The sequence below is a fragment of the Mirounga leonina genome, unplaced genomic scaffold (genome assembly GCF_011800145.1).
Source record: "Mirounga leonina isolate KUSES-001 unplaced genomic scaffold, KU_Mleo_1.0 Mir_169, whole genome shotgun sequence".
In the NCBI taxonomy this organism is placed as follows: domain Eukaryota; kingdom Metazoa; phylum Chordata; class Mammalia; order Carnivora; family Phocidae; genus Mirounga; species Mirounga leonina.
The window spans coordinates 9,116,791-9,260,969 of record NW_023270431.1 but is presented as its reverse complement, the minus strand read 5'-3'; positions in this window follow the sequence as shown (position 1 = coordinate 9,260,969).

The window sequence follows — 144,179 nt, the reverse complement described above, 5'->3', positions numbered from 1 at the left end:
AATGAAGTAGAAAAAAAGAGAAATTAAAGGACCAATCCCATTTACAATTACACCAAAAGCAATAAGATACTTAGGAATACACCTTATCAAAAAGATGAAAGACTTGTACTCTGAAAACTACAAAACACTGATGAAATAAATTGAAGATGAGACAAAGAAATGGAAAGACATTTCATGCTCATGGATTTCAAGAACAAATATTATTCAAATCTCTATACTACCCAAAACAATTTATATGTTTAATGCAATCTTTATGAAAATATCAACAGAATATTTTACAGAGCTAGAACAGACAATCCTAAAATTTGTATGGCATCTTAAAAGACCCCCAAATAGCCAAAGCAATCTTGAAAAAGAAAAGCAAAGCTGAAGGCATCACAATTCTGCACTTCAAGTAATATTACACGGCAGTAGTCATCAAAACAGTTGGTACTGGCACAAAAAGAGGCACATAGATCACTGGAACAGAATAGAAAACCCAGAAACAGACACACAACTATAAGCACAACTAATCTTCAACAAATCAGGAGAGAATATCCAATGGGAAAAAGACAGTCTCTTCAACAAATGATCTTGGGAAAACTGGACAGCAACATGCAGAAAAATGAAACTGGACCACTTTCTTACACTATACAGGAGAATAAGCACCAGAAGAATAAATTCAAAACGGATGAAAGACCTAACTGTGACACAGGAAACCATCAAAATCCAACAGGAAAACACAGGCAGTAACCTCTTTGACATTGGCCATAGCAACTCCTTTCTAGTTGTCTACTGAGGCAAGGGAAACAAAAGCAAAAATAAACTATTCAGACTTCATCAAGATGAAATGATTCTCAACAATGAAGGAAACAATCAACAAAACTGAAGTCAGCCTATGGAATGGGAGAAGATATTTGCAAATGACATATTTGATAAAGGGTTAGTGTCCAAAATCTATAAAGAACTTATCAAACTCAATACCCCCAAAATAAATAATCCAGTTAAGTAGTGGGCATAGGACATGAATAGACCTTTTTCCAAAGAAGACATCCAGATGACTAACAGACACATGAAAAGATGCTCAACATCATGCATCATCAGGGAAATACAAATCAAAACTACAATGGCTATCAGAATGGCTAAAATTAATAATACAGGAAACAGATGGTGGCAAAGATGCAGAGAAAGGGAAAACCCTTTTACACTGTTGGAATACAAACTGATGCAACCACTGTGGAAGATAGTATGGAGGTTCCTCAAAGAGTTAAAAATAAAATTACACTATAACCCAGCAATTGCACTACTAGGTGTTTATCCAAAAGATACAAAATACTAAATTTGGGAAGCACATACGCCCTGATGTTCATAGCATCATTTTCAACAATAGAAAATTATGGAATGAGCCCAAATGTCCATCAACTGATGAATGGATTAAGAGATTATATATATATATTTATATGTATATATATTTATATATATATATTTTAAATATGCACACACACATACACACAATGGAATATTACTCATCCATAAAAAAAGGAATAAAACCTTGCCATTGCCATTTACTATGACATGGGTGGAGCTAGACTGTATTATGCTAAGCAAAATGAATCAGAGAAAGGCAAATACTATATGATTTCACTCATATGTGGAATTTAAAAATAAAACATGAACATAGGGCAAAGAAGAAAAAAAGGGAGGAAAACTAAGAAACAGACTCTTAACTATAGAGAACAAACTTTGGGTTGATGGAAGGTTATTGTGGGGGATAGGCTGAATGGGTGAATGGTATTAAGGAGGGCATTTGTGACGAGCCCTGGGTATTATATATAACTGATGAATCACTAAATTCTCCTCTTGACACCAATATTACACTATATGCTAACTAATTGGAATTTAAATAAAAATTTGAAACATTAAAAAAGAAAGAATTTGCTTTGTATTCAACTCAGTATCATGTTATTAGATTTTGTTGTGTGTTGACTTAAAGTGTTTTTTGTGATCTAAATATTGAAATGTTTATTTTTATAAATATCTTATTTATATTTACTGTAAAATGGGATATGTTTGTTCTTGATTGTGTCATCTTCTATTTGTCACATTATCTCTTTCTAATGCTTCCTTTGATATCCTTCCTTTTTCGTATGATCTGTGGTTATTTTTGTATTGAATATATTTAGAAGTTATACACGTATTTTAATTTCTTCTCTGATTTACTTTTATCATTTTGATTAACAGTCTATTCTTTATATGCAGTATCCACTGATTCTCAATAAAAAAAAATTGTGCTTTCATTTCCATACCTATTTGTCCTATTCACTTTTGTATATTTTAGTTACATTAATTTTATACCATAGTTACCAATCTATTCTTTAACCAGGATTTTCCAAATTTATTAATTTATTAATTTTATGTATTTTTAATTCAATCTAATATTTTGACATTAGATTGGTTTACATTAAATATAATGTTCATCAAGTTTTTCTTTTATTATTATTAAAATTATAAGACATGCTTTATTCCATAAACCCTCACATTTACAAACATTATTAGATATAGTCAAAGATCCTTGGGTCAACCTTTTCTTGCCCCACATGTTTAAACTTGTATATTATTTTTATAATTCATTTTTCAATGAAGTGTAGTTAACATACAATGTTAGTTTCAGGTGTACAACACAGTGATTTAACAATTCTATACATTACTCAGTGCTCACCATGATAAATGTAGTCTCCATCTGTCACAAACATTATTGACTATCTTCTTTATTCTGAACTCTTCATCTTTGTGACTTATCTATTTTATAACCTGTAGTTTGTATCTCTTAACCCCCTTTATTTCACCCCCAACATCTCTTCTCTGGTAACCATCAGTTTGTTCTATTTAGAAGTCTAGTTTTTTGTTTGTTTGTTTATTTCCTTGTTTGTTCATTTGATTTTTTTTTTTCATTTCACATATAAGTGAAATCATATGGTATTTCTGTTTCTCTGTCTGACTTATTTTACTAAGCATAGTACCCTCAGGTCCATCTAGGTTGTCACAAATGGCAAGATCTCATTCTTTTTTTATGGCTGAGTAATATTCTATTGTGTATCTATTATATTATGAGAATTACTTCTGGTGTTTTTGAAACAAAGTTAACATCTTAAGTTGTTTATTTTTTTCCTTTTTTTGGATTTATTTATTTATTGAGAGAGAAAAAACTAGTCTGGTGAGGGATGGAGAGAGGGAGAGAGAGAATCTCAAGCAGACTCCCTGTTGAGTGTGGAGCCCAGTGCAGGGCTCGATCTCTTCACCATGAGTATCAATTCTACAATTAGTATCTTCCCTCTATTATTATTTTCTCTGTATCTTTACAATACATATCAATCCATGGTGTAAGTTTGTAGCCTTTTCTTTGGTTCAGTAAAGACTGAGTTTTCTTGGCTATTTTATTTAAAAAACTTAATAAACAGTTCAGATTTCCAGGTAGAATTTGGATAGCTGTACATTATTCTTCCATTCTTTTTTTAAAACTTATATTCTATTAATGTGTCTGAACACTTTACTTGACAAAATTTGAAAAAAGAAAAATAAAAGCCAGATTAAGAAACTAGTTCTTTTGCATATGGAGAGAAAAGAAAATAAAGTTAAATGTTTTTAATGCACATATGTTCTTAGTGCAAATATTTAAGACTGTGCAAATGTTCTCAGTTTGCAAATATTGAAAATACGATTTCCTGCTATGTACGTTTTAATTTTATAAAATCTCTAGGTTAGCTTATTCTCAATTGAGCATGATTACTTTAACATTTATTAAGACTTAGAAATTTATAATTTGTTTATTTTAAAAATTCAAAGGGGTACAAAATAAGTAAATTGTCTATCAAGATAAGCCAAAGAAAAATCTGAAAAATTAAAACCAAATTAATATCTCTATAAAGAATGTAGGCAAATTTTTCAAGAGTTAAAAAAAAAGTTAATTTTATTACTCAGGAAATTTTAAGTGTTTTTGTTGTTGTTTTTTTGTAGAACTATGTGAATTGACAGTTCACAATGATTCATATCACTGGATAACTTCCTATATCTTCCTTTGTATTTTACCTGGGAAAATATCGTTTTTTTCTACACCGAAGAAATTTTTATCTAAGAAAGCAAAAATAAGCCAAACACAAAAGAAACATTTTCAAAATAGTGTCATGAACTATTTATTTGAAGAGGCACCCAACTGAGAATACAATGGATATTTTTTTATTTGACGTTTTGTATATGCATGTCTTTAAGAATGGCAAATATGTGAGTTTTTCTTGTCTTAAAATTTCAGATACGTTTTTTTTTTAGTGTCACATTTTTTAAGAACAATGTTTTTCACCACATTAGATTACCATAATATAAAACAAATTTTTCAGTCAATGTGGCAAATAATATTCACCACTAGGGACTAGAAGGGTATCTTATTTATAAGAACAAAATAGCATGGAGACATATTTCTTCCATTTCCCTCAGAACAGGCAAACATTTTGCAGCCTAACTTTATTTAGTTATTTTTTTGTCTTTGGGAAAGTGTTCATAATTCAACTGATTTCTAATATTTATTGAGTAACTACAACATTCTGGGGGGAATGTTTCATTAAAAGAAAGTAGAATAACTTCTAGTTTCTTATATATTATTTCTGATGAGCTCTTCCCTGTTTCTCTCTAGTATTTATCTCCTTCCTATGAAAGTTTGAAGTAAACATTTAGGTTGAAAACATCCCATTAATTTGATATTGTGCCTTATTTCTGATGATTTTTTTTTTCTGCTACCAATTAGGCTAGGAAATTATGTTTATTTAGAATATTGATTAGGAAATATGTTTAAATTTTATTAATTAGTACTTCTAAGTTATGTCACATGATTAAAGAAATGTGTATGTGTGATATTATTACCAATTCAAGTTATAATATGTAAGTTCCCACTTGAAAAGAAAATCAAAAGAAAACAACTTGTCAAGAAAAAAAAAATTGAAAAAACATATTGCTTGTGAGAGGTGATTATCATTATTCTAGTGGTTTGGTGTTGTGTGTAAGTTCACCATTTTTTCCTCAAACGTCAACCTTTCCACATTACCTATCTGCCTGATCCAATGAGGTAAAGAAAAATGGCAATTCTAGAAAAGACTTTGCATCTTAGAACTTGAAACTCACTGCCTGAGTTTTCTTGGTTTCTAGACTGTCTTGAAATTGAATGTTATTTTAAATCTGTATCCAGGAGTGCCTGGGTGGCACAGTTAGTTAACTCCCTGACTCTTGGTTTCAACTCAGGTCATGTTCTCAGGGTCCTGAGATGAAGTCCCATGTCAGACTCAATGCTGAGCGTGGAGTCTGCTTTGGATTCTCTATTCCTCTCCCTCTACCCCTCCTACATGACTGAAACTTTGTACCATTTGACTAATGTCTCACCACTTACCCCACTCTTCACCCCTGGTAACCACCATTCTAATTTTTCCTTCTGTGAATTTGATAGAATCTATGAATTGTTTAAATTCCAAAAATAAGTAAGGTAATAGAGTATTTTTCTTTCTTTGTCTGGCTTATTTCACTTAACATAATGCCTTCCAGGTTCATCCATGTAGCTGAAAATGGCAGATCTCCTTCTTGTTTAAGACAATAAAGGTTCATGTGTATGTATGTGTGTGTATGTATCTATATCTGTCTGTCTAGATAACATATGTATTATCATAGATAATATGACAAAATTGCTTTGGCTATTAAGGGTCTTTTGTGGTTCCATATAAAGTTCAGGATTTTTTTTTTTATTTCTGTGGAAAATGATATGAAATTTTCATAGACATTGCATTGAATCTATCTGTCACTTTGGCTAGTGTGGAAATTTTAACAATATATATTAGCTTCAGGTATACAATATAGTATTCAACAATTCTATATATTATACCATGCTCACCACAATAAATGTACTTATCATCTTGGCATATTTTTGTTTTCATTTGTCTTAGAATATTTTCTTAAATATTTTATTTATTTATTTTAGAGAGAGAGAGAAAGAGAGTGGGGAGAGGGGCAGAGGGAGAGAGAGAATTCCAAGCAGACTCCATGTTGAGCATGGAGCCCCTTGCAGGGCTTGATCTCATGACCCTGAGATCATGACCTGAGATGAAATCAAGAGTTGGATGCTTAACCAACTGAGCTACCCAGGCACTGTTATCTTAGAATATTTTTAAATTTCCTTTTGCTTCCCTCTTTGACCCAATGATTATTCAAAAGGGTGTTTTTTAGTTTCCCTGTATTTTTAAATTTTCCCATTTTCTCATTGTTATTAATTTTTTAGTTTCATTACTTTGTGATCTGAAAAAATACACTGAATGATTTCAACCTTCTTAAATGTATTGAGACTTGTTTTGTGACCAAACATATGATCTATCTGACAATGTATTTCATGTGCACTTTAGAAGAATATGTATTCTCCTCTTATATGAAAAGTTCTAAATATGTCTGTTAGGTCTGTTTGGTCTACAGTGTTGTTCAAGGCCATGGTTTCTTTATTGATTTTTCTATCTTGATGGTCTATCTATTATTGAAAGTGGGGTATTAAAATCTATTACTGTATTGCTATTAATTGGTCACTTTTGTGATTATAGTTATTCTTAATATTTCTGTCTTTTAATTTTTATGTCAAGGTTAAAAATAATCCATGCACTACCATTATACTATTACATTGTTCTGTGTTGACTATGTATTTACCTTTACCCTTGAGATTTATGTTTTCACATGCTTTCATTTGTTGTTTAGCTTATTTCACAATCCCAGACTTCAAGTTATATTACAAAGCTGTAGCAATCAAAACAATATGGTACTCGTACAAATATAGACGCATAGATCAATGGAACAGAATAGAAAACCCAGAAATGAACCCACAACTATATGGTCAATTAATCTTCAATAAAACAGGACAGAATATCCTATGGGAAAAATACAGTCTCTTCAACAAATGGTATTGGGAAAACTGGATAGCAACATGTAGAAGAATGAAAGTGGACCACTTTCTTACACCATACACAAAAATAAATTCAAACTGGATAAAAGTCCGAAATGTGGAACCTGAAACCATAAAAATCCTAGAGGAGTACATAGGCAATAACCTCTTTGATATCAGTCATAAGAACGTCTTTCTAGATATGTCTCCTGAGGCAAGGGAAACAAAGGCAAAAATAAGCTATTGGGACTTCATAAAATAAAAAGCTTCTGCACGTAAAGGAGACAATCAACAAAAGTAAAAGGCAACCTATGGAATGGGAGAAGATATATGCAAATGACATATCTGATAAATAGTATCCAAAATATATAAAGAACTTAGAAAATCCAACACCCCAAAAATGAATAATCCAATAAAAAAATGGGCAGAAGGCATGAATAGACATTCTTCTAAAGCAAATATATAGATGTCCAACAGACACATGATAAGATGCTTAACGTCACTCGTCATCATGGAAATACAATCAATTTGAATAACTCTTAAGCATTTCTTATAAGGCAGGACTATTGGCAACAAAGTCAGTTTTTGTTTGGGAAAGACTATCTCTTCTTAATTTTTAGAAGATAATTTTGGCAGGTACAGAATTTTTGGTTGGTGGGGTTTTTCTTTCATAACTTTGAATATATCAACCTAATCTGTCCTGCAAAGTTTCTGCTATAAAATCTTCATATAGTCTTATGAGACTTCCCTTATATGTCATGACTCATTTTTCTCTTGCTGCTTTCAAAATTTCCTTTGTTGTTGACTTTTAACAAATTGATTATAGTGTTTCTCCACATAGTCTTATTTGAGTAGATACTCTTCAGGAACTTTTAAATTTCATGAAACTGATGTTGATTTATTTTCCCACTTTTAAGAGTTTTTAGCTATTCCTTTTTAAAATAACCTTTCTTCTCCTTTCTCTTTCTCTTCTTTTTCTTGGACTCCATTAAGTGTTTATTGGTTCCTTTGACAGTATCCCATAAATCCTGCAGGTTTTCTTTATTCCTTTTCATTAATTATCTTTTTTCCCCTCTCTCTGGATAATCCAAATGATTTATCTTTCAATTAACTTATTCTTCTGCTTAATTGAATCTGTTGTTGAAGCTGTCTATTGTATTTTTCACTTCAGACATTGTATTTTTCATATTTTTCAGCTCCAGTGTTTTTCTTTGTGTGTTTATTTTTTTAATAATTTCTGTCCCTGTTGAACTTCTCATTTTATTCATGTATCATTTTTCTGATTTTTGTTGTGGTATCTCTGTTCTCTTATAGCACCACTGAGCTGCTTTAAGACAATTATTTTGAATTCTTTGGTATTTCATTGATATCACCTCTTCCAAATGTCACAAACTGGCCTAGAAAGAAAAAGGCCTCCTTTCACAGGTGGGCACAAGCACACCAGCTGGGTAAGATATGCCATGGCTCCCAGTCAGATCCATGTCCAGACACTTACAGGGATACGAGTTTTGTGGGACTGTAGTGCCACTGTCTTAGGAAAGTGTTCATGGATTGGGTTCAGTGGGAAGTGGCTGTAGTTGTGGCAGGTGTCTGATCATGTGAATGTGCTTTGTGGTAGGCACTGGTCCCAAGCATAAGACTGCATGGTGGTGGTGTCAGCAGGTGCTGGGGCCAGTGCACATTTGTGTACTTGGTGGTGGGTGTCTGTGGGCTCATGCGAACCCAGTCTCACCAGGGCTACAGGGATACAGTGGCCTCAACTCCAGGGTAGGGAGGGGCAGTGCTTGGTAGCTCCAGCTCTAGGAGATACAGGAGCTATAGCTCTCAGCAATGCCAGCAGCTGGAGTCCACATCAATAAAGACATTGGGGAACATCTGTAGTCATAACTAGGGCTTTTGGGATCTTCTTTGGTAAAGGCAATTGAAGGCTCCCTCTCAGTCTCCCCCTGGGGGAACTCAAAGCCAATAAGATTCCTCACAGTGCTTCCCTGGTGTTGGAGATGATAAGATATAGGCACAATATTTTCTATCCATTTCTAGGCAGCCATCCCCAACAACTACATTCCTCTGGCTTGCTGCAACGCCCTAACCACACTCCTGGTTTTTCCAGAACTAATTCTTTGGTAGATAATTGACTTGATCATTATTTTTGTTTGAGTGAGGGCTAGGATCTCCTATGAGGAGATCCCACCATCTTAATGACATCACATCTCATTACTGCAACCACCCTTGCCTACAATAAGCATTCAAGCTATGTTAAAGTAAATCATAATTTTACCATAAACTCAGTTTCAAGGCAGTCCTCAACATCTGTGTCTCACATAATTGCTAGTGTCCTGGAGATCTTTTTCAAGTATGACCCCAAAAGCTTTTCACAAGTCAGGCCTGGATTTATCTTTCCTTTTATCACATATTACCTGAGTTCTTTAGGAATCTGCAACTTTCTGTATCCTAGTACAATCTTAGATTTTTTTCTTTTCTATTAATTTATCTTTCAAGGAGAAATACTGTCTTTTTGTCAGTTTCAGTACAAACATTTTTATTTTATATCAGAAATTCAGGTGGCATCAAGATTAAAGGAAAGATTATTTGGCATTCTTTATCTATACTAAGTTATGGGATTATTAGTAAATTGGTCATTCTTTTATAAAATTTTTGAATCTTTGGGAAGCCTAGGTGGCTCAGTTGGTTAAGTGCCTGCCTTCAGTTCAGGTCATGATCCTAGGGTCCTGAGATCGAGTCCCACATCAGGCTCCTTGCTCAGCGGGGAGCCTGCTTCTCCCTCTGCCTGCAGCATCCCTTGCTTGTGCGCGTGCTCTCTCACTCTCTGACAAATAAATAAATAAAATCTTTAAAAAACAAAAATAAATAAAAATTTTGAATCTTTATAGAGATCTTTCTTTCTTTAGGCCTAGTTTCCAGCACCTCTGATCTACTGATTTCCAGGAAGATGTTGACCCCAGGCAGGATAATTTAAGAGGCTCTCTGTTAAACTTCTTGGACTGAGCATCAAGTCAATTTAATGTTTCTTGGTCTGAACTGGCACATTTAACCAAATGACTGTGTTCTAAAATAAAGGTGATTGCCTCCAAGATCACATTTCCTTGTAGTGGTCACAACTGGTATCTACAAGTCTTCTATAGTTTCTCTACCAGTGAGACAGACTATGCTTAGACAATTGGCAGGACGTAGTCTATGTAAAAGTCACAGTCATTTTCGGAATCTGGAGTAAAATATTGTAACTATTATTATAATAGTTCTTTATTGATATTCAAATCACTACCACCACTATCATCACCAGAAAAGAAACAATCAATTATATTCCTTACAAAAGATTTTGCTTTTCTATGGTTTTCTATTTTATGGTATGCTATTGTTTATAGCACTTTGAAGCTTGAAAATACAATTTCATTGACCATTGATTTTATTCTGTGCTATTTAACAGGCACTGGGATGCATGGAGATTTATAGAACTAACTTCCAATGTAGTATGATTAGAAAATACAAAATTCTGTCATTCTATTTTTTATCATCCAAAAGTAAAATATAAGTTGGTTTCCTTGTGTTTGTTTCCTAAATTATTTATTGGGTTTTTCCATATCAATTAGTGTTGATTATTTTATAAATTCAGGTTTTAAGAGCAACTCAAAATAAGCAGGCATACACTTTCACAACCCAACATGGACATTTAAACACATCTAGATTAGTAAGCTTAATTATTAATATAAACTTAAATATAGGTTGAGTTTAAATTACAAGAAAAAGACACACAAATATATTTTTATAAAAACAAGGCACTCCAGTCACCAGTGATTTTGACGACATTATTCTTTTTGTTTTTCACTAACTCACATGTATTTTTAAAGCTTTTTACAGTATGAAAATGTGTATAATAAATGCCAGCATTGAGAAGGCTTGCTTAATCTAAGTAAGTAATTATGCTCACTCTTTCTCTATGAATGGCAATACTTCCTGCAGCACACAATTTAGAATATATTTTATGTCCTCCACAACTGAATAGTTAAGGTTATACAGGATAAAAGAAAATGGCTATAATTAGCTTGTAACTTTAATGCAACAGTACAAAGAAATATCAGAAGTGGGTCTTAAAGTATTTGTCTCTGTTCTTTTATGAATGAACATGATTATATGTGTCCTAGAAGTTTTCTATATGGATTCAATAATGGAAACATTTGTTCCAGCATGCGAGAGCTAAAGCATTAATTTATTCCTGAATAAACATAGTGGACATAGATTGGAGTGTTTCTTCACTGACAATCTATGACAAAACAATAAAGATACAATAATTTAATATTATTAATTGCTATCAAGCCTAAAAAATCAAAGTAAACTCATCCATTAACATATTTTAGAAAAGAAAATCGTATGTGTAAATGAATGATCTACTAGTTATGATGCCATATGATGTAGAAAGGGTGAAAGATGAATTAGATACAGTTAAATAAATATAGTTCTCTTATAATTTTAATTTTTTAATAAAAGTAATATTAATCTGGTGGTAGACATGGCTTAGAAGCAGTTAGCTGCCGAAACCCAAACAATACCAAATTTTTATGAATTAGAAGATACTTGTGAATGAGAGGGGCGCCTGGGTGGCTCAGTCATTAAGCGTCTGCCTTCGGCTCAGGTCATGATCCCAGGGTCCTGGGATCGAGCCCCGCATTGGGCTCCCTGCTCCGCGGGAAGCCTGCTTCTCCCTCTCCCACTCCACCTGCTTGTGTTCCCTCTCTAGCTGTCTGTCTCTCTCTCTGTCAAATAAATAAAATAAAATCTTTAAAAAAAAAAAAAAAGATACTTGTGAATGAGAAAAATAAATGAAAAGCTAATGGAAAAGTAAGCCTAGCATAGCAGATCATAATTTGGAGAAAGGTAAAATTTTTAAATGACAGATTTATAATACTTAATAGAAAAACAAATACTCTTTGTTTCTTAATATTAAAAAGTCAGGGGAGACTGTCAAGTTTTACATGGTATTAGAGTTGAATTGTGTCCCATCAAAATTTATATGTTGAAGTCCCAATACCCAGTGTGTCAAAATGTAACATTCTTACTATACTCACTCTTGCCCAGAATAAGCATCTAAGGCATGGATACTTTATTACTTAGAAATTAAGTCATTGTAAAGGTAATTAGTTAAACTGAAGTCATTGCAGTGGGCCCTAATATGACTGGTGTCTTTATAAAAAGGGGAAATTTAGACAAAGACACATATAGAGAAAAATCCATGTGAACAGGATCATAGCCATATACAAGCTAAGGACAGAGGCCTGGAACAGAGTCTTATCCTTATAACACCTTGATTTCAGACGTCTATCTGCCAGAACCGTGAAATATAAATTTCTGTTCTTTATGCCACCTAATTTATAACACGGTTGTGACAACCCTAGCAAAGTAATACATATGGCATATTCTAATATTCAAATGGTGACTATACTCACCATTGAACTTCAAACTTAAATAGTAAGTTGGAGAGTGGTTTCAAAGTGTCACACACATGCACACACACAGAGTTGAGTGAGTGGGAGAGAGTTTAAGGAATTGGCTCATTGTGGGGGCTGACAAGTCTGAAATCTGAAGAGCAGACCCTCATCCTGGAAACTCAGGCAAGAGTTGAAGTTGAAGACTTCAGTAGGTGAGTCAGGCAAGGTTTCTATGTTACAGTCTGGAGGCTGCATTTTTCCTTCTCTGGGACACTTGTTTTTGCTCTTAAGACCTTCAACTGATTGGGTGAGGCCCACACATGTTATTGATAGTGATTTCCTTTATTTAATGTCAACTGATTGAAAAGTTAACCACATGTACAAAATACCTTTATAGCAACATCTATACTAGTGTTTTTATTTTTTTATTATTTTTTAAAGATTTTATTTATTTATTCATGACAGAGAGAGAGGCAGAGGGAGAAGCAGGCTCCCCGCAGAACAGGGAGCCCCATGCGGGACTCGATCCCGGGACCCTGGGATCATGACCTGAGCCGAAGGCAGACGCTTAACCATCTGAGCCACCCAGGCGCCCTATACTAGTGTTTTTATAATTAAATTAAAGTATAATTCCAGTATAGTTAATATATAGTGTTATAATAGCTTCAGGTATAAAATAGGGTGATTCAACGATTCCATATATTACTCAGTGCTTATCATGATAAGTATATATATATATATGTATATATATATATATATATTTAAATTTATTTAAATTCAGTTAGCCAGCATATAGTACATTATTAGTTTCAATTATAGAGTTCAGTTATTCATCATTTGCATATAACACCCAGTGCTCATCACATTACCAAATAATTGGGTGCCATAGTCTAGCCAAGTCAACCTTTATCATCAGTCACCACATAGATTTATGTCCTCCTCTTTGAATGAAATCTCAAGAGGGACCATTATTCAAAGCCACCCTCACATAGTAAAAAAAAAAAAAAAAAAAAAAAAAAAAATGGTTTATTGTTATTTTCATGACAGACTCAGTTCAACTATTAAAGTTTCAATTTGTTAATAAAAATTCCAAATTTCATTTAACATTAATGTTTACAGGCATCTATTTAAAGGTTAAAAAAATTGTTATTTCCCTTCCTCTCAAGTATCCACTCAAATAACAGTAAGTGGATTTTTGAATAGAAACAGTCCAAAAACAAATCCACACATGCTGCTCATTTTTCCTTGGAAAAAATGTAGTTTTCAGAAATAGAACGGGTAAACTGAAAATTCAAGTAGGAAAAAATTTTCCCAACTCATATATTAACGACATATAAAAATGTGAATTACATACAGATGTATTGTTTATGTAATTATGGATGGTAGACAGTAGAACTTCTAGAAGAATATATTCATAACTTCATGTATGGATTCAAGAAAATTGCATTCATGATATTGAAAAAGGCAAATATATCTTTTTTTAAAAAGATTTATTTATTTTAGAGAGGGAGTGCGAGTGGGGCAAGGGTCAAAGGAAGAGGGAGAGAGAATCTGGAGCAGACTCCCCGCTGAGCACGGAGCCCAAAGTGGGGCTCAATCTCAAGACCCTGAGATCCTGACCTGAGCCAAAATCAAGAGTCAGATGCTCAACTGACTGAGCCACCCAGGTGTCCCAGAAATAGGGGACAATATATATATTTATATCTTAAACATGGCACTGGAAGTGTACCATGTGAGAAAACACTGATAATTGACTGTAATAAAAGTAAACATTTTCTTCCAAGGACATTATTTGGAGAGTTAAAGGGAAACCATAGGTTATATTTTAATACATATAAATGAGAGCATACAAGAAGCTCCAGCAAATAATAATCTCAAAAAAAAAAACAACCCAAACACAACCTAATAGAAAAATCTGACAAATACTTGAATGAGAACATCAGAAAGATGATAATCACATAACTATTAGTCATATGAAAAGGCACTAAAGTTTATAAGTCACAAGGAAATGGAAAGTAAACTATGATGTGAAACCTCTAGATAAACTCCAGATTGCCTCTAAATTAAGAAGATGGATTATATTAAGTGTTGGGTAGATTATGGAGCAACTGGAACATCCATTTGTTTGTTGTTGTTATTAAAAATAAATACAAAAACTTTGGAAAACAGTTTGACAACTTGATAAAGCTACACATATGTCTTTCCTACAACTTAGAAATTCAGCAACCTATTATTAAAAGTACCTATATCTACCAGCACGTATGACAGAAATGTCCATAACAGCTTTGAAAATAGCCAACTAATCATTAGAGAGGATACATAACTCATTACTGAACTTAAATAAAATTAAAAAAAAAAATACTGAAAGGACAAACAAACCTAGACAGCTTAGAGTATTTACAATCTGATTTCATTTATGGTATACTCAAAACTGGGCAACCCTAATTAAATGTGATAGTAAGACAAGGGGGAATAATTGAGAGGGCTTAGGATGTTGATGGTGTTAAATTCATCAAATCTTTGTTTTAAATTTTTGCTAGTTCATTCAGCTGTGAACTTATGACTTATGTACTTTTTGAATGGTATTATACCTAAAAAGCCATTATATTATAAAAGAGACAAATCCACAAGGATAAAAGAATGGGAGAAGAGAGTAATTTTGAAACCTGGAAAGCAGATGGATAAATGGTAAATATGGGTGCCATGTACTTATTCCTTATTCAAAGAATCCATTTTAGCAGGATGTACCTGGATTCTCTGAAATTTTCTTGTTATAAAGAATGCTAGTTAGAAGGATTTTGTGATCAGTCATGCGTAAAAAAAACAGATTAAAAAATAAGTGGCCTCTCTGAGTTACTCTGTTGTGTACACATTGTGGAGCCGAGGGCAGACGCTTAACGACTGAGCCACCCAGGCGCCCTGGATATTAACCTCTTGTCAAATATATAATTTTCAAATACTTTCTCAGATTTGGTAGCTTCCTTTTTCATTTTGTTGATGGTTTCCTTTGCTGTGAAGACACCTTTTTATTTTGACATAGTCCTACTTCTTTACATTTGCTTTTGTTGCCTTTGCTTTTGTTGTTAGGTTCAAATATCATTGCCAAGACTAATGTCAAGAGCTTACTGCCTATGTTTTCTTCTAAGAATCTTATGGTTTCAGATTTTACATTCAAGTTTTTAATCCATTCTGAGTTTATTTTTGTGTATGTTGTAAGACAGTGGTCCAGTTTCATTATTTTGCATGTGGCTGCCTAGTTTTCCCAACACCTTTCACTGAAGATTGTTTTTTCCCCTTTGCATATTCTTGGCCCCTTTGTCAGAAATTAATTGGCCATACATCCATGAGTTTATTTGGGGGCTATTTTGCTTCTTGGTAAATGTGTTTCTTTTAATGCCACTACCACACTGTGTCTTCTTTGGGCCTCCCTAAGGAATATAATTATCTAGTGGGTATTCCAGCCATACACAGAATGTTAATTTTCTCAACTTTTAGTCCCTTTCTGACTACTTATAACAATTCTGTCATTTTAATTCTGGTCAACTTAGGCCATCGTCTCCCCCATTCTTTTGGGAACAATACTAGTGGTCAGTTTATATTGTCTCCTGGAGTTTTTACCATGTTCATCCTGTATCTTGGGATACTTTGCCATAATTAAAACAAAATTATGCTCCATCGTCCCACCACCTCTTGATCAGCCATTCAAACTTCAATTCTATGCATAATTTTCCAATTTCTAATTCCTGTTGGCACATACTGGTTATATATTTCGGTTCTTTTGGATATAGTACCTTTTCTTCCTTATAGACCCAGCACATCTCCAGCTAGGTTGCTGACACTTAAACCTAGTCATAAGTCCATTTGTCAGGAAAGGGGCTGGGTCCCAACTAAGTGGGCTTTTTTTCATCTTCTCAAATTCACAGAGTAGTCTGCATTTTCTTCTACCACAGGGGTAGGGATAATTCTTAATAGGGTAAAATGGGTCTCTTCTTCAGGTTTAGAAGTTACAGAAGAGAAGAGGGTTAAAACCTTTGCATATCCCCATCCAAATGCCCCATCAATGTGTCAAGGCTTCAGATTTTTCTAATCAGGGCTCTTATTTCAGCATAATTCTTATTCTTTGATTGATTGTTTAATCATCTTTGAAGTTCAGCTGCTCTTGATTATTAATTCTAAGAGTACAGTCCTTGGACTTGGCTCTGTCCCCACCTCTTCTGATATGGGAAATGATAGCTCCTTTGTTAGCAAACATGTAGGTCTTTTGGCTTTCATACCAGGCTTTTAATTGCCTATTACTGGACCTCAGCTCTTTATTATTTTTTCAGTACTACACTAAACATACTTATTTTTATTATCACTATTACTTTTCAGTATCTCCAAATGCCTGATGCATCACACCAGCTAGTAAATTCCCTTCCATAGCTACATCTCCTCAACTCATCATTGATTAAAGTATTAATGGGGCTTATTCTGTGGACCATGATCTATCTGTGCTTACCTACCACTAGTGATTTGGTCCTCATTTTCTGGTAAGCACTGAGTGATTCTCCTCTTTAACCAAATTGTATTACTTATTTTCTCCAGCCACTCCTGGTACCAACTATTTAAGATTGGCTTTAAAGAAAACAGAAGCTGAGACAGGTTTTGAGTGAAAAATATTTATTAGAGACCAATATCTATAAAAGATAAAGAGAGAGAAAAATCAGAATTATATATAGGACCACATCAACTGGCAATACAGACCTGAAAAAGTCATTGTCAACTGTTGAGGGAGATCTGTAGTGAGTAGTGTCCAATACTGTGGGGAGCTATGTAGCAAGGAGTTTCCACCAGAGCTATCTCTGGCCTTTATTACCCCATTGTATTCAGCCAAAAATGTTTGAGATGTCTAGAAAGGTCAAGACTCCAGGCAAGAGGTCTCTTTGCAGTTGAGGAAGACCCTAAATTGCCTGATAGCTGAAGATTCACTGCTGACTACACTCTCTATCTTCTAAATGGCCATCTTTTCCCTATGTCTTCACATAGTCTTCCCTCTGTGTGTGTCTGTCCTAACCTCCTCTTTGTATAAGGACAGCAGTCATATTGGATTCGAGCCCACTTTAGTAACCTCATTTTAACTTACCTATTTCTTAGAGGATCCTATCTATGCAGTCATTTTATAAGGTACTGGTGTTAAGGACTTTGACATAAAAATGTTGAGGGAACACAATTTAACCCATAGCAAACAGTTTTTAATTAATTCTTGAGATTCAAGCCATTATAAAAGTGTTCTTTCTATGTTATTTATTATTGTTTAAACATATATTAGATTTAAGATTGCAAAAATGGAGCTTCAGGGTTGTCATCATATAAGAATTAGCACTACTTGAAAAAAGGTTGTTCAACTATTAATTTATTAATCATTCAATATACTTTTCATTCGATTTTCAGGCTATTTGAAAAGAATTTTTTTTAAGAGAGAGAATTGAGTTTTCCCTCATCTAGAGTCTTAATCTTCCACTGTAAAAGTACATAAATTAAAAAAATTTAAATATTTAATAGATTTACATGCAGTGCCTTGTCTCATTGATTTTCTTCAGAGCATCACTTCAGTTCAGTGCTTTACTCCAGTACTTTTAGCAATGCCAGCAAAATAGAAGGTGCTCAAGAATATTTGTTGAATGAATAACCAAGTGACAAATTGAGGGATTACTTCATCTCTCTGTAGAGGTAGCGTAAAATACTACTAGAAGGCTTTGATCAGGTTTTCAAAATTTGCTTATAAGATATTTATCACTTGTTCATTTTATTTCCAAAATATACGGATTACCATATAATAGAAAAGATATCTTTTCTAGGTCTAGAAAAATTATATGAAATTATATGTATTAGTTATATAAAATTATTTATTTCCCATATTTAACCAAAAAGTTGGTTTCAAAATAATATTTATGTATACTACTTGAAGGATAATAAATTTCATCAATTCCTATATATATATTCTAAGCTGTATTCCAAGATCCAACTGGATCCTGTGACTCATTGTATTTTTTTTTATGTATTTGCATTCAATATGTACAAATATTCAATTTTAGGTTTCATCTTTACAAAACTTTACTATGACATTCTCCATGTCACCTCTGTTTTACTCATGAATGAATATCCACCTGAGACATTTCAAAATTAATTTTGAAAACTTTTTTTTCTTCAAAGAACTGGATAGTCATTTCTATATGGCAATGAGAAGCACAGGAGAGGTTGAGTTTTACTTTGTCTTAGGTTGCAGAGAGTCCTAGTGATAAATTTCTAGTTCAACGTTTGGAACGATCTTGGCTCTGTTGTTCGTATCTCCATCCAAACTTCTAATATTTTCTCATCTTGAGGGTTTATAATTTATTCTTGTTTTGTTGTGTTAATGAGTCAGCAAATAAATTTATATGCACATAAAATCTTTCAAATGTTAACCATAGTTTTTTATGATTTTACTATAATGTATCAGGTTGGTCTTACAGTATCCGGTCTCACTTTTATCATGACTCTATGTGATTCAACATTTATTTTTGATATTTATTTAATACACTGGAGTGGGAGTTGATTAAGAAAACCAGAATCTGTTTACCATATAGCTATAGTTACGTAGGTCCCCCAAATTACATCAGACATATTGAAATATGAATCCATTTGGCAATTGCTTTTGACCATTCACTTTGGACATCCTCTGTGATGCTAAAGCAAGAAAAAATAAAAGTGCCAAAGTTTATGAGTTCCCACTTCTATATTTGTATGTGTATGTGTATGAATAGGAATGTGTATGAGTATGTATATATATTTACATATATATGAAATATTTTCCTGAAGGTAGGTTACTTTCTGCATTATACCAAAAAGGATCCATAATAGTTTTGTGATAGTACCTGATATGTTTTCTGTTTATCATAATACATTTGATTGGGATCAGAATGCTTGGTTTTAGGCAACTTATTGACAATATTCAGGAATTCTGACTACTATGATAAACTACAAATCTTGTGGAGGCTATGGAATAAAATTTTGTAAAAAAGATCCTTTACATTCTTTCCTAAGCTGCTATTTGATTGTTAAGCTTCTTTAGAAACAAATGAATTTAAGTATAAGAAATGGATATTAATTTTAGAACTCACACAAAGTGAATCTGTTACTAGAATAAATAACCTAATGAATAATACCTAAAAACTCTTTTCAATTTTTAATAAAATAACTAGAAAAATGGAATCAAAGACTAATTCAGAAAGCAAAATCTTGAAAAAAAGAATAACGTGCTTGAGGAATGGAAACATTTTAACGGCAGGATTGTTTATGCATAAGGTGGGATTGTATTTGTTATTCAGTGGTTTGAGGCTTATAATTTGTAGGAGGTTACTGGAGATCAGAAAATACAAGAATAGGTTGATAATTGGGGTTTTACAAAAATTTATAGAGTACTCTAAGTGTATTTTAGAGAAGGAAGTAAAGGTCTTATAACAAATGTATACTTGCTATATATGCTATTAAGTTAAAAGGAAGAGTTGGAAAATAAGATGTAACTGTCAGCTGTAATTAAATAAACAACAACAAACTTAGTGTCTCACAACAGTAAATATTTTTTTCCATGGATCAAAAAGTTATTTGAGATAATTCTGATTTAGGCTATGTTTTATCATTCTTGGCTCCAAACTGCATGTTGGGTCCAGATTTGGTCCATGTGCCATTACCCTTGGACAAGCTAGCTAGCATGTTCTTCTCATAGTGATACTAGAAGTGCAAGAGAGCAAGTGGAAATAGGTGATACATCATAAGGCTTATGCTCATAACTGGCACATTGTAACTTTTGCCTACAGTCAGTTGGTCTAAGTCAGTCTGTGATGGTTTTATACATCAAATTGGCCTAGGGGATGCCCCGTTAGCTGGTAAAATACTATTTCTGGGTATGTCTGTGACAGTTTTGCTGGAAGAAATCCATCCTTTTTTCTATAAAGTGAGTAAAGAAGAGTACCCTCACTAATGCAGGTGGGTATTATTAAAAACAATTATAATTATTCTTACCTGTGCGGTATTTGGATGAAATCTCTCCATTTCAGTTGATTCTAATATAATTAGAGACAAAATTTATCCTAGGAAAATTTATCCTAAATTTTATCTTAACTATGCCATTCTCAGGAAAATTACTAATAAATCTGAAAAATCCTATAGCCAATATAGCAATAGATTCAGTAATCAGATACAAAAAAAATTCAAAATCCTTATCACATTTTCTGCCAATTTTGTATATATATACAAATGTTAATAAATAACATTTATTTTTATAAAAATTTAATTCAGTGTCTGAAAAATTTGCTCAAAATAAATCTGATTTTTGTAGTTATTTGGCAGTTGTCTTTTATATAAGAAAATGCTCAAACCTAATAGTGATCATGAAAATAAAAAAATTAAGACTTTTCACACATATCTGGTAGATATATATTTTTTAATTCTGAAAAATGGAGCATTAGAGTGTATTTGGATCAATAGAAACTGGAAGTTTAGGTTAAATTGATACAATCTTATTAAAGAGCAATTTGATAATGTCTTTCTCTATTTTTTACTGCTTCAAGTTTTTATTTAAATCCTAGTAGTTAATATATAGTGTAATATTAGTTTCTGAAGTAGAATTTAGTGATTCATCACTTACTGGTACTGGCCAGTTCTATAAAAAAATTATAAAAATATAAATATATGTATATAATATATTATGTATAATATACATATAATATATAATATATAGTATATAATATATAATACCAAAAGTTCACATACAAAATGTATAAAACATGTGTACAGTTTTAAAGCAATAATTTAAAAATTGAATATGTGGTTAATACAAACCAGCTGGGAATAGAATGTCAATTTCTTTCAAGCCCCTCTGTGCTTTTCACTAATCATATTCTCTTTGGTCACCCAAAGATAACCACTGTCCTGGATTATTTCTTTGCTTTTCCTTATAGTTTTACCACAAAAAATTATACCCACAGACAACATATTTTTCAAGTTCTACATTTTAAATACACGATAATCCCTAGTAGAATTTTTATTTAAGTGATATAAAATCTATACAACAGTTTTAAAAGAACTCACATCCTTTCATTACTGAATTCCCTTCCTATGAACATAGTTTAGGTTTCTTTCAATGCTTTTCTATCAATTTTTATATAATTAAATATAAAAAATTGTGTCATATTTTCTTGTATTCTCTTACAACAGATAGGATACAGTATTTTTAAGGAATATATGCATTTTGGGGCGCCTGGGTGGCTCAGTCGTTAAGCATCTGCCTTCGGCTCAGGTCATGGTCTCACGTCCTGGGATCATGCCCCACATTGGGCTCCCTATTTGGCGGGAAGCCTGCTTTCTCCCTCCCCAACTCTCTCTGCTTGCGTTCCTTCTCTCGCTGTGTCTCTCTCTGTCAAATAAATAAATAAAATCTTAAAAAAAAAAAAAGGAATATATGCATTTTATCTCTAGTTTAAATTTTATTCACATAAGTTTGTAAGATCTTATTATCACATTAATATTAGTATAATCTTTAATGATGACCCTTTACATTCTTTACATTATATTCTTTTTAAAATAATGAGCCTCACAAGATTTTTTTTTTTTTTTTGGTCTTTCAAAGACAAAATATTTCATTCTGCTAATACTCTTTATTCTGTCTTCTATTTCATTAACTTCTCTTATGATTATTTTTTCTTTCTATTTACTTTGCACTGATTTTATTGTTCTTTTTCTACTTTCATGAAATAAGTATTTATTGATTTTCTACCTCTTCTGTTTTCTGATATGCACAATAAAGGGTGTAAATTTTTCTATACTTCACCTGACCTTCACAATTGTGATATGTAATATTTTTGGTATAATTAGTTCAAAATTTTTAAGTCAGTGTAAATTTTTTTCTTTGTACTATAAGTTATTTTGAATATATGGATATTTTACAGTATGTTTTTGTTATTTTTTTCTAGAATAATTGAATTTTGGTCAGAGAACATACTATTTATGGTCAATTTTTTTTTTAAGTTTTGGTACATTCTACCATGGTGGGTACCATATTTTGTATATGTTTACTAGAATAAATTTACTCCTTGAGTTTTTAAAAATATTTAATATATTTTTGTGTTTATTTTTTTAAATAGGAAAGTATTTTTTTTAAAAAAATCTTATAATCATGTTTATTTATGCTTATAGTTGTGTGCATTTTTGTTTTATAAAAATAAGACAAGGTTAGCAGGTACATACTCATTTGCAATTGCTGTGTCTTCCTGGTGAATTGAAAATTTTATTATTCTGAAGCATTTTCTTACCTTGAATAAAGATTATTGCCTAAAGTCATTTTTTTCTGAAATACAGCCATTCTTTTTGAGTTTCTTTTGTATAACTTCTTCCATTTTTAAAAAAATTTCGTACTATTTGATACCTATTTTTAGATATGTTTTTTATAAGTAACAAAATAGTATATATCTGGAATTTGCTTTTTTTTTTAAAGTCTTGCAATCTTTATCTTTTAGGTATTTAGTCAATTTAAATTTATTATTATTGCTGATCTGTTGAACTTAAAACTTCTATATTGTGCACGTCTTCTGCTTTCTCTGCCTGTTCTGTTTCTTCTCTCTCTCATCTCTTCTTCTATTTTAAAATGACTGACTATTCTGTATTTTCTACCATTAACTCGATTTATTTACTCTCTTACTATTTTTTTAGTTTACACTAAATATTACTACATGTATCCTCGAGTAATAAAATTTAGCATTAATTGGTAACTTTTTCCTCTTAAAATACATAATAAACAAACATTTTAACTATTTCCTACTGATATATATGCTATCCTTGTTGGTGTGATTTAATACTAATATCTCTCAAGTGCATTTGACATTATTTTTATTTAGAATGTTATCACTTCATTATATTTACAGACATTGTTATTACTACAATTAATCTTCATTTATTTCAACATTTCCAAACATTCTTCTTGAATTATTTTCTTCCTGCTAGAAGAATTCTCTTAATTTTCTTCTAGTTTTTCCTGTAGTGCATACCTGTCAGTGATAAATGATTTTTAAAATGTCCTTAGAATTTTTTTTCTTTTCTTTTCTTTTTTCTTTCTTTTATTTGTAGTTTCAAGTTTTTATTTAAATTCTAATTAGTTAGCATACAGCATCTTAGTTTCAGGAGTAGAATTTCATCATTCATTACTTACAATAGCCAACACTCATCACAACAAGTACACTCCTTAATACCCATCACTCATTTAACCCATCCTCCTAACTGCCTCCCCTCCAGAAACCCTCAGTTTGTTCTCTGTAGTTAAGAGTCTCTTTTATGTTTGCCTCCCTCCCCCCCCATGTTCATCTGTTTTGTTTCTTAAATTCCACATATGAGTAAAATCATATGGTATAATATTTCTTATAACTGAAGATAGTTAAACTTTCATCCTAAACACTAAATACCCTAAAAAAAGACAAGAGTGGTAGCTGATTGCTAGAGGATTTTTCTCATATCTGCATATTCTTCACTCTTAAAAATAAAAAAAAAATCTTATTTCATGTTGAAATTTTAAATTAATATTTATGGAGACTTGTTTTTAAAATCATTTGAATTTTTCAGAATATGCATCTATGATAAACATTTTCATTTGTGATTAGTTTTAGGTAATTAAAAATATTTAAGTAATAAGAAACATTAACATTTAGGTAATTAAATAAGTACAAATAAATACAGTCGTTCCTCATTATTCGCAGTCCATATATGTGAATTTGCTTACTCACTAAAATTTATTTGCAAACTTCAAATCAGTGCTCCTGACAGTTTCATGGTCATTGCAAATATGTACAGAGTCGTAAGAAACACCTGGTTGCACATTCCCATCTGAAGTCAAACATGGGGACACTCTGCCTTCTTGTTTTAGCTCCTATAATGTAAACAAGTGTGATTTTGTGGCTTATTTAATGTCATATTTTTACATTTTTCAATTTTTGTTGGTGGATTTACCATTTAAAATGGCCCCAAACAGGGCAAGTGTGGTATATTGGTCCCAAACTCAAGAGGACTGTGATGTCTCTTACTGGGAAATTATGTGTGTTAGATAAGCTTCTTTCTGGTGTGAGTTATTGTGGTGTGGCCCATGAGTTAAAATTAATGAATTAACAATATATATTAAATAAGTGTCTTTAAACAGAAAGCAAACCATAAAACACAATTACGTATCGATCAGTTGTTGAAAATGTGACCAGAAGTCCTCAGGAACCTAACTTTGTATTTCCTCTATAAGCAATGGTTCTGTATTCATCAATTAACTAAGTGCTCACAGTGACTTCATAGAACATAACTACCACATATAACGGAATCTATTGTAGTTCTTTTTTACAGTGATTTGATGATCATTTCAATATATATCAGTACATTATTTATATCAGGTCATTAGTTAAATAATTAGAAAGAAATACCACAAATATTTACAAACACTTTTTACTGAAAAATATCACTATGCTTATTATATATATGATAGCACTATAAGTATATTTTATTTCTACTTGTATTATAAAAAAACACAGGGGCCTTGGTAATAAACCAGAAATCTAAGTACAATGAGGACATGTGGGAAAACATTCAAAAGTAAAATAGCAACTATATGTAGGAAGTCAGTGTAAGAAGATTTGATAAGAGATACAGTTTTCAGTATATATTTGAGGAATTCAAGGAGTTCACTTAATTCTTCTTTGGTGGGCAGATGTTTTCTGAATGGGATGTCAGAAAAATGAGGCTTGCTACACCAAGTAGGATGGGGAAATAATAGGAGTTGTTAAATATGAGTTGGAGGACACATTTGTGTAGAATTATAAGGAAAAGTGATATTCTAAAAGAAATATGAGATGATAAAAATGCCCAAAAATATAAATGAGAATACTCATAATTAATATATTAGAAAGCCATGATCAAAAAAAGAAAGCCATGATCAAGAGGGCTCTCACTGAAAGTAAAAGTAGTTTAGACAAAATAGCAAAAGAAGATCTCTAGTGTTTCTACCTTTAGATTATCATAAAAATGTTTGGCTATTCTTAGTAAATTAGTAAATAGACTAGTGAAATTAAAGAGGAAATATATACTTGTTTAGTAACACTTGGGGAGGAAGATGTGAAAAGATTTTAGACTGACAATAGAAATAAATGGGTATAGAATTTCTATAATATATGCTTATAAGATTTCTGTTTAGAATACATCTCAAAACCTCTGTTACCACAGACCAGAAACAGTTTTCCAGTAGTTCAGACAAGTGGTGATGAAGTTTATCTTTATGTTAGTCCTTTAGATGGCAAATTACCATACATACTCAAGAGAAATTGAAACAGTCTTCCCTATTGCTCTGCCTGGTGGTTTAGAAACTTCAAGGAGGAATTAAACATAAAAACTGCTGCAGGACTACTGACATCATTGTATCACTGACAGCCATGTAAAACCACTGAAAAGGAGGCAAAAACATGACAATGAAAAGAATAGAAATATATGAGAAAACCAAACATGATGAAGAAAAGCTAAAGGATGCAGTAAATTAAGAGATTAACTTCCAAGGAAATTCAAGACTATACAGGTATAAGATATATTTTATAAATAATAAAAAAGAATGCTCATCATCTTAGGTATATTATTAATAAGAAATAAATTAAAACCAGAAATCAATATTGAAGTATAAGAAATATGAATGAGCAAAGAAACTGTTCAGTATATGGATAATTTTAAATAATTTCTATGGAAATTAATTTTAAAGTTACAAGCTTAAAATGTAAAAAATAAGATACAAAGGAAATCTTCCTCAATATTACATAAAATATTGGTAGCTGTAAATAAAGGTTAATATATTCTTGTTGCTGTTTGGGGGAAAGATGGATATACTGGTTAAATCACACATATAGATGTTAAATTTTTATAGGTACTTAACAAAATATTCAAAATATAACAAAAACTGTTTCTGTACTGGGGGAGAAGAGGAAAGAAAGAGGGAGACATACTGAGTCAGAAAGAGACAATTGAGTTAAAAACTTGTTCAGGATTTGACTGATAAAGGACATGCTTCACTCAATTACCAAATTGTAGACAATGCACATTTTGTACAAATTTCAACTTGGCAGAGTATAAACTGTAATTTAAATGTAAGCTAGTCTACATTTTGTAATGTTTTCCTAGATGTCATTTGCCTTGGTTTGCTACAGATTTACTGCATAGAAAGAGCTAATAGCCAGATTACAAAAGTTGGTCTTCTTTATCTTACCATATTTTGTAATAAATCTAGGGTACTATTCTTACTTGTTTGTTTTGCTAAACATATAGACCACCCTGGAAATGGCAGTAAGAAATAAAGTTCAGAGATTTTTATTTAATGTGCCCATAAAATTGAAAAAGGAGCCTGTAAAATCCTATTTATTGCACAGAGTGACAAAGAGATTATAAATAATTGTTTTCAAGATGGTTTCGGTCATTATTATTTCCTTCAGGCCTAAGCAAATATTTTAGATGGATTTGATTAATACTAAGAAAAAAAAGGAAATGATCAATGTGGAGACTGAACAGAATTTTGTTTCTGCTTTCTAGATTTTATATATTTGTATGCTTTTAAATACATTTAAAATTTACATTTTAAAATCAATATAAGGAAAATTTATGTGAATCACATAGTTTTTTTTGAGAATGGAGCAAGAAATTTAAATGTCTTTCTCATGGCAGTTTGAAACAGAACAGAAGAAATTGGCTTATTTTAATTAATTTGTTAACTTGGTTAATTACCAAAGAGATCATTTTCCAAATTTCTTCTGTGAGAGCCATTTCTGAATTTAATATCCCATTTATTCTTCAGTAATTTCTTCTATAATTTTGTTTTTAGGGATGTTCTTTTTTAAAATAGTATTTATTGAGATATAATTATGTCAATTATTTATATATTGCACAGGTTTAAAGTATACATTTATATATTGTAATATGGTTACTATCTCAGTGTTAGCTAACACAAGATTATTATTTCTTTTTTGTAGTGAGAGCAATTAAGGTCTGTACTCTTAGCAACTATGAAGTCTATCATACAGTAATTTTGTCCATATTTACTATGATGTGTATCAGATCTCCATTATATCTTTGAAATTAGTTTTGCTTATATGTTTAAAATAACTTTCTTCTTTACCACATTTCAGTATCTTTATTTTATTTTTTTAAATATTTTATTTATTTGACAGAGAGAGACACAGCGAGAGAGGGAACACAAGCAGGGGGAGTGGGAGAGGGAGAAGCAGGCTCTCCGTGGAGCAGGGAGCCCGATGTGGGGCTCGATCCCAGGACCCTGGGATCATGACCCGAGCCGAAGGCAGATGCTTAACGACTGAGCCACCCAGGCGCCCCACATTTCAGTATCTTTAAATCCTTATTTCCACTTCAATTTTATTCCATGGTTTTCTATCCTTTGGTGTTTTTAGTCTTTTAAATTACCAACTAACATTTCCTAATATATTTCAGAAGTCCTATTATACTCTGGAATTAATGTTTCTGCCTTTAGCTCTCATACATAATATTTTGTAAGACAACCTCAATGCTTAACAATTAAATTGAATAATAATAGTGATTTTCATGAAATATCAGTTTTTTTAAAAGTACAGCAGTTATATTGAGCTTGAATAATGCATTTATTCATTACTAAGTTGTTGTCAATGAAAATATACCTGTGAAACTGATTTCCTCCACTTTAAATAAAACTATAATTTTATCAATGATGTTTTTGAACTGTGGAAATAGGAGAATGCACAGAAATCTTTAGAATAATAGAATATTATTCTATAATAATATAATTGTCTTCACTGTCTTCAAACTTTTTCCATATTTGATCTTTATGTTGTTTTTCATTAGTATAAGATAAATTTTATACTGTTTTTTATATTTAATATGCAATTTGTTACTGCAAGAAGCTATTTGTAGCTAAGGCATTTTTATGCCTTATCCAGTTATTATTATATTTTAAAAATTCTCATTACAAGTTTTGTATGGACAAATGCTTGTCAGTGGATTTCAAAAACACAAAGTTTACTTTATGTTAGATCTTTCAATTATATAAATTACAGTATTTTTACTGTCCTAATAAAATGTAAGCATCTTTTGTTCTGTGAATGGCATAATAATTTCATAAAGATTTTTTTCAGATATTATACTTGTTAATTGCTTTAGAGTGAACTTGATTTAATCTTGATGTTCTCTTGTTTTACATTGCTTATAGCATCACAAATATTTCTCACCCCAAGAAAATTACTCATAATTTAGCATCAATATACTCTATTAGAAGAGGCCAACCGATATAGGAGGAGTCCTATGAAATTTTTGATGAGGACTTTTTTTCACCAGGAAGGAGTATGTTTGCTACATTTGGTAATAATGTGCAGGGCAAAAATTTCCATGTAGTATTTCAATAATAATAATATACTCTATATCTCAAAGCTTTCATGAAAAAATGTATTGATCTTAATAGCCTTATTTTTTGATCTAAACTACTATATGAATTCCATGATATAGTTTGTCTTATTTATCTTTGTTTCCAGTACATAGCAACATCCAATTGCTACTGTAACCTCTCATAAAAGTACATATAATTCAGATTCTGCTGTAACATAATAAAAATGGTATAAGATTATTTTAAATATTTACATATTATGAAGTGATAGTAGTGAGAATTTGTATTAGCCACATTCTTCAAGAAGAGGATATTAGAATTGCTCCATATACCCATTCAAAGTGGTAGAATGGGCTTATTAACTAATTTTCTTTTTTAAATCACTGAATTTCTAAACAGGTTTCTCAAAATGGAAACCAATCTATATATTCAAATTTTAACAACAATAAAGGGAAATTCTAGAGGAATACTACCTTCTCCCCTCTCTCCGCCCCCATAACTGGTATTCATTCCCTCAATCATTCTAAGACAGAAAATGTCCAAATTTATTACAGGAAAATGGGAGAATGTTTACTACTCTGAAACCTAATTATGGATCATAAAATCCTGTGTGTGGGACTGTCCAGAGGCTTTCTTTTTTTTTATTGAGATATAATTGGCATATAACATTATATTATTTTTAGGTGTACACCATAATGATTTGCCATTTGTATATATTGTAAAATGCTCACTGCATTAAGTCTAGTTGACATCCATCACTATACAGTTACAATTTTTTCTTCCTTGTGATGAGAACTTTTAAAATCTCTCAGCAATTTTCAAGTATGCAATACAGTATTATTAACTATAGTTACCTGCTGTACATTACATCCCCATAACTTATTTATTTTATAACTGAAAGTTTATACCTTTTGTCCCACTTCACCCATTTTGCTCACCCCAAGCCCATTACTTCTGGCAATCACCAATCTGTTTTCTCTCTCGATTAGCTCATATTTTTATTCCACATAAAAGTGAGATCATACAGTATTTGTCTTTCTCTTTCCAACCTATTTTACTTAGTAGAACACCCTCAAGTTCTATCTATGTTGCTGCAAATAGCAAGCTTTCTTTCTTTTTTATGGCTAGATAATACTCAATACACACACACACACACACACACCACATTTTATCTATTCATCCATTAAGGAACACAGGTTGTTTTCATATCTTGACTATTATAAATGCTTCAATGAACGTGGGAGTGCATATATATTTTTTTGAGTTAGTGTTTTTGTTTTCTTCAGATAAATCCAGAAATTGAATTGCTGGATCATATGGTAGTTTATTTTTAATTTTTTTTTATAAATCTCTGTATTATTTTCCATAGTGGCTGCACCAGTTGCATTTTCACCAACAGTGCACAAGGGTTCCTTTTCCTCCGCATCCTCTCTAACATTTGTAACTTCTCCTTTGGATAGTAGCTATTTAGCAAGGTTACGGTGATATCTCATTGCAGTTTTGATTTGCATTTCTCTGGTGATTAGTTATGTTAACACCTTTTCAAGTACCTGTTGGACATCTGTCTTTTGGAAAATGTCTATTTGGATCTCCTAATTTATTAATCAGATTATATAGTTTTTTTGCTATTGAGATGCATGAGTTCTTTATATATTTTAAATATTAACCTCTTATCAGGTATATGATTTGCAAATATTTTCTCTCATTCATTAGATTGCCTTTCCCTTTTGTTGCTGTTTTTCTTTGCTTAGCATAAGGTTTTGAGTTTGATGTAGTCCTGATTGTTTATTTTTGCTTTTGTTGCCTTTGCTCTCAATCCAAAAAATCATTACCAAGACTGATGTCAAGTAGCTTATCACCTATGTTTTCTTCTAGAGGTTTCGGGTCTTTTATTCAATTCTCCAGTCCATTCTAAATTTTGTGTAAGGTTTAAGAGAGTGGTCCAATTTCATTCTTTTGCATGAGGCTGTCCAGTTTTCCCAACATCATTTATTGAAGAAACTCTTTCCTCTTGTATAGTCTTGGTTCCTATTTCCTAAATGAGTTGACCATAAATAAATGGGCTTATTTTTGGGTTCTCTATTATGTTCTATTGATCTGTGTGTCTGTGTTTATGCCCAAACCATACTTTTTTGATGACTATAGCTTTGTAATATAGTTTGAACTCAGGGAGCGTGATGCTTCCAGTTTTACCTTTCTCAAGATTGCTTTGGGTATTCAAGGTCTTGTGTGGCTCCATAGAAATTTTAGGATAGTTTGTTCTATTTCTGTGAAAACAACCATAGAAATTTTAATAGAGATTACATTAAATCTCTATGTTCCTTTGGGTATATGACTATTTTTAAAATATCAATTCTTTTAATTCATGAGCATGGAATATCTTTCTGTTTGTGTTTTCAGTTTCTTTCATCAATGTCTTCTAGTTTTCAGAATACATGTCTTTCATCTCCTGGTTAAATCTATTCCTAGATATTTTATTCTTTTGGATGTAATTGTAAATGTGATTATTTTCTTAATTTCTCTTTTTGATAGTTCAATATTAATGTATAGAAACCAAACAAATTTTTGTATATTTGTGTCCTGTAGATTTACTAAATTTGTTGATTAGTTCTAACAGTATTTTGTGGAGTTTAATACATATCATATGTGTGTGTGTGTATATATATACATATATATGTATATATCATAGCATATATGTATGTGTATATATACAGGATATCTCTGTGTGTGTGTGTACGTGTGTGTATAAATAGTGTCCCATTATTGGCAAGCAGTTTTACTTCTTTTCAATTTAGATGAATGAATGAATGAATGAATGAATGAATGAATTTATTTATTGAGAGAGAGAGCAGAGCCTGATATAGGGCTTGATCTCACAACCCTGAGACCATGACTCTGAGATCATGACCTGAGCTGAAATCAAGAGTAGGACACTTAACCAACTGAGCCAACCAGGTACTCTCAATTTAATTGTTTTTCCTGAAGAATTGCTCTTGGTCAGAATGAATATCCTCGTTTTATTTCTGATCTCTGAAGAGAAGTGTTAGTTTTTCACTGTTGAGTATGATATTAGCTTGAGCTTGTTATATATGGCCATTATTGTGTTAGGGTTCATTCCCTCCACATGCACTTTATTGAGAGTTTTTGTTCATTTGTTTGCTTGCTTTTTTTCCCCCCATAAATCAATGTTGGATTTTTTGCATCTATCAAAATGATCATATGGTTTTTATGCTTCATTTTGTTAATAGGATGTATAATGTTAATTGACTTATGGATATTGAATTATCGTCTTTGCATTCCTGAAATAAATCTCACTTGATCATGATGTATGATCCTTTTAATGTATTGTTGAATTTGGTTAGCTACTAATTTCTTGAGGATTTTTATGTCTTTGTTTATCAGGAATATTGGCCTGTAATCTTCCTTGTGGTATCCTTGTCTGATTTTGGAATCAGGGTAGTGCTGGCCTCATAACATGAGTTTAAGAATGTCTCTTCCTCTTCCATTTTTGGAAGAGTTTGAGAAAAATTCATGTTAATTCTTCTTTAAAAGTTTGTTATAATTCACTAGTGAAGCAGTCTAGTCCTGGACTTTTGTTTGTTGGTAGGTTTTGATTATCAATTCAATCTTACTAGTAAATAGTATGTGCAGATTTCTGTTTCTTTGTGATTCAGTCTTAGAAGGTTATATGTTTCTAGGAATTTATTCATTTCTTCTAGGAAATTTGTTGGAATTTCATTTCTCATTGTAGTCTCTCATGATCATTGGTATTTCTGTCATATGAACTGTAAAAACTTTTTAATTTTTTATTTTATTTGAGTCCTCTCTCTATATATATCTCTCTCTCTCTCTCCTTGGTGAGAGTAGCTAAAGATTATAGATTTGTCAGTTTTTGTTTTGTTTTGTTTAAAAAAAAAAAAACAGCTCTCAGTTTCATTGATCTTTTTATCATGTGTTTAGTCTCTATTTCCATTCTGATCTTTATTATTTTCTTTCTTTACTAACTTTCAAGTTTGTATGTCTTTTTCTAGTTTTAGGTATAAAGTTAGGTTGTTTATTTGAGATTTTCCTTGTTTCATGAGATAGGCCTTTGTTGCTACCCCTTAGAACTGCTTTTGCTGCATTCCAAAAGTTTTGGTATGTCATATTTCCATTTTTATGTGTCTCAAGGTATTTTTTGGTTTTTCCTTTAATTTCTTCTTTGATTAAACATATTGTTTAACGCTACATATTTTTAATTTTCCAGGGTATCTTTTGTAATTTATTTCTAGTTTCATACCTTTGTGATTGGAAAAGATGATTGATATGATTTCAATTTGCTTAAATTTATTAAGTCTTGTTTTGAGGTTTAAAATATAGTTTATCCTAGGGACACTCTAGGGGCTCAGTCAGTTAAGCCTCTGAACTTGATTTCAACTCAGATCATGATCTCAGGACTGTGAGATGGAGCCCCACATCAAGCTCTTTTCACTGGGCATAGAGCCTGCTTAAGATTTTCTCTCAATCTCTCCCTCTGCCCACCTCACTGTTCACGTTCTCTCTCTCTCTCAAAAATAATAAATAAATAAATAAATAAATAAATAAATAATAAAATATAAAATAAACTATGATTTGGCCTAGAGTATGTTCCATGTGCACTTGAGAAGAGTGTGTATTCAATTGCTCTTGGATGGAATGTTCTGTATATATCTTTCAAGTCTGTCTGGTCTAACATGTTATTTTAAGCCAGTATTTCCTATTGATTTCATCTGGATGATCTATTCATTAATGAAAGTATGGTACTAAAGCCATGTACTATATTGTATTGTTTATTTCTCCCTATAGGTTTGTTAATAGTTGCTTTATATATTTAGGTGCTTCTATGTTAAGTCCATAAATATTTACAATCATACTTCTCCTTTGATTGACCTCTTTATCATTATGCATTGTCCTTCTTTGTCTCTTATTATTATAGTCTGTTTTAAAGTCTATTTGTCTGATATAAGTATAATTCTATTTATCAAGTCTATTTTGTCTGCTATGACTTTGGTCATGCATTTTAGTCTCTTTATAAAGTGCTTGGGGCCGTGGGGGGGTGGTAGCCTGCCAAGAGCTTACTTTCTGATTGTTTCAGTCCCATGGGACCCAGGAATGCAAGCCCTTCTTTTCGCCAGAGCCAGACAATCAGGACACATTCTCTGGGTAGCAGCCACAAAACCCATGACACCAGATATAAAAATCAGGGTTCCAGAAGCATGTAAAAGCTCCCCTCCAGGGGATACTGGCTATCCAACACAGCAAAGGAAGAGCTTGAAGATAACACCCACCCTCTGAGTTCTCTGGAAAAGATTACAGTTAGCTTGTAGATGTGTTTTTAATTAGAAGCCTGCCCCTCAGGGTGCAGCTAAAGACATAAGCTAATAGGCATCATAACAGAAAGAGTGGGCTCTTTGGACAGTTGCCTGTTCCAGTGTCCTGGGGGTATAGCCATTTAAGAACTTTATCCACTGGTTACAGTCATGTGAGACCCTTGAGCATAATCCCCACTGGCCACGAAAGCCAGATGATCTAGAGGTGTCTCTTTGGGTGGCTACAACCCCCCAAATCAGGGTACCAGTGGAGGTATAAGTTTCTTTCTAGGAGATGCCAGTGAGCCACAGTGAGGTAGAGGGAGATCACAAAGATGGCACCTCTTGGCTAAAGTGAAGCACAGGGAGAGCATTACCAGCCTTTGTTGCTGGAGTGTACCCCAGGAGACCCCTAGGTGTATGTTAAATTTGATGCTTGCCCCACAGGTCAAACCCTTAAGATAAGAAATAAGCCTCTTTCACATAAAGCCTGGGTGCGTCTTAATCTGTTGCCTCTGCACTGCTCCCCGGGTGAGTTAGTCTGAGCATGCAAGCCCTTTAAGAGCTGGTTTCCAGCTTGCTATAGTTTTGTGTGTCCAGTGTATGTGATTTCCATTGGTTCAAAACTAGATGTTTTGGTGCAAGTTTTAAAATGTAGGGTGCCAGATGTGGGTTTCAAACCCTTTGCTCTTTAGGGCAAAGCTCTCGGTTTTGAATTCTCACCTAATGGTTACTGTGCTGAGGGTGGGGCTTATTACAAGATTGCGTCTGATCCTCTCCTTTTTCCTTCAGTGTGTTTTTTTCTCAGTTGCCTGGCATGTAGGAGTTGCTCAGCTAGTTTTTAGTTGTTGTTGTTTTTGTTTTTTTCCAGAGCAAATTATTTTATACGTAGCTGTAGATTTAGTGCGTCTGAGAGAGAAGGCGACTTTAGAATCTTCCTGCATCATCTTGAATGGGAACCCTGGAGACTATCATATTAGAAAGCTGAACAAAACTTCAGTACATGGAAGGGGGCCGAGACATAGAAACATGGTGGTTGTACTAAGGATCTGAGAAACCTAAGACTAATATTATAGCTACACTGTTGCTATGGGCTATATGTTGTGTCCTCCAAAAGTAAGATCCTGACGCCTAATCCCCAATGTTCTTTGAAGATGGGAACTTTGGGAGGTAATTAGGTCATGGGAGTGGAGATCTTATGATAAAATTAGTGATCTTATAACAAGAGACATGAGTCTGCCTCCCCTCTCTTTGGGCTCTGTTGTGAGAAGTTATAGAAAGAAGTTATATAAAAAGGCTTTTACCAGAAACCAACAATGCCAGTATCCTGATCTCATATTTTTCAAGCTCCAGAACTGAACATTTCTGTTGTTTAAGTCATCCAGTTCATGGTAATTTTTATAGCCACCCATACTGATTAAGAATTTACATTACTAATCCTTTATTAATGAATACAAACTTCCTACTCTATGTTATAAGAATGCTATAAGATTCTGGAAACAAAATGTTAGAAAAATACCAAATGAGAATGAGAATAAACCAAACAGTCCAATAATTAAACTAAAACAAAACAAAAACAAAACAAAACAAAAACCCAAAACAAGCCCCCCCACCCATGCCCCGCAAAACCAAACCATAATCCCTTTCCTTGTGAGACTTGGAATTTAGTGGCAGAAGTAAACACTGAAAAAATAATCATACAAATGTAAATTTTCAGTGTAATACATCTGCAAAAACTGAGCCTCATATTAATAGTAGACAAGATAGAAGGGAGTGAAATGTGCAGAAAGTATCCAGAGGATGCCAGTGTGGTTCGAATGCAGAGGAGGGTTCCATATGGTAGAAAACAAAGTTGGAGAGGAATACAGTATTAGAGAGATGAGACCTTAAATGGTTACTTAAGGGAAAGCATGATCTGATTGGTATTTCATAAAGTATCCTGATGAATTCTTGTTAAAGTAGCAATATAATTTATACTCCCCTTTAACAATAACAAATAATATATAGAAACACATTATCTGGAAGTCAGAGCTGAAGTAAGGATTTATGAAAGAGTAGTTGAAAATTTTACATTTCAGGCTAAGATTATTTTTATTGATTATCATTCATATACAGTAAAATGTACAAGTCTTAAGTGTAGAGAAAAAATGAATTTTTAAATATGTAAAAATTTCTGTTATCACATCAAAACTCATAGAATATTTCTATCTTCCTTTTAGAAAAGTGGGTCCACTTATAATCTGACTGACTTAATCAGTAGAGCATGTGACTCTTGATCACGGGGTTATAAATTCAAGCCCCATGGTGGGTGTAGAGATGACTTAAAAATAAAGAAGTGGGTCCATTCTCTTCTTGGTGGACACTTGAATTGTTTCCAGTGATGGCTCTTTTAAATGAATGTTACAGAACATACTCAAACAAGTCAATTTTACAGACACAGGCACACATCTCTCTTATAAAAACTTAGTCGAATTCCAAAGGCCTAGGGATATGGTTACTTATATCAAACATTATCAAATATTTTTTTCCAATTTAATTATACAATTTTACAATTGTACTAATGAGTGAAAGTCCAGTCACTGTACATTATCAATAATATATTGTATTTCAGTATTCTTAGTTTTAGTCATTTTGGTAGATATATAAAAATATTCCACTGTGGTTTTATTTTTTTTTTTTGCATTTTTTAATTTTATTATGTTATGTTAATCACCATACATTACATCATTAGTTTTTGATGTAGTGTTCCATGATTCATTGTTTGCGTATAACACCAGTGCTCCATTCAGTACGTGCCCTCTTTAATACCCATCACCAGGCTAACCCATCCCCCACCCCCCTCCCTTCTAGAACCCTCAGTTCGTTTCTCAGAGTCCATAGTCTCTCATGTTTCGTCTCCCCCTACAATTTCCCCCCCTTCATTTTTCCCTTCCTATTATCTTTTTTTTTTTTTTTAACATATAATGTATTATTTGTTTCAGAGGTACAGGTCTGTGATTCAACAGTCTTACACAATTCACAGCACTCACCATAGCCCATACCTTCCCCAATGTCCATCACCCAGCCACCCCATCCCTCCCACCCCCCACCACTCCAGCAACCCTCAGTTTGTCCACTGTGGTTTTAATTTGAATTGAGTAAAAACAGTAACTTTTCCTATGTTTATTGCCAACTTAGATACATATTTTTGAAGTACCTATTCAAATAATCTCTCCATTTTTAATTGTTTTGTCTTTTTTCTTATAGGATTATAAGAGTTGTAATAGTATAACTATGAGTCATTTTTCAGATTTGTTTTTTTTTTTAAGATTTATTATTTATTTGACACACAGAGAACACAAACAAAGGGAGTGGCAGGCAGGGGGAGAGGGAGAAGCAGGCCCCCTGCTGAGCAGGGGGCGGGATCCCAAAACCCTGAGATCATGATCTGAGCCAAAGGCAGACACTTAACCAACTGAGCTACCCAGCCAGCCCTCAATTTTCAGATTTTTGAAATCTAGTTTCCTTCTCCTAGTTTGTGACTTGACTTATGGCTTATTAATATTTTTAATAGATTAACATAACTTTTGAAGTTTCAAGTTCTTAATTTTCAAGTAGTCTGATTTATCTTTTTATTTTCTTTTATAGTTGTTTGTTTCTGATAAAAAAAAAAAGTATTCCTCTAACATCAGGCAGTCTATCTTTTTGAAATATTTAGATATATAATCTGCCTCATATTATTTTTTCTATGGTGTGAGGTATTAGACAAGTTTTTTTTTTTTTTTTTTTTTTTTTTTTTTCTGTATTGACATCCAGTTACTCCAGTAGCATATATTGAAAGGGTACATTTTTCTTATCCAGTGTATTTCCTCCTCCTTGGCTGAGAATTTATTTTTTTTATTTGTTTGTTTAAATAACAACTAGTCATTACATTTTATCAATTTTTTATCATTCTTGTAAGGTGGTAAATTGCATTGATTGATTTAACTTTGTCCTTGTGTTCTTTGCATACCCTTTTTTTTTTTGGTCATGAAGTATTATGCATTTTATAAATTTTATTCAATGTACTAAAATATTAAAAACATTGTATTTATGAGGAATACTAATTATGATATTTATTTTAATATCATTTAAGAATCTGTTATTAAAGTTAGTCTGGCTTCATTAAACAAATGGTAGTATGTGTTCTGTTTTAATTTCTGAAAAATGTGCTAAATGGATAGTGTACTTTTTTTTTTTTAAGATTTTAATTTATTTATTGAGAGAGATAGTGATAGAGAGAGAACATGAGAGGGGGAGAGCCAGAGGGAGAAGCAGACTCCCCGCCGAGCAGGGAGCCCGATGCGGGACTCGATCCTGGGACTCCAGGATCATGACCTGAGCCGAAGGCAGTCGCTTAAACAACTGAGCCACCCAGGCGCCCCTGGATAGTGTACTTTTTGACTTAGCTGAATCCTACGAACTTTGCTGTTTTATAATCATTCAGTTCAAATATTTTATTTTTATTTTGATAGTTTGCCCTGTGAACTATTTTGAAGTATATGAATTTTTAAATTTTTGGATTTTATTTTCTTTCTGATTTTTATTCTGTTGAAGTAAGATAGCACACTTTTAACCTTTTGATTTTAACCTTTGATTTAACCTTTTGATTTAACCTTTGATTTTAACCTTTTGAAATTTGTTAAGATTGTTTTTTTGTTTTTTTTTTGTTTTTTTTTTTTTTTTAGCAATCCCGCACCTAACATGGGGCCTGAACTCATAACCCCAAGATCAAGAGCCCTGTTTTACTGACTGAACCAGCCAAGCACCACCTATAAAATTAGTTCTGTTGCACAACATTATGATCTATTTGGGTGTATTTTTCATGTATATTTGAAAATACTTTCTATTATTCAGTTATTTCAGTGTTCTATAAAAAACAATTAGGATACATTCAAAGACTTAATAATGCAGTTACTTGTAGCATAGAATACACATAGGGGAGAGACAGAAATCACAATGAATCCTCATCATTCCTCTGGGGTTAAAGAAGATTAACTGTAGAAATAGAAAACTTTGCATCTTTTTAAAGTAACTTTTCAATTTATAGTTTTCTCAATCAGGATCCTGTTATTTTGAAATATCCTTATTCTCATGAAGATGAATTTTATATTGTAACTGTTAATGTTAGTCAAACAATTACTACCTAAGGCATATTTGATTTTGCCAATTTTATATTGGTTGTTTCCCATATTCTTCATCTCAATCTCATCCTCTTCTCACTATTTACAGCCATTGCTTATTACCACAATCTTTTCGTGATAACATCCATATGGCTGCTGCAATTTGGATGGCTTTTACTGGCATGTAGAGATTTAAGTGGAGCAATTTACTCTGTGCTATCTAACTGCAGTGCCATTGAAATACACAATATCTTTCTTTTATATTCAATGCAAGAAACTAATGAAAGTTGTCTTTTTTAAAGTAAATAAAAATAAACAAAAATATGGTTAATATATTTTTCATGACAATAAAAGAGAACTTAGATGTGGATAAATTATTGTTTTAAGATGCTCATGGAATATTTAAAATATTGTATTGGAACCTACTATCAAATGTTAAAATGTCTGTGAGTTTAGCCATATTGATTGGTATTTTGATTATATGCATTGTTTTATAATCAGATTTTCCTTTATTCATAGAAATATTCACCATTGTAATCCCTATGTGATGGTCCAAAAGCACTCATTGACTTACATGCTTAAGTACTTACTATATGCAAAGCATCATGATAGGCACAAAATTTATTAGCAGTTTTCTTGACTTATGCCCTGGGAAGATAAATTATATTCCAATATGATGATGATTGCTCTGGTAGATGAGTAAAACACTATTTCAATTAAGGTTTCGTCAGCTCTGTACTAGGTACCTAATACCATTTTACTTATCCCCAAAGGTAGCATTATAAATCAGCACTTATTATTTATAGTTTCTTATATCAATAATTCAGCATCAGCTTAGATTAATGGTTCTGGCTCAGAATTATAGATTGCAGTTAAGAAATCAACCAAGGTTGTAGTTATCTAAAAATGTGAATGTTGCTAATGTAGCTCTGCCCAAGACGGCTTACTAACATGATTGTCAGCAGCTTCTCTCAGTTTCTCACTAGTTATTAGCAGGAGGTTTCTGCTCCTAACCAAGTGGACATTTCATATGGATGCTTGGGTTTCCTTTTAACATGGCAGTTGACTTATCCCAGAGTGAATGTTCTGAGAGAGAGCAATATCTTTTAAGACTTAGCCTTAGAAATAACATATTATTTCTGCTATAATCAACTGCTCATAGACACCAATCCTGATATAAAGAGGAGAAGGGACAACACAAGAGCATGAAAACTGGGAATTAAATTCATTAGGGACCATCTTGGTGGCTGTCTTCTACAGACTTAAATCATTCCTATATGAAAATTTGACTTTCCACTCTCATGTCCCAAAGGTTAAATAATAAAATTTAACTTACTTTTTAAGATAAAAAAGGCAATTATTTACCAAGTCCCTTTAATGAGTCTTATTTTCTGCCCCATCAATGACTACCAAAGCTCTATTTTCTCACCCCTCCAGTTTCTTGCATAGGTAATGACAATGATTATATTTTCCCAAATAACTTAATGGTTGTATGGCATTTGTGTTAGACACAATATAATCACTTTATGTGCATTAACTAATTTAATCCCCACAAAATCTTTGAGATTTGCACAATTAATATTCCTATTTTTTATTCTTATGCATTTCATTGTTTTTGGTACAATTGTAAATGGGATTGTTTTCTTCATTTCTCTTTCTGCTATTTCATTATTAGTGTAAAGAAATGCAACATTACTGAATTAGTTTTTCAGTTCTCGTTTTTTGGTGGAGTCCTTAGGTGTTTTCTATATATAGTGAAATCTACAAATAGTGAAAGTTTTACTTCTTTCTCTCTTTTTTAAATATTTATTCATTTATTTTAGAGAGAGAGTGAGGAGAGGGGCAGAGAGAGAGAAAGAGAGTCTTAAGCAGACTCCGTGCCAAGCACAGAGCCAAACATGTGGCTTGATCCCTTGACCCTGAGATCACAACCTGAGCCAAAACCAAGAGTTGGATGCTTAACCGTGCCACCCAGGCATCCCCATGTTTTACTCCTTTCTTATCAATTTGGATTGGATGCATTTTATTTCCTTTTCTTGTCTGATTGATATGGCAAGGACTGCGAGTACTATGTTAAACAAAAGTAGTGAGAGTGGACATCCTTGTCTTGTTCCTGATCTTGGAGGAAAAATTGCTCAGTTTTTCATCATTGAGTATGATGTTACCTGTGGGTTTTTCACATAAGGACTTTATTATGTTGAGGTATGTGCCCTCTAAACCTACATTGTTGAGAGTTTTTATCATGGATTAATGTTGTACTTTGTCAAATGCTTTTTCTGCATCCCCTGTGATGATCATATGGTTTTTATCCTTTCTCTTGTTAATGCAATGTATCATGTTGATTTATTTATGAATACTGAAGCAACCTTGCATCCTAGGAATAAATCCCACTTGACTGTGGTGAATGATTTTTTAAATATATTGTTGGATTCAGTTTGCTAATACTTTGTTGAGGGTTTTTGCATCTGTATTCATCAAAGATATGGACCGGCTTTGTTTGTTTTTGTACTGTTTTTATTTGGTTTTGATAACAGGGTAATGTTGGCCTCATAAAATGAATTTGGGAGCTTTCTTTTTTCTTCTATTTTTTTTGAGTAGTTTGGCAAGAATAGGTACTAACTCTTCTTTAAATGTTTGGTAGAATTCGCCAAGGAAGACATCTGTTCCTGAAAGTTATATGTTTCTAGAAATTTATCCATTTTTTCTAGGTTGTCCAATTTGTTGGCATATCATTTTTCATATATTCTCATTTAATCCTTTGTATTTCTGTGGTATCAGTTGTTATTTCTCCTTTATTATTTCTGACATTATTTGAGTCCTTTATCTTGATGACTCTGGCTAAAAGTTTATCAGTTTTATTTATCTTTCAAAGAACCAGCTCCTGGTTTCATTGACTTGTTCTTTTTGTTTTAGTCTCTATTTCCTTTATTTCTGCTCTAATCCTTCTTTTTTTTAAAATCAGTTCTTTTTTTAAGTTGATGATGATGATGATGATGGTGATGATGATTTGGTAATCTCTACCCCCAGCATGGGGCTTGAGCTCATGACCCCAAGACCAAGAGTCACATGTCTTCCAACTGAGCCAGGCAGGCACCCTGCTCTAATCTTTATTATTTCCTTCCTTCTACTGGCTTTTGGCTTTTGGCTTTTTTTTTTTTTTTCCCCAACTCCTTTAGGTGTAAGGCCAGGTTGTTTATTTGAGATTTTTCTTGTTTATTTATGTAGGCTTGTATTGCTATAAATTTCCCTCTTAGAATAGCTTTTGCTGCATTACAAAGATGTTTGATCATTGTGCTTTCATTTTCATTTCTCTCCATGAATTTTTGGGTTCTGTACTTGTTTTTTTTAAAATTTGACCCATTTACTGTTTAGTAGCATGTTATTTAGCCTCCATGTATTTGTGCTCTTTCCATATTTTTTCTTCTGATTAATATTCCCATTTTGAAGTTGCAGAAACTAACACTTAATGGTTATGTTCATAAAACTAATAAATAATAGAAGTAAATTTAGGAGGTTAAATTAATTGATATTTGTTTTCGGTTTTACTCAACTAATAATAATGCTTATATCATGCCAACTATTCTCCATCTTACCCATAAGCCAGTCCTTTTTTCTTGAATAATCATCTAAGTTTTTGTCTACTTGGAAAGTTCTCTTCACTTATTTATCAAAGTTAAATTTAAATGTTTTTTCTATTATTCCTAATACAAACTTATTTTCTCTATTATGTTCCTCTGTATTTCATGCGTATCTAATTATTTTACTGTATTTTTTTTTTACTTATAAGATTTGCTGCAAGGTTATCAGTTCTTTTCACCTGTTTAAATGGGCTAGAGCATAGTATATAATAAATATTTGTTAAATGATTGGAAGTGACAGTAAGTTGGTCTTAAAAGATTGGTAGTACATGAAGGAATTGAGATATAACACAATAGCATATGTATGAAAACAGAAAGGTATTTGGAATGCTAATGTTTTGAATACTTATAAGTAATAACCCTGCTTCCAAACAATATTCACATGTATCACTTTAGATTTTCCCTAGCATCCTATGGAATGTATAATGTTAGTGTTCCTATTTTCAGATAACAAAATGATCTGAAGCCAGGACTCTTCATTCCAAATCTACATTCTTAGTCAGAAAGGTATTTAACAAGTGTTATTTGGAATTTGGCCTGGACTTTATCCAGTAGATAATAAGGAGTCATAGAAGACATTTTAACATGAGACTCACATGTTCAAAAGATACATGATTTTTTTTTTTTTTTTTTTTGCAATGAAGAGTGGACTGAGTTAAGGAAAATCTTGAGGCATGGAGATGATGTCATTGTAAGTCATAAACTCTCACATTATTACTAATATATATTATAGAGAAAGAACATTTTAAATTCTATGCACCTTGATGGACTTATACTTCACTATTTTATGTATCAAGGTAAAAGACTGAGTTCTAAAATAATAATCTTAGTTCATATAGTCAGAATATTGAGGCCCAGTTCTTGCTGGAGATTGTGTGGCCATTTTAATGGGAAAACCTACATAAGGAGAACCTGGTGTTTTTTCAGTCCTAGTGTATTTCTTCCCATTAAAACCCAATTAGTCATTAGGAAAAAAACTTCTTGCTACAGAATGAAAAGCTTAACTTTCGGATCTATGAAAAATCTATGAAGGTAAGTTGGTATTTAGAAAGTATCTCTGGTGAATAATTCATACCATTTCAATTTAGATATCTCTCTTCAGACTGAAAAAATAAGAGCGCATATTAGATATACCTCAAATATTTTGTTTTTATTTTTAGCATTGGGTTAGTACTTCTAATACTAGGTTTCTAATTTTAAAAGCTTTTAAAATTTATTATTGTTAGCTTTATACTTTCCAAATAGAGAAAAAATTTTTCATTTTATTTGAGTGTAAAAATTTCTCTAATCCATCATGCTAAAATAACAGTACAATGTCAAACAAGAAATATCTTAATAATTTCCTACCACATATTCTAGCAACCCATTTATTATCATCATGAATCTTATGCAGAAAATCTCAAATACCAAGTGCTGACAAGATGAAATCTGATTTCTCTTCTCTGAAGATGCAGAAAATGAAAGTTATTAGTGACATTTGAACTCCAATGCAGTCTTTCATTTCTAAGTTATATGCTAGTAATACTAAAAAATCTTATGCCGTAAAAGGAAGTCCTTTACAAGATTCATGGACTTTGCCAGTGATCCTTTCACCTTTCAGACGCTTTCAAATATGGTTCATATCAACTGTGACATAAAATCATTATTAGATAACCTCTGTCCATGGGAAGTGAACAGGTGGTCTCTGTGAAGTGTCCCCACACAGCTGACTGTATAATAAGTACAACCATGGCTTGTTTCAACTCTGAAGTCAGAGGTTGAGTCTGGATAGAGATGAAATTCTGTTACACAACTTTGAGGGAAAATCAAATCCACCAGGCTGGAAGCAATATCTTCTTTATCAGAGCTCTCACAGTAAATTTCTATGTCTAGATTTTATCATGCTTCCCATTTTCTACCTTGTCCTTCAGTTGATTCATGGATGTGTTTTTTTTTAAGATTTTATTTATTTATTTGAGAGAGAGAATGAGAGGGAGGAGGGTCAGAGGGAGAAGCAGACTCCCCGCCAAGCAGGGAGCCCGATGAAGGACTCGATCCCAGGACTCCAGGATCATGACCTGAGCCAAAGGCAGTCGCTTAACCAACTGAGCCACCCAGGCGTCCCCATCATGGACGTATTTTCACAGGGACCTCTTCGAAGCAGGATCTTTGTCTTATTTGCCTTTGTATTACAACCAGTACATAGCATGGTAAACCAAAAACATGTTTCTATCTCAACCAAACTTTGTTAAATATATGTGAATTAATTTTGTTGAAATTTTGCTTCTACAGACATACAGAGGATGATTTTAGATACTATACTTAGCAGACAGGAGACAAAATTATTGTTTTACAAGTTGAATCATTCAGGGTTCAGTGAGAGAAACAGAATCGGTAGGAGATATATATTAAGAGACTTATTACGGGGCGCCTTGGTGGCTCAGTCGTTGAGCGTCTGCCTTCCACTCGGTCATGATCCCGGGGTCCTGGGATCCAGCCCCGCGTGGGGCTCCCTGCTCAGCGAGAAGCCTGCTTCTCCCTCTCCCACTCCCCCTGCTGTGTTCCCTCTCTCACTGTGTCTCTATCAAATAAATAAAATCTTTAAAAATAAATAAATAAATAAATAAATAAATAAATAAATAAATAAATAAATAAATAAATAAAAGAGACTTATTACGAGGAATTGATATATGCGAATGTGGGAGTTGGCAAGGTAATGTAAAATCTGTAGGCCAGGATGTCAGGAATTGCAGGCTGGCACTCTCAGACATATCCTGAAGCTACTGTGCAGAATGAAATTTCTTCTTCAGGGAAATCTTGTATCTGCTTTTTGGGTCTTTCAATTTATCGAGTTGGGCTCATCCAGATTGCCTAGGATAATCTCCCTGAATTCAACAGACTATGAACTTTAATCATGTTGATAAAATACCTTTATAAAGCAAATTCTCAATTAGTCTTTGATTGAGTAAGTGGAAATCATAGTTCAGCCAAGTTGATACATAATGTTGACAATAATACAGGTAATAAAAGTGACGGTGCCATCCATATCCAACAGTATATACTACTTAGGAAATGTGAAATAGTTATTTGACTAACATGACTGTCAGAATGCCAAATCATACATAGAATCATTAAATAACTCTTCCACATAATCCAGGATTAGCCATACTGTTAAGGTTTTATTTTTTCAGACTGTCCAGCTAGTCCAAGACTTCTGATATTACCTTCTGATTCTACCTGACAGTTGGGGGGGTCCATAGGGTTACCCTCTCTTTGGAGCAACATATTGTTGAGATATGGTTTTCTCTTAAGCACATGTCAGCAACCCCCCACTTCCCACTTGATGTTTCCCCAACCCTCCTGATGACATCCTTCTGGAGGCTCCTAATTCTTGGACATACAAGCATTAAATTTTACCTGATGTCCCAGGGTATCTCCAAGTTTGGTTTTGAAATTTATTTTCAAAGATTGATTTATTTATTTATTTGGGAGAGAGAGAGCACAAGCAGGGGTAGGGGCAGAGGGAGAGGAAGAAGCAGACTCATTACTGAGCAGGAAACCAGACAAAGGGCTTGATCCCAGGACTCCAGGATCATGACCTAAGCCAAAGGCAGACACTTAACTGACTGAGCCACCCAGGCATCCCTTGTTTTGAAATTTGTAGTGGCTGATTTCCAACCAAGCAGTACTGAATGTTCCTGTTTGTCAAAAGGAGGTCTTCCTGGAATTAACCTATTTGTTTCTGTGATCGTTAATTCTGTACTATCCAAACTAAGGTTTCATATCTGGTCATTGAATCTTAAGCAGATGATGAAAAATATTCAATATTGAAACTGGGTAAGGCTGATGCACTTAGAATATGTCGAGCCTGTGAATAATTATTTTCTCTTCTCCTTTCTGTGGAAAATCACAGATATAACACAATACAGTCCTTTGACTTTATTACTAAAATCTTTGAAAATGACTTTAGGGGCTTCTGGGTGACTCACATGTTTAAGCGTCTGCCTTTGGCTCAGGTCGTGATCTCAGGGTCCTGGGATTGAGCCCCATATTGGGTTCCCTGTTCAGTGGAGAGTCTGCTTCTCCCTTTCCCTCTGCTTGTGCTCTCTCTCTCTCTCAAAATGAATAAATAAAATCTTAAAAAAAATGACTTTAAAAATTCCCAGGTTAGGTCTGCTTTTGTATACCACACAACATTTATCATCTTAGGTGTCAGGTCATAGAATTAAAACCTTTCTAAATATTTTGGTATGGTGTTTGTCTAACTTAGCATAATTGACATTTTCCATTTGACCCTAGTGGGAAATTATTTTTTATGCCTTTAGACATTGATGTACCTGGAATTAATGTGTTTTGTCAAAGATGGAACTGTGTTGTTGGTGATCAGTGTCATAAACACATGCAACATTAGGAATGCAGTGTCATACGCAAACAATGAATCATGGAACACAACATCAAAAACTAATGATGTTCTGTACAGTGACTAACATAACATAATAAAATAAAATAAAATAAAAAGATAAAAATGCAATAGTTACACACACACACAAAGAATGCAATCTTTGCAAAAAACAATGCTACTTCATTTCTGGGCAAATGAGGATACTACAGAAATATAGGAAATAACAAGTGATATAGATTATGGAATATATTTTCATCTTAAAGGAGATAGCAGTTACTTATATTGAACAAAACTACCCAATACCTAATTGAGACTACAGTAAGAAAGAAAAGAATACATTCATATTAAGACAATGCATTGTTAGGTACCACAAGGTAATTATAGGAACAAAAAAGTACATGTACCTTATTCATTTCTTAAAATGACAAATAATATTTTCTGCTGTTTCCATATTGCTAGTTTTAAGATCCTTTGTCCTGCTTGAGTCTAACCAATAAGATTCCAATGCTTAGAGTTCATAATTCTATTCTTTCTGTTAACAACAGGTAGTAAAAAGAAACTCAGGAAATTTTGAAAAAGAATAGAAAATGATCTGTATTATGCGATTGCTACTGTTCCAAAAAAGGCAGGCAATGTTCCTCATAATTATACATGTTCTGCTAAAATGGCAATTGGCAACTTTCATAAAACTGCCAATCTTATTCTCCAGTTTGTTGTGAATATATGTAATCTGCTGTTTTCTACTGTAATAATTGTTGCCATATTGTTCTCCAAGGCTTGCAAATGATGCTTTTCCATGAGTAAAAGTCTAATATATTAATTATTTCTTTTGTTGTTCATACTTTTTGTATCCCTTCAAAAGGAACCTATGCCCATCCCAAGTTTACAAAGACTTTCTCCTATGTATTTTAGAATTTTAATACTTACATGTAGATATTTCATCAAATTTTAGTTAATTGCTGTGCTTAGCCTCTGTTTAGGGTTGAGATGTATTTTTGTCCATTAAGAATTCTAGTTTCGGGCGCCTGGGTTGCTCAGATGGTTAAGCATCTGCCTTCGGCTCAGGTCATGACCTCAGGGTCCTGGGATCGAGTCCCACATCGGGCTCCCTGCTCCTTGGGAGCCTGCTTCTCCCTCTGCCTCTCTCTCATGAATAAATAAATAAAATCTTAAAAAAAAAAATTCTAGTTTCAGCACCATTTGTTGAAAAATATTTCTTCCCCCATTGAATTACTTTAGCAACTTTGTCAAAGCCTATTGATCATACATGCATGAGACTATTTTGGAGTCTTTGTGGCAGATATTTTGAAAATATTTACCCTTATTTTAAAGGAAGCCTTGAAATTAGGTAGTAGAATCTTAAATCTTCATTATCAGTATTGTTTGGGTTATGTCACTTATATTTTCATAAATATTTTTGAATCAATTATCAATTTCTACAAATGCCTGGTAGAATTTAGGAATATGTTGAATTAATATATCAAAAAGTGATATCTTAATCTAACCGAGCCTAGTGATCTTAGTGATCTTAAAAGTTATGTATCTCTATTTATTAGGTCCTTTGTAATATCAAACTTAATTTTGTAGTTTCACTGTTCACTTTATATTTTTCAATGTATCCATAAATATTAAATATTATTTTTAGAACTTACTCTTCCAAACATCTATTGCTTATATAGAGAAAATTAATTTTGGTAAATTGGCTTGGTATTCTGTGATCATGATAATTTAAAATACTAGTTCATGGAATTTTCTTGACTATTTAAATTTTTTTTTCTCTATATAACCTGTGAATTAAAACAAGCTTAATTCTTTCCAATATATACACTCCCTATTCTTGTCTTATTGCACTGGAAAAGAATTCCACAAATATTGAAGTGAAGAGACTGGACATCCATGGCTTGATCACTACCTTACAAGGAATATTTAAGTCATTTTTCCTTAAGTATGATGTAAAGAATAGGTATTTTCACAATTCCATGTATTGAGATGACAGAATTTTTTTCCTAATTATATTATGCTTTTGACATCATACCTAATAACTTTTTGCCTAACTCAAGTTTAAGAAGAATTTCACCTATGTTTTCTTACAAAAGTTTTATAGTTCTAGGTTTTATTTATTTTTTTCATTTTATTTATTTTTTCATCATGATAAATGTACTCTTTAATTCCCAGCCACTATTTCCCCCATTACCCCCACCCACCTCCCCTCTGGTAAACATTAGTTTGTTCTCTACAATTCAGAGTTTGTTTCTTGGTTTGTCTTTTTTTTTTTTTCCCCCTTGCTCATTTGTTTTGTTTCTTAAATTCCACATGAGTGAAATCATATAGTATCTGTCTTTCGCTGACTGGCTGATTTTGCTTAGCATTATACTCTCTAGCTCTATCTATATTGTTGCAAGTGAAAAGTTTCCATTCTTTTTTATGGCTTTCATTGTGTATATATACCACATCTTCCTTTTCCATTCATCTATCGATGGACACTTGTGCTTCTTCCATAGTTTGGCTATTGTAAATACTGCTACAATAAACATAGGGATGCACGTATCCCTTTTAATTAGTGAGTTTGTAATTTTTAGGTAAATACCCCACACAATTCCTAGGTCATAGGGTAGTTCCACTTTTAATTTTTTGAGGAATCTCCATACTGTTTTCCACAGTGGCTGCACCACTGTATTCCCACCACCAGTGCACAGCGGTTCCATTTTCTTCACATCCTCTCCAACACTTGTCCTTTCTTGAATTTTTTATGTTAACCATTCTGACAGTTGTGAGGTGATATGGTGGTTTTGATTTGCATTTCCCTGATTATGAGTGATGTTGAGCATTTTTTCATGTGTCTGTTGGCCATCAGTATGTTTTCTTTGGAGAAATGTCTGTTCATTTCTTCTGCCCATTTTTAATTGGATCATTTGTTTTTTGGGTATTCGGTTGTATTAGTTCTTTATATATTTTGGATACTGACCCTTTATTGGATATAGCATTTGCAAATATCTTCTCCCATTCAGTAGTTGCCTTTTAGGTTTGTTTGTTTTTTTTTTTTTTCAAGTTTTTATTAAATTCTTTAGTTAACATACCGTGTAATTTTAGTTTCAGGTGTAGAATTTAGTGATTCAGCACTTCAATACATCACCTGGTGCTCATCACAAGTGCCCTCCTTCATACTCATATATTTAATCCATCCCCTGCCCACCTCCCCTCCAATAACCCTCAATTTGTTCTGTATGGTTAAGAGTCTGTTTCCTGGTTTGCCTCTCTCTCTCTTTTTTTCCCCCTCTATGTTCATCTGTTTTGTTTCTTAAATTCCACATATAAGTGAAATAATATGGTATTTGTCTTTCTCTGACTGACTTGTTTCGCTTAGCATAATATTCTCTAGCTCCATCCATGTCATTGAAAATGGCAAGATCTCATTCGTTTTCATGGCTGAGTAATATTCCATTGTATATATGGATACCATATCTTCTTTATCCATTCATCAGTTGGTGGACATTTGTTCTCTATCCATAATTTGGCAGTTGTTTATAATGCTGCTATAAACATTGGGGTGCATATATCCCTTCAAATGAGTATTTTTGTATCTTTTGGGTAAATACCTAGTAGTGCAATTGCTGGGTTGTAGGGTCATTCTATTATTAACTTTTTGAGGAACCTCCATACTGATTTCCACAATGGCTGGCTGTACCGGTTGCATTCCCACCAACAGCGGAAGAGGGTTCCCCTTTCTCTGCATCCTTGCCAACACCTCTTGTTTCCTGTGTTAAGTTTAGGCAGTCTGACTGATGTGAGGTGATATCTTACTGTAGTTTTGATTTGTATTTCCGTGATGATGAATGATACCGAACATCTTTTCATGTGTCTGTTGGCCATCTGGATGTCTTCTTTGAAAAAATTGTCTATTCATGTTTTCTTCCCATTTTTAAACTGGATTATTTGTTTTTTGGGTGTTGAGTTTTATAAGTTCTTTATGTTTTATATACTAACCCTTTATCAGATATGTCATTTCCAAATATCTTCTTCCATTCTGTACATTGCCTTTTAGTTTTGTTGACTGTTTCCTTTGCTATGCAGAAGCTTTTTATCTTGATGAAGTCCCAATAGTTTATTTTTGCTTTTGCTTCCCTTGCCTCAGGAAACATATCTAGAAAAATATTGCCACAGCTGATGATAAAAAGATTATTGCCTGTGCTCTCTTCAAGGATTTTTACGGGTTCAGGTCTCACATTTAGGTCTTTAATCCATTTTGAATTTATTTTTGTGTATGTTGAAAATATGCGGTTCAGTTCCATTCTTTTTCATGTAGCTGCCCAGTTTTCCCAACACCATTTGTTGAAGAGACTTTTTCCTAGTGTACATTCATTCCTCCTTTGTTGAAGATTAATTGGACATATATTTGTGGGTTTATTTCTGGGTTTTCTGTTCTCTTCAATTGATCTATGTGTCTATTTATATGCTAGTACCCTACTGTTTTAATTACTACTTTTCTGTAATATAACTTGGGATCTGGAATCGTGATACTGCCAGTTTGTTTTGTTTTGTTTTGTTTTGTTTTTGTTTTTTTCAACCTTGGTTTGGTCTTTTGTGATTCCATACAAATTTTAGGATTTTTTGTTCTAGTTCTCTGAACAATGCTGTTGGTCTTTTTTTTTTTTTAAGATTTTATTTATTTGATTGAGAGAGAGAGCATGAGAGAGGGAAGGTCAGAGGGAGAAGCAGACTCCCTGCTGAGCAGGGAGCCCGATGTGGGACTCAATCCTGGGACTCTAGGATCATGACCTGAGCCAAAGGCTGTAGCTTAACCAACTGAGCCACCCAGGCGCCCTGCTGTTGGTCTTTTAATAGGGATTGTATTAAATGTGTACATTGCTTTGGGTAGTATAGACATTTTAACAATATTTGTTCTTCTAATCCATGAGCATGGAATATCTTTCCATTCCTTCATGTCCTCTTCAATTTCTTTCATCAGTGTTTTATAGTTTTCAGAGTACAGGTCTTTCACCTCTTTGGTTAAGTTTATTCCTAGGTATTGTATTGTTTTGGTGCAATTGTAAATGGGATTGTTTTCTTAATTTCACTTTGTGCTGTTTCATTATTAGTGTATAGGAAAGCAACACATTTCTGTACATTGATTTTGTATCCTATGACTTTACTTCATGAATTTCCTTAATGGTTCTAGCAGTTTTTCTCTGTAAAGTACCATGTTATCCACAAATTGTGAAAATTTTACTTCTTCATTACCAATTTGGATGACTTTTATTTCTTTATGTTGTCTAATTGTTATGGGTAGGACTTCCAGTACTATGTTAAATTGCAGTGGTGAGAGTGGACATTCTCATCTTCTTCCTGACCTTAGGAGAAAAACTCTCAGTTTTTTACCATTATGATGTTGGCTGTGGGGTTTTCATTTGTATTTTGAGCTTTGTCCCTCTAGACCTACTTTGCTGAAGGTTTTTATCATGAATTAATGTTATAGTTCTAGCTTTTATACTTAGGTGTGTGATATATTTTGCATTAATTTTTATGTATGACTTATGGTGTTTAAAATATTTTATATATGGATATATAATTATCAGATGCATTTGTTTAAAAGACTATACTTTTCCCACTAACTTTCTTGGTACCTTTGTTAAAAATTAGTTGATTATGTTGTGAGAATATAATTCTGGGCCCTCAGTTCTATTCCATATATCTATATGTCTATCTTTATACCATTATCACTCAGTGCTGATCACTATGGTTTTATATTTTAAAGTTTTGAAATCAGAACATTAAATCTTCCTGCTGGGATTTTTATAGAGATTTCATTGAACATATAGATCAATTTGGGGAGAATTACCTTCTTAACAATACTGATTTTTCTAATCCATGAACATAGAATATCTATTTATTTACATTTTAACTTTTCACAGTATATTTGATAGTTTTCAGTATACTAGTCTTGTAATTTCTTTGTTAAATTTATTCCTTAGTATTTATTCTTTTTGATGCTGATATAACTGGAATTAATTTCTTAATTTTCAGATTTTTTATTGCTAATATATAAAAATATAAATTCTGTATAGTGTTTTTACATGTGGTAACATTGATGAATTTGTTTAGTATTTCTAATAGGTAATATCATTTGCTTCATCTAGGATCAGGTGGCCTGTAAATAATGGCATATTTACTTCTTTCCAATATGGATACCTTTTACCTCTTTCCTTTTTTTTCTTGTACTTTTTCCCTTCTTCACTCTCTATTCCTCTCACTAATAACATAGGCTATAGCCTCCTGTACAGTATTGAAGAGAAATGGCAGGAGAAGACATCCTTGAACCATTCTTTATCTTAAGGGGACAAACATTCAGTCTTCACCTTTAATATTACCTATAGAATCTTCAAAGATATCTATTGTAAAGTTGAGAAAGATCCTTTGAATTAGCTTGTTTAGGGCTTTTATTTTTAGAATAGTTTAAGGTTCACAGCAAACTGAGAAGAATGTATAGAGATTCCCCATCACTACCATCCATGCATGTGCATGCATAGTGTCCCCCAAAATCTACATTTTCTACCTGAGTAGCACATTTTTTGCAACTGGTGAACCTACGTTGACACATCATAATCACCCAGAGTCTATTGTTTATATTATGGTTCATTCTTGATGTTGTCCATTCTGTGGGTTTAGACAAACGTATAATGACATGCATCCACCATTATTGTGTCATACAGAGTAGTTTCACTGCCCTAAAAATCCTTGGGCTCCACCTATTTATCCCTCTCTCTCCTCTAACCCATAGCAAACCCTGATCTTCTTACTGTTCCTTTGGTTGTGCCTTTTCTAGTATGTCATCTAGTTGGAATCATACAGTATGTAACCTTTTTCAGACCAGCTTCTTTCATTTAGTAACATGAATTTAAAGCTCCTCCATGTCTTTTCATGGTTTGATAACTCATTTCTTTTTAGTGTTGAGTAATAAAGCATTGATTGTTTGGATTTACCAAATTTTTAAAATCCATTTACCTGCTGAAGAACATCTTGGTTTCTTTCAAGCTTTAGCAATTATAAATAAAGCTGCTATAGACATCTGTGTGCAGTTTTTTTGTATGGATATGAAATTTTAACTCTTTGGGTAAATATGGAGGAATGCAGTTGCTGGATTGTATATATTTATCTTTGTAAGAAACTACCAAATTTTCTTCCAAAGTAGCTGTTCCATTTTGCATTCCCACTAGTAGGGAATGAAAGTTTTTGTTGCTCCACATTCTCACCAGCATTTGGTATTAGCAGTGTTACAGATTTGAGCCATCTGGACAGCTTTCTGGGGAGTGTGGGAGTTTTTGTCCTTTATTCTGTTGTACTTTAATTGTCTCATGGATGTAGACCAACCTTGCATTGCTGTGACAAATCATATTTTGCCATACTGTATAATACTAACAAGTTGCTGAATTTGGTTTAATACTACTTTAAGGATTTTTGAATCTACCATTATGAGAAATATCCATCTGTGTTTTTTGTTGTGATTTTCTTTGGATTTTCTTTGTATTTCTTTAAACATTACTGTGATTTTGGTTTCAGAGTAATATTTGTCTCCTAAAAGATATTGTGAAGTGACATATTCTGCTCTTTTTGTTCTGTAATGTTATGGTTGCCACCTTAAATGTTAGATATAAGTTACATGTGAACCATCTGAGCCTAAACTTTGTGGGGGATTTTCTAATTACTAGAGCATTTTAAAATTTGTTATGGGTCTGTTTATACTTTCTATTTCATATCAAGACAGTCTTGGTCATTTGTGTCTTGAACTTGCCCATCTTATTTAATTTAAATATTTTTAGGCTATAGTTGTTTATAATATTCCATTAAAATACCTTTAATTACTATAGAGTAGGCTACAATGTCTTCTTTCTTGTAATTATTTTGTTAACTTTTATCTTCTCTTTTTCCTTTCCAGTTTAATTAAAGGTGTGTCTTCCCCCCCCCCAAGAATCCACTTTGGTTTTATTGATTTCTCTTATAATCTCTATTGTTTTCTTTCTTATGCATCCTTGGCTGTAATTTGTTCTTTTGCTAATTTCCTAAGGTAGGATCTTTGGTTATTGAGTTTAGACTTTTCCTCTGTTTTAAAGAGGTGTTCAGAATTAAAGTTTCCTTGTGGGTACTGTTTTTACTACATTCCATAAATCTTGATATGCTGTGTTTTCATTTTCCTTTAGTTTAATTTTTTTTCTACATTTTTTCTGTGATTTTCCCTCTTATGGGTTACTTGGAAGTATTTTTCTTTTTGTTTTTTTTTCCCCCAGTTATATGTGCATTTCCCTAATTTCCTAATGCTGTTAATTTCTGATTTGACTCTGTTTTGATCAGAAAACCTATATTGTGATTTCCATCCTTTTGAAAATTTACTGAGACTTGTTTTTTAGTAGAGCTGTGTTCTATCCTGGAGAATGTTCCATGTGCAGTTTAAAAGAAAAATATTGTGCTATTGTTTGGAGTATTCTATTGATATCAGTTAAGTCAAATTGGTCAATTGTATTGGGCAAATATTCTGTATCCTTGCTTATTTTCTCATGAATTTTTCTATTCATTATTGAGAGTCAAGTATTAAGGTTTCCAACTACTATTGTTGAATCATCCATTTTTCCTCTGGTTCTTTTAGTGCATGCTTCATCTAAAACTTGAGGCTCTGTTGCTGTGTACATACATGCTTATATTATTTCTCTCTGATGTATTAACCCCTTGATCATTTAAAATATTTCTATGTATGTCTAATGAAATATTTGTCTTAAAGTCTGTTTTACCTAATATTTGTGCAACCATTTCGGCCTTCTTTGCTACTCTTTTGCATGGTTTATATGTTCTCATCTTCTTTCTTTTCAACCTATTTTTGACTTTGAATCTAAAGCATGTCAACTTTAGATAGTATATACTTAGATCTTGCTATGTTTGTTTTTAATCAGTCTGACAATCTCTGCCTTTACCTTGGAATGTTAATCTATTTATGATAGCTGTAATTGTTAATATTGGATAATTTATTTTTGTTATTTTGCTTAGTTTTCCATGTGACTGATGGCTTTTTTGTTTCTCTCCTGGGGTTTCTTTTATATTAGATATTTTTTATGGTGCACAAATTTAATTCCTCTGCTCGTTTTCTTAAAGCATTTTTTAAATTATGTTCTTAGTGGTTGCTCTCTACTGATTACAGTAAGCATCTTCCTCAATCTTCTTCAGAATAATACTAAATTAATTCAATAAATTATAGAAACTGGTACAGCTTTAATATAAAAAATCTAGCTTGACTTTTTGTTTTTTTCCCTGTATAACTTTAAATGTCTTGTCCTATTGTTTTCTGCATTGCATATTTCAGTCAAGAATTCTTTGGTCATTCTCTTTTAGTAATTTAATTTTTAAGTGTATCTTGGAGTGTGTTTGTGTGTATTATATTCTACTCAGAATTTGTTAGATTTCCTGGCTTAGAGGTTTTCATCAGTTTTATACAATGTTTTGCCATTATTTCTTCAAATATTTTTCCTTTCCTCCATTTTCTGGGATTCAAATTATGTATGCAAGTGATTACATATATGATGGTTAATTTCATATGTCAACTGGATATAGGGTGCCCAGATTAAACATTATTTCTGTGTGTGTGTAGGTATGTGTGTGTGTGTGAGAGAGAGAGAGAGAGAGAGAGAGAGAGAGAGTGCGTTTCTGGATGAGATTAGCATTTAAATCTCAGTGGACTGAGTAAAGTGGACTTTGAATCTTTGGACTCAGTAAATTGCCCTCCCCAATATGGGTAGCATAATTCAATCAATTGAGAACCTGAATAAAACAAAAGGCAGAGAAGGAGGAATCAGGTTTTTTTGTTTGTTTGTTTTTCCCCACTTCACTGACTTGAGTTAGGACATCTCATCTCATCTTCTCAAGGCCTTAGACTGGGATTTACACCATTGGCTCCAAGGTCCAAGACTTTCAGACTTGAATTTAAGTCTGGGTGGCTCAGTCTTATTCTTGATAAGCCTCCAACTCTTGATTTAGGCTCAGGTCATGATCTCAGGGTGGTGAGATTGAGCCCCACATTGGGCTCTGCACTGGGCCTGGAGACTGCTTAAGATTCTCTCTCCCTCTCCCTCTGCCCTCCCTCCTTGCTCACCTGCATGCTCTCTCTCTCAAAAAATACATAAAATGAAAATATAAATAAATGAATATATTTAGATAAATATTTACATATTTTTATATACATATATATTCAAACACACATATATTTGTACTGTTTTTATTTCTTTGGCGAACCCTAATACAGCATAGTAACATCTCATATTATTAAAGTACTGGTCATTTTATTTTCACTATTTGTATTTCTAAGTTTCATTTCAAATAGTTTCATTCATTGTATCTTTAAGTTAACTGATGTTCTCTTCAGAAACATTTAATCCAATATCAATAACACACTGAAATTTTCTTTCAGAAATTATCATTTCTATCTCTAGAGGTTGGATTTTTTTTTGTATTTTTAAATTGTTTTTTTTTTTTCAGTTGACTTTATAATAGTTCTTTTGAAGTTGTCTCCTAATTTTATTATCTTTATCATTTCCAGTTTTGTTCTGATTATGACTTTTTTTCCTGCTTTCTTGAATGTCTAATATTTTTTTGGATGACCAACATTGTGATAACATAGTTGGTTGACCATTTGTATTTATTTTTCTCTCAGCAAGCATTATACTTACTTATACCCCAGTTTTTGTTTTTGAGATTTCCTTACAATTTGTTAGAGCAGATTAATAGTATTCTTTACTTTAGGACGAGTTTAGATGTAAATCTTACATGTGACCCTTATGCTATCTCTGCTGAAAATCCTTGGTGTTCAATATGGATTCACCCATCTGGATGATTGGAGCTTAAGTGCCTCTGACATCTGTGAGCTCTGGAAAATTTTCAACTTACAGCAGTACAGTCATTGTTTGGCACTTACAGTTTCAATCTAGGTCTGAATGACTGATCAAAGGGATTCATATCCTCATGGTTTTTTGTTTGTTTGTTTCCTTTTTTCTGGTACTCTGACCACAATTTCCAGCTAAATTCTATTCTCTGGCTCCTCTACTCAGAGAGATTGATGTGTTCTGTTTGTAGTCACCCTCCCTACAATGTGGTCTAGAAAGCAACTTTAGGAAAAATGGCAGATAAATTATAGGTATTTCAACTTTATTTTTCTCCTTTTAATTTCCCAAACCCACAGCTTTTTGTTATTAAGTGTTCAACAATATTTATCTTAAATATTTTGTATTATGTTTTATTGATTTTTGAAAAGCCAGTTATTTTATCATGACTGGAAGCAACTATCTACATCTTTGTTCATCCTTATGTTAGTCTCAAAATATGGGTAATTTGTAAACCATAAAATAATTAGCCCTCTTGATAATATATTTTCTGCAGAATTTTCTAGTTTTTTAATTCTTTAATAGATTTTCTCTTATATTTAGCAAATATAAAAGTTAGCAAATAAATAACAAATATAAAAATTCATTGATATTTTTATTTGGAAATGTTTAATTGTTTTATAACTGTAATTCTAAACTTGAAAGTAATGTATATTTCTTTTTAATTTTATAATTATTTTTTTTCTGCCAGTATGTCTTTTTTGCTACTTGGCAATAAGGAGTTTCATATATGAATTGATTATTTAAATTTGATTTTACCTTATTCCAGATACATAGAAAATGACTTAGAATAATTTGTTGAGCAACTGTTTATTAATTTAAAATACTTCTCTTGGGGCGCCTGGGTCGTCAGTTGGTTAAGGGTCTGGCTTCGGCTCAGGTCATGATCCCAGGATCCTGGGATCAAGCCCCATGTCCATGTCGGGCTCCCTGCTTAGCGGGGAGTCTTTCTCCTTCTCCCACTGCCTGCCACTCCCCATGCTGTGCTCTCTATCTCTCAAATAAATAAAATGTTTCTCTTTACTTTACATGCAATATAGTCCTATAAATTTATAAGTCCAGTCTGTTTATTATTTTAGTTATCTAGTAAATATTAATTAGTTTACTGAAGTTTATTCTACTACTTTAGACCCAACATAATATGTCAGCAGGTAAACTATTTATATCACATGGATATTTAAAATTATAGTTGTATTAATCTAGTTCATATAATCTTAGTTATCTACCATGGCATATTTTCCTCTCTTATAGAATTGAATGAAGGGTTTCAGTGCCACTCGCAGCGTATAGTTATTTTAACTTCATTATTTTTATCTTATTTTATTTTTTACCTTGACTGTCATAAGAATTTTTATGCTGGAGAAACACATGTGAATATTTTTCCTACTATTATCCTGAATAATCACAATAATTTGGAAAAGTTAGTCAATACTATCTGAGTAATTTCCTCCTTGCACTGTACACATTAATGTATCTTGAAAAAGAACATTCTATCACAGGTGCTGATACTTGAAACATGAATTTTTGACCTTTATTTAAGGAACATATGAAATATTTTATCTGATAGAGATGAACATACTCAGATTATAAGAGGATCAAGTGCTTTTGCTTTCTCAACCTATGCATCAATTTCTTTAAAAAAAAAAAGATTTTATTTATTTGAGAGAGAGAGAACACAAGTGGGGCGAGGGGTAAAGGGAGAGGGAGAAGCAGACTCCCAGCTGAACAGGGAGCCCAACATAGGGCTCGATCCCAAGACCCTGAGATCATGACCTGAGCCTAAGGCAAATGCTCAACTGACTGAGCCACCCAGGTGCCCCTATGCATCAATTTCCTAAAGTAGGCTTTAGATACTGTACCATGTAAAAACCATTTGGTCATCTTATTTGGTCATTATGACCAAATAACAATGTTTAAAATCATAAGCTCCATAAAATTTTCAAAAAATTGTTGCCTTACAAATGGGATATTTTTGGGTGAAAACTATCTCACACACACACACACACACACACACACAAATGTATTTTGCTACAAATCTTTAGTACATCCGGGGACCTATAAGAAAACTATTTTTGACAGAATAAAGAATACATTTCTTAATCTAAAATAAAACAATTGGGTTTATTTAGAATTGATATAATGATAAGCAATAAGTAATGACTTGGTAAAAAATAGTTTATTGGTGTTACACTGAAATATTACTAAAAGGATTACTTGGAGAGTCCTAGTATAATGAGACCACTTGTTTAGCTTATAAGGAAGAATCCACTAATAATGATGTGGTACTTCTATAACAGAAATCATCTTAGAAACGTTGTAAAACATCCTATAATTCTGCTTTAGGGTGAAAATGTGTAATATTGCGGATTCAGGAATTCTCTTTATGATGAGATTTTGGCAAAGCTTTGACCTCTTCCATTCTAAGAATTGGGTCAGGGTGAAAATCAGAGAAGATAAACAGGAATGGGGTGAAGAGTCTACAGAACCCTACTGTTTGATTAATATCATATATTGAATGGGAGTGAGTTTTAGTCCAATGAATGTAGAGACTCATCCAGGAATACAGCAGGGTTCTGAATGTTTGGTATAGACTCCTGTTGAGTTTATAATCTGTAAATGTTAAGTGTTCAAGGTATGCTACCTGGCTGTTCTTAAACAAAGTCAGACTTTTATTAGAGTTTAGTTCATTGCACATCATTTAAGTCCAATAAACATTTATCAACTGCATTATGTTACAAGTCTTACACTAATGGAAATATACAAAAATTTGAAGTCATAATCCATTGTGACCCTTTGTAATTGAAGTGCACTATGGTTCATTAAGGATCAGATTGTTATCAATGCTCCCCTTTGGTGTTTTATTCACCTATATCACATGATACATCCTTATCAATGCAGAGAATGGAAAAAGTATAAGTATTCTCTGTGATATATTTATTGTGGAAAGAGCATTTAAATGTGTAAAAACAAAATATTAGTGTATTTTACATATTCATGCTTTAAAAACTATGTAGCAAGCATTACATGTTTTAAATAACTTTTCCCCCTACTCTTTGGAGGCTTAATTTTAATGTATTAGATATGAAGATGACTTAATATGTTAGAGACCAACACACTAAGCTTCCTCATTGTTATAAAAAAATGCTTGCTGTATGAAAAATTCCTGTACAAATTCCTAAGGAATATAATAGCTAACTTACCTGGGATCTTAACTATAAGAATCTTTCATGTGAGAAAAATCATACTTAGATGATTGATTAATGTTCCTAGAAATAGAGCAACAATTATTAAATATAGGAATTACATGTTTAATGGCCTGGGGTAAGGATAACCCATTTCCACTAAGATATGAAATTTAGTTTTCTGGCTAGAGTTATTTCTACCAAGGAAACTGCTTCACTGGGCTTTCCTTAGTTCTGCATTTACTCTTTATTCATTTACACTGCATTTATTCTTTTCAAGATTAATCCTTTATTAAAATAAATACTTTCTGTTTTATAAGTTTTAATTTATAAGTTGTTAATAACCAAATTTTGCCTTCACCTATTTATGTATGTATGTGTCTATGACTTTATCAAGGTTTGTGCTACTTAAACATCCTTGTATGAACAGAGAGCAAGCAGGCTGTTTACCTTATACTAAAACTTTGCGTGTCTATTGAAATATTGATTTCCTACTATGATAGAGTAACAGAGAATAAACTTAACTTTTTTCCATTAAGTATATACAAATTTGGACAACCAAGAAACAGCAATTTTCAGACAAGACAGCAGACAGTTCAGAAAATGATTCTAAGTAAAGCAAAACAAAAGAGGTGAGTCCTAGCATTGTTCCAGTTTACTGCCTGGAGAGCGATTCCAGGTTGCAGCGGAAAAGAACTCAGAGCTCAATGGTCTGACTGAATTTAGGAGCCAAGAGTCCACAGATTGGAGAGCCTAAAGAAGCAAGAATTTGTAGTACAAGTACCAGAGATGTAGAATCTGCACACATGAGGCTCAAAAGAACTGCAGAAGAAGCCATTTTTATCTCTGGCTGAGATTTGATCTGTATTTGTATGAGAATAAAGTACCCAGTGCCAGGGAAGGACTGCCTGAAAGTTATTGATAGAATCATCCCCAATCCTCAAACATGTCTGTTTGTGTTCCAACTGCAAGACTTCTTAATACATACAATGATGAGTGCTGTCTCAGCAAGAGACAATTTGTCTCAGCAAGAACATTGCATCATTAGTGGGAATAAATTGTTCTAGATAAAGGCTGTCCTAAACCCACAACCAAAAGCTTAAAAGCAGCCTTGGGAAGAATCAAAACATTTCATTGGTTTAATCCCAGAAAACGTGCCAACAGTATTTCAAGTAATAAAACCAAATCCAGCACCTGAGAATGAAAAATTCAGAAAGCACACAACCTGATTTCAAAAAAAAAAAAAGGGGGGGGGGGAATTCAAAAAACAAGAAAACTCATAACAACAACAACAACAACAAAAAGCATCAATAAAAATAATCCCTAAATGACATAGATGATAAAATTGCAGAAAATGATATTAAGTACTATTACAAACATATTGAAAGCCATTACATATAAATATACACTAAAACCTTATTTATATCAGTAGCCTAGGCATCTCCTCTGAGAGAAAATGAATAACCAATTGCCTACTTAAAGTTTTCACTGCTGTGATCATTGTTATAAATATCTGGTTGTAGCACAAGTCTATGTATTTTGCTGGAGATAGATCGAGGAGAGGAATCAATGTGTCTTGAGAAATATGTATGACAAATTAACACATTTTCCCTAAAAGTTTTTCCCAAAAGTTTTATTGAAAGTGGTATGATTAAATTTTTTTTTGTACGTAGATGTCCACTTGTTCCAGAACCTGCACTGAAAAGACATCTTTTCTCCACCGTATTGCCTTTGTTCCTTTATCAAAAAATTATTTGACTATACATGTGGCCCAGTTTCTGGGATGTTATTATGTTCCATTGATCTATTCTTTGACCTACATCGTACTATCTGTATTTCTGTAGCTTTATCTCAAGTCTTGTAGTGGTGGCTATTCTGGGTCTTTTGCCTCTGTATATAAACCTTAGAATCACTCTGTCATATCCACAAATAACTCCTGGATTTTTGATTGGGACTGTTTTGAATCTACAGATCAAGTTGGTAAAAACTGTCATCTTGACAATAGAGTCTTCCTATTCATGAACATGGAATATCTCTCCATTTATTTACTTCTTTGACTATATTCATCAGAGTTTTATAGTTTTCCTCATATAGATCTTGACATTTTTGTTAGATTGATGCCTAAGCATTTCATTTTGGGGGATGCTAATATAAATGATATTATGTTTTTGACTTCAAATTCTACTTGTACATTGCTGGTATATAGAAAGACAATTGATTTAGTATATTATAACTTTATATGTTATGTTTATATGTTAACCTTGTATCCTGCAAACTTGCTATAATTGCTTATTAGTTCACAAAATTTTTTATCAGTTCCATCAAATTTTCTACATATGTCATCTGCAAAAAAAGAAAAAAGTCAGTTTTATTTCTTCCTTTCCAACATGTAAACCTTTTATTTCCTTTTCTTGTCTTATTGCTTTATAAGTAATTCTAATATGATGTTGAATAAAAGTGGTGACAGGGACGTCTTTACCTTATTCCTGATTTTAAGTTTCTCAAGTTTGTCACCATTAAGTATGATAGTAATTGTAGATTTTTTGTAGGTATTCTTTACCAAGTTAGAATGTTACCCTCTATTCATACTTTACTGAGAGTTCTTATCATGATTCAGAGTTGGACTTTCTCAAATGGTTTTTCTGCATCTAGTGATATGATCATGTGATTTTTTTAGCTTGTCGGTATGATAGATACATTAATTGATTTTTCAGATGTTGACCCATCCTTGCATACCTGGGATAAATCACACATTTTCTGTGGTTTATAATTCCATTTGTTTGAACATTGTTGGATTTGATTTAAGTTTTTGAGGACTCTTACATCTATGTCCATGAGAGATATTGGTATTTAGTTTTCTTGTCTATTTCTGTTTTTTGTATTAGAATAATGCAGGTCTCATGGAATAAATTAGGAAGTATCCCTCTACTTCTATCTTCAGAAAGAGATTGTAGATAATTGATATAATCGCTTCCTTAAATGTTTGGTACAATTACCAGTGAACCCATCTGGGCCTGGCCCTTTCTATTTTAGAAGGTTATTAATTATTGATTCAATTTCTTTAGTACCTATAGGTCTATTAATATTGTTTTTCTGGTGTGAGTTTTGGCAAATTGTGTCTTCCAAGGAATTGATTCATTTCATTTAGGTTATCAAATTTGTGGGAAAAGAGTTAATCATAATATGCCTTTATTATCCTTTGGGGTCTGAATGGTCTGCAATGATTTCCCTTTTTTTTTCCCGTAAAATTTTTATCTGACATTTTTGATAATATGCACACTCTCTCATTTCTTACTCTGGCTAAAGGCTTTTAGATTTTATTGATCATTTTCTTTTTTAAAGTATTTTTTAGGTTAAATTTCTGTATTGATTTTCTATATTCAGTTTCATTGATTTCTCTAATTCTTATTATTTCTAGTTTTCTAAGGTGGAAATTTAGATTATTGTTTTTAGGTAGTTCTTCTCTTCTAACATACACATTCAATCTATAATTTTTCCTGTAGGCACTGCTTTTGCTGCATCACATCCATTTTGATAGGCTGTGTTTTCATTCACACAAAGTAAAAATGCTTTAATTTCTTTTGAGATTTCTTCTTTGACCTATATATTATTTAAATATGTATTATTAAACACGTAGTTTCAGTTATCTTTCTGTTATTGATTTCTACTTAAATTCCACAGTGGACTGATAGCAGACATTTTCGTACTTATATTCTTTTAAATTTGTTAATGTATGTTTTCTGGCCCAGAATGTGGTCTCTTTTAGTAAATGTTCTTTGTCAGCTTGAAAAGAATATGTAGTTCACTGGTATTGGGAGAAGTAGTCTATAGATGTCAGTTATTTCCAGTTGACTAGTGGTGGTGGTGATGAGTTCATCTACATCCTTGTGGTTCTCTGCTTGCTGAATCTATCCATTTTTAATAGAAGAGTTCCTATTCATTCTTTAATGAGGATTTTTGGCAAATAACACTTCATAATTTTAATGAATTTCAACATATCAAATTTTCCTTTATGTTTAGTAATTTTTCAAAGGTTTGTTCATGAAGATGTTTTTCCATCTTAGCTTCCAGGTGTATTTTTTTCAGTTTTATATTATTTTTCTCTATAATCAGTTTATTATCTTTTTTCATTTTTTTCTTCAAGTTTTTATTTAAATTCCAGTTAGTTAACATACAATGTAATATTAGTTTCAGGTATAGAATTTAGTGATTTATCACTTACATGCAACACCCAGTGCTCATCACAACAGATGCCCTCCTTAATCCAGTAAATGTTCTCTATAGTCAAGAGTCTATTTCCTGGTTTGCCTCTCTCTCTCTTTTTTCCCCCCATGTAATCAACTGTTTTGTTTCTTAAATTCCACATAGGAGTGAAATCATAGGTAATTGTATTTCTCTGACTTATTTCACTTAGCATAATACTCTCTAGCCCAATGCATGTTGTTGCAGATGGGAAGATTTCATTTTTTATGGCTGAGTAATATTTCATATGGGGTGTGTGTGTGTGTGTGTGTGTATACACACACCACATCTTTATCCATTCATCACTTGATGGACATTTGTGCTATTTCCATATTTTGGCTATTGTTGATAATGCTGTTATAAACACTGGGGTGCATGTACCCCTTCAAATCAGTATTTTTGTGTCCTTTGGGTAAATAGGTGCAATTGCTGGATCATAGGGTAGTTCTATTTTTAATGTTTTGAGGAACCTCCATACTGTTTCCCAGAGTGGCTACATTAGTTTGCATTCTTCCTGACAGTGTGCAAGGATTCCTTTTCTCCAAATCCTTACCAACACTTGCTATTTTTTTTTCTTTTTGATAATTGCCATTCTAACAGATATGAGGTGATACTACATTGTTGATTTGATTTCCATTTCATAATGATTAGTGATATAAACCAGGTTTTCATGTACCTGTTAGCAATCTATTTGTTTTCTTTGGAAAATTGTCTATTCAGATCCTCTGTCCATCTTTTAAGTAAATTGTTGTTGTTGTTTTCTACTTTTTTTTCTTTTTTGCTATTGTATATGTTGTTTATATATTTTGCATATTAACTCCTTATTAGATATAGGATTTGCAAATATTTTCTCCCATTTGATATGTCATTTTCATTTTATTAGTAGTTTCCTTTGCTGTTTAGAAGCTTTTTATAGTTTGATATAGTCCTGTTTATATTTGCTTTCATTGCTTTTGCTTTTCGAGTCAGATCCAAAAAAAACATCACCAAGACCATTGTCAATGATCTTACTGCCTATGTTTTCTTCTAGGAATTTTATAGTTTCAGGTCTTACATTCAAGTCTTCAATCCATTGTGAATTAATTTTTTGTAAGGTGTAAGGGAGTGGCCCAGTTTCATCCTTTTGAATGTAGCTTTCCAGTGTTCCCAACACTATTTATTGAAGAGACTGTCCTTTCCCCTTTGTATATTCTTGACTCCTTTCTCATAAATTGACCATTTATGCTTGGGTTGATTACTAGGTTCTCTATTCTGTTGCAATGATCTATGTTTCTGTTTTTATGCCAATACCATACAATTTTGATTACTATAGTTTTGTTACATAGTTTGAAAACAGAAAGTGTGATACTTCCAGCTTTGTTCTTTCTCACGATTATTTTGGCTATTCAGGGCTTTTTGTGCTTCCATACAAATGGATTTTATGATTGCTTGCTCTGCTTCTGTGAAAAAGGCTATTGGAATTTTAATAGGGATTACATTGACTATATAGATTTCTTTGGGTAGTATGGACATTTTAACAATATTAATTCTTCTAACCTATGAGCATGGGATATCTTTTTGTTTGTGTCTTCTTTAACTTCTTTGATTAAAGTCTTATAGTTTATAGTATACAGGTTTTTCACTCCCTTAATTAAATTTATTCCTAGGAATTTTATTCGTTTGATGTGACTGTAAGTAGGATTATTTTTAAAATTATCAATCTGATAGCTTGTTATTAGTGTATAGAAACAGACTTGTATATTGCTTTGTATACTGCACCTTTACTGAATTTGTTGATTAATTCAAACAGATTTGGGTGCAGGCTTTAGGTGTTTTTTGATTTTTAAAGATTTACTTATTTATTTTAGGGAGAGAGCACAAGCAGGGGGAGGGGTAGAGGGAAAGGGAGAGAAGCAGACTCGCAGCTGAGCGCTGAGTGGTGCTGATGTGGGATGGATCTCAAGACCCTGAGATCATGATCTGTATTGCATGGATGGAGGTTTCTGTGATTTGTCTGCAGGCAGGCTAAAGAGTGTTTTCTGTGAGACTTGTGCTGCTTAAGTGACCTCAGGAGCTGGATTAGTTGACATTAGCTGGACTCCAAGTCAGAATTTGCCCTTCTGGTCTGGACACTAAGAGCTAAAAATTTTGCTTTATTTCCCCTCGGGCTCTAGGCTGGGCTCCCTGGCATCCTCAGTGGAATCTGGGAGGGGAGGTAAGCACACCTAGCTCTGGCTCCTTGAATATGTAAAGACATGTTAACATAGAAATGCAGCCTGCTCCAAATTGCATGTAGGCAAACAAATGTTTAACTTCAGATCCTGCCATTTGCCCTATAAAGATGGTCCTTTTGGGGATGGTCAGTTGGAAGTCTCACCTGAGGGGAGGATGCTCTGCCCAGGCCTCTCAATCCAGACTCCATCCTGGCTGTCTCCACAGAGTTTCCCCAGCTAATGAGTTGGATGTTGTAAGTATCTGCTTTGATGTAACGCTGTCTTATTCTTCTTTACTGCTTACTATTGTATTCATCTATGTGTAGATTTCCTTTTTCTTTTTCTGTTTCCATTAGATTTGTATAATATCAATAATGTGTTTTATCGCCTTTGGAACTGAAAACACGGCTGTTAAGATTCTTTTCTTTAGGACATGACCTGAGCCTAAATCAAGAGTTGACACTCAACCAACTAAGCTACCCAGGAGCCCCTGGGGTTTTTATATATAATATCATGTCATCTGCAAACAGTGGCCGTTTTACTTCTTTCTTCCCAATTTGGATGATTTTTGTTTTCTTACCTAGTTTTGCTGGCTAGAACTTCTAACTAGGTTGAATAAAAGTGGCCAGAATGGATATCCTTATCTTCTTCCTGATGTTAGGGGAAAATCTTTCAGCTTTTTACTGTCATATATGATGTTAGCTGTAGGTTTGTCATATACCTTTATTCTGCTGAGGGGCATTCCCTCTATACTCACTTTGTTGTGAATTTTTGTCATCAGTGGATTTTGAGTTCAGTCAAATGGTTTTCTGAATCCTTTAAAATTATATGATTTTTATCCTTCATTTTGTTAATGTGATGTATCACATTGATTTTGGACTTTTTTTTTAATGTTTCAAGTTCTTATTTATATTCTAGTTAGTTAACATATAGTGTAACATTAGTTTTGGGAGTAGAATTTAGTGATTCATCACTTACATACAACACCCAGTGCTCATCAAAAGTGCCTTCCTTAATACCCATCACCCATTTAACCCATCCTGCTGCCCACCTCCCCTCCAGCAACTCTCAATTTGTTCTCTATAGTTAAGAGTCTCTTTTATGGACTTTGAGCCACACTTCCATCCCTGGAATAAAACTTAGTTGATCATGGTGTATGATATTTTTAATGTATTGTTGAATTTGGTTTGCTATTAATCTGTTGAGGATATTTGCTTTTATGTTCATTGAAGAAATTGGCCAATAATTTTCATTTCTTGTGGTGTCTTTAATCTGGATTTAGTATGAGGGCAGTGCCCACCTCATAAAATTAGTTGGAAGTGTTACTCCCTCTTCTATTTTTTGGAAAAAATTGAAAAGGATTGGTAATAAATTATTTTAATGTTTGGCAGAATTCCCCAGTGAAGACATCTGGTCCTGGCCTTTTGTTTGTTGGGAAGTTTTGATAACTGATAAAATCTCCTTAGTGGTAATCAATCTGTTCATATTTTCTTTTTCTTCATGATTCAGTCTTGGTAGGTTGTATGTTTCTAGGAATTTATCCATTTCTTCTATATTGTCCTATTGGTTGGCATATAACTGTTTATGGTAGTGTCTTATGATCCTTTGTATTTCTATGGTATCATTTGTAACATTTTCTCTTTCAGATCTAATTTTTTTCAGGCCATCTTATTTCTTTGTGAGTCTGGCTAAAGTTTTGGAAGAGCTAACTCTTAGTTTCATTGGTCCTTTCTATTGTCTTTTTGGTCTCCCTTTTTTTTTTTTTTTAAAGATTTTTATTTATTTATTTGACAGAGACACAGCGAGAGAGGGAACACAAGCAGAGGGGAGTGGGAGAGGGAGAAGCAGGCTTCCCGCTGAGCAGGGAGCCCGATGCAGGGCTCGATCCCAGGACCGCGGGACCGTGACCTGAGCGGAAGGCAGACGCTTAACGACTGAGCCACCCAGGTGTCCCTCTCCATTTCTAATCTTAGATTTTTCCTCATTTCTATTAATTTTGGGCTTTATTCTTTCTAATTCCTTAAAGTATAAATTTAGATTATTTTAGATTTTTCTTGTTTCTTGGGCATAGGTATATATTGCTATTAATTTCTCTCTTAGAATCGATTTTGCTGCATCCCATAAATTTTGTTATATATCCATTTTCACTTATCATGGTGTTTTTTGATTTCTCTTTTTCTTTATTGACACATTGGTTGTTTAGTAGCATGTTGCTTAATCTTCACACATATCTGAATTTTCCTTTTTTTTGGTAATAGGTTTCTAGTTTTATACCTTGTGGTTAGAAAATAGGCTTGATATCATTTCAGTCTCCTTAAATTGTTAGACCTGATTTATGGCCTAATATATGATATATAGTGTTGAATGTTCCATGTGCATACTACCATTTTTGGGTGGAATGTTCTATATAAAACATACATGTTTTATATAAATTATATATTTTACATATATATCATTTAAAGCTGATGTTTCCTTATGGATTTTCTGTCTCGATTATCTCTCCTTGGATAAAAGTGGAATATTAAAGTCCCTTATTAATTGAATTCCTACCTAGTTTCCCCTTTAGGTCTCTTAATATTTGCTTTTTATATTTAAGCCCTCCTATATGCAGTGCACAAACACAAATGTTATAGCTTCTTGTTAGATTGATCTGTTTATTATTATTATAAAAGGCCCTTAATTGTCTCTTTTTATAGTCTTTGTTTTAAAGTCTATTTTGTCTAAGTATAGCTGCCCTGGCTTTCTTTTGGTTTCCATTTGCATAGTACATCCGCCCCCCCCACCGCTTCAATTTCAGTCTGTGTTTTCTTGAATCCAAAGTCAGTCTTTTGTAGGTGATATACAGGTAAGTCTTTTTTTTTGTTTTGTTTTAATCTATTCAGTCACTCTATGTCTTCTGGTTAGAGAATTTTGTATGCTTACATTTAAGATAATTATTGATAAGTATGTACTCATTACCATTTTATTAATTGTTTTCAGAATGTTTTGAAGTTCTATTCCTTTTTCTCTTGCTCTCTTCGTGATTTTCTTTTGTGGTATGCTTAGATTACTTTCTCATTATCTGTTGTGTAATTATTTTAGATGTTGCTTTCTGGTTATCATGAGGCTAACATGTAACAACCTATACTTAGAGCCATCCATTTTAAGTTGATAAATGAAGTTTGAATGTGTTCTAAAACTACACTTTCGCTCTCCCCATCCATGTTTTATATTTTTGATGTCATAATTTCCATTTTTTATTACATGTATCCTTTAACTATTATAGTTATTTTTGCTATTTTTGCCTTTTATTCTTCCTACTAGCTTTATATTGATCAATCCACTATCTCTATTACATTTTTACCTTCACCAGTGAGGTTTATACTTTGAGGTTTCCTTGTTACTAATTAATTTCAACTTATAGACTCTAGTAATAGTGACCTATAGCTTTGCTGGTGTGGAAAACTCTTGATCTCTCCTTCAGTTCTTTTTTTTTTTTTAATTTTTATTTAAATTCCAGTTAACATACAGTGTAAATATTAGTTTCAGGTATAGAATTTAATGATTCATCACTTACATACAACACCCAGTGCTCATCACTAGTGGCCTCCTTAATCCCCATCACCTATTTAACCCAGTCCTCCCACCCACCAGCCCTCCAGGATCCCTCAGATTGTTTATTCTATAGTTCAGAGTCTGTTTTGCCTTTATTTTTTTTTTTCCCTATGATCTCTCCTTCAGTTCTGAATGGGTAGAGTGTTATTGGTCAGGTTTTTTTCTTTAATTTTTTGTTTTCTCTCAACCCTTTGAATATATGATGCCCCTCCTTTATGGCCTGCAAAGTATATGCTGATAGTCTTATGGGCATTCCCTTATGTGGTTCCCTTGTGATGTGGTTTTGGAATACAGGTGAGGTTCGGTGGGGTGAGGTTTGGAGCTGATGACCAAGAAAGAATTCTTGACATGTCTTTGGTGCAAAATGGTGGCTTATTAAAGTATGGAGACAGGACCCATGGGCAGAAATAGCTGCTGCACTGAGGTCTGGAGGAGTGGCTTATTATACACTCGGGAGTTGGGGAAAATAAGGAAAAGGGAGGTTTCAAAAGAACTTTCATATGCTAAAGACGACTGACCTACAAGATACCAGAGGTCTTGCCATTGTCAAGCTAAGGTTGTTTTCTCCTCTAGCAAGGTATTAACATTTAGTTGGGAGATCCCTGGAGGAATGTCACACATGTCCCAGCCAGGGGTGGGGAGAGATTTCAGAGTGTCAGCTTGTGCTTTGCCTTCAGTTAGATCACTTGTATATAACACATTTTTTTAAGATTCTTTGTCTTTAGCTTTTGACATCTTAATTATAATGTGCCTCGTTGTGTGTCTTTGAGTTCCTCTTATTTATCAAATAATTTTTCTGACCCTTTCTATGTGCTATCTCTTTAATGAAAATGTTAATCTGCTTGATGTTGTCCTGTAATAATGATATTTTTAAAAACTGAATATAGCTTATTTTGCTGCTCTGATTGGGTGAGTTCCTTTTTTCTTTTCCATCTAGCCTGCTTTTGAACTCCTCTAGTATGTTTTTCTCTTCAGTTACTACATTCTTCAGCTCTGCGATTTTACATTTTCTCCTAGTTTGTGAACCCTTTATCAGGTAAATTACTTATCTCCATTTTATTATTATTTTTCCCTAGGTTTTATCTGATTATTTCTTTTAAAACATATTATTCTGTTTCCTCATTTTGCTTGACTTTTTGGGTAGTTTTCTATGGTTTTAAAGGAAAGAGTTAACTCTCCCTGTCTTGAAGAGTTGGCTTGTGTAAGAGATAAGAGCTAAGGAAGAGTTGAAAGATAAAGCTTATTTGTCTTTGAAAACTTTGTGATTGCTCAAGAAGCCTATTCTATGTCAGTGTCCCAAAGGAAAAGATCTCATTCAGCACCTAGGTTCAGGCTGATTGGAAGCCAGACCTTCATACAGTAACTTTATAGTCTGTGGGACTCAAGCATAAGTCCCACTGGCCACCATTCTGGAGTTGTCCCTTGAGTGACAGTTCCAGAAACTGGGGCTTCATATAGGTGCATGAGCTATAGTGAGGCAGGGGAGAGTGCAAAATTGGCATCCTTTAGCCTATATTCCCTGAGAATACCTCCGTGGGCCTCTAAAATTGTGCCATGCCAGAAGCCTGCCCCTTAGGTCAAACCTCCTAGGCAAGCAAATTGTCTTTTTTTTTTTCCTCAGAAAGACCAAGGGTATGTTTCAGTCTGCTACCTGTACACTGCTTTGGGGGGGTGGAACAGTCTCTCCAATTTTAACGGTTTCACCTGGCCTCCAGAGATAAGCTTCCCTCCAGGAGATAGTGGCACTGTTAAGTATGGCAGAAAGATAACAAAAAAACACCCATCTGCTTTAGCAAGGTAGAAACAGAGGTCTCAGGATATTATCCCAATAGGCCCCTGCCCTTTTAGCTAATGCTTTAAGATTAGCAAATCTCTTTCAAATAAAGTCTGGGCACTTTTCCAATAGCTGCTTCTGGCTGGGCCCTTGTGTCAGTGAATCTGTGGGCAAGCCCTTTAGGAGGTGCTTCTCAGTTTGGTATAGCCCTTTGGGTCTCATGGACTTGAACTCGTTTGGTTTTCAAAGTCAGATATTTGGGAACTTGTCTCTCACTTACAGGACTGATAGAGGTTATAACCTGCAATGAGAAGTTCTAGGTTTGCAAGTTCCTTCCCCATTGTAGGTTGCCATGCTATGGGGGGGGGGGTATATCAACCTCTCCTACTCACCTTGATGTGCCCTTTGTTCATTTGCTGATGCGAAGGAGCTGCTCAGCTGGTTTTCAGGTATATATATATTTTTTTTCCAGAGGAAATTGTTCTATATGTAGCTGTAAATTTCATGTGTCCATGGGAAAAGGTGAGTTCAGGGTCTTCCTATGTTGCCATCTAGGATTATTTCCAAAGGTATTAAATTATCCTTCATTTTTAAGACTAATTTGGGTATACTTTTTCTATTTCATAGTCTTTCAGCACACTGAATATGTTATTCCAACTGTCTTGAAGAACAAGCTATATTAACCTCATTACTGATCTCCTATATATTACTTTTATTTTCTTGCTTTCAAGATGAACTCATTTTTTGTCTTTCAACAATCTATGATGTATTTAGCTTTGAGTTTATTGAATATGTAGATTGTTTTTGATCAAATTTGGAAAGCTTTGGACATTATTTCTTCAAAACCTCTTTCTTCCCATTTGTCTCTCTCCTCTCTTATATATGCTGGTACTTTATGGTATCCAACAAGTCTCTACTTTTCTTCATTCTTTTTTTCTTTCTGTTTCTTAAACTAGAAAATATCAACTGACCTATTTTCTTTTTTTTAAACATAAAAGTTTAAATTTGAACACTCATTAATAGATATTATCTATTTACATGCTGATAAATGTTTTAGACTAAGAAACTAAGCATAAAAAATCAAGGTAAATATTAACAGACAATAGTCCTGGGAAGTGAAGTGAATTTAAGAATCTAGTTTTAGCACAAAAATTTGATTATTGTTCTGTACAATCTACTAACACTTTCTATTGTAATTCATCAAACTTTTTATTCATGATCATGTTTGCTTGTGTAGACATTTTGCATTATTATACAGACACATATTCCTAAGCTTTTTCATACTTAAAAAAAAAAAAAAAACCTCTCCTTGGTGTATTTGATAGGGTTCAACATGGTTCTATAGATGATATTGCCTATAAATACTATCACATTAGAAATTTGCCAGGTTTTTTTAACAAATGCATTTTGTATAATATTTCCAGAAAAGTTTATTTTATGGATAAAGAAAGAACCACAAGTATTAGTTTTAAGTATGTCAATATAAGACAACTATCTAAATGTAATTGATCAATGACAAACACATGACTGACTCTAAAAACCAACCAATCAATGCCAGGCTCAAAGTTTTAAAGGTTAGCCAGTTAGAAGTAGACTCATTCCTTTGAACAGTAAGTCTTCCAAGGCTGACATAAATTATTTTCCCTGTCAGTGTACAACTAGCCCCCAAACAATTGTTCAACTAAAATGCTCATTAAAAAATTAAAACCCTATTGTGTTTTAAAAGACTGTGCTTAACCATTATAGCCTTCCTTTATTTAAATATATATAAATTTTATTGTTTCAAATATCTTGTGGTAGTCTCTATCTGTGACTATTTAAATAATCACAAAGAGCATTTTTCCTTTATCGATTTAAATACTAATGGTCTGTTCTTTTTTACACTGTAACCGAAAGCTTATGCAATTTTTCTTAACCTTACTTCTACCCTTGCCACACTGTAATTTGTTCTTTACTTAGAAACCAGAGTATTCTGGTATTGCCTTACCTCATTCCACCTCTTTCTCTCCAAAAACTTCCATCAAAGTTAAACTGAAGTATTAGAATATAATGCAGATTTAGATTTCCACAGTACTCCAAAGGCAATAAGTGGGTAAATTTAACCAAATGCTTATATATTGTATAACATAAATATAAATTTACATTTGCATATCTGAAACATGTAAGCAGATGTAAATATTTCACAGAAAATGTTCCAGCCATTTCCAAAACTGAAAGAAACATTGTAAAATAATTATGTGAATCAACATAATATATCACAGAAATGCAGAAAATTATAAATCACCAGGGCTTCAAGAATCTCTATTTTGCAAAATGTTTAGCAATATTTAAGTAATATGAATCTTCAGTGTTGTACCTCTTTTTACATTTTATGAAGAGTTTTGAATATTAATTTTTGAGGTTATAAAACAGTGCCTTAGGAGGGATTTTTTCAAACACACATTTCTGTAAGGATGAAATATATCTTTTTTCATTGGCATGTACTTGTTTTTGTGGCAAAGAAAATCCATATTTCCATTGAATGTGCTACTCTAAAATTTATTTTTTTCATCTTTATGATTTATTAAATTTGGGGGAAAGGTTCCTGGTTCTTTAGCGATTTGTATTAGCATGCTCATTTTGGAGGATATGAAAGAAAGCATGTAGAATGATTGTATCAATTCAGCATATAAATTTACCTTGTAGACCATAGCACTGTGTATAGGAAAACATCTAATATTTACCATGTGGACTAAAGTGAAGGTATAATTAACATATTTCTGATAACCAGATATTAAAGGACAACAGAGCCAAAGAAAAATAAATAATATGGCTACAAAGGACAATTGATAGTATCACTTCATTACAAATTATGAGGATGTGCTTTTTTTAATGGACATGGGAAAAGCTGTTACATGAGGATACTGATCAAATAAACATGTGGCTGGTTTCATTATAAAGAAAGGCAGAGAAAAATACTCTGATATATGTCTGACTACAATGGGATAGTATTATTAATTTACTTATACATTGTATTTTATTTACTTATACAGTGTATTTTACTTATTTTTAGGTTTGTGTAAGTAGTATCTGCATAAGGTGCTTTATATACTAAACTTCTAAAAAGAAATCCTTTTGTGTTATATATTCATCTATAATTTCTCTAAATTTTGGCCCCATGTCAGTCACATTTGTGGGCAAACATTTCTTCCCACAGGATGATTGTAACTTACAATCAGGGTTACTACTTAAAGTACCACTTTGTGTCCCCATGATTATCTATGGGTAAATATGGTAGCATAGAAATGATAATCCCTATCATACAAACAGCACAGCTAAAACATAAAATTAATCTTCAGAATTAAGTGCTGTATGCTTTTGGGGTCAAGTCATTTGTAGCATAACTCTCTCAGCTCTCAACCATTAGAAAAAAGCTTAGTCTACACAGATCTTGTACTTAAGTCTGCAACATTAGTAGTGAAAGTATAGTTCTAAACTGTTGGATCCCTACTAGTTATGCCTTGTTTGTAAACCTCTAATTAATCAAATATAAGATTTAATATCATATTTTCCAATTTCTAATATGTCTAAGCATTACTTAAACTATCTGAAGATGATTTTTGAAAGAATAATGGGTTTATAGCAACACAGTCTATACAATATAGAGCATTATGTAAAGAAATGGAAATACATGTTTTCTATGTTTGGAGAGTGATAAGTGGTGTTCCTCAAAGTGTTGTGAGTTCCATATATTTCCAAGTAGGGATATGTTGCCAATGTGAATTCCTAGACACAAAAGTTTCTCTTAAAGAGAATTATAATCATGCACAGAGCATATTGCTTTGAATGTGAGTAATGAATATGCATTCATGAGGATCCATAGGGGACCAAAGATATTACCTTCATACTGATCAGTTGAATTCTTAGCTGAAATAATTGCAGACTCACATCTGTGTATGTCCTGGTACCATTTTCAATGATAGGCGGTGGTTTCCCCATACCAACAAGCAACTCTCGGACACCAACTGGGTATCCTACAATTGAACGCAATTCTGACACTACCTGCTGGAGGTTCCAAAGGTTAAGCATTCGGTCATATGAGACTTAAGCCCCCACACCCAATTCTGATACCAGTCACAAGCCCCAGCTGTTTCTTGTGCTTCCAACTGGCCAGCTACAAATTAGAGGTTCCAATCACCCTTTCTAACTCAGGATGCCAATGAAAAGTCTTAGTTGTTACCTCTACTTCTACCACTTGGCTAATACCACTTGACTGTAATTCAGAGGTTCCCATGATCCCCTGCTTGGATTTGATTAGTTTGCTAGAATGGCTCACAGAACTCAGGAGAAACCTTATGTTTACTAGTTAGAGAATGTAATAAGGAATACAGATAAACATCGAGATGGAAGAGGGTGGGGTATGTAGGAAGGGGTGTGGAGATTCCATATCCTATTCAGATGCACCACTCTCTCAGCTTTTATATGTTTACCAACTTGAAAGCTCTCTGAACCCTATAGTTTGGGGATTTTATGAAGGCTTCATCATATAGGCATGCTTGATCATTAACTCTATTTTCAGCCCTTCTCCAGAGTATGGGGGTGGGGGGGGGTAAAGATGAGAATTCCAAACTTCTAATTATGACTTGGTTTTTCCCATGACTATTCTCATCCAGGAGCCGTCCAGATCCACCTCATTAGAAAAAAATTACTTTTATAATTCAAGAAAATACTAGGGTTTTAGGAGTTCTGTGTCAGGAAGCAGGGGCAGAGATCAATATATATGTTCTATTATATCACATCAGAAGTCATTCACTATATTATAGTATCGGTTGTATTTAAGGGTGTGTTATCTATAATGTGGATAATAGGGGAATCTTAAAATGTCAACACCAATCTTTCTTTTGTTATAAAGTCATAACTAGTTCTCATGTCAAGATTTTTTCAAACTGGAAAAAAATAGATTTAGAAAAAATGATAATAAAGGCTTAGATAATACCATATAACATAAATTGTTCAAAAAATTTCATTTGTGAGATGGGTACTATTATTTTCAAGTCTATTTTAAATTACTCTGAACACAAATCATGAAAGTTAGCTGCCCAAGGTCACTGAGTTTAGAATTGGCAGAGCTGGCTTTTGAATCCAAGCAGTCTGCCTCAGAATTTGCTATCATAATCATTACACAATGCAAATGGCATTGCATTTTAATGAGTCATATTTTTACCTTGTGAATATAATGTGGGTAGAGGGTTAGAAGGTGAAGATCCTCTGAAAAGGGATGAGGATCCTTAGTTGTAAGAATTGACCTATGGAAAGGAATAATGTTTTCCTGCTGAGCATGTCTCTTATGAGGGGAAGTGAGCTATAAACCTGGGCAAGAAAAATCACTGCATCTTGAGGGAATATATAGTTCCCAAAAATTCAGGGAACCCTAGGACCTAGTTCATAATCTTTATAAGACTAAACAATGCTGACCTCACTGATATGAGGAATTCTTAATCTCAGGAAACAAACAGGGTTGCTGGAGTGGTGGGGGGTGGGAAGAATGGGGTGGCCGGGTGATAGACATTGGGGAGGGTATGTGCTATGGTGAGCACTGTGAATTGTATAAGACTGTTGAATCACAGACCTGTACCTCTGAAACAAATAATACATTATATGTTAAAAAGAAGAAGAAGAAGATAGCAGGAAGGGAAGAATGAAGGGGGGGAAATCAGAGGGGGAGATGAACCACAAGAGATTATGGACTCTGAGAAACAAACTGAGGGTTCTAGAAGGGAGTGGGTGGGGGGATGGGTTAGCCTGGTGATGGGTATTAAAGAGGGCACGTACTGCATGGAGCACTGGGTGTTATACGCAAACAATGAATCATGGAACACTACATCAAAAACTAATGATGTAATGTATGGTGATTAACATAACATAATTAAAAAAAAGAATAAACAATGCTGGTCCTATAATTATAATTTGACTTAGTGCCCCAATACAGAGAAATATATGTATCAAATCTAAAAATCAAGGCAACAGAATTACAAACGATGCTCTAGCTACCTCCAGGTGTGTTCCTCAGACAAGCAGAAATATAATTATTTCTGGTTTGCTTCAAATGTAAATTCTTAGGGCCACTGAAAACCTACTGAATTGGAATCTCAAGGGTGCTACCAAGGAATCTGTGATTTCAGAAGCCTTTCAAGTGACTCTAAGCAGTCATACAAAAGCATTGCTTTAAAACAGAGTAAGGTCTTTCTCAAAAAGCAAGCAGTACATGTATTTCTCCGGGGTGAAAAACAGAATTTCTCCATTAACTTGTGAAATATCTAAACAAATGCACACACACAGACATGCATACAAGTGATTGCCAATGATCTCAGATATGAAAATTTCAAAGGGAAATGTTCACAACAACTATTAGATGAGTACTTATTAAACCCCACATTGCCTCCAAACTATAAAAATCATTCTGTGGTCTGCTTATTTCAAGTTCTTACCCACAAAATAGAACATTCTGATAAAATCATGCTGCACGTAAGCAGAATTTTAAAAATTGAGTAGTATTTACACAAGATTTCTGGTTGCCTTTGTTTTCTTGTATATGAATGATTCTATATAAAGATCTAGGAAAAGCAGGGATGGTTTTAATGGAGATCAAACATTTCTCCAAAGTAAATTAATTCAAAGACTTAAATTTTAATATGCTTTAAACTTTCAATTTATTTTGTCTTGCCATTATGTTTATGAAAATGGCTGTGTTACTGTTAAGGGAACTTTGTTGACAAAAGTTTATGTTCTTTAAAATATTGGTATACAAAGCCAATATAGGTGATAATGAAAATTATATCAGGGTTTATCAGGTGTGACTATGATCAAATCAGAACAATTCTTGATATAATAAAATTTTAGCTGCCTTAAATATGAAGAGGGGCACTTAATCAACATTAAAATATTATCACTTCCCATCAAGAAAATGCAAATCAAAACTACAATGCAATATCACCTCACACCTGTTAGAATGGCAACACAAATAGCAATAAGTGTTGGCAAACGTGGAGAAAAAGGAACCTTCTTGCACTGTTGGGAATGCAAACTGGTGCAGCCACTCAGGAAGACAGTATGGAGCTTCCTCAAAAAGTTAAAAATAGAACTATCTATGACTCAGCAATCATACTACTGGTTATTTACTCAAAGAATACAAAAATATTAATTCAAAGGGATACATGCATCCCTATAACAGCATTATGTACAATAGCCAAGAGATAGAAGCAGCCCAAGTCTCCACTGATTGATGAATGGATAAAGAAAAGGTGACATATATATGGCTGAATGGAATATTATTCAGCCATAACAAAGAATAACATCTTGCTATTTGCAACAACATGGATGGAGCTAGAGAGTATAATGCTAAACAAAATAAGGCAGAGAAAGACAAATACCATATGATTTCACTCATATGTGGAATTTAAGGAACAAAACAAATGAGCAAAGGGAAAAAGAGAGATAAACCAAGAAAAAGACTCTTAAGCATAGAGAACAAACTGATGGTTACCCAGAGGGGAGGTGGGTGGTTGGGGGGGAATGGGTTAAATAGGTGATGGGGATTAAGGAGTGCACTTGTTATGTTGAGCACCAAGTCATGTATGGAAGTGCTGAATCACCGTATTGTACACCTGAAACTAATATAACACTGTATGTTAACTAACTGGAATTAAAAACTTTATAAAATATATTAGCACCCTCACCAACATCTTATGACTTCCAATATACAAAAAATATAAGTCTTAAATGAAATAATTATCAGCTAAATATATAAAACAAATGAATTGGTTATCATCCTGGATCTAAGTTGAAATGATTCTCAGTCTAATTATATATAATAATAAAGTTTCAGATTTTCAGTCACTAGTCAGTTTAGATGGAAAAAATTAAGAGTTTGAGAGATACATTTTGAAATTGTCAACATCATATGCCTTTGAGTATTAACCTGCCTGTAATTAAGGTAATCAGTAGCCATATTTTTCAACAAAATAGGTATTTTATTAATAGGCAAAGATTGCTTTGACAAAAAGCACATTCATATTTCTGACTAATTCTGCTAGAATAAAAATTAGTTCACCTTTTTTATTTGTTCTCTACAGTATTTTTTATGTTTTTCTATAGAAGCACAATTCTTTCATTATCTTTAAACTATGATAATGTCATCCATATTCTTTGTGAATAGTTTGCTACACATGCCCATGTCTTAAGTTTATTTCTTAAATGTGGTTTCATATGGAAAAAAATTGACATTCACTAAATAGACCTGTATATTTTTTTTGAAAATTTAGCTAACGATTATTTGTTATCCACTTTAAATTTTATTTTTTGTAGTTTCAAGTTTTTATTTAAATTCCAGTTAGTTAACATAGTGTAATATTAGTTTCAGGTGTAGAATTTGGTGATTCATCACTTACAAACAACACCCTGTGCTCATCCTTCTTTAAGTTTTAAAATAGCCATTAATGATGTTGCATTGCTTTACTATTTTTCTATAAGGAGAGTGTAACAAAATAAAATGTGAGAGCTACATAGATTTGATGGGTTTTCTAAAATCAGAAATATTTATGTTTAAATACTGTTGAAGACAGGTGCAGTAGTATGTGTTATATTGTCCTCATTGTTTAGACTCTTCGGTTTATTGAACACCTATGTGCAAGTCTCCTTAGCAGTAAAAGCATGTTATTCTCATCAAAATACCATATTATTAGGTTGGAATTTGCTTAAAGGAATAGCTCCTTGCCTCATTTTAACATTTTAGGTATGTCATGATTTTTTTTGATACTCTATATGCAAAAGGCATAAAATATCACATTTACAAAATTCCAAATAATTCAACTGTCAACTTGTCAGCAACAAATCTTTGAGTCTATCCATAATCTAAAAGTATATTGGCTATCTTTTTCTAATGATATATGTATTGGATGAGAATAAGTAGACTGGTCTGGACATCAGCAAGAAGGAAGAAGAAATGCTGTAGAGTGTAACTTGTTTGGGATCACCTAAGAGCATCAGCCATTCAGCTCACTGTAAGTGCTCGCTGAAGCACAACATCTGACAATATGGGACAGTCACCCACTGCTGAGAATCAACAAAAGCAGCGATGTCAGAATTCACCAGTGCGGCTGGCAAATCTTTCAGATTGTCATATTCTTTTCCCCTCAGGGAGGGCCCTTAGAGATGGTACATGTTGTCACTTGTAAAATTAGAATTTTCTTATGCACGTTCATCCTGATTCCATGCCTTTAAGTCAGTGAGGAAGATAAAGAAATCAGAGAAAATTAGTATAAGAACATATGGTTTCTAGGAGAATAAATAAAACAATTACAGAAGAAATAATATTTAAAATTATGAGAATATTGTGTTGACCTGAGAAAAGACCTGAGGGTATATTGATAGGACTCACTAAGAGTTTCAAGACAGATTGATAAGAAAAGACAGATCTTGGCATTTCTGTTAGAGTTCTTAAAACTTTAAGTATAAAGAGTAAGTCATACAAACTTCTAGGTAGAAAGTAGAGATTATCAGTAAAGTAAAAGATTTTTTTTTTTTTTTTTTGACATTAGACTTCTACCTGCAACACTGAGAGGTGGTATAAAGGGAAATCACTTCTATATCTTGGTAAAGTAACTTGTCCTAAAAATCATGACTAACAAAGTTATTATTAATCTGTTAGGAAAAATAAAGATACCGGGTAATAGGCATGGATTCAGATCTTATATCACCCAAGTACCTGATCTGAGGCAAGTTTTATGAAATAATAAAACAACTAATGATCTCTAAAGGAGATTTCAAAAGTGGATAAAATGAATAGAAGAACCAAGAATGATGATAATTGAATCTTTATAACATGTGTTTCTGCATTTCTTTCTACAGCCGTAAGATATATATGCCAGGATTATATAAATAGAAGGGACAAAGTAAACATAAAATTATAATAAGTACACAACTAAGCAAAATAATTTCGGAGTTGGGGGGGAAGGGTTATGGGAAATCTTCCAAGAACCTCATCGAGGAAATAATAAAGGAAGGAAACAGAGGAGGGAAAGTAAATGCCATCTAATCTTTTTGTGTGTATAGCATGTGGGAGCTAAAGCACTACATTATGTGAAGCAAGTCCCCTGAAAGAGAGAAATAATTCTATCTTGTTTACAAATAATACTAGAATCATCTGTATCTGCACAAGAGAGCAGAGAAAATCATTCTATTCATGAGAAAACAAGGGACAAGAATGGAGAAAAAATAAGGATAGATATCTAAGATTTCACAGATTTCATGGTTATTCTAAATATAACATGTTATTCTGTTAAAAGAGTACTGGTCATGAATTTAAAAGGACGCCGCTCAGCAGAGCCGGTTTTCTCGTTACAGTCAGAAGTGTAATAGACAAGGCTCAGAATTTAGCAAAGGCCAAATTGCCAGGAAAAAAATACACAAAGCAGCTGATGATATATGCATGGGGGAGATTATAAAAGGTTGACTATAGAATGAGTGATGTCTAGGAGATGGGAGAGGGTGAAAAAGTGGTAAAACTATTAATTTTTAAATACTGGTAAATACAAGTGTTAATGGAGTGGAGGTACTGGAGAGTGTGAGCTGGAAATAAACTAGAATATGGTCATTCCAAATAGTAACCCTTGAGACGAAGATTTTTGAGGGTGCTTCTGTTGACATAAACAAAGCTCTAAGGATAATGGTAAGAGATAATGACTGAGGTATGATGAAAAAGATGATTGAAGAGAGTTTCAATAAAGTGAAGCTAGCTTTATCTTTATGGATGTTGAAGTACCCAGAAAATAAGACAATAAATATGCACTTGAAATTAATAACAATTATATACCAGAATAAAACGCAAAGAAAACATGGCATAAATACATATATATTATATAGTATTATATATTAATGTATATTAAGCTAGATACATCTATTATATAAAATATAACCAAATAAATAAAGGAATTGGGTAATAGTCATTATACTTAACTTATACATATATTTAAACATATGTAGATAGCTCATAGAGAATATCTACACAATCTTGTATGTTGATAGACCATTATGAAAATGATTATGCATTTGAACATAAAGAAGACTTTAGTAATTCTACAATCTATATTTTTTATTTAGAAGCCGATAAATGAGAATTAATCAAAGGTGACTAAACAGTCTTCAATACTTTAAAATCAGTGAAGTACACTACTATATAACCATTAGATAAAAGAGTAAAGTAAAATTTTCAAAAATAGATGATTAGAAACAGTTTGTGTGAAAACTATAATGAAAGGAGTAATTAGAGAAAATTTTATAGTTCTAAATCTTTGTTTTTAAAAAACAAAAAAACAAAACTATAATCACTTTTTGAAATTGGAGACCAAACAGCAAAATGTTATCAACACAGACTTTTAAAGTAGAAAGAATACATGAATCTAAAACTAAGTTTTCTGAAAATAAGCTAATACAATAGAAAAAATGCTTGCAAGCATGGCCAAGATGAGAACAGAAAGATACTGACAGAGGGAGAATGATCATTCAATGAAAAGAATAAAGCAAGCCTAATGTGAAAATATGAAACTGAGAAATGTTACAAAATGATAATGTAAGAAAGTGTTAGGTCCATGATACGTAGTTTGCAGTCCCTTTTGAGGTCAGTTAGCATCTTCATAATATTGAAAGTTCTGGGAAGGAAACAGAATTGCCCTTAATTTATTATCAAATTACTAAGAATATATATCATTTTTACATAGGAAAAATATTAGCTATTTTATTTTTAAATAGTGACCTTTGTTAAATGTTCCTTTTCAAATAGTTTTTCAATATTGGGGCTTTTCAAAAGACAATAATGCATTCTAGGGAAAATTTTAAATTACTGCATGTTAACATTTATACTTTTTTTCTTGCCTACTTCTACTGTCCACTACTTCTAAAGCAAGGCCAAGTAAGAGTTGTAGAAATAAGGACCCTTGTTTCATTCCTGACTTGAGTATCACTTATGTTTTAAAATTTAGGAAAGTTTGGCAGTTTTGTACAAATGTGCATATGTAATTTCAATGGCATATGTACTCAATCTATTCTAACAAAAATTATTAGTAAATTTTAATATCTATTTTTTCAAATGATTTTTGTATATTGTTTTTCTTGATTATATAAACCACTCAATATATTTCTCAATATTGATGTAAATTCTAGAATTAGGTAAGACATTTTTCTTTTTAACATACTGACAATTATTTGATGGCGTTTATTAGGTTTGTGTTCTATATTTATAAATAAGATTATTTTTTAGTGGTCAAAATTGAATAGAGGGGGCAATTTGTGTGTGAAATGTAGAAAAGTATTTTATACTTTGTAGTATATGCAAAAAATTGCATCAAGCTTATTTTATAGAAATAAAGGTAATTATGTTAGTATTAGAAAAGATATACAGGTCAAAACATTGGAGGAAAAACTAGCAAACATTTGGTAACTACTAGATGTTTTTGACCACAACAGTGAGGTGGCTTGTGCAGGAAGAGATGAGATTTAATAAAAACCCACAGGTAACGTAGTTTCTAGCTTCCCTACCAAGGAGACCCACATTATGATAATGATCTTTGAATGAGAATAAACTTGAAAAGATGAAGCAAATAGTACCTAAATTAAAGCTGAAATCCACTAGGAACTCCATGTTAAAGAAAGTTGGGGAGACCTGAATAGAAGGGTTTTTAAACTGAGTTGTGCCTAAAAATATTGATTTTAGTCTGTGTTTGAAATTTTCTGATAATACTGCAGACCTGTTCTTTTTATGACAAATCAGTTTTGACTAACACCAAAAACGAAGTCAGTTTGTTTCGCATTGCTTGTTTTATCCACTGCTATAATGGTATAAAAATAAAATTTGGCTGAAAAATAGTTGGACTACATCTTCTTTATAACACACTCTGCTATTTGTCCTGGTATCTATTTTTCTCTTTAAATTGGCCAGGAATTTCAGACTTCCTGGGGTGGGAGTTGTAGATATAAAACAATCTTGACAATTTTCATTCTTATCCTACTTTTCTGTTTTCAGGTCAAGGTTAGGCTAACAAAATGTTTGAAATAAAACAGGCGTTAGTTTTATACTGATTTGTATATGCTGAATTATTTTTAGAGAGTTCAAGCCTACGTTCAGAAAATTTATTTATTATATTTTAAAATAACATGGACTCTATGAAAAATAGCATGGAATTATAACAGACTTAATAAAAATGGACTCAAATCTAAGGGAAGAACTTAAGGACCTACATGATATCTGTTCACTATTAAAAACTGCAGCTATAAATTTCCATTTTCTGCTCTTTATATTTATCATATTATTGACAACCACTTTACTTTCCCATGATTACTTCAGAGTAACCCATGATTACTTCAGAGTGATTTTTCTCCAGCAACCTAGCTTCTTTATTTACTTTAGAATACTAATTATTAAAGTTTTACTTATATTGCTTCATTAACTGTTTCTTCATTGTGCATAATTTATGTTAATGCCTTATCTCTAATGATAGTGTCTGCCCTTATATTTTATAGTTCTTGATAGTTGGTTTAAATTTAAAATTTCACCCCAGAAGTGGCTGTGAAATGTGTACTTCGGATTAGTTCAACTATTAAGCAACAATGTCTAAAAATTATATATATGCTATTGAGGGTGAGTATACATAAAACTTTTTTTGTAATTTCTCTCTCCATTTTTCCTAATTTTCTGAATTCCAGGAGTGGTAGTCCCTGATCTTTTCTCTCTCTACTCAGCTTATGCTGTGTAAGCTTTTAATTCCCCATGCTACATCCCTTTCTCCTAAAACACTTAAGAGTATTTTCTGTTTTATTTTATTTTATTTTTTTTATTTTTTATTTTTTAAAGATTTTATTCATTTATTTGAGACAGAAAGAATGAGAGAGAGAGAGAGAGAGAGCACATGAGAGGGGGGAGGGTCAGAGGGAGAAGCAGACTCCCCGCCGAGCCGGGAGCCCGATGCGGGACTCGATCCCAGGACTCCAGGGTCATGACCTGAGCCGAAGGCAGTCGCTTAACCAACTGAGCCACCCAGGTGCCCGTATTTTCTGTTTTAAAACTGAGGGTTGGGCGCCTGGGTGGCTCAGTCGTTAAGCATTTGCCTTCGGCTCAGGTCATGATCCCAGGGTCCCACATTGGGCTCCTTGCTCTGCGGGAAGCCTGCTTCTCCCTCTACCACTCCCCCTGCTTGTGTTCCCTCTCAGGCTGTGTCTCTCTCTGTCAAATAAATAAATAAATTCTTTAAAATAAATAAATAAATAAATAAAACTGAGGCTTGCTGGAGTAGTGGGGGGTGGGAGGGATGGGCTGGCTGGGTGATAGACACTGGGGAGGGTATGTGCTATGGTGAGTGCTGTGAATTGTGTAAGACTGTTGAATCACAGACCTGTACCTCTGAAACAAATAATACATTATATGTTAAACAACAAAAAAAGCAGGAAGGGAAAAATGAAGAGGGGGGGAAGCAGAGGGGGAGACGAACCATGAGAGACTATGGACTCTGAGAAACAAACTGAAGGTTCTAGAGGGGAGGGAGGTGGGGGGAGTGGGTTATCCTGGTGATGGGTATTAAAGAGGGCATGTATTGAATGGAGCACTGGGTGTTATACGCAAACAATGAATCATGGAACACTACATCAAAAACTAATGATGTAATGCATGATGATTAACATAACATAATAAAAAACTAATGATGTAATGTATGGTGATTAACATAACATAATAAAAAACTAATGATGTAATGCATGGTGATTAACATAACATAATAAAAAAAACTAATGATGTATGGTGATTAACATAATAAAATAAAAAAATAAATGCTAAAAAAAAGAGTATTTTCTGTTTTATTGAGCAAATCCTAACTAATAAGTACTTACGTCATCTCATTTTAGCTTGTACCCATCTAATCACTTTCTTTTGAGTACATGTCACTTAAAGCTCATGTTCTCTCTTTTCATTTAAAAAGTATAAGATAGCAAGGGATATTAATACATGGTTGCTCTTGAAATAAAAGGAAAAGGAAGTTAATCCTTCTAGACATGAGACAGTCTAAACTGGCTTAAAGACAAAAAGGTTACCAGGTTACAAATCCACAAAATACTTTCAATATAAACCTATTATTTGAACTGATGTGTGAAAAACATCTTTGATGACCTAATGTACTTATGTATGTAATAAATGTATTCCTTGCTGCCTAATTATAATAATTTTTAAGGTGCCCAGCTAAAAACACTCTCCTGGATAATGTAAATTATAATAAACAAACATTAATCCAAGCTGGGCACAATGCCCAGAGAACCAGCTAAGTGAAAATGGGCAATGAGCTCCAAAAAAGGGAAGCTGTTGAAAAAGGGGTTGCTGAATATGAAATAACTACAGGTATACACACAATGTTTCCATTTTAAAATAACCCGGAAGCATTTCTGCATACTGGGGAGCCCAGCAATTGTTTGTTTAAAACTGGCTTTGTCCTTGCCTCAGTTTATAAGCCCCTCTAAAGATTGAAAGCTAAAGATTTAAATTATCATAAATCTGGGGAGATAAAAGTGCAATTTTAAGAGAACCGTGATTTCTACTGACAAATTATAATAGTGGAATGCAGGACTTAGTAGAGAACCATAACTAGTACTGTTAGCAACTAGTAGCAAAAAATATCACAGAGAAATGTAATTTCCCTCCAGAATCTTAAGGTATCAGAGCAATCTCGTCATTGCTTTTCTTTCCCTATATACTTTGAGTGATAGTAGCCTTGGTATCACTGAAATATTTTCCAGAAACTACTTGAGAACAAAAGTTAATCTGAAATGTAATATAAAGAGGGAAATTATAAGAAAGAATCATGAAGTTGCTATTATTCATTCTATATGGAGCTGAATATTCATTTCAAAAATAATATTTTAACCTCAGCTACATTGTTAAAATCATGACAAATCTGATGTAATGTGCAAATGAAGGCTTTTTGAAATAAGCCTTAACTTGAACATGTTATTGGGTTTGAAATATGCAGAAAAAGAGGGGGAGGGAGAGGAGGATAGGGGGAAGAAGGGAGGGACAGAATGATAGGGTAAAAGGGAGAAAAAAAAAGGATGGAAGCAGAAAGATAAAACAGTTAAAAAGTATTTAAGACTAGAAGGACTAACTATAAGAAATAACTATAATGAAAAAAACAGAAACCAGGAATATGGGGTAGGGATCAAAATTGCCACCAATAATCCCACTGGGGACTAGTGACAAAAATAACCTGATTTTAAAAAAAATAACCTGATTTATAATGTGACAATTTTTAAACAAAAAAGTTAATGCAGATGAAGGATAAAAATATGTCCACATATACCTGAATCTGCTACAGATTTTCCAGAGTGAGGGAAATTGGTACAAGTTAGTGTGGCATAGTATTTGACTCATAGACATAAACCTTAAGTAACCACTGAAAGACTATAGCAAATGTCATGTGGATAATTTTAAAGTATTATTCTTGTTATTCATTTTATCTCTAAAATAACACTTTTCTTAAAAATTATATTCACTTTATTTTCACTAAAATAAATCAGACATTGTGACTCCTTAGGCCTCAGAAACAGGGATAAGCAAATGTTTGAAAAGTGAAAACACACCAATGAAATTATAAAGTATTTATATGTGAAACTGTTTAAATAAAATATTAAACATATCATAATGTAGTAAAATATGCCAAAATTTCACTGGCTCTTTCACGCTTTACCAGCTTTTATCCCCTTAGTGATCTATAGACACTAGTGCTAGATAGGTACGTCTCTTCTATGCAATCACACAGGAATATGTCTATGCTCTGCAGATTTGAAAATAATCTTTGTGAAATGTCAGCAGTCATTGGGTAAACCAATGAAAACTTAATAATTTTTAGATTAAGTGAACATTAAATGAAATTTTAAGAAAAATTATTGCTGAAATCACTAATACAAAGTAGTTTTTAAATGATAGTTAACTTTGTATAGAATTAGTAACACCAAACTTTTTTTTCCTGTATCAAATCTATAAATTGTCTAAGCATTTTAAGTATTACTTTTCTAAATAAAATTAGTGTTAGATTATATTTTAATAATATTTTATAATAGTACCATTGAGATAATATACATTTAGTGAGTTAATTAAATATATGTGCATATTTATATATGTATTATATATATTTTTCAGTCATAAGGATGTTCACTGGACTGGAGAAGAATGGATGAACTCAGAATTTCAACAAAGAACCAATCAGAGTTGAAGAACACAATAACTAAAATAAAAAATATACTAGAGGGAATTAACAGGTTAGCAAATACAGAAGAAAGGATCAGTAATCTGGAAGGCAGGATAAAGGCAAGCACCCAAGCTGAACAGTAAAAAGAAAAAAAGAATTTTTCAAAAAAGATCATATATTAACAGATCTCTTAGACAACATCAAGTGAATAAATTTTCACATTATAGGAGTTCCATAAGGAGAAGAGAGAGGCAGGGGCAGAAAACATATATGAAGAAATAATAGCTGAAAACTTCCCTAACCTGAGAAAAGAAACATACATTCAGGATCAGGAATTACAGTTTTGAATGAGATGAACCCAAGGAGGTCCACACCATGACACATAATAATACAAGAGGATACAATATTTGTAATATCTACACAACCAACATGGAAACACCTAAATATATAAAGCAAATATTCCTAGACATAACAGGAGAAATTGACAGTAATGCAATAATGGCAAAAGACTTTAATACCCTACAGAAGTCAACGGATTATCTGGGCAGAAAATTAATAACAGTGTCATTGGACAACATATTAGACCAGATGATTTAATAGATATATACAGCACGTTCCATCCAAAAGCAACACATTCTTCTCTAGTACACATGGAACATTCTCCTGGATAGATCACATGTTAGGCTGCAAAACAAGTCTCAATAAATTACTAAGTAGATTGAAATCATATCAAGCATCTTTTCTGATCACAATAGTAAGAAACTAGAAATCAATTATAAGAAAATACTGGGAAAAAAACCACAAACACTTGGAAGCTAAACAACATGCTAATTATCTATAGGTCAAAGAAGAAATCAAAGAGGAGATAAAGAAATACATAGAGATAAATGAAAATAAAAAAAGGCGCAAAATTTGGGGGATGCAGCAAAAGCAAAAGTTCTAAGAAGGAAATTCATAGAGATGCAGTAATATCTCAAGAAACAAGAAAGATCTCAAATAAACAATCTAACCTTATGCCTAAATGAACTAGAAAAATAAGAACAAACTCCAAAGTTAGAAGGAAATAATAAAGAACAGAGTGGAAATAAATGAAGTAGAGACAAAAATTTCAAAAAACACAATAGAAAAAATGAATAAAACCAAGAGTTCTCTGAGCCTGGGTGGCTCAGGGGGTTAAACGTCTGCCTTTGGCTCAGGTCATGATCCCAGGGTCCTGGGATTGAGTTCCCCATCAGGCTCCTTGCTCAGCAAGAAGCCTGCTTCTCCCTCTACCTGCTGCTCCCCCTGCTTGTGCTCACTCTCTCTGACAAATAAGAAATGAAAAGATAAAAAATTGATAAACTTTTACTCAGACTCATCAAGAAAAAAAAGGAGAGATTGGCCAGATAAAATAAAAAACAAAAGAGGAGAAGTAACAACCAACACCACAGAAATAAATGGATTAGACTACTATAAAAATTATATGCCAACAAATTGGACAACCTGGAAGAAATGGATAAATTTCTAGAAATAGAAATAGATTATCTTTCAAAGCTGAATGATAAAGACATAGAAAATCTGAACAGACTGATTCCTGGTAATGCATTTGATTTGGTAATCAAAAAACTCCCAACAAACAAAAGCCTAGAACCAGATGGATTTACAGGTAAATTCTTTTTTTTTTTTTAAGATTTTATTTATTTGACAGAGAGAGAGAGACAGCGAGAGAGGGAACACAAGCAGGGGGGGGTGGGAGAGGGAGAAGCAGGCTTCCCGTTGAGCAGGGAGCCCGATGCGGGGCTCGATCCCAGGACCCTGGGATCATGACCTGAGCCGAAGGCAGACGCTTACCAACTGAGCCACCCAGGTGCCCCTACAGGTAAATTCTACCAAACATTTAGAGAAGAGTTTATGCCTATTCTCAAATTATTCCAAAAAATAAAAGAGGAATAAAAGATTCTAAATTCATTCTACAAGGCCATCATTACCCTGATGCAAAATAAAGACAAAGACACCACAAAAAATTCCCTGATGAACACAGAAGCACAGAACACAGATGATCCAGTAATAAAATTGCTGGATATTTATCCATACAAAACTAAAAAACTATTTGAAAAGATATATGCACTCCTATGTTTACTGCAGCATTATTTACAATAGCTCAGATATGGAAGCTACCTAAGTGTTCAATGAGAGATAAATGGATAAAGAGGATGTGGTGTGTGTATGTATGTGTGTGTGTGTATGTATATGTGTATATATACATCATATATATATATACATTATATATCAACCATAAAAATATGAAATCTTATCCATTTGTGACACCATGGATGGACCTAGAGGGTATTATGCTTAGTAAAATAAGGCAGACAGAAAGACAAATCTATATGATTTCACTTATATGTGGAATCTAAAATAGAAAACAAACGAACAAAGCAGGAGCAGACCCACAAATAAAGAGAACAAAATGATGGTTGCCATAGAGGAATGGGGAAGGGGAATAGGCAAAAATGGGTGAAAGGAGTGGCAGACATAAGCTTCCAATCACGAAATGAATCATGGGGATGAGAAGCGCAACATAGGGAATATAGTCAATGGTGTTATAGTAGCATTGTATGGTGACAGGTGGTTGCTACACTTGTGAGCATAGCATGACGTATAGCGTTATCAAATCACTATATTGCACATCTGAAACTCACTGTGTGCTAAGTATACTTCAATAAAAGAATAAAAATTAAAATTAAAATATACTGACTATTGCTTCTATTAGAGAATCAATATATTGGACTGGTAATAAGCGGGGGGCAGGGGAGGGGCAGGTGGCAAGATCATATTTCCTGGGTTCAAGTCTTAGGATTGCCATTTGTTAAACATGAAAATTTAAAGATTTTATTTATTTGTGAGAGAGAGCGCACGAGCGGGGAGAGCTGCAAGCAGAGGAAAAAGCAGGCTCCCCACTGAGCGGGAGCCCGTCTCAGGACTCAATCCCAGAACCCTGGGATCATGACCTGAGCCGAAGGCAGACACTTAACCAACTGAGCCACCCAGGCGCCCCTGAAACACTAGATATTTTAAAGGACACAGAACACATAAACTTCAAATTTGGAAACCACTTTTGACAAACCATTTGAATCACTGGCTACCTATGATTTTGAGCATTTGATAGATTGAACTTCTAATTTTCAAATCCTCTTCAAGAGTTCACCTATCACCACTAATAGTGCACACTAATGTATTGGCCAACACTTTGCAAAACTACATAATTTTCTTCATACTATTTCTTTATGAATTTAGAGATATTTTAAAAATGTTCCATTCAACCTAAAATGCATGGATAGTACTTTAAAATAGAAAAACTACTTCAGAAATCTTTTACTTTCTTACAAAATAATGAAATCCAAAAGAAGTACATAAAATTCCTTTCTCACCACAAAATTTATGGCAGCTACATCAAATTTTCCATGATGTCCATGGTACTATTAGAGTTCTAGCTTCACCTTTAATAGAAATCAAAAGAGATTCTATGCAGGGGATTTTTTTTTTTTAATGCTGGTTAAATTAGACTTAGTTCTGTTTTAAATATCAAAGAAAACCAAGAATCTATTTTGAAATTAGGTGACTGTCAAAGCTGTCTGTTTTTAATTGCTTTTGCACATGCAAATTTTCCTACTGCCAATGTAACAAATTATCCCAAATTTAGTAGTTTAAGAATAAATTTATTAGCATACAGTGCAAGAATTTAGAAGTCAGAAATGAGTCTTACTTGGCTAAAACCAAGGTGTCAGGATGGTGTGTTCCTTCTGGAGGCTCCACAGAATAACCCTTTCTTTGCTCGTTCTATCTTGTTGAAGCGGGCTGCTTTCCTCGGCTTATGTCCCCCTCCATCTTCCAAGCCGATGACTCCATCACTTCAACCTCCGCTTTCCTTTTCCTCCTGCCTCCCTCTTGCATCTTTAAGGACACTTCTGATTTTATTGAGCCTACCAAGATAATCCAGGATAACCTCATCTCAAATTCCTGAATTTAATCACTTCTTCAGAGTTCCTTTTTTCCATTAAGTTAAAATATTGTCAGTTTTTCAGTGTTAGGATATGGACACTTTTCGGGGGAGGGGGACATTATTCTGCCTAACACACTGAGTACACATGGACCATATTTATAATGTCCTGCAAATTTAAGGATTGTTTTCCAACTACTTAATTTAAACTTTGTAATTCTTAATACAAATTAAATTATAATGCTGATTCCTGAAAGATGTATTCACCTTTATTTTCTGATATCAAATTACTCTATTTTTTCTGTTCATAAATAAAACAGATTAATCCCATGTTATTAACAGAAAATAGTGCCTTATAAGAACTTTTTAAAAATTAATTTGATGTTTATGAATTTAATATTTTCAACTCATTTCAAGTAAGCAAATTCGTCAGCCTATTTCACTGGAAAATCTATATTCACAAACACATTTTCAACTATTTAAAATGCAAATTGTGGGGTGCCTGGGTGGCTCAGTCCAACTGAGTCCAAGTGTCCAACTCTTGATTTCAGGTCAGGTCATGACCTCAGGATGCTGAGATCCAGCCCCATATTGGGCTCCACGCTGGGCATAGAGCCTGCTTAAGATTCTCACTCTCCCTCTGCCGCTACCCCCATCTCTCTCTCTCTTAACAATAAATTAAAGTAAAATGCAATTTGCTTCTGTATAAATTTTACCATAGCTTTTTGGCAATTAGAAATTTCTTGAGCTATTACAGAATGTTTACCTTAACTTTGATTTATACACCTTCCATATGAATTTGAATGTTTTATCATTTATAACAATATATTCCAGCCATATATTTTAGGTACTTAGAAGGGCAATATTATTTAATATTCAATTACTTATATTTACAAATTTAAAAGGGTTGAGGTTCCTGGTTTTGAGCTATCTCACATTCTATATCTAAATTGGGACTAGATATATTCTGATTAACTTTTGATAATGATTAAAAAATTAGCTACTGCATTCAAATACCATATTTAAGAAACTCGTGGACATTCTGTAAAAGTACGTCATAATACAGAGGTTTATTATAATGTAATTTTGAATGATTATTGTTATTAAGGCAATGGAAATAGAACTAATTATATGAGAAGTGGTAAATGACTAGAGTAGTAATTTTACTATCGAGATAAAGAGATCACTTATGGTCTAGATGTTTGTTTTCCCTCCATATTTATATGTTGGAACCCTAATGCCCAATGTGATGATGGTAGCAGGTGGCAAGTAATTAGTTCATGAGAATGGAGCCCTTAAAAACAGGATTCGTGGGCGCCTGGGTGGCTCAGTTGGTTAAGCGACTGCCTTCGGCTCAGGTCATGATCCTGGAGTCCCTGGATCGAGTCCCGCATCGGGCTCCCTGCTTGGCGGGGAGTCTGCTTCTCCCTCTGACCCTCCCCACTCTCATGTGCTCTCTCTCATTCTCTCTCTCTCAAATAAATAAATAAAAATCTTAAAAAAAAAAAAAACAGGATTTGTGCTCTTATAAAAGAGATCTCACAAAGTTCCCAACCCCTCTGTCATGTGATGATACAATAAGAAGTCTGTAACCTGGAGGAGGGCCATCACCCAACCATGTTGGCACCCTGATGTTGGGCTTCCAGCCTTCAGAACTGTGAGAAATAAATTTCTGTTATTTATAAGCTATCCAGTTTGTGGCATTTTGTTATAGCAGCCTAAACAAACTAAGACAGATAAACAAATGAGATAGTCAATATAGGGGGCTGAAAAAATATCAACCAAATATATCATAAATGAACTGTTATTTTCTTTCTTTTTTTTTTTTTAAAGATTTTATTTATTTGACAGAGACACAGTGAGAGAGGGAACACAAGCAGGGGGAGTGGGAGAGGGAGAAGCAGGCTTCCCACGGAGCAGGGAGCCCGATGTGGGGCTCAATCCCAGGACCCCAAGATCATGACCTGAGCCGAAGGCAGACACTTAACGACTGAGCCACCCAGGCGCCCCAATGAACTGTTATTTTCAAATGATTTGCAGCAATGTACTCTGGGTTTTTCTTTATATTTTTAAGTTTTATATTTATAGATTTGCTATATTTACCTTGTCATAGATCAACAAGAATTATGATATGTCTTTCCCAATTTACATAAATTTGACAGTTTCACTGTATTACATTTCGTGGTATAGGGCATTTCCTCCCACTTATGACTTTACGGGCACAAGTCCTTCTGTTCCTACAGTAAAACCATACTCATGATGATGTATTATATAAGTGAATTTGAAATCCCAAAGCATCAGACACTTCTCAGAACCTGAAGGATGTGGTCCTTGCAAGTTACATAACAATACCTATGAAGTCAACACACAACCACAGATAAGTAAAAGGACACTTTGCTGACTCAAAGGTGGCCCCCGTGCAGAATTGCTCAGTGAACATGAACAGCAAAAAGCCAGAGGAGAAAATTATCTGGCCAGAGCACTAGGGAAAGCAGTCTGTCTCAACAAGGGTATATGGGAGGAAGCAGGTATCTCTAATAATTGTAATAAAACCTTTATAAATGTTGAGCCATGCAACTGGCATGCTTGGACCTCTTTGTGAACTTGGCTGGGTAATGAGTAGCATATCTGACATAATTCTTCACAGCGTCAGACATCCAAACAATTGGACAACGGTAACACTGATTCAGTCAGTTAGCTATTGTTGTGTAAAAAACCTGTCCATAATTCAGTGACTGGCTTAAAGCAATACTTGTTTTAATTACTTATGACTACTGTGCTTTGGTTGAGGAACAGCTGAAGTGGAGTGAGTGGGTACGCTGCTGGGCTTTAATCTGTGAATCTGAGTACAGGTCCTCACAGAGGTATAGGCTCGTATGTGTTCTATGTGTAGTCATTCTGTGGCCAGGTCAAAGGAACAGCAGCCCAGGGCCCCTGGGTGGCTCGGTCGTTAAGCGTCTGCCTTCAACTCAGGTCATGATCCCAGGGTCCTGGGATCAAGCCCCACATCGGGCCCCCTGCTCAGCGGGAGGCCTGCTTCTCCCTCTCCCACTGCTTGTGTTCCCTCTCTTGCGGTCTCTCTCTCTCTCAAATAAATAAATAAAAATATTAAAAAAAAAAAAGGAAGAGCAGCCCACCAGGAAAATCTCCTCTTAGGGAGATGAGAGACATTAATAAAACAAAAACAAGAACAACCAGAAACATGAAAGGCCTCTTAAGACTGATGCTCCACAAAGGCACCCCTGCTTGTCCACGTCATTCAATAGGCCAGAGTCAAAGGGCCACATACGAAATCCAAGAGTTAGGGAGACATGCCCTGTTTTCAGTAGGAAAGCACTGCAACAAGTTATATAGTGGACAAATGTGAGGCTATCGTCCGGTCATTTTTCTTCCTTCTATTAACTATGCTACATTTCTGTAGGAATCCTCCTTGATTGGAAATTTGGGGCTCCTCTATTGTGTGTGTGTGTGTGTGTGTGTGTGTAATGTGAATATATATATTTCTCTTTCACATTATTTGGACCAGTAAAATTGATATTGAATTTGGAAGACTAATCTTTTCTGGTGTCTAAGTGACTGATTTGCCATTCCTCTCACATGACTTTATTCTAACCAAGATGTATGTGTATCCTTGAATATGTATGTATGTATCATTTATTTGGTCATATATCTATTCATTTATTTGTTTATATTTGCTTTTAATGTTTACAATGTAAGTCTGTTATATTAATACAGTTTCAGTGAGTTCTTCTCTATCACAGTTATCTAAAAAGCAAGGGAAGAGAGGAAAAAGATAAAACACACATTATAGTGTAAAAATAGTTAAGTATCTCTGGTAGGGCCAACTACTATCCAATAGCATACATTCTTGCCAGTCTCTCCTTCTAGCTAGGCATTTAGTCGGACAACATTCATCAGTCTCTCTTTAAGATAGGTGTCATCATGTGTCTACATTCTTGCAAAATATAAAATTTTTAAGGGGATGCATCTTAGACTGTAGTGGTGGATGCATGCCTGTATGCATTTATGAGTCAAAACCCATAAAACTGGGGGCACCTGGGTGGCTCAGATGGTTAAGCGTCTGCCTTCGGCTCAGGTCATGATCCCAGGGTCCTGGGATCGAGTCCCACATCAGGCTCCCTGATCCTTGGGAGCTTGCTTCTCCCTCTGCCTCTCTCTCTCTCTGTCTCTCATGAATAAATAAGTAAAATCTTTAAAAAAAAAAAACCCCATAAAACTGTACACAAAAAAATTAAACTTTCTATGCAAATTAAAAAAAATATAACCAGGGTATCAAGGAATTCCAGGATGGAATGCAGATTGTGACAAATGAAACCAATGGCAAATTCATGATCAAAGAGAGTAGGGCAAAATGTGCTAACACTCTGGAAAACAGTTTTAAGTGGATTTTGAAACCAAAGTCAAAAGGAACTGTACACACATGCTATTCTGTAGTTAGGAAAATTTGTGTCTTATAGGGATATAGGCATATAATTCTGCAATTACTTCACATGTATTACACAGCTAAATAACTAAAGATTTTGTATGTAATAATGGCCAGGTTTCTCATTGCCAGAGAAAAGTTACAAAGAAGCAAAGGGTAGAAGTAAGACTATCATGAATTATCATTGTGATGAGATTAGAATGGGGATGACATAAATATACATACATACACATACCTGCACAGATGCATATATATACACAAATAGATACAGGAACACATATCAGTATATGTAAGAAAGTTAGTATAAATAAATTCATACATTTTCTAATTGTATGCTGAAAGGACTTAGAGGCATACAAAATGAGCCACTGTACCTTGAAGTGCCAGAAAATACGAAGAGGAAGAAGGAGATGTAGAAGGAGAAAAGGGAGAAGAAGACAAGAAGAAGGGGAGAAGAAAAGAAGAAAGAAGGAAGAAAAAAGAAAGAAGAAAGAAGGAAGAAAAAGAATATGAAAAAAATAGAGTCAACATGAAAGAGTTGCCAGTAGCCAAGCCTGGAATAATTTGAAAAAAATAGGCACCTGGGTGTCTCAGTCCTTAAGCGCCTGCCTTCGGCTCAGGTCATGACCCCAGGGTCCTGGGATTGAGCCCCGAGTTGGGCTCCTTGCTCCGCGGGAAGCCTGCTTCTCCCTCTCCCACTCCCCCTGCTTGTGCTCCCTCTCTCACTATCTCTCTCTCTGTCAAATAAATAAATAAAATCTTAAAAAAAATTGAAAAAAATAATAATAATGGTCTTAGAATATAACCTAAAAAATAAAATAAGTGTCCTAGAACCCTTGCCGATATATTATGGCTATTTTTTAAGTGCAGGTATTGTCACTCTTTAAGCTATATCAAGGGGGAATATTTTTGTAATTTTATTTTCTTCTATAATGTTATGTACGTTTTTTTATGAGAAAATGTACACAATTAAAGTGTGATTCTTCTGGGCCAAGATAGCAAAAGTTGTTAAAGCTAAATGGGACATCTATGCTCCATGATTTTAATAGGAAATATTGTCTTCAAATTCAGCTTTTAAAGATACTATTCAAATAGGCACCGCCCTAAAATCACATACTTGGAACTTTTGCAAATATACTTATGAGAATTTATAAAACATACTCTGGCTTCCCCTTTCCTTTCTCACTATGTCAAGCATTACCCACTGGTAGCAGTCACACTTATACTTGTGTGGCCACCATGAAAAAAAATTCTCTGTTTATGGGTTTTTTGCCTACATTGATTCAAATTGAGGCAGAGAATTTGAAAGTCAGTTGCTAAATGAATTACTTCAATTTGCAGGAAAATTGATTTACAGTGAGACCCATAACCAGGAGATTTAACAGAACTACATTTCACATGCTGAGAACTCTACACTCTGAGTGAAAGGGGCAATATGACCAACAGAATCTCTTTCTGATTCATGTCTAAAATGCCTCCAGGAATAATTGCATTGGGTTTCTTTTTTCCCTTTTTATTTTCAAAGAGCTGATATATACATGTGACAAAAGATCATTTTTATTTTTATTTTATACCTTTCTGATGATAAGGAAAAAACAGCAATAGTATTCTTCTTTATCCCTTAGAAGTTTTCTCTTAAATATACTAACAGAATTATTTTATTTTTTAGATTTCATTTATTTATTTGAGAGAGAGATAAATCATGAGCAGGATGGAGGCATAGAGGGAGAGGGAGATGCAGACTCCCAGCTAAGCAGGGAGCCCGATGCGGGGCTCGATCCCAGGACCCCGAGATCATGACCTGAGCCGAAGGCAGATGCTTAACAACTGAGCCACCCAGGTGCCCGTATTTTCTCCGTTGAGCAGAGAGCCCTATGCGGGGCTCAATCCCAGGACCCCAGGATCATGGCAGTGCATGGGCTCAGAAATATGGATGTCTATTCATTAAGGATGTCACATTCTGGCTATAGTCACTGTCCAATGTCCATTAGTGACCATCTGATATGTACTGTTCTCCAGTGTGGTCAACCAACCACCTGGAAGCAGTTTTATTACATTGGGATTACACTGAAATAATAATATCAGTTTTGCTTTTCATAAGGTTTGCTTTAGCACCACTGAGAAACTGAATTGAATATGAATAGGATTTTCAGAGATAAAAATTGTAATAAATGCTACATATTTACTATCATTTGGTCATAGCCATGTTGTATAACCACCATTTTCAGCCCTTGTTCATTCACAAAATTGACTTTTCTAATTAAAACAAAAATGTATATTTTCATTCTGATACAGTGGCTTGCATTTGTTTGATGTTTGATTCAATTAAGTTTATTGTTGCCAGTTAAAAGGCATTTACGTCAATCATTTAACCATTGATATTTCTAAAGAATCCCTCATTTTATTTTCCATTGAATTTATTTCTGTAATCCTCTTCTATTCCTCCATCTATGAATATTTTAACAATGTAAAAGATGACCAGCAGTTAAACATGAAGGACCAAATGATATCCATCATCTGTAAGGCAATGTAAACCATATAAATCAAAATTAAAGAATGGATACATGGGAATGATAGGCAGATTAATAAGATATAAGGAGGAGAGTTAAAAATAAAATAGAAGATACTCAATTTGAATAGTAAACAAAGGAGCAATCTAACAGTAGGTAGCCATGAAAAACACTTGGTTAGGTTTGACTTAAAAGTAGAAAATAGAAAACACTGAAAAAATAAATAAAAAGGGACTTAAATGCACAGCAAGACTGTAGAGACTAGATTAACATATTTTGATCCAAAGGCTGTGTATTACATAAGGAAAGGGGAAGATGGAATTGATTAAATTATTTTCTAAGCAAAGAGAGTAGTCTAACACAAATGACAGCAAAGAGTTACATGAGAAAGCATGGACAACTCATTGATAATTCCTTGGCATTTGAACTTAGAAGTGTCTTTTTAGGGGCACCTGGGTGGCTCAGTCATTAAGTGTCTGCCTTCGGCTCAGGTCATGATCTCAGGGTCCTGGGATCGAGCCCCGCATCGGGCTCCCTGCTCCGCGGGAAGCCTGCTTCTCCCTCTCCCACTCCCCCTGCTTGTATTCCCTCTCTCCCTGTGTCTCTCTCTGTCAAATAAATAAATAAAATCTTAAAAAAAAAAGAAGTGTCTTTTTAATTGAACAACAATCAACAAGATGCACCATTCATCTGCTCCTTTACATATTCATAGGACAAATCATTAGAATCATCAATTCCAGAATTTCTTGGGTTCAGTAATTTATGCATAAATTTCTTATCTCCTTTTTCATTATTTTCTTCTATAATTTTGCCATTATTTGGGATGGAGGATGGATCCATTTCTATTAAGTTTGCAAATTGAGTGGCTATTAGTGAATAATTTCTCATCACAATTAAAAACTGATCTGAGGCATCATCGCACTGTGCTTCTGCTGATATAACAATAAATGTTAAGAATAAATACTATGGTAAGAGTATGTTCCCTGCCACAGGAGCCTAGATATTTTTCTTAGGGAAAGCAAGACAAATTTTTTAATTCTTTAAATCAAGTTTTCAGGCTTCCTCAAGGGAAAACAAGGACTTGTAAAGGCATGTTGTTTGAAGTTTACTTTTTCATGTAAATATGTTAGCTACAATATTTCAAAGATTCCTTAGAAGAGGAATTAAATTCAACTCTCATCAAGGCTGTGTTATGAAATGCATGTATTTTTACAGAAAAATTTGGTTAGTCTCAACTATAATGCAATATTCTATTTCTTGACCTGGATGGTGGTTATATGGGGGCTCAATTCAAAATAAGTGATTAAGCTATACATTTATTTTTAGGAAAGTTACTGCAAGCCTGTTATATGGTAGTTTTAAATATGTTACAGCATTACTTGCCTATAACATGGTATCATTTAAATACAGAAATTATTTAAATTTCCTCATTGTTCATGATGTTTCCAACCTAGATATATAAATAAATATATTCTAAAGCCACTTTATTGTCATGAGTAAATGCATGTAAAAATAAACTTGAAGGAACACTAACAAGTGTAGAAACATATTGAAAAAAACTTAGGGTACCTGGGTGGCTCAGTCAGTTGGGCATCCAACTCTTGATTCCAGCTCGGGTCATGATCCCTGGGTCATGAGATTAAGGCCCAGGTTGAGCCTCACATGGAGCCCCACATCAGGCTCTGTGCTCAGTGGGGAGTCTGCTTGAGATTCTCTCTCTCTACCCCTCACCCCCATGCTCATGTACAGGCTCTCTCATGCCTAATTTTATACAAATTGAGAAAACATCTACAGTATTTCTTGATTTGCTTTTTGAAACTTTGTGAAAATAACCCCTCTCAGTTTTTCTTTTTTCTTTTCTTTTTATTTATGTAGGCTCCACACCCAGTGTGCAGCCTGAACTCACAACCCCAAGATCAAGAGTTGCGCACACCACCAACTGAGCCAGATGGGAGCCCCTCGATTTATCTTTAACACAAAGTTTCAGATTGCCCAACCCTTAAGTCCTCTATCATAAAACGTTTTTAGAAGACTTTGGATCATATAAAACAGTTGGTATTGACTTGCCATCACAATATATTTTCTTGCTGCATTTTGGCAGTTGGTGGTTTAACTAGTTCTTACAAGGACTATTTATCATTACTTGGGTCATTACTTTTAATTTTTGTTAACATCAGATGAAATTGTCATATTAAATGTTACAGTCACATTCAGAGAACAATTTTAGGTTCATGAAGTTTATGTCACTCCTTTAATAGTCATTTCACCTCATACATTTGCCTTTTGCCTATTTTTAGTTGCTATAGCATAATATACTTAAAAATGCTTCAAATTAAAGCAGACCTAGATTTAAATTCACTAATATTTATTCTTTCTAATTTTCTTATTCCTTCAAACACTCTTCTCATATATTCAACAGGGGTGCTGATACTTCAAAAGACTGTAGTGATGCAATATTATCCTTATATATATATAATCTTGGGAGAAATGTTTATTAAGTACTTTGTTCATTTTTTAATCAGTTTATTTGTTGTCTTTTCATTGTATGGCTCCTTTTTGAGACCTTTCCTTAAGTGCATAAGTCTTCTACTATACTCACTCTCAGGACACTCATATCTTTACCTAAAAAAATTTTTCTGTTGTCTTATTCTCATTTGTTCTTTTATTCTATCCTTTAGAAAAAACATAATTACTCATGCTTATAGGTAAGTATCCTCTCTGCTTATATTATCAATCTCATTTTCACTTTATATTAACTGTTGCTTTTTTTTTTTTTTTTGCCAAACTGTGTACTCCAAAGAAATTGATTATCTTCTATATGATGGTATTTTTGCAAATTCATTTCTCAAACTCTAGGATTCAGCAGCATAATGGTTAATATATTCTGGAACTTTATTGCCTAACTTCAAATCCTAATTTTGCTTTTGACTATCTATATAATCTTGGGCAATTTACCATTCTCTATGTCCTGTGTAGGTACTATGAGATTGTACCTATTTCAGAGAGTTGCTCAGAGGATTAGATGACTTAGTAGGTGTGGAATTATTAGGGGATAGCCTTGAATAGAAAAAGCACTATATATTTGTTTCAGTAAATAATATTTATCTACTGAACATCTTCTATGTTTAGGTGTCATATCAAACTCGATTTCAGCCAATTTCATTGTTCACAAAATTAGGCAGTCTTGAATTCAAATATTGTTATGGTGTTTTTCCTACAAATCATTCTGTTATTTATAATAGCCTAACTGGATCTGACACTGACATATGAACAAGCTTGTCCATGTGGAAACCCAGTTACACCTTTTTTAATTATAAAAATAAAATCGATTATAGACTTTTTGTTCTTACACAGCTGCTTAGTTAGGAAATTTTAAGAACACTAAAAAGTATTTTTTAAAAAGTCACTAAAAAGTATTTTTTTAAAAAGTCATTTGTAGTCTAGACAGAGTTAATCACTGTTAACATAATTTCATTTCTTCTCAGATTTTTCTCTACATATGCCTATTTTGTCAGAGGCAGTAATGCATACTAAATATCACTATCCTATATGTCCAGGTCTCACATAATTAACTAGATCTAGTCAATGATATATAATGGGAGGAGGGAGAAATGGGGAGCGGTTAGTCAAGGGATACAGAGTTACAGTCATGCAAGATGAATAAATTCGGGACACCTATGTACAGCAAGGTGACTATAGTTAACAGTACTGTATTGTATACTTTAAATTTGCTAAGTGGGTAGATCTTGTGTTATCATCACAGAAAAGCAAATGAACAAGAAAACACTATGTAAAATTATGGATATAGTAACTATCTTAAATATAGAGATTATAGAGAATATAGAGATTATTCCACAATGTATACATAGATTGAAACATCAAGTTGTACATCTTGATTATATACAGTTTTTATTTGTTAATCATACCTCAGTAATCTAAAAAAAAGTATCATGTGTCACTATTCACAGAGAAATTAAAAGGACCTTGAGAGTTTATCTGGTGTATTCCTGTCTTGGTATATGTGAAGATAGTGAATGAGTTTCTGTGTGAAGTGGAGCCTCCCCCTACAATCCATGTTCAATGTACTAAGAATATAGACTGTAAATATTTACTGTATGATTCCTGGAATTATTTATTCTGGTGTGCGTGTGTGTGTGTGTGTGTGTATGTGCATATAGTTTTATAATATCATGTTTGCTTTCACATTTTATTTTAAATTTTTATGTCATGATAAACTCCATAAAATCATGGTTTCATGATTTCCACTGTCAGTACCACAAGTTGAATTAAAGTGTATTTATATAATTTGAAGGCATATATAATTCCATGTTCTTCAAGTCATTCTCCAATGAATGGATAATATGTGGATAAAATCATAAAGTATAAGAAATACATAATCTATATCAAGTGGTATTTTGTATAAGAGGGAGAGTTATGTTTTAAAACATAAGTAAGACTTGCTCTGATGTATCGCTATAAACTTAAATCCCTCCTAGTTCTACTTAATGTTCCTCATAAGTAAAATAGTTTTTCAACCTTCTTGACATAAAGTGGGTAATTTGACAGTACATTTGCATTCAAAGAACAAAAATATGTTTTTCTTTTGCTTCTTCTTCATTAAAAAAATAAGGAAATAAATAACTGATTTTGAGTGAGTACAGAGATTTTGGAAGTAATGAAAATTGTTTTGAAATTTGACACTTTAATGAGTTCTGGAAATCTTAAATTGTGGACCCCAAGACTGAGGATAAATGATAGATGTTTACATGTATTCTTAGAAATTTGAACTATGATACATTTCTTCAGGCCAGCTGTCATTATAACATTATAAGTCCTTTTGCTTTCTTTTACATATTTCAGAATAGGAAAATCAAGCTTATGACATAGACATAATTACCTATTATATATACAGTTCACAATAAAATATTTCTACAACACCATCATATTTTGGGCATGGGTGGAGACATATTCTCATTTACTCAGTAATAGTTCACTTCTAAGAGAATAATTTTACTTCTGTGAAATCTCTGATATTTTTTTAGGGGTGAGCAATTATATTTACAGCAATGATTTTGTTCTTTGATTCATTCTATTAATATTAACAAAAGAGCAATGGGACATTTTCTTCATTCTTGTTACTTTGCAAAACTCTGGCTATACATTGTATTTAGACTAGTCATTATTACAATGCTATCTTAATTATATTATGCTATTCCTTAATGAAATATCTGCTTTCTCAAGTACAAGAAGGCCTGCTGTCACATAGATAACTTAGGTAATATTTTAATAATGTGTTTTGGTTCTCAATTCAGCAACCTATTTGCAATGATCATCATCATCAATGATATCATTATGAACGTCAAATATTGATACATATTTTGTGGAAATTAGGTATAAGTGATATAAAGCAGGGCTATAACATGAAAACACTTAAAATCAAATGAAAAAAAAAAAAAAAAAAAACAGAAAAGGAAACAAAAGAATGGACAGCTCCTGATGGTGAGATAGGAAGATCCTGAGTTTACATCCTCCCTTGGGCATACCAAATCTATAGCTACATATGAAACAATTTCCTCTATTAAAACAAACAAGAAAGAAAACTAGCCGAGCAACTCCTACACATTAGACAAACAAGGAAAAACCTATACCCAAGAATGTAGTAAATGCTGAAACACAATCTCCCTGTAAAGCCCACCCCTAGCACAGTGAGCCACAATTGGCAGGAAACTCAAATCTGGAGCTTCTCCCTGAGGGGCAAAGGGATTGAGTCCCACATTGTGCACCCCAACTTTTAAGAACTGCCCATGAGAGACAAGCCTCCAAAACATCTACCTTTTAAAGCCAATGGGAGTATTCACAGAGACATCTCTCTGGGGAGAAAGGAGCTAGCAGTTACCATTTCCTTCCCCCACCCCTCAACAGTAAAGCCAACTGTGAAGGGCAGCTCAGCCCAGACACTGTCTGCCTAGCCTGCTTGCTAGAAAAAAACTAACAAATAAAGCCTAAAGACAGCAGAAAAAGGGGAAAAAATAAAGATGAAAACAGAAAGAAATGTTATAGGAACTAAAAACAAAAACAAAAACCCAAAAACAAAGAAACAGAAAATCTAATAGAACAGATCAATGAAACCAGGAGCTGATTCTTTGAAAATTTTAATAAAATTGATAAACTCCTAGCCTGAATTATCAAAAATAAAAAAGAATGGACCCAAATAAATAAAATCACAAATGATAGAGGAGAGATCATAACCAACACCAGAGAAATACAAACAATTATAAGAAAATATTATGAAAAATTATATGCCAACAAATTGGACAACCTGGAAGAACTGGATAAATTCCTAGACTCATATAATTACCAGAATTGAAACAGGAAGAAAGAAAATTCAAACAGACCAATAACTAGCAAAGAAATTGAATCAGTAAGCAAAATCTCCCAACAAACAGAAGTCCAGGGTCAGAAGGTTTCCCAGGGGAATCTACCAAACATTTAAAGAAGGGTATATACTTATTCTTCTCAAACTGTTCCAAAAAAATAGAAATGGGAAGAAAAGTTCCAAATTTATTCTATGAGGCCAGCATTAAGAGGCCAGTATATTAAGAGAATTATTCACACAATCAAGTGGGATTTATTCCTGGGTTACAACGGTGGTTCAATATTCACAAATCAATCAATATGATATACCACATTAATAAAAGAAAGGATAAGTAACATATGATCTTTTCAACAGATGCAGAAAAAGCATTTGACAAAGTACAAGATCCATTCATGATAAAAGCCCTCAACAAAGTAAGGAGAGAGTGAACGAATATACCTCAACCCTCAACATCACAAAGGCCATATATGAAAAACCCACAGCAGGGTGTTGTTTATATATATATATGTATACACACACATACATGTATATACCTGGTGTTTGTCATCTTTGTGCTCTCCCCCTGCCACATATCAGAATAACAGCATCTTACAGAGGAGAGCTTTTATATGTCTGATAATCCCCTTTTTATATCTGGTGTCCTGATTTTGGGACTGCTGCCCAGGAGATGCCACTTGATTGTATTCTTGGATCGCACAGGAATATAACAATCGGGAAGATAGTTGGCTGGGTACTACCACCAGGGCACTGTGGAGACTAAAGCACACCTCCAGCTATTCTGTAAAAAAGTTCTATTTGTTTGTCCCGGAGCTTTGGCCTGAGTGTTAGACTTCTGATTTGGCACACACCTACGGGTCTACTGAGGCACTCCCAGGGAACAGAAGCCAGTAGAGGTCATCATTGTGCTTTCCCTCCGCCTTGATATCAGTATCTTCCAAAAAGGAGCTTATATCCTCCTCCTTATCTTGCACAATTTTTGCAGTTACCACAGGAGACATGTCCAGATGGCCTGGCACTGGTAGCCAGTAGGGCATAAGCAGATGGGTTTCACAAGACTGTAACCAACTGAGAAAGAGGTTTTAAATGGCTATCGCCTCTGAACACAGCAAGAAGCAGCTGTCTCAGGATAGCAGTCTTTCTGTATGAAAGGCCTATTAGTTTATCTACATTGTTATAACCTTAGGGGTAAGCTTCTAATCAAACACACATCTAAGGACTGATTGTAATTCTTTCCATAGACCTCAGAGGGTGGATGCAATCTTTTCATTCTCCCTTTGTCACTCTCTAGAGTGCTAGTGTCCCCTGGAAGAGAGTTTTGCATACCTCCGGTGCCCTGATTTTTACCCTAGGTTTTTGTGGCTGCTACCTAAAAGACATTCCTTGATTGCCTGGCTCTGGGGGCCAGTGGGGCTTTCATTCCTGGGTCCCATGAGACTGACAAATGGAGAAACAGTTCTTGGCTGGCTACCAACCCCAGGGTACAGCAAGAGGAAACAGAGATGTCCAAATATTCTCTGAAAGAGGTTTACTAGCTTATCTTCATAGCTATGAACTGAGGGGCAGGCTTAAAATTGAACACATATCTAATGGACCAGTATAATTCTCTCTAGATGTCTCAGAGGGCAAGTTCTATATTTGTGACTTCCCTCAGCAATGATCCAGAATGCCAGAGAAAAGTCTGTACATGGGTCCAGTTTCCTTTTTTTTTTTTTTTTTTAACCTGGTGCCCAGTTTATGTGATGTTGCCAAGAAGGTGCCCTTTGATGGCCTGGTTTCCATGGCCAGTGGGGCTTGTATTCCTGGGTTCCATGGAACTATAACAAATAGAGAGAGAGTTCTTGGCTAACTACCATCCTGGGCACTGCATAGAAAGTAAACTAAAACATATCCCCAGTCTTTCTGTGAAAAAGGCCTATTTGCTGTTTCTGGGGCTTTGGCCTGAGGGAAAGGTTTTTGATATAGCACATATCTAGGGTCCTACTATGGTACACTTCAGAGAAATCAGTGCTGGTAGATGTCATCTTTGTGCTCTCCATCTGTCTCACTCCAGGTTGTTGGCATCTCCTAGAATGGAACTTGTACACTCATCTGGCACTCCAATTTTTGTGGCTGCTACATAGGGGACAGTTCTAGGTTGCCCATTCTGGTGACTTGTGGGACTTAGGCTGATGATCTCACAGGACTGTATGTATTTGCACACTTTGGAAACTTTTGCCTGAGGTTTCTAGCTCCAAATCAGCCAAAATCTAGGTGCTAAGAGCCTCCTCTTTGGGACAGCAATAGGTCATATCACACCCTCAACATCTGGGAGCCACTGAAAATAAAATAGGTTGCTTGGACAGTCACAAAGTCTTGATAGCCAACCAATAGCAAGGGCTGCAATAAACAATAAATTTCATCTCCTACATTAGGCCAATCAGAACAGACCAATTACAAGAAAGGAGATTGAATATTAATTAAAATAAAAAAAAATTCCAGTATACAAAAGTCCAGGATCAAATGGCCTCCCTGGTAAATTCTACCAAACATTTAAAAAAGAAATAACACCAATTGTTCTTAAAATCTTCCAAACTTTGGAAGAGAAAAGAACGCTTCAAAATTCATTTTACAAGTCTAGCATTACCCTGATACTAAAACCAGACAAGAATGCCACATGAAAAGAAAATTACAGACCAATACTCCTGAACATTGATATAAAAGTCCTCAACAAAATATTAACAAACCAAATTCAAAAAAAATATTAAAGGATTATAGACCATGGTTAAGAGTGATTTATTCCAGGGAAGCAGAGATGCTTCAACATTTGCAAATCAGTGTGATACATGCATTAAAAAATGAAAAAATAAAAATCATATGATCCTGGGCGCCTGGGTGGCTCAGTCGTTAAGCGGCTGCCTTCGGCTCAGGTCATGATCCCAGAGTCCTGGGATCGAGTCCCACATCGGACTCCCTGCTCAGCGGGAAGCCTGCTTCTCCCTCTCCCACTCCCCCTGCTTGTGTTCCTGCTTTCGCTGTCTCTGTCAAATAAATAAATAAAATCTTTAAAAAAAATGATATGATCCATCTCAGTAGATGCAGAAGATGCATTTGACAAAATTCAATATCCATTTATGGTAAAAATGGTCAACAAACTGGGTATAGAGGGAACATACCTCAATACAATAAAGGCATATATGATAAGCCACAATGAACATTACACTCAATAGTGAAAAGCTGAAAGCTTTCCCTCTAAGATTAGAAACAAGACAAGAATGCTCAACTGGACAATTTTATTGAACATAGAATTGGAAGTCCTAGCAAGAACAAATAATCATGAAAAAGAAATAAAAGGCATCCAAATTGGAAAGGAAGAAGTAAAATTGTCTCTATTTGCAGATGATGTAATATTATATATGCATAGAAAACCCCAAACTCATTAAAAGACTGTTAGAACTAATCAATAAATTCAGTGAAGTTGCAGGATGCAAAATCAATACACAAAATCCTTTGCCTCCTATTAGACTAATAATGAACTAGAAGAAAAATAAATCAAGAAAACAATTTCATTTACAATTGCATCAAAAAGAATAAAATAGCCAGGAATAAAATTAACCAAGGAGGTGAAAAACTTTTATACTGAAAATTATAAGACATCGCTGAAAAAATACATTGACACAAAAAGTGGAAAGATATTCTGTGCTCATGAATTGGAAGAATTACTATTGCTAAAATGTCTACCCAAGGCAGTCTACAGAGTCAATGTAATCTTAGTCAAAATTCCAATGTCATTTTTCACAGAAATAGAACAAACAATCCTAAAATTTGTATGGAAAAGTAAAAGAGTCCAAAAAGCCAAAGCAATCTTGAGAAAGATGAACAAAGTTAGAGACATCACAATTCCTGATATCAAACTATATTACAAAACTATAGTAATCAAAACAGTATGTTATTGGCATAAAAACAGACACATAGATCAATAGAACAGAACAGAGAGCCCAAAAATAAGCCCACAGATGTTTATTCAATTAACTTATGACAAAGGAACTAAGACTATATAATGGGGAAAGGACAGTCTCTTCAAAAAGGCATGTTGGGAAAACTGGAAAGCCACATGCAAAGATAGTGGTCCAGCTATCTTAGTGGGGGTGCAGCAACCATGGGGTGGTATGGAAGTTTCTGAATAAATTAAAAATAAAATTGCCATATGATCCAGCAATTCCACTTTTGGTTATTTATTCAAAGAAAATAAAAACATTACTTTGAAAGATATATGTACCTCCCTATTCTTTACAGCATTATTTATAATAGGCAAGATATAAAAGCAACTTAAGTGTCCATCAGTGGATGAATAAAGAAGGTATAGAATGGGGTGGGAGATGGGTTAGCCTGGTGATGGGTATTAAAGAGGGCACGTATTGAATGGAGCACTGGGTGTTATAAGCAAACAATGAATCATGGAACACTACATCAAAAACTAATGATGTAATGTATGGTGATTAACATAACAGAAAAAAAGAAAATATATATACAATGAATATTATTCAGCCACAAAAAAGAAAAAACAAATTTTGTGTCAACAGTGATGAACTTTGAGGGTATTATGCTAAATGAAATAATTCGGACAGAGATAAATAGCATATAATTTCACTTACATGTGGAATCTAAAATAAACCAAAACACAAAAAAACAAAAACTGAGTTCATGGATACAGAGACCAGACTGGCGGTCGCCAAAGACAGTGTAACTGGGACTCAGGAAAAATGGGTGAAAGGGTTTGAAAAGTACAAAATTCCAGCTATAATAAAAGTAGGTACTGATAATATATGACATGGTGACATAGTTAATAATACTGTTCTTTATATATCTGAAAGTTGCTGAGAGAGTAAATCTTAAAACTTCTCAACACAAGAAAAAATGATTAACTATGTATTTTTATGCATTTTAACTAGACTTATGTGATCATTTTGCAATATATACAAATATCGAATCATTATGCTTTACCTGAAACTAACATAATGTTTTACATCAATTATAATCACAAATAAATTATAGCACATTCATTAATAAACATTGTAAAATATAATCAAAATATGAGAATGTTTTTGTATCAATTCATTTATGATCATATTTGTTTAATTTTCTAGTTTATTCTTTCACAAATAAAATTTAAGGATTATCACTTTACCTCTTTTTTCTTATAATTCTAAAATACTATTATTCATGATATAGGGAAATAGTTACAGATTTCCAATAGTAGCTAATAACTATTGTTTAATATTCAGAATGAGTAATTATTTTCATTAACAAAGGGGAGTTTATATAAGTTATCTCTGTATCAATCTCAAAACTATCAAAAAATATGAATCCAGATTACATCATACTTTAAACATACTTTAAACTCTGGATACTACAATTCATTTCCTCTATGAAGGTATTTTTAATAGCTATAAAGTAAAAATTCAAGTAATGAGAATCTTGGCCTGCATTTGGCAATTCTTCAAGGCTGTGAGTCAGAATATATTACGTCTCGTTATTACTAGTACATTAAGCCACTGTAACTGCACATGCACAATAGTTATGACGGGCTGTACCATATAGGTAGAACAGCTGGTTGCCTGGGGCAGCAAAATATTAGAGGAGTAAAGTGTTTTGTGACTATTTATTATGTGAGTGATTACTTGCTAGAAGGAGGAGACATTTTTCATATTGCCTGGGGCAGTAAAAATCCTCAAATTGACATTAGTCTTATTCCTTTAGTAAGAGACACAGGCATACAATATATAAATGAACATCTCAATTTGACATTAGCTGTTAGTCTGTATGTTAACTTTGGGTCTTCTTCAGTGTGATACAGAGCTCCCAAGTGTTTTGTTTTGTTTTGTTTAACCAGGTATTACATGACGAGTTAAAGTTACTCTGAAAAGCATTACTCTAAAGTATGGAACTTCTATGATGTCCCTATAGGGTCACATTTCTTAATAAACTGACTCACAGTGATGTCATCTTCAAAATTTTCCTCTCAGACACTATAAAAGTTGTATAGTAATATGAATTTAAAATTTGTCCATAAAGGCACTCCAAACGGAATATGTTTGAGACTGATTTTTATTCATCTTCTATGCAAGAATTAATCTTCATATTATAATTCTAATGAACAGTGCCCTGACTTGCTTTTTACATCAAAATATGCTGACTCATGAGTGACAAATCACTGACATCAAGGCCTGCTTCAAAAGATAGAAAATCACTGCAAGTGAATGTGTTTTGATTACTACCTTCAAGCTAAAAGACCACTTTCCTGCAAAAACAAAATGATTGGACAAGAAATGTTCCCTGAGAATAGCTTACAGTAAGACAGAGATGCTTTTGCCCACAAAATAAAATGCAAGAGAAATACCATATTTAGGCTATGACTCTCTCTTAATGTAGAATGTATTTAAAACTTCAGAGGGAGTATCATTTAAGTGTACGGTTCCCACATCAATTAAGTAACCATGGAAAATGTTGAGAAAATATACTTGAAAACAGGAATTTCCTACTTTAAAAAACTTAGCTTCACTCTTCATTTTATTATGGGTGAATGCACTGTCGACCCTTGAACTGGTTTGAACAGCATGGGTCCATTTATAAGCATTTTTTTCCCGTAAATACAGTGAAGCACTATAAATGTATGTTCTCTTCCTTATGATTTTAATAAAATTTTTTCTGTATCTTACTTTATTGTAGGAATACAGATTATAATACAAATAACATACAAAATATGTGTTAATCAGCTGTCCGGCTTATCAGTAAGCCTTCTGGTCAACAGTAGGCTCTTCGTAGTTTGTTTAGGAGGAATCAAAAGTTATACATAGATTTTTGTATGCCTAGGGGGTTAGTGCCCCCTACATATTGTTCAAGAGTCAACTGTAATCACATTAAATGTCAGTATTATTAACTAAAAAATAAACAGATTTTATTTTGAAAAAAAAAAAAATGTCTTTTTGGCACCTACCAAAGAATGAGGCAAAGTGCTATATATGTGATAGACCTATACAGAGAACAGTAAAATATATACAGGAATACAATATTAATTATTTTAGTCAGTACCATACATAAGATACTTTTGCCTATTTAGCATGAGGAAGAGTACAAGTTATTTGTTTCTTGAAAGCACATTAGGAAATACAGACTGATTAGAAGACTGACAATAGTCCCTATAAACAGGTAAACAAAAGCTAAGGAAAAAAAAAAAATGTTGTAATCCCTCCTATGACAGATGCTGGCCTGACTATAGATGCTATTTCTGATGAGTACCATGATGATGTTGATAGACAATCAATTCTGTCAGTCATCATGGAAGTGATTGCTGATAGGTTTTATTGTCTTGGACTCAGGGACATCATCTTGGGAAAAAAAAAAAAAAAAAAAACTTCTCTCAAGATTGAAATTCTTGACATGCAATCAAAGTTGTGGGAGCACAGAAGCCTACTGAAAGAACTGTCACTAAAGAACAATTGCTACAGAACGATCCATAGAATCAGGTCAAGGATTTATGAAATGTTTACACGAGACGAAATGTCAGCGTTCTAAAAGTATTTATGTGTAGCTGAGAAACTTTATTCCCAGTCAAAGTGCCATTTATATTTGTGTTGAGATAAAAATAAAAATTCTAAATTTAGTTTGTCAGTACCTACCATTTAAATAAAACACTACCAAAGATAAAAAACATAAACACATATTCCTAGAGCCCTGATAAGGTGTTGAATACACTAAGTAATTGGCATATGGTTATATGCATAAGTCATATTCTCTGTCATTCACAACAGATAGATGTTTAATAAAATACTTTCAATACGTAAGAACTTGATAATTAACTGGAGATATACACTGGGGCAATGGATCTCAAAACTTAGAGGCATGGGGTGTCCTGGTGGTTCAGTTGGTTAAGCAACTGACTCAATTTTGGCTCAAGTCATGATCTCAGGGTTGTGAGACTGAGCCCAGTGTTGGGCTCCACATTCATCGGGGAGTCTGCTTGAGATTCCCTCTCTCCCTCTCCCTCTCCCGCTGCCCCTCCCCCCCACTCTATCAAGTAATAAATAAATCTTTGTAAAAAACTTAAAGACATGAGGGAGCATATTAACCTAAAGATTTCTGGGTCATATCCAATAAATTTTGATCTAACATATCTGTTGTGGGGATAAGAAACATCATTTAAAAAATATACCAGGTTAATCCGATTAAGTTGGTTTCTGCAATGAATTGGCCAAACTTAGTTAAGGGCACAGTCTTCCACAAGACTGCCCTCACCTCAGACACCAGGCAAAAGTTTGGGTGTCCCTAGGGCCTCCCTTATGTCTGAGAAGCTGGCTACAAATTTCAGGGTCCCTATCAACTCCCTTAAGTTTAATAATTCATTAAAACAGCTCTCAAAACTCAGGAAAGTAGCTATAATTATGACTGCTATTTTACTACAGCAAAAGAATACAAATCAGAACCGGTCAAGGTAAGAGAGACATAGGGTGAGGTCTGGGGGGATTTCAGGTATAAAGTCTCCATCCTCCTAAGAGATGTGTTTCTCTCCAAGCACACTGATGTGACAGCACACAAGTATTGCCAAACAAGGAAATTCACCTAACTTCCATGTCTAGAATTTTTATTGTGGTTTCATTATTAGGCATGACTGACTGAATCATTACTATGTGGTTGAATTCAATCTCCAGTGCCCTCACATGGCTCAAAGCTCCCACCATCTATGAACATGGATGGTCTTCCTGTCATGGCCTTCCCTCATCCTGAATCATCTCTTTTGCCGAAACTATCTGGATACCCACCATGAGTCACCTCCCATGTGGGAGTCTCTCATGTGGTGTAGTACAAGGGGGTACACCATAAATAATAAAGAAACTCTTAATATTTTATACATGTAAGGGGTTTGGAGGGTAACTTCCTCCTGGAGACAAAGGCCAGCTAAGTTCTTTCTTACACCATCCACAAACTAAGTTTTGAGCAGAGCTCTCATTATGTAGTTAGCAAAAACAAAGGGATTGATGATCTCTCTTATAAAGGACTTAATATAGGCAATATTTGATATGGCTTTTGATTTATGAGTAATAATTCAATAGTTTTAATTAGAAAGCTTTTCAAGAACTAAAAATAATTTGGATGGAGATAAAGTGTATTTGGGGGTGAATGGAGAATAAGAGACAATGGATGAAGAATGCTGAAAAAATAGGATGTTATGTGGGTCTCAACTAATATACACTTTTATAGGACATAATAAGGATATAGGCTTGGAGTGATATGCTTACATAAAACATCTGCTTTAGCCATTTTTATTATGTTGCCTTGAAAACCACCTTAGTCTAAAGTTTTGATTCTTACAAAAGAAGGCTAATAATAGGTTTTTCATTCCTTTATTTTTCTTTCTTATGATTAATGGTGGGTTTTGTATGAGTGTGTGGTTTACATTTGTTTTGTTTTGTACTTTTCATAGGAAGGCCCACAAAGGCTTAGATGTTTCAACAACATCCTATCATTCAACAAAAGTTAATTCACAGTCTTCAAATTCTGAAAAATTGTTACCTCCCAAACTTCCCAGAAAACACGGTTTCTGAGGTTAGGCCATGGAGCACCATTAACAAGTCTGAGGGAAACGAGAAATGTAATAAATATTTTAAAACATCAATCTATTTGCAGAACCAAAAGTAGACCAAAAATGAAAACAAAAACAAAAACAGGAAAAGCAGTGTGCATACATGAACATAATTGGGGTGGGAGGTTAAAAACAGCAAAAAAAAAAAAAAAGTGATAGTAGGAGAGTAGAATGGGAGACCAGTAAATACATAAAGAATTTGAAGTTGATATGACCTACTGCTTGTGAAATGAAAGGCAGAAAGAAATTCTGTATAACCCTAAGGTTTTCTGTTTGTTTTGCTAGAAATGTAGGAGAAACATATTTTGGGAAGATACTGGATCAATTCTGAAGATCATCTTATGAAGGTATTTGTAGCATATTAAAGTAGACAGACCAAGTAAAGCATGATGGCAATGAATGCAGGTGCTAGAGTGAAATGATCTGATGTGGAATTCTGGTTACATTCACTTAATGGCTATGTGACCTAAGTTACTACTTTCCCAGAGCCTCCATTTCCTCATTTGTAAAATTGGCATTTTAATAGTATTGATTGGGTTATTATAAGGAAAACAATTGAAATCATGTATAGCAAATACTTAGTATAGTGCATTGGCACTCCAAAATGCTATCTGCTACAATATAGTTCAAGAGCAAAATCCTAAGTAGGATATGATAAAACAGTGTCAGGTGTATCATAAATTCAAGGTTTTGAATTGTCTTGGTTTGGGATTTACAGCAAGATTTATTTCAGGAAAATGGTACCAGAACAAGTGTGTCAAAATCCAGCCTATAGTTGGAAGGTATGAGTACATAATATTAGAAGATGTTTAATAATAGGGGCTGAAGAAATAACAGTAATTGCATCCACATGAAGTTGAAGAGGACCATAATGCTTGACATTATTCATTTTGTATTTCTGATATAATTAGAAAGCCCCAATATGAATTGATTTCAGCAGGAAGTATCAATGGATACTAAAGTAAAATGGATGAAAGGCTGTTGAAGAACAAGATATTTAGATGGCATCAAAGTATTACTATACAGATTATTTATTATTAGCAAAGCAAAAAAATGTACTTTTATACTGGAGAATTGGTGGTTATCATTTAACTTAATGATCAAACTTAGAATTACCAGTAGTGGAGCATTCTGACATTATGTGCATCCTGATTAAAATGAAACTTAAAACATCACCTATGAAGTACTTTTGCAAAAACTAAGTTAAGGGATAAATAGAAAAAATTTCAGACAGTGGAGTATTCTACAAGACAACTGACCTAGATTCTTAAATGCCAATGTAATAAAATCTGTAAAGAATGGCAATGTTCTAGATTAAAAGTGACTAAAGAGACATTAAAAAAAAATGCAACTCATGAACCATGACTAAATCCTGAATTGGGGGAAATAAACACTATAAGGACCTTTGAGGGGGGCTGTTGCTGAAATATAAAATGGATATTCTACAATACTTTAAAATTATTTTAGATTTTCTTAGGTATGACAATGACATGGTAGGTATACATTCTTGTCCTTAGGGGGGTACATGCTAACATATATGATTTTTATAACTCACTTTAAAATAATTCAGAAAAACAAAAAGAAGAAAATCAAATATGGCAAGATACAACTGGTCAATCTATTAGTGTTTGTTTTACTGTTTTTTTTAAATTTCATTACCCACATTTCTGAAAAAAAAAACATACATTTTGAGAATCCTTAATTCCTAAAATTAAGTAGAAATAATAAATTGTTTATTGTTTAACTATAGGGAAATCTCAAAAGGCTAATATAGAAGTATAGACTGAAAGGGAGAGATCAAGAATATAGTCAACAGCAAACAATGACATTGATGAGACTGCTTCAGGAAGAATTATCAGGACCAGCCTGGGTCATTCTTATATCCTGGCATTTAAAATTGAAGGAGAAGATGAGGATCCCCCCCAAAAAAGAAAAGACTGAAGGAGAAGCAGGCAGTGAGGGATGTAGTAGAACATAGGCCAAAAGAAGAAAATATCAAATGCTATTGAGAGGATAAGAAAGGTAATGAAATAGTAAAAGGAAAAGAATTTTAGGATTTTTGAAGAGTATCTTACTAGGATACCTGTTAAATGTACGGATTATAATCATCAGCCAAGTTATGAGGACATTCTGATTTACTAGGTTTCGTCTAAAACCTAAAAAGCTGTGTGTTTCATGAAACTGAAAGCAATTCTTATCCTCAGGAAAATCTGGGAATTTTTCCTAAGATTTTCAAAGTAGGTTCCCTGGACCAACAACATCAGTATAATATGGAAACTGTTAGAAATGAACATTTTTGATTCCACTCTACACAGAACAGGCTGTGCTCTTATAAGCCTGGCAAGTGATACTCATAGATGCTGAACTTTGAGAATGATTTGCCTAAGAGTTTAAGTAGAAAAAAACTTAAGTAGGCTTTGAATTAAAATTCACAGAAAGTTAAAAATTCTTTAAGTAGGACACTCAAGAAAGGCATATTCTTCTGGAAGAATGGGCCAGAATCCAGATGCTGAACCAGAAAGCACATTAAGTATATCTACCTCATTCAGACCAGTCTAATTTAATCTTTTCTTTGTTTTGTTCTAAAAAACATTGTAGTCTGTATCACATGACTTGCATGGAGTCTCTGTTATATCTGCTTGCATTATCCTTCCTTCCCTCACATCCCCCCGCCAACCACCTTACTCCTACACTCTCTCTCTCTCTCTCTCTCTCTCTCTCACACACACACACACACACACACTTTCTTGATGAAGACTGTGACAGGTTGCTATCCCCAAAACAGTACCTAGGATTAATTATTATAATTCATAGTATTGCCATAAAAATGAGCTTTTTTAGGATTGCAATGTTGTTCACCATTGCCATCCCAACACATAGCAGAGAGCCAAATGCATAATGGTAGTCAATAATGCTTGATGAAAGAAGGGATAACATAATTTATTAATTAAGTACATGTGTATATCCATTATTCTCCACGGTCTAATAATTTCCAGATAACTTGAGCGCTATTGACTAGATGGATGCTAAGTACAAATGAATTTATTTATCTTTATTTAATTTCTCAGCTTACTATCTACCAAAGAGGTACAAATGAGTAGACTGGAAGCTATCATCTCTTGATTCCTTGCTTAGGTTTTTGAACTCAGACATGGCATGGCCTGTGAAGACTAAGGAAATTATTTAAGAAGACAGCATTAATCAGTGTATCAAAATTTAAATTGTTCTTTCATAACCAAGTTCCAAAATCATATTCATGGTTCTGAATGAGGACATATGGTATTGAGGCAGGAAAAACAAATCATGCTACAGGCAGTAAGGTCAAGGAATGAGATTACCAAATACTCGCTTTGTAAATTGATTTCTTTTTTACCTTTGCTAGGACTATAATTAAATGTCAATAACAGTTTTGGTGGCAGTAGGGAAAGAGTTTAGAATGGAGAACATTAGGGCTAACATCCTTGTCTTCCATGTCTTGAAAGGACCAATTAGTGACTTACTGATTCCAAAAAGAGAAAACTAAAATTCTTGGGATAATACAATGGTTCTGAATATCTAGCTTAAATTCATGTAGTTAATTAATCTACTGAAACAATTTGTTTACTTTGGAGAAATTGCATGGAGCATTCAGATTAAACACTTGAATGACTTATATGGGCTGTGTCTGATTTAAAATTTTATGCATTACAGGTTTTTTTTTTGACCTTTTCTGTTCTCTATTTATGACCTTGATTGACTCAAGCTACAAATTAGACCATTAGAACATTTCTCTTGATTGAGATCACAGAAATTATAATTATGTAATTTTAAAACAAAGATATATTTTGATTTTAACATTTTGTATTTATTGTCTACTGTGAAAAATTTTAGTCTAAAATAGAACTGAAGAACATAAAATGGGGACTTTCATGCACCCTAGGATGAAAAAAAAACACCACCACCTAAGGACTAAAAGACTGATTTCCTATAAATGCTGGATTTATAGAAAACTGAGAGAATTTCTTAGGTTGTGGGGGTAATCAGAAGTTGTCTCATTTTGGGCTCCTGGGTGGCTCAGTCAGTTAAGTGTCTGACTCTTGATTTAGGCTCAGGTCATGTTCTCAGGGTCATGGGATCGCGTGGGCTCCATGTGAGTCTGCTTGAGATTCTCTCTCTCCCTCTCCCGCTGCACCTCCCCTACTACTCTCTCTCTCCCTCTGCACCACCCTCTGCACTCTCTCTCTCTCTCCAAAATAAATAAATAAATCTTAAAAAGAAAAAAAAGTTGTTGTCTCATCTAGACCCGGAAGGTTTTGCCAGAGGCATGAATAGAAATGACCCAGGTTGGGCGCCTGGGTGGCTCAGTCGTTAAGCGTCTGCCTTCGGCTCAGGTCATGATCCCAGGGTCCTGGGATCGAGTCCCACATCGGGCTCCCTCCTTGGGGGGAAGCCTGCTTCTCCCTCTCCCCCTCCCGCTGCTTGTGTTCCTGCTCTCGCTATCTCTGTCTCTGTCAAATAAATAAATAAAATCTTAAAAAAAAAAAAAAGAAAAGAAAAGAAAAGAAAAGAAATGACCCAGGTTGGATTGGTCCCACAAAGTAGGTTGTACTGAGGTTTTCTATGTGACTGGACTGATTTTGTCTGCTCAGAAATTTTTCAAGACCTATGTCCATTTGTTTTAGAGGCTCTAACTGTACTCTCTCCTGTTTATATTCCTTGCCCATAATTACAGCCCACCCCAGTCCCTCAAGGGGCTCACCTATAGTTTGCTAGTTTGCTTGTCTCAAATTGCAATTCCTCTGCTATTCTCAAATAAACACATCTATTTGAGCTTGCCTCGATTTACCTCTTTATTTAGGTTAAGATCACTTAACTGTCTCTTAAATAAGAAATTATTAGGGAAAATAATTTAAAACCCTCAAGCTAGCAAAATCTTTCGCAAATTATAATGTCCTCTATTTCTTTCATTATTAAATGTCTGTAAAAATATTCCTTTAATGGACCTAGGATGGGAAAGGGAAGAATTCTCAAAGTTTCTTCAAGATTATCATAAAGCAGAGAAAGTTGTCATTATGCATTTATAATATGTTGAATTTTAAATATTTAAAATCTAGCTTACATGTTTAGAAGGGTCTATTTGAATCATCAATATTAAAAGGAAAATATTGAAAACCATCCAAATAAAAATCATTGTTAACATAAATTTCATAATTTTTTTCAAACTTGAGTATGTAATACTGCCATTTACAAATAATGTATAATAATTAATATTAATCTAAGGACTAAACAGATATATAGCTGGAATCATAAAAATTGGAAGTTAAACAACTTTTTGAAAATGAATTTCAAATTGTGATAAATGTGATATTTTTGAACATTTTATATGTTTTTCTAATTTTAAAAAAAGGTACAAATAATGATAATTGTTTTTCCTCACCCTACTGTAAACTTTTTATCTTGAACATTAAATGAAGAGTTATGAGCCACAGGTTATATTTTACATTACATTTTTATTGCTAATTCTCATTTTTGCTATAGTCTTCATTTTATAATGGTATAAGTACAAACTTGTTTAACGACTATGAGCAAAAAAAAAAAGATAAAGCTCAAGATACTTCCCTTCTTTTTTATTGTTCCTGTTACACATGACGGATTGTTTCCTACTAACAAAAACTCAGTCCCTGATCAAACTTCAGTCTCCTCTGAATTCTCTTTTGGATTAGATGTTGTCCTATGCTGCTGAGTCCTGTTTTAGCTAGAATCAGGCTAAGCCATTTTAGGGAGAATCCCACTACTCTTAATATGTCTAAGTTCTTTGCCCCCCCATCTTTATCTAATCAAGTTACTCTTAGTAGTTTTCCATCCACTGACCTACTTATTTTGTCCATAGGCTACAAATCCCCAACTCTACTAACTGTATTTAGAATTGCACTCCATTCTATGTTGAAGCTTGTCTATTCTACTGCAGGAGCTCAAATAAAATTGGTCTTGCTGTTTTTAACAAGTGTCTAGTGCAATTTCACCAATTTAGCTTTGAACAACTTGTTATTCTTTCTCTTTTGACCTACAGAGATTAAATATCATAGAAATGTTTTACTTTAAATCTCCATTAGTATTCAACTTTATAAAAAGATAGTAAAATATTTAAAAATCAAGTTTAAACAAGAAAACGTCATTCCATGATCCAGATGGATGAAATGAAGGGGTTGTCACATAATCTTTCTAATTAGTCTGTAAAGATATGGTATAAAAAGTGGCATAGGAAGAATAATTTAAGAGGAAGAAGAAAGATTTCATGAAATAGAACAACAAATATATTAACTTAACATGGTAGAACATTTACATTATTCTCTGAAATGACCCGTACAGTAGTTTCACGTTGCTTTTATCCTGATTCAAGTAAAGTTATATAATTATCTCTTGCAGTTAGTTTTAGGATTAAAAGAAGATATCACTTAATTTACTCCAACAAAAGAAACTAATGCAATTACTTTGGACAAACTTTATTTTTAAACTTCTATGACACAATTTTAAAATAAATGGAGTATCAGACATACCATTTTTAAGATAAAATATCCTGAAGATTTAAGAATAAATTCCTTATCTCTGCCTATTTTTTTTCTTTTCTATTTTGGCTGTTTATTAAGATATTTACATTTTTCCTCTGTTTAGCTGCTTTTTACTTTCTAATTTTTGCTTTTCCACACACCTCTTTCCTTTTGTTAAACAAAACTTCAAACCACAAAAGAAGCTGCTGAAATGCAAATGAATAAAATGTTCCAGGCAGGTGTTTTTATTTATCTGACTAACTGCATTGAATGTCTAAGAAGTAAAAAAAAAAAAAAAAAAAAAAAAAAAAAATGTGCATTGAATCCTAGATACAATAATGTTATGTAATGTATAATGCTACTTGTAATTTGAAAGAAATTGCCCAGCTATTATATATTAAGTCCTTTTGAAATTGTGGTAATTATGAAATACAAGAGCTTTCACTAACCATTGCTTCATTATTTAGGCAGGTTTGTCACAGTATATTTAAATAATAGTTGTTACATATTTACCCATGTAGTCAGTCATATTTACCCTCATGAGATAATAGTAATTATTGAAAACATTTATGTCAAAGTTACTGATTTCTCTATAGTTTTTTTTTTTTTTTTTCAGAATACTGTATTGAGATCTCCATATAATAAACATGTGAGGGTATGGCTAAATTTTTGGAGATATTTTTAAATTATTAATTAACATTAGAATGTCAATATTAATCATAAAATATACAAATCAAGATCAACTTCTATATTTAGTTTAAAAATGCATACAAAGATGCTGTCTAGTATATTTCTTTATATACTATCATATATACTATATATTCCTCTGTTCTCTCACCTCATCTTGACCTCTTTTGCTGACTTTTTGTCTATTCTCATTATAAACATAAGACGTTTTCAGGACTCTGTCTTGGGCCTCCAGTCTCCTTTCCCCTGTGTCCCCTCTGTAATGACTTTCATTCATTCCACTGACCTCAATTACCATGCCTATAATCATCACTTCCGAATTGTAATCTTTGGCTCAGGCTTTTCAGCTTTATTATTGTATATTCGATTGCCTTCCTGACATTTCTATGTGAAAGTTTTATAGGCATCTCTTCTTAACATATTCAAAATGAAATGCTTTGATAAATGGTTTTACCTGAGTAGTCTACCTCCCCCATGCTCTCTATCACACTAAGGAAGGCATTAACTGACTGCTTGGTACATAGTAGATAGACACTGAGTACATATCTATTGATTGGGTGAATTATTACATAGGACCTGATTCTGGTTATCCAAAGGTTGATTGACCTGAAATCATTCCTATTAAAAAAATGGTCTTATTGTTAAATGAAAGGATATAAATAGCCTGACAAGGAGTCAGGCAGCATCTGCCATGTAAGGGGCAAGTATGCTGATTTTTTTTTTTCCCTACAAGAAGCAAACTCCTATGATATTTATCATTTGAAATGGTAAAGGCCATTTCTGCTATTTCTACACACTTTACTGCTCATGTATCTGAGTCTGCTGGTCTCAGCATAAAAATTTGGGGCATGGAATATGTTAGAAAGAAGAGAAATGACTTCTTATTCTAGTGTAGTGAGAAATTGATAGACTCTGGAATATTAATTTGCTTGCTTTCAATTTGTCTTCATATTAGTAGTTGTGTTATCTTGAACAAGTAACTATGTTTCTGAACATCACATTTCCTACTTCCAAACTGGAATAATAACTCCTGTCTCCACAGCATAATTAGGAAGTACTACAAAATTTCAGTGAATAATGTCATGATTATAAATATAACATTACAAAAAATGGTCAATGAAAGTACGTTGGGCAGCCCAAATATATTAACAAGTAATTTTAAGATAGGGACTCTCTAAGAATAACTGTCTTTTGTCATTAAAATTGTTTTCAAATTTTATATTCTCTTTACACTTTGTAGAGTTGTTTATGGAAATTGTTAAAGTAAGATGCCACACTCAGCAGAGCACTATTTATAAAAAAAACAAAGTAAAGGGAGCCAAAGGAATTATAAAATATTTTGAAAAATCAAAATGGTTAAGTCAAAGTGGAAAAGCTGAGTATTTCTGGATTTTCAGTGATTGAGTGACCAGCAGGGCATCAGATTTAGTGGGAGTCACTCAAAGTATATTTTGCAGCCTGCTCCTAGTCTAGAAAATTTCATAAAGACTAATTGGGAAACATATACAACATCACACAGACTATTCAGGTAATCTGAACATATCACACCAGTGTCACTGTGTCCCCACTATTATGCTCAAGAAAAGAAAAAGAGACTGCAATGGAGTAAGTTACACAAAGATTACATATTTAAAAAAGCATGTTTTCATAGTTTTAGATGAATTTTGATTGTTTTTCACTTTGTTTTTATTTTTAATTGTTTGCCTTTCCTTCTCTCTTTCTCTCTCATTCCTTCTTTCATTCTTTCCTTGGGATCTTTATGACCTTTTTTCCATGCAAGATATTAAAAAAAAAACAAACTACATTTTAAAGCTGTCACTACTAGAAATATTATTCAGAGAACAGAGTGAGAGATTTTTGCTTTTTAAACAAAACAAAACCCTGTGGGCAGTCCCAGGCATGTAACCAATTACTTATCCACTTGTCCATATACCTTTTGTTATATGAATATTTTTCACAGTATGAATGTTTTTAAGACTCACAAAGATGCTTTTGGCAAATCATCAAATATCTGCTCTATTGAAAAAAAATGTGATATCTACTCATAATAGGGCCATTGCAATCTCGATCACTGTACAGGAACCACTGTGCAGTACAAAAGAGGATAGGCAGATATCTGCAGCAATTATTTCTGCTTTAAGTATAATAAACTTTAGGGCAGCTTGGAGAGTGTGTGCATTTAAGGTTTCTCATTTTAGCCATGTGCTCTGTAAAGTAAAGAGGAAGTTGAGGATCCAATTAGCAAGACACAAAAAGTATTTACTTAGACTACCAGAGGGAAAATCTTGAAATTAAAGAGTAAAAGACATCATAATACTGATTTCTTTAATTAATGTGATATATTTGCATCTTGTTTGTACTCAAGTCTAGTTGTTTAAAATCTGTACTTCTCTACACAATCTTGTCAAGGTTAATTTTTAGGTGAATAAATTAATGTACTTATTTTTTCTCCTTCACATGTTCTCTCTCTCAACACACACACACGCACACACACACGCGCACATGCACACATACACAGCCATACAAAGCCATTGGGCAGGGTGATAAAATACTGTTCCGTTTTAATGACTGTAAGGGAGATAAGGCTTTAAAAATATGACTATTCATGAAGTCTTCAGATTCTCCTGCACAGATTGGGTTCTACTTCTCATATTTCCCTCTGGTCATTTGCCATAATACATGTACTTAGCACTTTTAAAAATAATAATGGGGTTAGGGCACCTGGGTGGCTCAGTCAGTTAAGCATCCAACTCTTGATTTCTGCTCAGGTCATGATCTCAGGGTTGTGAGCTCAAGCCCCACTTAGGCTCTGTGCTGGGCATGGAGACTGCTTCAGATTCTCTCTCTCCCTCTGCCCCATTCCCTCCTTTCTTTCTTTCTTCCCTTCTCTAAAGGAAAAAAAAATAATAATAATTGGGTCACTGGAACATTTTCCAATCACTTAATAGAATCACATTCTCTCTCTTTTCCTTCTTTTAGCAAATAATGTAGACCTAATATTCATTTCTTGGGCTTTTAACCGGTAAGTGATTCTTTCTAAAATATTCAAAGAACTCTTTCTCTGAGAGCAGGTTGCCTGATTATGCTGTATTGCCAAAGGCAAAATAAAAAGAAAGGCTCAAGTAGTTTAAGGGATTTTTAACTAATTCTGTAACTTTTAGTCAGGTTAAAATTATTCAGTTTTCTCAGTTATGAGATACCTTAACTTTTTTCATGGGGGATCTAATTCAGGGAATATTTTTTTTTTAGATAGCTTAACTTCATAATCAAAGAGGCGGTGGTAACCACCTTTCCTAGGCGCTGATGCCAGGTCATGGTCTGCTGTAAAGTATCGAAGGATTGGAGTGAAATGTCAGTCTCAAGATGCTTTTTAAAGTGTTAGTCTGTTTATTTTTTTCCCACCCTTTTAAAAATCAGGGTAAAGTATATATAACATATGATTTATTATTTACCCATTTTTAACAGTAAAGTTTAGTGGTATTAAGTACATTCACATTATACTATAACCACCAGCCAAGTCCAGAACTTTTTTCATCTTTCCAAAAGAAACTCTACTTATTACAAAACAAACTCCCCATAATTCCCTTCCCCTAGTCCCTGGCACCACCACGTGACTTTCTGTTTCTATGAATTTAGTTGCTCTAGGTACCTGACATAAGTGGTGTCATATAGTATGTGTCCTTTTGTGACTGACTTATTTCATTTAGCAAAATGTACTCAAGGTTCGCTCATGTTGTAGCATGTGTCAGAATTTCTTTCCATTTAAGGCTAAATAATATTCCATTGTATTTAAATACTATATTTTGTTTATGCATTCACTTGTCAATAGATATTTTGTTGAATTTTAAACTAAATTTCAGAATTCTACATTTGAAATCTTGCCAAATGTGTAACATTCCTCTCATATGTGCTGTGTCCATATTGTTTTAAGTCTGAAGAATTTCTAATTTTTAAAAGTATAATTCTGGATAACAAAGATATAAGTAGGTAATTAGAAATTACTAGTCACATTACTTTGTAATAAGGGCTATCAGAAAGATTACATACAAGTCAGCAAGATTCATGTGGGCGCAAATAATATTTATTAAATAAACACCTGTGGGATTTTTGTTTTGTTTTATTAGGCAAATTTAAATTGACTTATTTCTCTTCCATAGGAATTTTATATTGCGGGATTTACACACTATATTCAGATGTGTAAACATTTCTAATAGGTGCTATGATCTGCCTCATGAAACCTCAGTCAAGCTGGAGGGACAGAGCAAAAGAGTGGATTTAGGCCAGTCTGATAAATTCAGACCAATCCAATAATTTGCTTTAACAGTTCTTTAGAGGATATTTTCCCTTTTAATTTCAAGTGGTCTTTTTTGTGTGTGTTTGTGTCCACTCTTCCCTCTCCCTTTCAGATGTTGACAGGATATAAAACAGCTGAGCACTTCTAATGGAAGCAGAGGTGAGAGGTTTGAGTTTATCTCTGATATTCTTCTGGTGTCTGGGACAGGATTCTTTCTGTCTGGTGGATATGAGATGTGTTGGTATCTAAAGTTTGTAAATGATTAAACTATGATCTATTCTCTTTGTTGCAGGCAAAGATGGAAAGTCTACCAAACAGATTTCCAACACAGGGTCACTGCTAGACTGACCTCCAGGGTAAGATCTCCCACCAACATTCAGCTAGCTTCTCAGTCTCCTTTAGGAACACACAGTAACTTTTCAACACCTTCCTGATCCAGCTCCTTTGGTCTAACTATACCATACTGATGAGTTTTCTTCATTGGATTTTCTTTATACCTAAATAGAAAGTTAGGCAAATACTTAATGACCTTGTCATTCCTCTCAACCTATATATTCGCCTTTGGTCTGAAGAAGGGAGATCAGAACCAGATGGCTTCCCAAGGGAATTCTACCAAACATTTAAAGAAGAATTAATACTTATTATTCTGAAGCTGTTTCAAAAAATAGAAATGGAAGGAAAACTTCCAAACTCGTTCTGTGAGGCCAACATTACCTTGATCCCCAAACCAAAGACTCCACCAAAAAGGAGAATTACAGACCAATATCTCTGATGAATATGGATGCCAAAACTCTCCCCAAGATACTAGACAATAGGATCAACAGTATACTAAAAGGATTATTCATCAAGAGCAAGTGGGACTTATTCCTGGGCTGCAAGGGTGGTTCAACACCCACAAATCAATCAATATGTTATGTCCCATTAATAAAAGAAAGGACAAGAACCATCTGATCCTCCATCTTGATGCATAAAAAACATTTGGCAAAATACATTCTTCATTGATTAAAACTCTCCACAGTGTAGGGATAGAGGGTACATGTATACCTCAATATCATAAAAGCCATCTATGAAAAGCCCACAGCAAATATCATTCTCAATGGGGAAAAACTGAGAGCTTCTCTCCTAAGGTCAGGAAACACAACAGGGATGTCCACTCTCATCACTGCTGTTCAACAGAGTAAGAGAAGTCCTAGCCTCATCAATCAGACAACAAAAAGAAATAAAAGGCATCCAAATTGGAAAATAGTCAAATTCTCACTCTTTGCAGATGACATGATACCCTATGTGGAAAACCCAAAAGACTCTACCCAAAAACTGCTAGATCTCATACAAGAATTCAGCAATGTGGCAGCATATAAAATCAATGGACAGAAATCAGTTGCATTTCTCTATACTAACAATGAGACAGAAGAAAAAGAAACTAAAGAAGAGAGATCAGGATACAGACTATTCTTTATCTGTTTATCCAAAATTTTGACTTCTCCAACCTACAATTGCCTGATTGTAGAAAAGGTGGCATTTCCATTTCTAAAACTGACAAACTATTATTAAAAATCATCCCCTGTAGATGCCTGGGTGGCTCAGTTGGTTAAACGGGTGCCTTTGGCTCAGGTCATGATCCTGGGGTCCTCAGATTAAGTCCCACATTGGGCTCTCTGCTCAGTGGGGAGCCTGCTTCTCCCTCTGCCTGCAGCTCTCCCTGCTTGTATGCTCTCTCTCTCTCTCTCTCTGACAAATAAATAAATAAATAAAATCTTTAAAAAAGTCATCCCAGGTAAAAATTTAAATAACCTCATCAACATTAATAGATTATTCAAATAACATAAAGCTAAGTATGCACTAATCCAAGAAGTAACATGGAACTAAATCTGCATATTAATCTTTAAGGCTGATGCTTTATTAACGCAATTTTAGAAAATTGAACATTGAACACTGAATTTTTAAAAGCAATTTTAAAAGGAAATAACCATAATTTGTGTTCAAAGTCATTATCTGGCTTCGGATGAACTAATTATAAGAATTAAATAAAACAAAATATATTAATACCCATATTTTTAGGAATCAAAATAAAATATAGGAACATTTTTATATATTTCTTTTGATTATTAGGAAACATCTCATCTTTTAAAAATAAATAAAATAACATAAAATAAAATTTAATAAAGTTCTGATATTGGCAATGCCACCCACAGTCCTCTATTCATTTAGCCTAAGGAGTGATATTTGGATGGATCCAATACTTCTTTGAGGATAGAAGCCATTATCAGCTAATTAGGCTTCTATCTGAGTGAGCTTTCAGTTCTTAAATATAAGGAAATGCATTAGAACAATGGGGAAAGAAAAACCATTGTGATACTTTTAAAATGTTGATTTAAACAGATATAGTTATTTAAAAACTAACATTTATTTCAAAATAATTTTGATTAAATAAAACTTGTGTTTTACCTTAAGGATTTATTTATTTGAGAGAAGTGAGTAGAGGGAGAGGGAGAGAGAATATTAAGCAGGCTCCCTACTGTGTGCAGAGCCCAACCAGGGGTTGATCTCATGACCCTGAGATCATGACCTGAGCCAAAATCAAGAGTTGGATGCTCAACTGACTGAGCCCACCAGGGACCCCTGTTGTACTTTAAACCAAGTTTACTTGTTTTGCTTTATTTTTCAAAAGTAAGCACCACACCACATGTGAAATATAAGATGTATATAAGACTTAGATATCTGGTGATCATCTTGCATTTTTCAAGTTAGATAACTATCATTTTTCTTATTTGCTGGTATTTTTACTTAATAGTCCCTGCAATGTAGCCTCTTAAATCAGGATAGCTTTACTAAATGGATTTTGGTTTTATCATATTCTTTTTTCTTTTGTTTAATACTTAATATTTAGAAATTATTACAAGTGCTTTGTGTAACCAATCTTCTGATTAATTGTTAAATTATATATATATACATATATATGTATATATATATATATATATATATATATATATATATATACATACACACACACACACACACAGAGGCGCTACACCGTATACCCTGAGACAGCTACAATGGACTTTTGCCATATAGCTCCTCAAAGTAAAACACATAAAGCATATTGCTATTATGGCAAAGCATTCCAATTATCCTAAATAGTCAATACCAATGGAAAGAAGTCTTTCGTTTTAGACACTTCAACACACACACCCCGCAACACACACACATACAAACAAACAAAAAAAAAACCTTTCCTTGAAGATTTGTTCTTAGTAAAGAACATGCCAGTATTCAAATTAGTATAGTAGTACTGCACTTCTGTACTTTTATGAACATAAGGAAAAGTCTAAAAGGCTGTGAAACTTATTTTGTCTAGAAGTGCAGATATGTGGTAGGTAGTATTTTACTTCAATTAAAATAAATGCAGATTGAATCAGATATGTAGCAACTCAAAACATAAAAATTATGTTTTTTATGGGTTACCTTGCTTTATTGAAAAATTGGGCTACAAATTACAAAACTACTTTATGTTCCAAGTTCATTACATGCATACTTGAAGTTGCTAAAATTTATAAGTTCTTCTCCTTTGAGGTATTTTTAATCATTAAGTAATGCCTGTTAAGTGACAGGTAGGTGCTGATGATAGTATCAGGGAACAGTAGGACACACTTAGAGACTGTTAGATTTAAAAACAATTGATTTGCTGAACCTGGGAAGTGCTGTCATATACCCTTGCACAGATCATGGCTACAATCTTGAATCCAGGGCAATTACATCGTAGAGAAGAATTTAAATTAGAAGAAGGCAAATAAATTTTTGTCCTGGGTGACAAGCTGTTGGGCAACCCTAAATAGGATATAAAGTATGAGTGCAAAATGCAAATAGATGTTGATTATTTTACTTTATTTCTTTCCCAATTCTTTTGCTTTAGGCATACTTTCATGTGCTAAATTATTCATTGCATTTAGTTCTTACAAATTAGTGGACTGGTGGAGATTTGTAAGTCAATTTGTAGATCTTTTTGGAAATAAATCCTCTTCAGAAGTGACTGATTCCTACAGGTACAGCTTCCCCAACAGGCTTCACAGGTGGAACTATTTTTTTTTTTTAACTCTTTTTATATGTTAGGCTTAGGCTATTAGTTCAGTAACTTCTTATTGCTCCTCAGTGACATTTCCAGATCCTATCTCCTGTTCCCTTTCTCAAATACCCTTGTTTCAGAAACATTCTTCTATCCATTTCTATCATTGTCTCCCTCTTTTAAGCTGTCAATTATTGACATCCCTTCATTAACTGAGGACATTAGAATATGGTTCCATTTCTCTTTCTTCATTCTTATTCCTGTCATCTTTATCTGGGTTTTCTCTAGCTTCTGGTTCCCTCTTTTGTAGGGCAGCATTTCATGATGGTGATCTTCAGCTTTCAATTTATGTTGAAGATCGAGGCATGGCTGGGAGCTTTGTCTTGGTGTGGTCAGCAACAGTCTTTCCTCTTGTTCTAAGGGCACACTAGTATGTCCCAGCTTTTCACTGGGTCCTTTCAGTTTTTAGCTGAATAATCTTCCATATGTCGGAGCAGCAAATATCTGAATGCCAATGCCGAGCAGTTGAATTGAGGAAATAAATCGAAAGTTTGGCTCTTCTGCATGCAGTTTTTATGTAGTCTTCCAGCTCCCCTACCTAACCTCTCCTTCTGCCTGGCTTTCCCATTCAAGAGCCTCCCTCTGTCTATCTTAATGGGACTCCAGGTTTTCTTGAAGAGGATAAGGGACTTCAATTTTGTGGCTTCACAGATTGAGGAAAGGAACCAAATGTTATACTTATTTTATATTTAGATTTATATCCAAACTCCTTATTTTAGCCTCATGAGTCATCTCAATTTTCCATCATGGCTGGTGACTCAGGGCTCCATTAGGTGAATCCACACACTTCTTATTTCAGCAAGTACTTTATGTTTTACCCCCTTCATCCCTCTAATCAGTTATAGCTTCTTGGCTTTTTTACGTCCCTAACATATTTTTCTGTTGCCATTTACTCCTGCCCCTTTCTGTTCATGTGTATTCACAGAAATTTTATTTATATATGATTCATTTAGTGTCGATGGGGAGATGACAATGATATTTATGACTAATATGTCATATCTACTAAGAGACTAGCCAATGGTTCAGTAGGTTTTCAATTTGAGGAAATACACTATTTTTATACTTTCTAGTACATTGTGTATATCACTAGAAAATATCAATATATGAACCATTAGGAACTATTTATGAAAATATTTATGTATTAATGTCATTATTAATGAATGTCTCCACATTAACAATTCTTGAAACATTTAATATACAATTTGATTTTATGTAATTTTTTAGATTTTTTATGTGCCAAAAAATTCCTAAAAGTCAAGACGCAGATATTTAAATATCATTTTCCTGCTTCCAAAATAGAATGTTTTTCTATGAAAAAGAGGTATTTTATTCTCATAAAATCTAATAAAATGTATTCCTCCACCTTCAGATCATCCACACCATTGGTGACAGTAGAAATTATAGCTTTCAATTATTTTGAAGCAAATCACAAACAAGAAGTACCATAGAAATTTTAACTTGAATGTGGGATTTTTACTTTGGATTTGGATTAGATTAATGAATAAATATTATTTGATTTATTACCAAAATACTTCATACAAGTGGTGATTTAAATAACTCTGGTTTTGAATTAATTTCTTAACTAAAAGCATGACTCAGCTCTTATACTTTAAGACACCCTCTATCAATTGATGCATTATGTCACTCACTCACCAATTCCATATGCTAAAGATGACACTTGTAATGAAAAGAAAAGTAAAACTTTATTATCTTGATCATCATTCTTCCATTTCATAAAACAGACATCATCTGAAACCCGATGCTATTTGTGTATTTTACAGAGGATCATATAAAGTACATTTTATATATCCAAACAATCTCCACATTACTCTCTTGGGATCCACTCCTCATTAAAATGATTTAAATGTAAAGTGTATTCTCCAAAAGATATCAAGATTATTTTTTTATTATTTATAAAACAATATTATTTCTAAAACTTAATGCAACTTATTTATAAAACAGGAAAGCAAAAAATTTCAAATCTGGAATGTGGATTGTTAAGAATTATATCTCTGTGTGTTTGTCCTCAGGTCCCCTCAACATTAAACTCTAGGATCTATAATTTTATAACCAGAAGGCATCATTAACAATGAATCAAGTTTAAAATCCAGCAGTCCTAAAAAACATTCTAAATGCTAGCTTCATCAGAAAGAAAAGATCAAGATATAGTTTTGTTACTGCCATTGAGAACTAGAGAAAAGCAAGCTCTCAAGCCCTAAAGAGAGATAAAGCAACATATTTGCTATGGATTCTTTCAATTTCCCTTAGGAAAGAATAACTACTCTAAGCTACCCCTTTCTGGTAAGTTTTTATGGGAAGGAGTACAAATAGAGTATACCCAGGAAAGGCCTGTGTAAAGTGACAGAAATTGAACTTATGTTACACTTAGGGCACTCTCATTCCTCACTTAAGGCACTTCAAGTGAAAAACTGACAGGTGAGAGCATGTCTTTGTTATGATATAAAAATCCACTGTAATGACAAAAAGGAAACTTGCAGTATTTGCCTTACTTGAAGTAGAAATTCTTGAACATGAAAGATGAAAATTCTAGCTAATACTTTAATTCTTAAATATTCTTGGAGATTGTAAAATGTAAGATAAAGTTATTCCATGCAGTGCCTAGCTTAATGCAACAAAAAGCTTCTAAGGAAAGTTTAGGGACAGTAAAGGATATGCTAGTTAATCTCCTAGATGTCACTGTAAGTAGTGGTCTACGGTTTTAGTGATTTTAGGGAAACCCACATGAAGATTGTCAAACATTAATTAAAAAATAACTAAGGTAACTCTCCCCTTAGGTTAGGATTATAAAAGACAATCAAAAAGAATGTATTTTCTAGTGAAAATATTCCATTTATTTTAGGTATAAGCAACATGTGAGAGCAGGAATGGCAGACACATAGTTGTATGTGCAGCAAGAGAGAGGAAGACAAATATATACCTTTGAGTCCTAATCTTGTGCCTTAAGTGAAAAGTATTCCCAGCCAATATAATGAATCCATTGAATAGGTTAGTTTTCTATCTAGTAGGAGTTCATGCAGTAAAAAAAAGAGGACATTACTGTTAATATTTATATAATCCCAAACTTCTGAATCTCCACCACTGGCTTAAAAAAATGCAAGTCAAATTCTTACCATACATTCCATTTATAACATCTTTATTTCTAAGGCAAAATTACTCCCTTAATTGGCTATAATTTTGTAAGGAAGGGGAGATTGGACAATCATGAAAATGAAATTCTTACTTAAGTATGTTAGTGAAGGTATCCTAAGCATTTTGTAATTTTTATGTTTCAAAGGAAATATTTAAAATAGACATTCAAAATTTGCCTTAACAATAACTTGATGATAAAGGCAATGTCATTATGATTAAATTTAATGAATACTTAACTATTTGCAATAAAACCTGAAAATAATATAAAGGTGCCCCAATGAATAATCAGCCATTTCTCAAGGAGATAACTGGGCAATAATTTAGAGTAGGAATGATTAAAAAATTGCAGAAATATTATTTAATTCCATATGCTTATGATTAAAATAAACTTAAATCTCTTTACGCTCTTCATCTTAGGCAAATGTGCTGTTGCTACAATTGCAGAGTAGCTTCAATTTAGTTTACATATTTTAAAAGTGTAGCACAACCATCAAGAAATCCCCACTAGTTCATATTCGTACAAAATTACCAAAACAATCCTTCCGATATACTTAGAACCATTGCATGAGACAACTCATCATGTGTTGAAAAAAAGTAAATTATTCACTTGGATGTTATTTAGCCTACTGCAGTGTCATATTCAGTAATTACATAATCAAAGTGTATATGTGCATGTACACTCCTACCAATTTTATAGACTATATTTAAAGCCAGGTAACATTTGAATGACAAATTTCTCTAACTGATTTACTAGGTAATATATAGCTCTATGAGTCAAAAAGGTAATGGTTTCACACCCAAATAATAAATGCGTTATCTTTATTCAATTTCTATTGGTCCCTATATGTTTTTTGCTCTGTCTTTCTTTATATTAATTCAGGCCTCTGGGGACTTGCCCCAGGCAGAAGGTAGCCAGCTTTTTCTATTCTTCATTAAGTTCCCTACTTCTCAGTAATTTTTTCCAAATTTGGCTCAGTCTCAGTCAGGTCTTTCCTACTTACTGAAGAATTCTGCCTGCTTCCTCCATCTCTGAGGGGAAGAGGCATTTCTGTCACTGATGATGGAAACCGTTTATAACACAGGGAACAAAATCACCAGGAAAAGGCCAGAGAGACTTTCAAAAGGCCAATAGAAGTTTACTTTGTTCATATTTCAAGGAGCAGAATTAGTCTACAATTTGAATTTGGAAAAATAAGTATAGACCTTATGATAGCATTTAGAATATAACAGAGTCATAAAACACCTGTACTGATCCTACGTGTTTTAATTTTCCCACTTTAGAAGGCATAACTATATTCTTATTTCTTCCTACTGTGCTGGTTTGCTTTATGGTAATGGATATGTGTGTTAATAAAATAAATAGCCTTATTTACTATGATGAAACACTTTCTGTGGTCAGACTTGCCATTAATGACATCAATTTTCTATGCTAGTACCTTTGTACACTAATACTTTCTACATTAGCAATTTTTCTAACACTAGTACTATGTATGTTAGAGGAAATACACCACAGAATTTGCTGAAGACTCTAATTCTTCATTGTAAAATGTAACTCACTAAGTTCTCCCATAGGTTTATTCTGGTTATTTATGGTCTGAAAAAAAGGCTTGGAGCTAATTGTATATATTTTGTGATCATGATGGATTTAATGACATGAGTGCCACACGTCTCTAGCTGCTGCCATGAATTTGAATTTGGTGTGATTTCTATTCCGATCTGTGCTCCTATAAATGCTGACTACAGACTGAGGAAAAGTGAATCCATTTAAGTAATTCCTGAAGTATGAAATGTCAGTGGATGAAGAAAATTATTTTGCATATAAATTCATATCAAGTGCCTTGTATTTTTTAATATACTGGGATGAACTAAGGCAAATGCCTCTAATATCCCTTTTGAATAAAACAATGAATTTGCATGAAAAATTGTGTATATCGTTGTTATAAATATTTTATATTTTACAAAATGTATTGCCAGTGGCAACCATCCAAAATATCTATCAATATTTTTATATCATAGTTTGAGTTATCATTATGATTTTAAGTAAAAAAAAAAAACAAAAAAAACCCACAAACAAAACTGAGGCAAAGGAGATTTGTTCAATGTCCAGAAGTGTCTGCCACCTAACATGCCTTATTTTATGGAATCTTCACAACACAATATTGAGGTGGGTAATATACAATTCTTACTTTGTATATCAGAAAATAGAGGCTCACAGATATTAAGCAATATGCTGTATTTGCACAGAGATTACATGGGAGCCTCGGAATCCACACCAACACCAGTCTGTTGTAACTACCATGTCAAACTGTACCATTCACATACACTGTCATTGATCAATCAAAATCATTAAACATTTCTTCACTCACAAGGGGCAAGGGATGTTCTTAGAGAATATTTATCTTGGTTGAAAGTCACTTAATTGATCATGAGCTATTATGTTGATCTAGATATTGTCATTGATATTTAAGACAGCAACTTGAAAGGACTTTATTCAAGTGACTTAGGTATTGTTGAGAGCAGCTTCTAAATCAAATACATTCTTCCATGGATGTCATTCCCAAGACTGGTCAGGAGAACATTCACTTTGTATACTGCCACTTCCTCTTTTGCCATTCCACCTCAGCTAAGTCTCCTTGTGGCTTTTTAGGATCATCTCTGAGTGTTTTCCTCATCTGACACCCTTAAATCACCTGTGCTAAGGATTTAGGTGGTTTATTGATCTATAGCATTTTTGTCTTTAAAGTCATTTATAGAATGGCTTCTCTGTCCTTCAGTTGTTTTTTGAGTGAATTTATTCCATATCACAGATATCAACTTTTACCTGAACTGTGATAAGGCCTTTTAGATAACCCCTTTATCTGGTAATAAACTGTAATTTCAGTTTAACCACACCAGCCTCAGATATCTGAAAACATGCTCAGTTAGGGATTATGTTATTTTTTCCATTGGTTATTAATTAGTATTTATTGGTCATTAATTACATTAAATTATTTCACATAGTCATTTTCATTTGTCTGTGATACCTATGCTACTAAGGATATTAGTAGGGAAGATGGAAGATTCAAAGTGATAGCAAAAGATAATTTATCAAAAGTACTATTTACCAAAGGATTGCACAAATGACAAGGTAATGAGAAGCATGCAGAAACTAGCAACAGTAGAAAGCTCTTACTAACCCTAGGTTGGAGGGAAAGTAGGGGAAAAAAAATGGTGTCATCAGATCCCTAGATAACTAGAACCACAGCAGAAGCATTGAAGCCCAAAAGGAGCCTTGGTTGTAGAGGCTGGAAGCCAATGTCAGAGACATGTCAGGGCTCTGGCATTTTGAAAGCTTCTGCTATTCATTGACTGCAAGAAGCTCAGAATCTGAAAGTAAAGGAGCTCAGGAAATATTGGTTATAAATATTAGTCTGTTGGGGCACAGATCAGGACAGCAAAGGTGAGAATATGGATAGAAGAAGAGAGTGGTAAATGTAAAATAGCCAAATTGATGCTAAAACGTGTATCTTAACTCCAATCTCTTTAATGAATTCCAGACTTCTCTATTTAATGGTTTACTAGATGTTTCCATTCAGATACCAAATAGTCATCTGTGGTATACAGATTTCTAAGATGATTCCTAAGACTGCTACTCCCTGTCTGATTAACCATCTCTCCATGAGGAAGGACTTGTGAAGGTGATGGGATAATTACTCCCTTAATTAGGTTATCTTGTATTATCAGGATGATGGGTAGTCACTCCATGATTATATTACTTAATATAGGATTCCTTAGCAGCTGACTGGGGGGATTCTCCTGTTGGCCTTTAACAAGCAACTGCCTTGTTATGGAGAAGACCACCTGGCATGGGACAGCATGTGGATTCTAGGAGCTGAGAAAAGCTCTAAGTTAACAGCTAGGAGGAAAGCAGAACTTGAGTCCTACAGCTTGAAGGAGGCAAATCCTGCCAATGACCGGCAAAAACCTTTAAGAAAATGCCATGCTACAAAGGCTATTAATGAGGTGCAATCAAAAATGGGGGTGCTAACTGCTAGGATAAATGAGGCAGAAGAGAGAATCAGTAATATAGAAGATGAAATGATGGAAAATAAAGAAGCTGAGAAAAAGAGAGATAAACAACTACTGGATCACGAGGGCAGAATTCGAGAAATAAGCGATACCATAAGATGAAACAACATTAGAATAATTGGGATCCCAGAAGAAGAAAGAGAGAGAGGGGCAGAAGGTATAATGGAGCAAATTACAGCAGACAACTTCCCAAATTTGGGGAAGGGAACAGGCATCAAAATCCAGGAAGCACAGAGAACCCCCCTCAAAATCAATAAAAATAGGACAACACCCCGACATCTAATAGTAAAACTTATGAGTCTCATAGACAAAGAGAAAATCCTGAGAGCAGCTCGGGAGAAGAGATATGTAACCTACAATGGTAGAAACATTAGATTGGCAACAGACCTATCCACAGAGACCTGGCAGGCCAGAAAGGACTGGCAGGATATATTCAGAGCACTAAATGAGAAAAATATGCAGCCAAGAATACTCTATCCAGCTAGGCTGTCATTGAAAATAGAAGGAGAGATAAAAAGCTTCCAGGACAAACAAAAACTAAAGGAATTTGCAAACACAAAACCAGCCCTACAAGAAATCTTGAAAGGGGTCCTCTAAGCAAAGAGAGACCCTAAAAGCAACATAGACCAGAAAGGAACACAGACAATATACGGTAACAGTCACCTTAGAGGCAATACAATGGCACTAAATTCCTATCTTTCAATAGTTACCCTGAACATAAATGGGCTAAATGCCCCAATCAAAAGACACAGGCTATCAGATTGGATTAAAAAACAAGACCCATCGATATGCTGTCTGCAAGAGACTCATTTTAGAACCAAAGACACCCCCAGATTGAAAGTGAGGGGGTGGAAAACCATTTACCATGCTAATCGACACCAAAAGAAAGCTGGGGTGGCAATCCTTATATCAGACAAATTAGATTTTAAACCAAAGACTGTAATAAGAGATGAGGAAGGACACTATATCCTACTTAAAGGATCTATCCAACAAGAAGATCTAAAATTGTAATATCTATGCCCCTAACATGGGAGCAGCCAATTAGATAAGGCAATTAATAACAAAAGCAAAGAAACACATCGACAACAATACAATAATAGTGGGGGACTTTAACACCCCCCTCACTGAAATGAACAGATCATCTAAGCAAAAGATCAACAAGGAAATAAAGACTTTAAATGACACACTGGACCAAATGGACTTCACAGACATATTCAGAACATTCCACCCCAAAGTAACGGAATACACATTCTTCTCTAGTGCCCATGGAACATTCTCCAGAATAGATCACATCCTAGGTCATAAATCAGGTCTCAACTGGTACCAAAAGATTGGGATCATTCCCTGCCTATTTTCAGACCACAATGCTTTGAAACTAGAACTCAATCACAAGAGGAAAGTCAGAAAGAACTCAAATAAATGGAGGCTAAAGAGCATCCTATAAAAGAATGAATGGGTCAACCAGGAAATTAAAGAAGAATTAAAAAAATACATGGTAACCAATGAGAATGAAAACACAACTATTCAAAATCTTTGGGATGCAGCAAAGGCAGTCCTAAGAGGAAAGTATAGAGCAATACAAGCCTTTCTCAAGAAACAAGAAAGGTCTCAAGTACACAACCTAACCCTCCACCTAAAGGAGCTGGAGAAAGAACAGCAAAGAAAGCCTAAACCCAGCAGGAGAAGAGAAATAATAAAGATCAGAGCAGAAATCAATGAAATAGAAACTAAAAGAACAGTAGAACAGATCAACGAAACTAGGAGCTGGTTCTTTGAAAGAATTAACAAGATTGATAAACCCCTGGCCAGACTTATCAAAAAGAGAAGAGAAATGACCCAAATCAACAAAATCATGAATGAAAGAGGAGAGATCACAACCAACACCAAAGAAATACAAACAATTATAAGAACATATTATGAGCAACTCTATGCCAGCAAATTAGATAACCTGGAAGAAATGGATGCATTCCTAGAGATGTATCAACTACCAAAACTGAACCAGGAAGAAATAGAAAACCTGAACAGACCTATAACCACTAAGGAAATTGAAGCAGTCATCAAAAATCTCCCAAAAAACAAAAGCCCAGGGCCAGAAGGCTTCCCAGGGGAATTCTACCAAACATTTAAAGAAGAATTAATACTTATTCTTCTGAAACTGTTCCAAAAAATAGAAATGGAAGGAAAACTTCCAAACTCATTTTATGAGGCCAGCATTACCTTGATCCCAAAACCAGACAAAGACCCCATCAAAAAGGAGAATTACAGACCAATATCCCTGATGAACATGGATGCAAAAATTCTCACCAAAATACTAGCCAATAGGATCCAACAGTACATTAAAAGGATTATTCACCACGACCAAGTGGGATTTATCCCTGGGCTACAAGGTTGGTTCAACATCCACAAATCAATCAACGTGATACATTAACAAAAGAAAGAACAAGAATCATATGATCCTCTCAATAGATGCAGAAAAAGCATTTGACAAAGTACAGCATCCTTTCTTGATCAAAACTCTTCAGAGTATAGGGATAGAGGGTACATACCTCAATATCATAAAAGCCATCTATGAAAAACCTACAGCGAATATCATTCTTAATGGGGAAAAACTGAGCGCTTTCCCCCTAAGGTCAGGAACGCGGCAGGGATGTCCACTATCACCACTGCTATTCAACATAGTAGTGGAAGTCCTAGCCACAGCAATCAGACAACAAAAAGAAATAAAAGGCATCCAAATTGGCAAAGAAGAAGTCAAACTCTCACTCTTTGCAGATGATATGATACTTTATGTGGAAAACCCAAAAGACTCCACCCCAAAACTGCTAGAACTCATACAGGAATTCAGTAAAGTGGCAGGATATAAAATCAATGCACAGAAGTCAGTGGCATTCCTATACACCAACAACAAGACAGAAGAAAGAGAAATTAAGGAGTCGATCCCATTTACAATTGCACCCAAAACCATAAGATACCTAGGAATAAATCTAACCAAAGAGACAAAGGATCTTTACTCAGAAAACTATAAAATACTCATGAAAGAAATGGAGGAAGACACAAAGAAATGGAAAAACATTCCATGCTCATGGATTGGAAGAACAAATATTGTGAAGATGTCAATGCTACCTAGAGCAATCTACACATTCAATGCAATCCCCATCAAAATACCATCCACTTTTTTCAAAGAAATGGAACAAATAATCCTAAAATTTGTATGGAACCAGAAACGACCCCGTATAGCCAGAGGAATGTTGAAAAAGAAAAGCAAAGCCGGTGGCATCACAATTCCGGACTTCCAGCTCTATTACAAAGCTGTCATCATCAAGACAGCATGGTACTGGCACAAAAACAGACACATAGATGAATGGAACAGAATAGAGAGCCCAGAAATGGACCCTCAACTCTATGGTCAACTCATCTTTGATAAAGCAGGAAAGAATGTCCAATGGAACAAAGACAGTCTCTTCAACAAATGGTGTTGGGAAAATTGGATGGCCACATGCAGAAGAATGAAACTGGACCATTTCCTTACACCACACACAAAAATAGACTCCAAATGGTTGAAAGACCTCAATGTGAGACAGGAGTCCATCAACATCCTAAAGGAGAACACAGGCAGCAACCTCTTCCACCTCAGCCAAAGCAACTTCTTCCTAGAAACATCGCCAAAAGCAAGGGAAGCAAGGGCAAAAATGAACTATTGGGACCTCATCAAGATAAAAAGCTTTTGCAAAGCAAAGGAAACAGTCAACAAAACCAAAAGACAACCGACAGAATGGGAGAAGATATTTGCAAATGACATATCAGATAAAGGGCTAGTATCCAAAACCTATAAAGAACTCATCAAACTCAACACCCAAAGAACAAAGAATCCAATCAAGAAATGGGCAGAAGACATGAACAGACATTTTTCCAAAGAAGACATCCAAATGGCCAAGAGACACATGAAAAAGTGC